At 34.2% G+C, this 144,179-nt stretch overlaps 4 protein-coding genes across 5 annotated transcripts; 2 read left to right on the plus strand and 2 right to left on the minus strand.

The window, feature by feature from the left end:
* Positions 1 to 814: 814 nt before the first annotated feature.
* LOC123542444 (uncharacterized) lies at positions 815 to 7,475 on the plus strand. The gene is made up of 2 exons (XM_053531076.1): positions 815 to 1,651; positions 1,964 to 7,475. Exons 1-2 carry the CDS (start codon positions 890 to 892, stop codon positions 2,054 to 2,056), a joined length of 855 nt encoding a protein of 284 aa, XP_053387051.1. The 5' UTR covers positions 815 to 889; the 3' UTR covers positions 2,057 to 7,475.
* A 33,065-nt stretch (positions 7,476 to 40,540) lies between these two features.
* Positions 40,541 to 52,245, plus strand: LOC123542723 (uncharacterized). Its single transcript, XM_053530803.1, has 8 exons — positions 40,541 to 40,656; positions 43,542 to 43,687; positions 44,444 to 44,524; positions 46,053 to 46,167; positions 48,722 to 48,872; positions 50,025 to 50,103; positions 51,431 to 51,550; positions 52,045 to 52,245. The coding sequence occupies exons 1-8, from the start codon at positions 40,548 to 40,550 to the stop codon at positions 52,234 to 52,236; spliced, it is 993 nt and encodes a 330-aa protein (XP_053386778.1). The 5' UTR covers positions 40,541 to 40,547; the 3' UTR covers positions 52,237 to 52,245.
* A 3,551-nt stretch (positions 52,246 to 55,796) lies between these two features.
* Positions 55,797 to 74,312, minus strand: LOC123543452 (uncharacterized). Its single transcript, XM_053531258.1, has 22 exons — positions 74,130 to 74,312; positions 73,265 to 73,365; positions 69,987 to 70,081; positions 65,970 to 68,747; positions 65,377 to 65,497; positions 64,899 to 65,023; positions 64,451 to 64,573; positions 63,831 to 64,138; positions 63,539 to 63,682; positions 63,148 to 63,235; positions 61,975 to 62,043; positions 61,733 to 61,768; positions 60,594 to 60,697; positions 59,955 to 60,080; positions 59,523 to 59,671; positions 58,914 to 59,049; positions 58,447 to 58,575; positions 58,054 to 58,156; positions 57,562 to 57,638; positions 57,055 to 57,189; positions 56,433 to 56,561; positions 55,797 to 55,975 (listed from the first exon to the last, which is right to left on the minus strand). Exons 3-22 carry the CDS (start codon positions 70,054 to 70,056, stop codon positions 55,811 to 55,813), a joined length of 5,115 nt encoding a protein of 1,704 aa, XP_053387233.1. The 5' UTR covers positions 70,057 to 70,081; positions 73,265 to 73,365; positions 74,130 to 74,312; the 3' UTR covers positions 55,797 to 55,810.
* A 22,066-nt stretch (positions 74,313 to 96,378) lies between these two features.
* On the minus strand, positions 96,379 to 141,851 carry LOC128551158 (receptor-type tyrosine-protein phosphatase epsilon-like). Of its 2 annotated transcripts, XM_053531644.1 has the most exons (24): positions 141,593 to 141,851; positions 117,527 to 117,627; positions 114,042 to 114,126; positions 109,287 to 112,049; positions 108,743 to 108,860; positions 108,223 to 108,347; positions 107,792 to 107,914; positions 107,194 to 107,501; positions 106,890 to 107,033; positions 106,496 to 106,583; positions 105,864 to 105,928; positions 105,631 to 105,667; positions 104,490 to 104,593; positions 103,850 to 103,975; positions 103,420 to 103,568; positions 102,773 to 102,908; positions 102,309 to 102,437; positions 101,922 to 102,024; positions 101,438 to 101,514; positions 100,911 to 101,045; positions 100,281 to 100,409; positions 99,664 to 99,824; positions 98,756 to 98,891; positions 96,379 to 98,430 (listed from the first exon to the last, which is right to left on the minus strand). In XM_053531644.1, exons 3-24 carry the CDS (start codon positions 114,100 to 114,102, stop codon positions 98,347 to 98,349), a joined length of 5,301 nt encoding a protein of 1,766 aa, XP_053387619.1. In that variant the 5' UTR covers positions 114,103 to 114,126; positions 117,527 to 117,627; positions 141,593 to 141,851; the 3' UTR covers positions 96,379 to 98,346. The 2 variants fall into 2 exon arrangements, with proteins under 2 accessions (XP_053387619.1, XP_053387620.1); XM_053531645.1 differs by lacking the exon at positions 109,287 to 112,049 and having other exon boundaries at positions 141,593 to 141,824.
* Between the last annotated feature and the right edge of the window lie 2,328 nt (positions 141,852 to 144,179).

Below are 144,179 nucleotides of genomic sequence, written 5' to 3' on the forward strand. Positions count from 1 at the left end.
GTCAAATTGGCTTACATAATCAATGGATTTTTGACATTGAATATTTTGGAGGTTAACATCTACAGTTATTTGAATTATTTGAGTTTTAGCGTAATGATACAGATGAGGAGCAAAGTACTTTAATTTCTGAATTTTCTAATCTTTTTAATAAATTTAGTTGTGAGATCATTCAGGGTACATCCAGACCAAGTTTCATCAACTTTCACCAGTGGTTTCAGAGGAGATGTCGTTCGAAGGAAATTGTGGACGGACGGACGGACGGACAACTTGCGACGCAGATTTATTTTTAGTGATCACAATGGCTTAGACGACCATTTCCCACCGGTCAATTAAAACGCCTATATGTTTTGAAAAAAAAATAGAAAAACTAAATATTCTGTAAAATGAAAGCGTTCACCTTCTGTAAAAGAGAAAAGAAGAAAAAACATTATCCTTATGTAATCGCAAATGAAAAAGCGAACGCCCTCTGTCAAATGAAATACATTAATGAGACGATTCAACATAATAAGACACTTCTATTGACCTAATTTGATTAAGGTTCAAAAGTAGTTAGACGTCAGAAATCAGAAAGGATGTATGACTGTTGTCTTTTCCGTTTTCGTGTAACTACGATAGCGTTTTGAAACAATTTGATTAGTGTTATTATTATTTTTTTTATCATTTGTATACAAAAGCCGCAATATTCAGATATACCTGAACTTATATCTCATGTAGCTTTTTAAAGACTCGGAATGAAAATATTGTTTGACTGAATTACATATATAATTACAGAAAACCTCCTTTGTTGCCTGTAATGGCCGAGTCACCTAAAATACTATACGAATACCCACCTACACATCCTTGTCAATTATCACACTTTAACAGACCAATACAACAGGAGTCAAAAGTAATGGCATCAATTCAAACACAGACGTGCCTGGCTTGCAGAACAAAGTACCAGATACAGACTCATGACGAAAATAGAATCGAGCATATGTGCCATAACCGAAACAACCAGTTAATGTTAGAAAACTCACCAAGCACATCTGGTCAGTTAGCACATAATATATCAAGCTCTTTTAAGGTAGATGATACAACGAAAGGCAAGAAACGTCGTTGGACGGATACAGCTTCGTCTGAATACGATAGTGATGACGCATTGCGTAAGAACAGTAGAACAAATGAATATTCCGATGTTTCATTTCAACGTTCCGGTAGAAAGGAGAAGACAAAAAGGTACAAACACTATAAACAAAGTGAAACACTTGCCCCTTGGGAAAAGGTTGATAAGGGCTTCATCATAAGTCTCATTAAGAGATTACTTCCACTCGGAGGCCATATGCTGACGGAGAATGAATATAATTTGTTTATGTACCACACTGTATCCATTATTACAGCAAAGACTGGTAAGCCTAAAAGAATCGTTACATCCATCAAAACCGATGACTTCGATGCGGTAAAGGTACTGAAAACTAAACAAGGGCATGTAAGCTATACCATTGATAGCGAAGCAGCTTTACTTACGCTCGGTCAAGATGAATGGGATTGCCTTAAACTATATGCCGAACATGCTCGAGAAAGTGTTCTGAAAAGACTGAAGACGGATGAAAGTAAATTGGCTGACATGGAATATCTGTTCATTAACTTTAATGGGCATGCGATTATTGAACAGGTAATTATTGTATGTAACCATCCCATTTTATTAATTGGTATTTGTACCATCTTTTGTTCATAACATGTGAGGTTTGTGCTAATATAGTGCAGGTATATAATAGCAAAAAACTCCTTAGAAGAAATTACTGAGCATAACGGATAACCGTATGAAACACTGCATAGGAATTGTTATACAGAATAAACTCAATATATAAACATTATTCTGGAAAAAGATTATCTTTTCGTTTATATATTCTAAATGGTTTATTGCACATATGTTTCCTCCCTTACTGCGCACTATGTGCTATAATAACATACCTATATTTTTCAGCCTTGTAAAGTACATGAAATGAGCAATGTAAATGAAGAGGCCTCTGCCTCCATCGCAGATACCACACAGGACAATTCTACTAAAACAGAGTAGTAGCTGACGAAATGACTGTAATTTGAAGATGTAGAGCAAAAAACAACAATCAGATTTACAAAATTACAATGAAATGTGCATAAAAATAAAAACAACTATACATTTATAGGAATCAATATAGATTAAGCAATATTTCTACCAATTTATTCATGTTGTATGGTCCGCATTGCATGGTAACATCTTCCTTTAGCCCTGATACCATTTCTTTTCTCGATGAGCTAAATACACATTAAAAGGTAAAACTGCCGTGTATACAATGACAGCAAAAGTATCTGTAATGCTGTAAGATGCAGTGTTCTCACGGGTAGTGTAAACTCGAGGTAAAATGTAAAATGTAGCGTTCATGAATGAAAATAGTTCAAATTATATCTGTTGCATGGTACAAAGTGTTATCCTTTGTACTCATTTACCAGTAAACAATGAATGTTTGATCTTTCACTGTGAGTTCACTAGATATATTTCATTCTAATACGAGTAATACACCGAAAATATGTATTACAAATATCCCTTTCATTTTGCTTATGTGCAAAAGTTTCATACTTGTTTAAGTTCCATTTTTTGATAATATTATTAAAAATGAGAAATATAGGTACATGCGTCATTCATTATAAATTATTTTAGACAACATTATGAGAAATAAAAGACATATTATAGGAGTATAAAAAATTTAAGTTTGTTTAATAAGGTCAGTGATGAAATAAAATTCAATCCGACTTCTTTTCCACTTTTTTTTTCGAAACGAGGTCATTTTGTTTTTAGAACGACTACTAAAGACATATCTATGCAATGGTTTTAATAAATAGGGTTTAACTAGGTAAGTGAGACCGCCATGAAATGTAGTTTCAATTACCACAGGAAGTCAAATCACCAAATTCACATTAGGCAGCTTATATTGGCTATATATACATAAGCTGCGCATTATTTTCTAAAGAATTCTTTAAGGCATATACACATGTACCTAGTTTGTGGGTAATTTTAACTTCGGAAAATACCGAATGTCTGGATATGCGATTAATTGTAGTTCATACATTCATACAACATTCGTACATTCATGTACTCACTCAACATTGGTACATGTATTCATGTAATCACTCGGTCAGTTACTAAATGTTCGAGCATTCATATACTCACTCAATATCCATACATGTTTTATGTAATTACTCGTTAATTTACTCAACATATTCACTCGGTCACTAACTCAACATCCGTACATTCATGTACTCAATTGGTCAGTTATTCAACATCCGTGCATTCATGTACTCATTCAACATCCGTACATGTATTAATGTACTCACTCGGTCAGTTACTCAACATCCGTGCAGTCATGTACTCATTCAACATCCGTACATGTATTAATGTACTCACTCGGTCAGTTACTCAACATCCGTGCATTCACGTACTCATTCAACATCCGTCCATGTATTAATGTACTCACTCGGTCGGTTACGCAACATCCGTGTATTCATATACTCACTCAACAGCAGTACATATATCATGTACTCACTCAGTCAGTTACTCAACATTCATGCATTCATATACTTTCTCAACTTACTCACTTGATTTGGAACTTACAGCTTTTACCTAGTTTCGTCTTGAACAGACATCTTATTTATGTGCGTTGTACAAAAAACAAATTTGAATATGTATAATGTCTCTTGTAGTTCTAGTTATAATGTTTTATGCTGTGTGTAAATTTATATGTTTGTAAATGAATGAGACGTAAATATACTATAAAACTACTTTGTTTTGCAGACACTCAATATGGAACAAATATGTTGTGTTGACATTTAAGAAAATAATTACAGATTTTACAGATTACAATTTAGATATGTCTTGTACATTTCCTTGAAAGATTTAAGATATCCGATCCACAAGGAGATAAAATGTCGATGTTTTTGGTATCATTTGAAAGAATTGTGTCTGCTGAACAAAATTATATTACCGTACAATATTCCGGACAATAGGCCGCGGCCTATACGTTGAAAAAGTGAAATTTTCAGGGGTGCGGCCTATGCGTCGAAGCGGCCTATACGTCATTTTACTTTTTTCTAAATGGGCCTTTCATGCAGCCTGTACAACAGTTTTAATATTTCACTTGCATTTTGAAAGTTGTTGAAATTCAACTGGATAATCAAGTATCGATTTCAGATAATTTTCTCTTTCTCGTCGGTGTAGCCATATTTTGCTTAATATCCGATCGAATCAAGTAAAATGTAAAGAGTACAGAATGGACAATTTTGCCGAAAGGGCCTTTGAAAACAGCTCACGAAAACTTACATTCGGACTCAACAGTTCACTGCATTAGATGGATTTACAAGTATGATTACCTGTAAATACAATCCATTACAATGACTATTTATCGAGAACATTCTTTATACGACATGGTCATGTTCGCCGCATTGTGGTGTATAGGCCGCGGCCTTTTATTTCTGAAATAGTTAAAATATACGACTGCGGCCAATACGGTGCAGCAGCCTATTGTCCGGAAAATACGGTAGTAAATATTAAGATGACCATAATAATTTGCACGAATCATTACAGTCATGTTTTTGCCTGGGAAATGATAAATCTTACACTGTTATTACTGAATTTCTGTTAAAGCATCATGATCGAAAAAGTAAAAAAAAAAAAAATATAGCATAGATTTGTCATGTGATTTATATTTTCTTTTCCAGCCAGTAGTCAGCTTTCCAGACATCAATATACTAGTATTTTAATATATTAATAGCACTTTTATATGGAACTTGTTAATTTGTAGACCAACCTTAAGACTATTTACATTGAATATAGTAAATTGTTCTAAGTGTTTTATTAATGTATCTTTGAGAAATGATGTGTTGGGTATTGTACATATAGTAATGCCTGTACGTTGATCTCACATTGTACATTTTCATGATTGGTTGAAAAAGTCTTCATTTCCATAAAGCAGATCATCAGTGCCTCAAAGTGTTGACTTTGTTATACGTTACTAAACATTTCGACTTTCAAGTATGTAACTGTCACAGTTTATGTATAGCTCCTGGTCAAGATTAGGTACTCTGTAACCTGTATAGCCCTCGGGTTAACCTACAGGTCGTGCAGCGTTCGCACGTAAAGATTAAAAGATTCTTTCACTGATTGTAGGTGCAGATGGGAATATCCGGCCTCGAAGGTAACAGTTTAGGCGGTAACGAGGCTCCCAGCCGAGTTACTGCCTAAACAGTTACCCGAGAGCCGGATATTTCCGTCTGCACCTATAACCAGAGACAGAATCTTTTTCTTGCATACCGATTTCGAGAAATAATAACAACAAAAAAATCAATCGAACGGCTTTCTTGTTAGAACTATTTCTTATGGCAGTGTATTTAAACAAAGCGCGGGAAACCAACGTCCGTAAACAGGAAGGACGTCATGACGCTTCGAAACAAACAACAATGTTTAGTTCCGGTTTTGTATTATCAGTTGCAGCGTAACATTATGAATTTTTGATAAAAAAACGTGATTTGAATCGAGAAATATACTATCAGGAACCAATAGGAACTGTCAAGGTATTGAATTTTTATTCCGTTTTTTAAAGTAAAATATAAATTACTACATAAATTTTCTACATATACTGTATGTAGTTCGTTATATGTCATTTACAGCACGAGAGTCATCTTACACCCCGGGGTGTAAGATAGATTTTTCCAGCACCGGTAAAGATACCAGAAATCCCCGTCTGGTATGCAAGAAGTTACTATTTTAATCTAGTTTTAGCTCATATCGCAAAAATATTAGACATGAATGTGTGGCTATGTGTCTTATGTACCCTACGTACGCAACTGGTAATTTCGAATTTCGAATTACTAACTTTAAATTTCTACTAAGTATCTCGAAATTAAGACATACGTAATTCGAAATTTCGAGTCTGGCACTAATGCTCTTTCTTTCTTGTTGCAGGTTTGCAAGAAACTGCGATATATTTTACTTATTTTCTGTTTGCTCACTTTTAAGCTACATGTATTCATATTTCTATGTATTTATGACATTTGTGACTTAGGTTTTCTTATGTAAAAGGGTTGTCGCTTACTGCAATATGGAATCAAGCAATAAGTAATCCAAAAACAATACCATAAGATGGTTTTGTGCAATGATGCGGGTTTCCATCGTAATATAAAGGAAATCAGTTAGCAAATCACAAAAAAAGAAACGGTTTCCTGCTGGCTAAATTTTCAAATTACCTCCCTTTTATATAAAAGATGGTGATTTGTAATAAGTTGGATAGTTTATTTTTCAAAAACTATTTAGATATGTGTTGACATTATTTTATCAAAAAGTACAAAACTTATAAGCGTTAGAGATTTTGATATTTCCAATGGCTTTTACAATTTAACGTCTGAAAATGATGCAGTCTGTTGAAAAGGCAATTAAAAGTATCCGTCGTTTTGTTAAGCACCTGAGTATTTTGGTGGCTAAATTTGAATCTCGTTCAATTCCTCAATGTTCGATAACATCCGCTTGTGCATAAGAATACTAGATATGTCTATGAATGAAATTTGTTTAATAGTGTACGAGTTATATTTTTGAGGGAGAATTATTTTAAAGTATACACCTCTGTTATGGGTTGCCGTTTTGCATCGAACTTTAAAAAGGCTGGGTCACCATCCGTATGTTGGAAATGACAGTGGAATGTCTTTAACATCTGGAACGTCTGATAAGATGTATTTAATCTTGTAAATGTGGGGTGACCAGAGAGAAAACTTTAGAGGTCCGAGCAAAAAGGTACCAAACTCCATTTTTGGTCAAAATGGAGTTAGGACAGAACATTCACCACCAGAGAGAAAACTTAAGGGGTCCGTGCAAAAAAAGGTACCGATTTTGGTCAAAATGGAGTTAGGACAGAACTTTTCCCGCCGGATTAACCTCCCTCAGCGGCGTATTCTTCTGTTTAAGAATAGAAAGTGGTATTTCAGGTATGTAACATTGGGTCGTACTCCACAATAAGTTGATATCAAAGAGTTCAGAGCTTTGATGGCTGTTACGGAAGTTAATTGACTGAACAGCAAACAGTGCAGACCATAATCAGCCTGCTCGGATGTGCAAGCTGATCTTGGTCTGCACTAGTCGCAAGGGCAAAACCACTTCCCGCCAGCAGGCTAAAGGTTAAGCAGATTGCAATTATTTTGACTGAATGCGTCTAACATGCTAAGGTTTCCAGACGATCTTCTTGTAAATTTTATTCTTTTTCTGCTTATGTAACAGAAATGTACACCTGTCTTTTTACGAACATTATAGAAATACTTGTTCTTTTAAAAGCAAGTTTGTTATAAATACAATGCAACGTGTTAAACGTTTGTTTTTTTTAAATGTCACTCATATATGTATCGTATAAATGAAATGTTTTATGTGCTTTTTAAGAAAGATATCTATGTTAATCAGAATTAAATAGCTTATCATTACACTTATTTTTGTTCATTTATCACTGCATACAAGTCGGGTTCTAACAAGCGGTGTTGTGAATATGATTTAACTATCCTAGTTGCCTAACCAATGTAGAGTTATCTAAGCTTTATAAGTATATAATAAACATAGTTTTGTCAACTTTATATTAGTAGAAATCAAATAGAAATGCAAGGTGAACAAAAAATATATACTTCTGTTTGCTTAAGTTATGCAACCAATATAGACAGGAAACAAGCAAAAGAAACATTTTCTTCCTCTTGAAAACACTTAAATGCAATTTACTGTCAGTCTCTGTTAAACGCTACTTATTGTTTACTTCATTATTAATCATGATGCGTATATCGAGGGCTTAGAGCGAAGCTAATCTATCTGCTTCTATTTCTATATACACTTAGACCAGTTTCGCTCTGAGCCCCCGATACTTTGTTAGTTGTAAACTTTGTTATGACGCCTTTTGGAAACTTATGTACGGTATGTATTCTGTTCTCTGTGGAAGCTTGCATGAAGGCCATGATTTATGTGTATTTTGTTTGCTTAGTTTGTGTGTGTGTGCTCGGGTTTATACGTGTTTTGCAACAATTGTTTCAGTCATATAAAGCAGAAAAGAGACTACCTTGTGTAATTTTGCTGTTTCATCCTCACAGAGCAATTTGATTTCCTACTGAATCCCATGCTTGCTGTCCCTTTCTAGATCATATTCCAAATGTTCTTTTATTGCATCAATCTCTTTCAAATCTTGTACAACACTACAATTAAAGTTTTAATCAGATTATTCAACATCAAATTCACTATCACTTTCTTTCCTGTTTTTTTTTTTTTTTTTTGTTTTGTTTTTTCGTTTTTTTTCTTCTTGGCTTCTTGCCAAATGACGATTTATAACGGTTTCATTTTTTTACGCTGGCGCACTTGGCCGCGTTTCAAAGTCAAAGATATCGTTTGTGACACCACGTGAAATAGATTTTCATATTTTTCATAACGCCAATAATATATTTTTATGTGTGTGACAGACACGGATACCCCCGCAACATGAGAAAGGTCACAGGCATAAGTTAGTCATAGTAACAATTAAGGGAAATTAATCATAAAAAAGTCCACACAAAAAATCCTTACCAGGTAGAGACAGGTGTCAAAATACTTCTCAAAATTGGATGTAACATGCATGTTGTACTACAGAAAAGTGGTCTTGATTTTTCCCTATGACATATAAAAAATAAAAATTGACAATATAAGCTATTTATAGTAACAACAAAGGGAAGTAATTATAAACTAGGGACCTGGTTCTTGCACATGACATTCTGTCTCACGATGGTGTACTATTGAGCCAACTTGCATCAAAATCCCTCCATGCATGAAGAAGAAAAGCTCAGGACGAAGTCATTCTTGTATGTGATGTTTGGCCTCTAAGTGTGACCTTGACCTTAGACCCAGGGACCTGGTTGTTGCGCATGACACATCGTCTATCCATGCTTATTATTTATGTCAAATTATCGGACCATGCATGTTAAAGTTATGGACCGGACACGAAGACAACATTACCAGTATATATGTAGTGAATATTGGCTAAGTTCAACCAAGGACTTTGGCCTTGACCTTTGAGCTAGTGAATGGTTGTTGCGCATGTCACATTGTCTATCCATGTTTATCATTTGTGTGAAAATGTTCTGAAATCAGAAAATGCAAGTCAAAGTTATGGCCCGGACACGAACACCACTCTTTCCCGAACACACACACAAGCACACACACGCACATGAGTAACACTATACCCACCCCAGCCCCCATTTCATGGCGGGTGAATTATAATTGATTTGTCTCAAAGTGAAGAAAATAGAAAATTCTAGTGAGTCCTTATATGTGCAAGATAAGTAATGGAAAAAGTTGGAAACAACAGGATTTTAAGTAAGAATAAGTATCTTTACAATAAATTGATGTACACCGCTAGTCTGTGTTTGTTCACAGGAGATAACTCCCGATGCTATTTTTCAATTCAAATTTTGCATAACTGAGTCCTTTTGCAGACGATATCAAAATTACCTATAGTTAGTAGCCAGATTAGTTTAATGGTATAATTGCTAAAAGATCAAAAAAATAAAAGAAACTTTTGGAGATAATCACTGAAAAATGTTTCATTTAAATAAATTTATAATATTTAACACATCAGTCGGAACCACAAGCGTATACTTTTCAGTACACCCGAGTTTGTGAGTTTTCTTTAAATGTTGAAATTAGGAAAACTTTGGAACGTATTCGTGACAAGGCCGGAAGTCCGGCAATATATAAAGGTCGGATAAGGCCTAACAACCTGCGTTTCTGATCTCGAGCTCCTGTGGCCGGGATATGTCAGACAGGGTTTTCCCGTATTTTGTCAGTGAAAACACGTCTTATACCCCATGGTGTAAGATGACTCATATACTCTAATTAATGGATGGACACGTTAATTCAGTCTACTGTGATAAAACAGTACCTAGAAGAAAGCATTAGTTTCACTTTATAATATAAATATACTTTTCTAATTAAAGAATACAGTCCGCCCGCTTAACTCAATAGGGGAGCGCAGATCTACGGATTTTGGGGTCGTGAGTTCGAGCCTGGCCGAGGTGTATGTTCTCCGTGACAATTTGATAAAATACATTGTGTCTGAAATCATACGTCCTCCATCTCTTATTCATATGGGGAAGTTGGCAGTTACTTGCGAAGAACAGGTTTGTACTGGTACAGAATCCAGGAACACTGAACACCTAAACAGTTACTGCCGGGCCTTAAGGGACAGTCAATTTGAAAATCGGAATTCATACCAGTACGAAAAAGTATCATAATAAACTGAATTATGGAAGTGTAGAGCGGATGTTTTTAAATACTTAGCACTTCATCATGTGACATTTTCAGACTAATAATATCTGTCATGTGTTTACGAATCGGATAGAAATATCCGTCCCTCGGCCGCCTGCGCATTGGCGGTAATTAGGCTTGATATTTTTTCTTGCATAGCGTATACATGTCAGCATTTTATTCTGGCAGATTATTTTTCTTGAATACCATATTTTACAAATGACAGATAGATGTAGAAGTACTTAGTAGCACTCTTTCTAACATATGCATATTTTTTAAGCATGTGATCAGACGAAAAAATGATGGGAAGAAAAAGGTCTCTTAACCGCAAATTAAAGTTGACTTTGGGTGGATGGATGACCGTTTCCATTTCGTCCGACTTCCGTTACCCCAGTTAAGATTTTAGATCCGGCCGTCTTACTACAGATAGTTAGGAAAATGGATTCAAGAATTTATATGTTTGTGTACACAATAGTTACTCGTCCGCAGGAATCCTTAATTGTATAAATATCATACAAAAGGGTTATTATAACAGTAGCCCGATCTGTGATACTGTATTCGGCTCGAGAGGATTTTGCCAGATCGGATCTCACGAGGCGCGCAAGTGCCGAGTGTGATCCGACCATATAAAATCCACGAGAGCCGAATCTAGCTACTGTTATAATGATCCTTTTATTATAATATACCTCTACTTTTTTGTTTGTTAATATTGAACGACATCTTAAATGTAAATCGATATTAAAATAGAACTAAGTGTTTTATGTGCGCTATTTATAGAACTGTGTAAGGTCACGCATATTAATGAAAGTAGCCCGGCAGCATGCAATACAGAAGGTACAATACGGAATTTAAAAGGTACAATACGGAATTTTTTCTGCCTGTTTTTATTTAAACGTGAAATAGAAGCCGATTTTGTTTACAGAATTTAAATAGGCATATAATGAATATCATAAGCAGTCTTTAAACTGCATCTGCCTATTCTTTTAATGAAATAATAAGCCACAATACGAAACAGGCTCGTGCAACTATATATTTCTATTCCGCATTGGTTATCTTGTAATGCAGACAAACTAAATAGATACTCAAGAAATATCAAATATCAAAATAATTATAATCGAGTTTAGAATTCTTATATCTATTAATTATGGAGGGAAAGTATAAAACTTATTTCTATTGTTTTGTTTTCCCTGTTTGACAAAAGGCGTTGCAGAACTTTCGCATTTTTTCTCTTTCTTTAAAGGGAGGTAATTTTAAACAACAAAAATCTGTCAGTACAGTAAAATACTTGTAACAAAATTTAAAATTATTGAAATTTTTGTAAAAGTAATAAAATAAATACGTTTGAAGAAAACTTTTGAAATATATTTTAGTCCTAGTCCGCTTTTCATTTTAAGGAATAGCTTAATTATATAAATGTGTGTAAAACTTTCCAATTATTTGCGCGTTTACTGCTTGTTAGTAACAGGTTATAATCCTGGTTTCCGATAGGACTAAGAAAAACCGCGGGGGGTCATTAAAGCCCTGCTCCCGTCCTATTTTTTTAACCTTAAATTGTAACTGAAAAAGCATGAAAATCCTGACTATGAACAGTAACGCCTGTCAAAATAGAGTCTATTTTATATATAATTCTATATGAAACACCTGTGGTTTTGCGTACTACAGTGTGACACGTGGCCGTTAACTGTTACCTATTGTAGTCATGGGTTGCATACACACCAAAGAATTTAAATAGCAGCGGAGCAGGGCTTTAAGCTGGAAATAGAAAAGCTTTCCATCCATGATCTTGTTCTATTTTCACACATACCTGAGCTTCTTGATATTTCATCATGTACTTTCTTCCGTACAGCGGTCATTTAATCATTATTAGATCTATATGTTATTATATGTAACCCAAGTATTGGGCCAATTATTTCATTTCGCACACGGTAATCCATATTGTCACCCAGTTATTCATCTATATTATAAGTTCATAGGACTTGGTATAAAATTGTTCCTCTCTGTACGCTATGGTGTGTTTTATACCGTGTTCAGACTACGTTTTTAATCCTACATTAACTTGGGTTTATTTTTTAAACTCGTTTGCGTCCACACTATATGTGGTGTAAAACGTGAATTTTGTAAAGGTCAAGTGGTTTCTGTAATGTAGCATTAAAACTACCTCAGGAGGTGGTTTTAATACTACATTAAAAAGTAATGCTACATTATTTTACAAATGTGAACGCAAATGTGGGTTATAACTGGTTTTACAATCCCAAATCCACAGGTCTTACCTTTTGGAGCAAGAATACCATGTGTTTCTCTTTTGTTTCAAACAATTGATGCTGTGGCTGGCAAAAGTAATTGGACTGTTGATGAAACAAAAACATTAAATTGTGATATGGAGTCATGCTGATGCTCAAAATGGACAATAGATGGAATGAACAGAAATTCTTAGATGAACACAAGTTTAAATATTGATGACCCCTTCTTGTTTCTGTTAGCCTCAATTCTTTGTAACCTTTTTTTTTTCCTTATTGCAAGATATTTGTTAACTTCCAACATAGCCTGTATATATTTAAACCACATTTCTTTGCCTAGTGTGGACGCAAACTAGATTATATTTTGATGGGTTTTGAATGTCAAATACCAATTATAGCCAATTAGTGCCTGATAAAAATAAAACCGTTCTGCTAGTGTGAACACGGTATTATTGACATGTAAAATATGTTAATATTTCTAGTTATTGGATTAATTTACTGAAATAATTTTTAAAAATCTACAGTGAAGTTGTTCTTTTCTATTTGAAGTACTAGTTTACAGTAGAGTCAAACTATTGCGTTAAAGGGAGGTAATTTTCAAACACGTAATCTGTCTTTACATTGTAGGATACTTGTAAGAAAATTGATATTTACTAAAATTTGGGTAATTATAATAAAAGAAATAACTTTAAAGGAAATATTTGACATTTTTTAAGTCTTAATCCACTTTTCTTTTCAAGAAGAGCCTAATTATATAAAGCTGTTGAAAACTTTATCGTTAAGAATTCGTTGTTTGAGATATATGAAAAAATTTTGATGCCATACAGGCAAAGTGTAAACGTATACTGCATATACCGCAAAGCAGTGTCTGCGTTAGAGCCCGCTCCGGATCCGTGGCTAATCAACTAATTCAAATTCTGTATTGTGTATTGTGTACATGCAACCCATTATTAGTTACAATAGGTAACAGTTAACGGCCACGCGCCACACTTCCGCACGCTAAACCACAGGTATTTTATTAGAATTTCATACAAAATGGACTCTAGTTTGACAGGCGTCTCACTGTTCATAGTCGGGACTTTCAGTATAGGATATCGACCGAGTACGAGGTCTTTCTCTGTAGGAAAGGCCTATAAGCACGGGCTTCTTGTGAGAGCGCGAATGTACTAGTTAAAGGACACGACAGAAGAGGAATCTGTTTGGGTGGATATATCTTACTCTCATGTAACAATTTTGGTCACAAACAGGTTCATATTTTTCCCTATATATTCTATATAAAACTGACATCTTGTAAACAGCTACGAAACATAGCTAGACCAATTTCAGAAAAAAAATCCTTACCTCATTTTAAAGAGTTATGATAAAACTGATTTATAAATTAAAAGAAAAAAGTACGGGTCATGTATCTTCTAAGAGAGATTTCTCTGGTCTCATTTGCATACTGTATAATCACACCAAAATCACACTGCTGTGACCTGGAAGTACTACTCATACTAAAATTGAGCTTCATTTCACCAGATACAACCTGCCCTCCCATTTTTCCTACCAAAATGCAAAAAAAAAAAAAAAAAAAATACATTCACAATGAAATTAAAACAGAAACTAGCTTTAATTTAGATCTCTGTTGCCATGCCAAAGGAAAAATTAGTGTTCAAATACCCGGTTGCCATTACGCTCCCACGCTGGTTCTTTTACTTGCGGTAGCTGCGTACACTTAGATTAAAAAATCTGAGCACAGCCAAGCTTACATGAAGCGAGTCGCAATATTGCACTTCCCTAATGAGCAGAATCAGGGTGGCCATTTTATAAATTGCGTGAATTTTTTGTGCTTTTAATTAATGAAAAGATCAGGACTCTCATACAAGAATACAGAAAGTCATCTAAACGAAAGTTTTACACCATCCATTATAAATCATCAATTTTGCACTTTTTGAATAGCCTGTGTTTATGCTAAAACCTTATAATTGTAGCAAAACTTTATAATTTAAGAGAAAATCTTAAATATCTTCTCGACTCATAAGCCTCTTTCATTAAAAAATAGGTTACTTATTTATTTCTGATGGTGTAACTTAAAAGACGTTATGCAAGACGTTATACCTACCACTAGGTAGTTAAATAGTTTTTGATGGCGGTTACGCCATATAATTCGTAGTTTAGAGAAAAATGAAAAGAAAACGTATAATAGAATGCAAGTTATTATACAATTCCTAAACTTTTTCGTAATAGCTAGAACTAGTGTTGATGAAAAGAGTACATGTTATCACCACTTTTTTTTTTTTAATTATTGGGCGCAACATGGGTTTCGTACCGTGCATAAGAATGGCATCATTTTTAATGAAATGTTGTAGGCATTTTTTACATTAGTCATGAGAAAACCAACATAGTACGTTTCCGACCATCAATGATCCAGACCAGCCTGTGCATCTGCAGTCTGGTCAGATCCATGCTGTTCGCTAACAGTTTCTCTAATTCCAATAGTTCGTTGTTTGAGATATTTGAAAGGAAACGGCCAATTATTTCTCTATGAGACCCGAACTATTGTTAGGTGTCAAAAGATCACATATAGTCAAAGATAAAAGATAGCTGAGTTTGCGAAAATTCCGAATTTGTAATTATCGTAAATAAATTTTATGAAAAAAAGTAAATGAAAAAATAAACAGGCAAAGGGTAAACGCATGCTGCATGTAACGCAAAACAGTGTCTGCATTAGATTCAGCTCCGTGGCTTTACAAATTCTATTGTGTGTATACATGCAGCCCGTTATTAAAATAGGTAATATTTAATGGCCACGCGGTACACTGTCGCACGCTAACGGAAACGCTTGCGTACACATTCTCCACGCCCTAGCTACGCCCCTGGGTTTGCTTTTTTTCTTCTACTAATTTAAGGATACGACAGAAGATGAATCTGTTAAAAGGGCCGTAGGAACAGGGGGTAGGGGAAAGGGGGCAATAATTCGGCCCTTTAAAGTCTTAGAAATGTTTTGACAGCGAGTCGATTTTAGGCTGATTTTCAAAATGTGTGCCTCCGTCCCTTCCCGCCCCCCCCCCCCCCCCCCCCCCCACTTTCCCTTCCATCTGAAAAAGTGTTTCTGGTTTGGATGAATAGAGGCTATATCTAACTCTCATGTAGCCTTGTTATATAACCGCTCGGGCAATATATCTTCGTTTGCACCTGATTTCTTGATTACCGGGCTGTAGGAGAGATCGCCGTGACGTCACGCATTAACAGCTGTTTAACTGGTCTGGTGGTGGGCTTAACAACTGTTTTTACATCGTTTGTGTATGGGATCGGGATTTTTAATTTTTGATAACTTTTTCGCTAATTTATGGATTTTGAAATTTCAAAAAAAAAAAATTGAAATGCTTACGATTTTCATATTTTCTTATTTAGATATTTTCTTAAAATGAAAACTCATTTTAAATGACATATGATTCGAATAGCGGCGTAACGATGCTCAAAAGTTTTAGAAAAACACTGTAAGTTAAGCGTTCATAATCAATCCATTTTATTTCGAAATAATAATTTAAACTAATCAACAAATTGCTTGTTTTATATCCTTTCCATTGATCAAAATATATTAATATCATTTGAATGTGTTTTAAGAAAGTTTAAGCCGTTAGAAAAACATCCTGTTTAAAACATGTACGTTCGGCGTCCTTGGTCTTACCAATTCTAAAAAAATAGAAAATACAACGAATATTTATACAAACACGATTATTCCTGTTTTTTTTTTTTAACATTACTTACCAAGTGATATTTATATAAATCGCAACATGCGATAACGGAACTGGCTGCGATGATTTCACTTTTGTAAAAGGGAGGTAATTTTAAACAATATGATTTGTCGCTATAATTAAATACAAAAATTAAAATTTATATTTTTACAAAAACCTTATAATTGTAGCAAATCTTTATAGCTTAAGGGAAAATCTTAGATATCTTCTCGACTCATAATCCTTTTTCAGTAAAAAAATAGGTAACTTATATATTTCTGATAGAGTAACACAACAGCGTTATGCCTACCACGAGGTAGTTTATTATTATTTTTGATGGCGGCTACGCCTAATAATTAGTAATCTAGTAAAATATGAAATGAGAACATAGGATAATATTTAAGTTATTAAACAATCCCTAAACCTTCTACGTAGTACAAATAGTATTGATGAAAAAGAGTTTTTTAATTATTGGGCGCAACATTGTACCGTGCATGAAAATGGCATCACTTTTTCTGAAAGTTCAATTTGCAAGGAATTAACACCAGTGGACTTCTGTGTTTGTTTTGTAAACTGCCTGAAGAAATGTGCACAGTTGAAATCGCTTGCAGTGAAGAATTGAAATAATTGAACTTTTATATATTTTATACCTGCACAAGGATAAATATATATAAACAACAAGAACGAAACGTTTGCAGGTGGAAATGGATGCTACTTGCCCACGCCCTCTAGCATTGGCTTGAGCAGAACCCAACATTTACACATTATACAAATACAAAAATAATTTAGAATAGAACAGAACAGAACATAACAGTACATTACTTTATCGAAGAAGCACAGATTACAAAATAACGTTTGCATTAACATGTGCACAATATGTATATATATATATATATATATATATATATATATATATATATATATATATATATATATATATATATATATATATATATATATATATATATATATATAATTATATAAACGGGTATTGAAAACAAGCATATTAGAATTAAAGATAGAGTCGATTTTCTACAAAAATAAGAACAAAACAATGAGTTGGAAACTTGAAAAAAACAACAATACACAATTCGACGCCCCAGAATAAAAAGGGCGTAAGTGTTAGTGACGCCCTTTTATGAATAATACATTTTTAAAACTACATACCAAGGGGCATAATCCTATGATTTTTTTTTTTTTGTTACAAACTGCTGTATTGATTAAATTCACCAATAAAAAAAGGGGCGTAAGTAAAAAGATTTTTATCAGATAATCATAGAAATAGAAGGGCGTATCTGCACTTAAATGTGGTACCAGAAGGGTTCACTTGCGTCCTTCTTATTTCTATAGAATAAGAAGGGCGTATCAATCGTAGGCAGTTTTTCTTTTTCGTTTTGCCGAAAACTATGATTTTCCACTTACGCCTTTCTAATTCTAAGCCGTCTACATGCAAAATAATGATGAAATGGACGGACGCAAGATTCGAACCTTCAAAAGTATCGCTGTAAAATCAGTTGGCTGAGAAGTGACTTATTCTCATCAATGTCAACTATTTCCGCGTCTCAAAATTTAGAACAAAATATGCACAAAAATCCATTATCTCATACCTATACGAAATATAAAAAAAAATCAGAGTGAGATCCCCCTCCCCCACTCCCGTTACATGAGCGCCTTACCCACACCTCAGCCCCAGAAGTTACACGTACTCGATTCCATATTTTTGGATCCTAGCATGCTTGCTTTATAGACTTCTAGTGCAAGTCAGTGTTTTGTATGAACTCGGCAAAGCCTTATTACCACCTTTAAGGTGCAAAATAAAGAAAAATGAAAAGACATACATCTTTGAAGAAGACTACACATTTTGATATATACTACTAAACATTACGATTGCCGTGCAATATTCGCTTGAAATCAACATATATGCAGAGAAACGAATGTTCTTAGACTGCCATGGGTGGTCATTTTGTCCTACTTTCGTGTTTATCGCTTATCAGTAATCGGTCGGAATTTTTTTGGGATCACGTGATTTTAAAATCAATTCAAACGAATATCCGATTAAAGACCCACCACGACCTAGTGGCCTACGTTTTTCGCTCATAAAAATTTCATGAAAATCATTCTTGAAATACAGGCAATATACAGTTATATTACAAGTTTTCAGGTGGACAATTTAGGCCATCCCTTAAATAAATGTGTTTTGACAACTTCATCTGCAAACTTATTCAATCTCTTTTCAGCATAGTTTCAAAAACATAGATGAATAACTATCTTACACTGTAGAAGCAAAATGTGATTGAAATTTCACTATATACTCTGATTTCTGTACATATTGCTACAATTATTCAATAGAAAGTTAAGACATTACACACACTGTCTTGGCCTAATATATTATATGTCACTGTCAGTTTGTAACTAGATACTTGTTATTTCTCATTTTCTTCATGCAAAACATGTATAATTACCATCACGGAAACACAAAAGAATACAGTTATTTTGTGGTGCCTCTTTAAAGACGCGCGACAAAATAACTGTATTTCCATGATCATGGTATTTATACACGATTTGCATGAAAAATATGAGATGTACAAAATTTTAGTTTCAAATTGACAGTGACATATATTAGGCTAAGACAATATGTTTGACGTCTAAAATCATATTGATTTAATGTATGCATTTGTACATAAATCCGTGTATTTAGGTAAATTCAACCACATTTTGTTTCTACAGTGTAAGATAGTTTTTCAATTATATTTTTAAACTATGCTGAAAAGAACTGAAAAAAAAAAATGCAGACGAAGTTAAGAAAACACTTTTATTCGGTAAGGGCCTGAATTGTCATCCCGAAAACTTGTAGAATTCCCTATGCTAAGTTTGTAAAAAACACATTTAATCTACTTTTCATCTATTTATAAATTATAGCCTTGTTTCTGAGGATTCTTCCGAAAAAAATCCGAAGATGCGCGACGGGTTCATAAGCAGTCGGAAATCTTACTTTCAGTATCTTAAACAGGCAAATGTTTTGTTTATTTGATGGTTATTCTTGAATATATTCATGACTACTTAGTCAGATCCGATGCAGTGGATCATATTTTCAGTAAATACGAAGTCTCAGCTACAAACTGGTTTTCATATTAATACTCGTTCGGGTGTTAGTAGTGGACCTTTAACAATTATCCTCAGGCCATATTATATCCATCAGCACTTGATTCGTATATTGATTATTGGGCTATTCCCCCAAACCGAAATGTCAAAAAAATAAGAAGTAGATAATTAAACAAACACTAAAGGAGTATTAAATATAAAGAATTAAATACCAGATTAGAATCTGATATATTTTAATAGCCAGTCAACTTTTCAGTTTCATTAAAGGGAGGTAATTCTAAATAAGATAATCTGTCAATACAGTAAAAATAAAACTGCTAATAAATGTTAATATTTTCTGTTATTGATAACTGTATCTAGACGATTTATTTTTTTAACAAAAGTGTTAGCTATTTCTCTAAAAGTTAACCAATAATATTTTAAAAATAGCTTTTGTATATAAATGTTATTACAACAAGATTGAACTTTGATTTTCATTTTTGTAAGGTATGCCGTATACCTACAACTAAATTTTGACAGCCGATAAGGCACAGAAATAAAAAATACAGAAATAAACGTATCACCTCGACTCGTTCCTAGTACCATAAATATACACTATAAATATTTAATGTTTGCTAAACAATAATGCCATCTCGGGAATATCGTCAATCGATTTCCTGAAAAAAAAAAAGAAAAAAAAAAAAACATCTTGAAAAAATGAACATGTTATACTAGACAACATTTAAACGACGGAAGTCGTAATTTGGATCAAAATATTTCAGGATTTCAGGAAATATCAAAATTTCAGATATTTGAAACACTGTTTTAATACTGGAGTTGTTCCTATCACCGGTGTTTAATTAATTTACTTCGTGATTTTAACAGTAAGTTAAGCGCTCTACAGACGGTAGGTTTTTGTTGTACAACACTAATTATCTCAAAGATGTACAATTTTGAAATTGTACATTTTTCACATACAGACAGTATTCCATTCCAATATAAATCACAGAGATTTACCTAGTAAACATAGTGCATCAGGTACTGAAAAAAATGTAACTACTAATAATAAAAATAATATTCACCTTTTTATGTTCCATAAATTTGATTACGTATGACACAAATGAGTCACGCCATGAGAAAACCAACATAGTGGCTTTGCGACCAGCATGGATGAAGACCAGCCTGTGCATCCGTGCAGTCTGGTCATGATCAATGATGTTTGCTTTCAAACTCTATTACAATTAGAGAAACCGTTAGGGAACAGCATGGACCAGACTCGGAAACGCACTATGTTGGTTTTCTCATGGCGCGGCTCAAATCATTTAACTTTTCAGTGTCATCCTTTTTCTATTATGCATTAGAAGCCATTTTATATTAAGATTTGTGTTTATTTTTTTGGCAAATGTTTCTGGAATTTCATTCACTTGCCTCTTATCAACTAATTATTTACCAATTTGTTGCTTGTCAACGTGGGTGGTACGTAAGGCAAAACTTACGAAATAGAATCTGTAAGTCAAGACTTAAGATTTACGAAATCAAGGAATAGCATCGTACACACGGTAATATTTGGCTGTACATCTTGAATTTAATTGGTGTTGTACAACAAAAACTTACCGTCTGTAGAGGGCTTTAGGGCTACTTCCCTCGTCTAAAAATCTCAAATTCTGATCTAGTTTCTGTTAAAATCCGATAAACGAAAATTATTAGATGCTCTTTTAGTTGGAACATTCTGTATGTATTAAAAGCTTTTTTAGGCGTTACACAGCTTGATGTTAGAGTACAAGTCAACGGTGTAACTACATTATTTTGATATTAAAGGTATCACTTTCTCTCCTAATTTCTGGATGTTATCAGTTCTACAACTCCCTCAATCGAGAGCGATGCGAAAACGCTAAAATTCCGGGAAATGCCAAATGACACGATTACCTAGTACTGTTAATAAACATAAATGTGTTAATTTTATGTTTTGTAAATTACATAAACTACACAAAGTAATTCTTTGTGTTTTAGTTATGAAATTTGGAACTTAGATCTATAGATCTATACCTTTAACCTAATCATAATAATAAGATAATACATAGAGGATCTTCCTATGTCTTAGTGTAGATCGAAATATATTTCACCGAGTGAATACAATAATGCAATATTTTCATTGAAATGTAAATTATGATGTTCAAAAGTAAAATATATTTCGATCTTACACTGAAATAAAATATATTTTCTATTTATTTTATGGCCTCTCCAGTTTGTCCGCGCAACGTCGTGTGCATTGCATCATGGCGTCATAATGTCGTGACGTCAAGATGTCTTCATAGGTAAACTACGGTGTTCCGTTAGGGCCAGCGTCTGCTCCCTGTGAACGCAAAGCGCGGAGGTACGACAGTACGATGGTGACACTACGATGGTGAAGCGCGACAGTGCGATGGCGAAGCGTGACAGTACGATGGATAAGCGCGACAGTACGATTGCGAAGCGCGACAGTACGATGGTGACACTACGATGGTGAAGCGTGACAGTGCGATGGCGAAGCGCGACAGTACGATGGTGAAGCGCAACAGTACGACTGCGAAGCGCGACAGTACGATGGTGACACTACGATGGTGAAGCGTGACAGTGCGATATTAAAGTATTAACTATTAAAGTTCTCTCACGTTTTCTGATTTCTTTGACATTTTATTATGATAAAATGTAAATACTTATGATCCTTTTATTATTTTTATACATTTTTACCTTTACTGAAGAATATGTTTGCAAAAAATGTCCTATCCTTTATAATTCGTATCATTTCGCATTCAATCGTAGTTCCGTACCAGTGAAAAAATAAAAATGATATTTTCACTGTTTGAAACAGTAAAAATATCAATTTTATCATATGTCACTGGTATATTTCAGTATTTCACAGAAGAGTATAAAATAAATCAGTTTCGTGTTTAATCCTATTTACACATAATCGTTTTTCTCTTATATTTGTCAGATGCGCAGAGTAGAAAGTTTCATGAATATATGACATACTTTTTAAAAAGTTTATGTGCAGTATTCTAAAGTTATGATTATGTATAACTTCTGTATGGATAGCTGTTTCATACGTGTTAACATAAAATTTAAAGCCTTATAGATCTTTAACTTTATTTCAACTAGTGTTATCGGGAATTAAATGCGAGCGCACTTCCATTATATATATAATGTCTACTTACTTTACGTCTTAGTAGAAAGACGGCATAAATTATTACATTACATATTCTTCAATATCTCAATGTTCGAAGAAAATGTTTTTATATATATCAGCTTTCTTAGCATCAAAATAGTTATCTACGATTACTACAAAAATCCAAATGTCATACACTTTCAATACAAATTTACCTTAAATTCCAAAATTTGATATGTATTAAATATTTTTTGGTATTTTTTTAAATAATGGGCAACTATAAAATTATTTATTACCTCCCTTTAATTTTTTGGTTAAATTTTTAACTCGATCTCCGAACTATAATAGATTATAAATATTCAAGCGAGCTTTTATGCAAATAAAGCTAATGGAAAATAATATGTCCTAGGAGAAAGCCGGTCCGGCAAGGTGGAGCCATTAGGTGAGCCGAATGTGAACCCGATAAATCGAAAACAAATTTCCCACACATACCACAAACCTATCAATTCTTTTGTTATATGAATATAGCAAATATAACTTCCCTTTCATTTATTGTTATATTTTAAGACACACTGATGAGCCACTCACAGCTATGTGACTTTTCTATTTGAATTTTTAAGAAAATCTAGGCGTATGTTTGAAGCCTTTCTATAATTTTACGATATTTTGTTAATACACGTATGATACAAACAGCAGTTTACAAAAACATTGGTTTACGGGTAAAAACGCGTTTTAAGGTAATATATGCATCTATTATTATTTTTTTATCATAGACAAAGAGTTATTATGTATCAAGGAACTAAAGTACAGTGATAACTTTAAAAGTTTATGACTGTGAAGTATTAAAAGTAACGCTACAGTATTCTAAAGTTAGGATTATGCATAACTTCTTTGTAGATAATCATTTCATATAACTTAACAGAAAATTAAAAACCTATAATAGATCTTTAACTTGAATTTTTGTGTAATGAAACGGGAAGATTTCCAAATTGTTTATAACTTCGACATACTTACAAAACTCATGTCTTTGTAGAAAGAAAGACGACAGAAATATTACAAATTACATTCTTGCAAAATTACACGTGTTCCAAAAATGTGCTTTATATATCACCTTTCTTAACATTTATACAGGTTCTTTGATAATAGATCTAGTAAGATAGCCAAATATCTTAAATTCTTAAGCAAATTTACCTCAATCTTTAAAATTTGTTACAAATTAAATGTTTATTTGGTTTTCTTTAAGCGCTCGGTAGCTTTGTAATTATTTATTACTTCCCTTTAATAATAGTATTAAAAACACAATTGCAAGTTGTAATTTAGTTCTAAATACTTAAACTGCTTTGTTTTCTTGTTAAGATTCGCGGACGTTTTGTGCCAAGGAAAGCACTGGTTTTTCTGCTTTGACGCATTTTTTTTCTACCAAAATCCATGAACGACAAGAAAATGACACACAAAAAGATTATTTGAGTAGAGCGCTCTTCCCCGTTTACACAATATCAAAGTCACGTCGGTTAAGCAACCCTCAGTGTTGCTATGAACCTGAAAGTCTGTGTTGAGTGTAAATTCTGTCTGTATCTTTTTGTTTCTCATAGTCTGCCTGTATTTGGCGTCAAAATTGGTTTCTTTTTGCCACGCGCTGTATAAAGCGCATATTAAAGTTAAAATAGTCGCGGAATATATAACAATTATTTTTTTAATAAATAGTGTTTCCTTTAGCTCAATATTTCTATATTTTTTCAGTTTTTGTTTAAGTTTGATTATATTAAGAGACCATAATTACTATTATTTTATTTTTCATATAACGTCTGTGATAATAATACAATAATAAAAACATTTGTTACTTCCCTTCGTTGTATTCTGCGTTTAATAACATAGACATGATATTGAAAATCTGTTACACGTATTGATCTCCTTTGACAATTCAAAGCACACATGAGACGATTTTACAACGTCAGGGTTTAATTTAGAAACACTAAAAACAAATGGATGTCATTACTAATATCCAATGATAACGTTATTCCCGCCGAAACGCGAGGCATGATAACTGATGAAATAACAATTTTTAATGCTTGCCAGTAAATAAAATTTTAGTATATATTTGTTTATTCTACAAATTCACTAAGTATATGGCAAAATAGCTCGGTTTGGTAAAATGCAGACAACAATTATAAGGAAATCGTTTTGTCAGTTCGATCCTTTGAGGTTTTGTTTTCAGATTTTTACCCCTAATCGTTTTCATATTTGTTTCCGTATTTTTGTTTCTTTCTTTGAGACAAACTAGGGGTTAGGTGGTGCGGAGCGGGGGTGGGTCTGGATAGGGGGCGGGGGATGCTCCCTTAGAACAATTTCTAATTGTGAAGCTGTTCTGGTGCATTTTGTATATTTGGAAATATATAAGCTCCCCTCCTTTTGCAATTATTTATATATTATACCTGTGAAAATCAAACGCATACCTGTGTCTTTGGATCTTGTAGGTAGTTATGATAATAGCTACTCTACACACACCTGTGTGGTTTAACAGATGTACATTCAAGCAAAACTCTATATAATTATTTCAATTATAATTAGGTAAAAGAATGGTCATAACTATCTGAACCTAATGAAAAGTACACGCAGTCTGATGGATAGAGAGAGGGAGAGGAAACAACATATAAGCCGCGCCACGAGAAAACCAACATAGTACATTTGCGACCAGCATGGATCCAGACCAGCCAGCGCACCCGCGCAGTCTGGTCAGGATCCATACTGTTCGCTTCCAAAGCCTATTATAATTAGAGAAACCGTAAAGCGAAAGCATGATGCGCAGGCTGGTCTGGATCCATGCTGGTCGCAAATGCACTATGTTGGTTTTCTCATGGCGCGGCTCATATGTTGTATAACTAAGAGACTGTTGTCTGTTGTCTGGTCGCTCCTGGGCTTAAGATAATACTCCTAATACGAGGTTTGCGAGCGTAGCGAGCAGAACAATTCTTTTAAAATGTTCTGAGGTCTGAATACTAGGCTTTCAAAATGCATGGTTGCCGTTTCATCTGGATCGGAGTATGTATACACAGTATTATATATATGTATGCATGTATACCAGGCTGTAGGAGTTTTTTTCTCTCAGATTTTGCCCCATCATGCAAAATTTTGGTATTTCAAACGCTAAATCCAGCATTCTGTTGAGGTTAAAGACAGAGAAATTTCTCTAATAAACTGAAATGTCACAAGTAATAGTTATGTACACTATTAAATGTCAGCTACTCTACATGTTTATGTTATATAATTTTACATCAGCTTTGAAAAAAGATTTTTTTTATTAGTGTGTGGGATCCTTGTAGGAAGTTGTACTATAGATAAATTTGATTATTTCAAAATCTAGCGAGTGTTAATCAAGGATAGAATTATCAGTTTGATACGAAACCCTGGAGGGAAATGATTTATCGCTTGACTAAAAACAATAAACTGGATACATTTTTTAAATATCTTAAATTAAAATTTAAAAATAGTTTCCCTCTATTGAGCTTCCTTTAGAAACATTTCATATAAATTTGCGAGACGGGAAAGATTCTCCAAAATAGATGTTAAAGTTTCATCTGAACTATCAAGTTCAAGACAGTTCTTAAAGCAGTTGGGACAGCTCAAGGTCAAGACAGTTCTTAAAGCAGTTGGGACAGCTCAAGGTCAAGGCAGTTCTTAAAGCAGTTAGGACAGCCCAAGGTCAAGGCAGTTCTTAAAGCAGTTAGGACAGCTCAAGGTCAATACAGTTCTTAAAGCAGTTGGGACAGCTCAAGGTCAAGGCAGTTCTTAAAGCAGTTAGGACAGCCCAAGGTCAAGGCAGTTCTTAAAGCAGTTAGGACAGCTCAAGGTCAATACAGTTCTTAAAGCAGTTTGGGCAGCTCAAGGTCAAGGCAGTTCTTAAAGCAGTTAGGACAGCCCAAGGTCAAGGCAGTTCGTAAAGCAGTTAGGACAGCTCAAGGTCAAAGCAGTTCTTAAAGCAGTTTGGACAGCCCAAGGTCAAGGCAGTTCGTAAAGCAGTTGGGACAGCTCAAGGTCAAGGCAGTTCTTAAAGCAGTTAGGACAGCCCAAGGTCAAGACAGTTCTTAAAGCAGTTAGGACAGCTCAAGGTCAAGGCAGTTCTTAAAGCAGTTTGGACAGCTCAAGGTCAAGGCAGTTCTTAAAACAGTTAGGACAGCCCAAGGTCAAGGCAGTTCTTAAAGCAGTTAGGACAGCTCAAGGTCAAGACAGTTCTTAAAGCAGCTGGGACAGCTCAAGGTCAAGACAGTTCTTAAAGCAGTTTGGACAGCTCAAGGTCATGGCAGTTCTTAAAGCAGTTTGGACAGCTCAAGGTCAAGACAGTTCTTAAAGCAGTTTGGACAGCTCAAGGTCATGGCAGTTCTTAAAGCATTTTTGACAGCTCAAGGTCAAGGCAGTTCTTAAAGCAGTTTGGACAGCTCAAGGTCAAGGCAGTTCTTAAAGCAGTTAGGACAGCTCAAGGTCAAGGCAGTTCTTAAAGCAGTTAGGACAGCTCAAGGTCAAGACAGTTCTTAAAGCAGTTGGGACAGCTTAAGGTCAAGACAGTTCTTAAAGCAGTTGGGACAGCTCAAGGTCAAGGCAGGTCTTAAAGCAGTTGGGACAGCTCAAGTTCAAGGCAGTTCTTAAAGCAGTCGGGACAGCTCAAGGTCAAGGCAGGTCTTAAAGCAGTTGGGACAGCTCAAGTTAAAGGCAGGTCTTAAAGCAGTTGGGACAGCTCAAGGTCAAGGCAGTTCATAAAGCAGTTGGGACAGCTCAAGTTAAAGGCAGTTCTTAAAGCAGTTGGGACAGCTCAAGTTAAAGGCAGTTCTTAAAGCAGTTGGGACAGCTCAAGTTCAAGGCAGTTCTTAAAGCAGTTGGGACAGCTCAAGTTAAAGGCAGGTCTTAAAGCAGTTGGGACAGCTCAAGGTCAAGGCAGTTCATAAAGCAGTTGGGACAGCTCAAGTTAAAGGCAGGTCTTAAAGCAGTTGGGACAGCTCAAGTTAAAGGCAGTTCATAAAGAAGTTGGGACAGCTCAAGTTCAAGGCAGTTCTTAAAGCAGTTGGGACAGCTCAAGTTAAAGGCAGTTCATAAAGCAGTTGGGACAGCTCAAGTTCAAGGCAGTTCTTAAAGCAGTTGGGACAGCTCAAGTTAAAGGCAGGTCTTAAAGCAGTTGGGACAGCTCAAGGTCAAGGCAGTTCATAAAGCAGTTGGGACAGCTCAAGTTAAAGGCAGGTCTTAAAGCAGTTGGGACAGCTCAAGTTAAAGGCAGTTCATAAAGCAGTTGGGACAGCTCAAGTTCAAGGCAGTTCTTAAAGCAGTTGGGACAGCTCAAGGTCAAGGCAGTTCTTAAAGCAGTTGGGACAGCTCAAGGTCAAGGCAGTTCTTAAAGCAGTTGGGACAGCTCAAGGTCAAGGCAGTTCTTAAAGCAGTTGGGACAGCTCAAGGTCAAGACAGTTCTTAAAGCAGTTGGGACAGGAAAAACTATTTTTACAACGGTTTTCAAGTGGGAAGCATGTGAACTTTAACGCCTAACCTTCTGGCGGAAAGTGATTCTGCCTTTGCGACAAGTGCAGACCAAGATAAGCCTGCACATCCGTGCAGTCTGATCATGGTCTTCACTGTACGCCATTCAGTCGATAGCTTTTTGGCATGCACCCCGTTTAACAGTTAATGGTACTGTCCAAATTGAAAGATGTTCAAGTTCATTATAAAAATTTAAGTAAGGGTTAAAATCAAACCGAGTATGCAATTTTCACTGTTTGCCTTGTTCTCGGTGCTTCCGAAGGATCTACTTTCCAGATTTTTTTAAGAACGTTTAAAAGATATGTCTGTTTGTTTTACAGTCAATTTTGGTTTTACTTTATGTAAAGACTGGTAGCCATTTCTAATTGTTGTGGAAAAGATATTTTTGAATTCTAGTTCTTTTTTGTGTGTTTATTTTGGTTTTTGATAGGTAGATCTACTTATTTGAATTGTTTGGAGTAGATTTAAATAAATGTTCTTGAAATAATATTTGTTTGTTTTGATTATGCATACATAGTTCTTTTGGAACATACATGTATACATATAAGGAAATCCTATAAATTCTAATGTGTTTTAGAAAATACACATGTGCCTTTAAAAGTTTGAGCGATACCTGTGTGCAACGGAATTTAGAGCACGACTAACCGTGGCGATACCAGAATTTAGTAAGCACAAAACTTCAAAGGAAAATGCCGATGATATAAGGATCTTACATGGCTGCCTGTGTAAGACAGGTTTTTCTTGCCTACCTGGCGAGGAAAGTATACATTTGTCCGAGCACGTGTCAGGGATAGATATTCCTGTCTTTCCCTAGAGAAAGACCTTGTCTAAAATAGCGTGCACTTATAGGTGACCTCACATAGTACTGACACTAGTGTGACGTCATAAACTATACAAATAATGTCAGGAAATACCCAAATATTTTTGTTTTGTTTCCACGATCTATTTTGAACTTGATAGGCAAGAAAAATGATCTAACATGTCTGCCTGTAAGACAGCTGTTTTCCCAACCCTCGGGACAGCTTGGATAAAAAACCTCGCTAACGCTCAGTTTTCTATTCCACAGTGTCCCTCGGGTAGGGAAAACCCCGTCTTAAACAGGCAGGCATGTAAGATCCTTATATTCCCTACCCGAGGGACAGTGTGGAATGAAAAACTGGGCGTTAGCGAGGTTTTTTATCCAAACTGCCCCTAGGGTTGGAAAAAAAGCTGTCTTACACAGGCAGATATGTTGGATCATTTTTCTTGCCTATCACGTTCGAAATAGATCGTGATGACGGGTAGATTTGGGTATTTCCTGGCATTATTTTTTATAGTTTTTGACGTTACTATGTGACGTCACCGGAGTGCACACTAGTTTAGACAATGTTTTACCCCGGGAAAGACAGAAATATCTATCTCTGGCGCGTGCTCGGACAAATATATACTTTCCCCGCTGGGTAGGAAAGAATATAAGGATCTTACATGCCTGCCTGTGTAAGACCATTTTCCCTATCCGAGGTGTAGAATAAAAAACACTAACACTGATATATTTCTCGCTGTTCAAGATTTCACAAGTCAAATGGTTTATCGCGGCCAGAAATTTGTACAAACCGGACAGAAGTTGCAAAATTGTCATTTGTGCAGGAAAGAAGCGTTTACCGTAATGTCCAGTACTGGACAGGTATAGTGACCATGCACGGACACAGCCAATTTTCCCAGAGGGGGGCCGATCCCCTGCCCCCCCCCCCCACCCTGGACATTTTGAAATTTAGCACTTCATTTTTTGCATTCTGTGACAGTTTTATGGACTAACTTGTTAAATTTGGGAAAATGATAAAATCAAGCTTTCTTGAAGGTAAAATTCTTAGTTTCTTTTAGATAAATAATATGAATTATGTCGGGGTCGTATGTAGCAGCAGCCGCAATGTACTTTACATGCAGTCCAAATGTTGCCTTTTTCAAAAAACATTTTCTTTCCTTCTTGTCTTCTTTCCTTTTTTAAAGATTTTCCAGCGGGGGTCCGGACCCCCGGTACCCCCCCCCCCCCCCCCCCCCCCCCCCCCCCGTCTCTCTCTCTCTTGATCCGCGCATGGCGACATATCATGCTTTCTGTTTATGCAGGTAAACTTGTGTTTGGTTAAATTTCAACAGAGCACAGTTGTCTGAACAGTGTACAAACTCATTACTGTTTTTTCGGGCAAGGGTGGAAAAAAAAGTGGTAAACAATGAAAGCAGTAACAGTTTTATTAAAAAGAATAAACAATGAGACAAACATTTCCAACATGTTTGGACGGCTCAAAAATCCCATGTTAAACATACGATAAAGCCCGAAACGCGTGAAAATGTTCCGAATGTAAATCGGGTGAAATAGACGCTCGTATAGTTCGATTATGCGTCTAGATTGATTAAACTGGGCGAGTCTACTTACTTATTACTTGAGGATGAAAAAAACGTGTTTTTTAAATGTTGCTCTTAAACAAGGGTGGCGGTTGAACTACTAAAAGTACAACAACAGTTAATTCACAACAAATCGTACGGTATGTTTTTATAATCAGTAGAAGCTAGTCGTATTTACGCTTATGAGACCTGTTTCACCCATAAGTAAAGAATTGACAGGTCCATCATGAAATATTTTCCCCAGCGTACAAATACTTGACCTATTCAATATGATCGCGGCCATGACACAACATATAGGATCTGCTTCCAGCATTCGTTAATCCAAGTCAATTTTCATCGTCATTCCTTTCATACTTATGAAAATGTCTTTGTTATTGTTAAAATCATATTTCAAACATTATAAAGATCTACTTGACCGTCAGATGTATAAGTAATTACACTTCAGTCGGGAGAAGACCTCTATAAGCTAGGCTTTCGGTCGTATCCCTTTTCAAATTGATTGTATCATTGTTAATGTTAATATCTCTGTTGTAATCATACCAGTTTGTTTGAAATAAAATATGTTTAAACTAAAAACCGAGCGTTAGAGAGGTTTTTTTATCCAAACTGTCCCGATGGTTGGGAAAACAGCTGTTTTACACAGGCAGACATATAAGATCATTTTTCTTGCTTATCACGTTAAAAAAAGGACGTGGTGACAAATAGATTTGGGTATATCCTTGCATTATTATTTTAGTTTATGACGTCATATTAGTGCCAGTACTATGTGACGTCACCAATGTGCACGCTATTATAGACAAGGTTTTTCCCTAAGGAAAGACAGGAATATCTTTCCCTGGTGCGTGCTCAGACAAGTATATACTTACTCTGCTAGGTAGGCAAGAACTCATTTTCCGTTACTTGTAATGATAGGAAAACCATGTTATATAGCCAGTTAGTATACCATGTCATCTTACCAAAACAAAAAAATATTGAAATGCTATTTATATATAAGAAACATAGCTAACCATTTCTGGGAAAAAACACCCTCTGAAAATGTTCGTATGGTATTTGCCGTTCAGCAATTATGCCTATGCAGACAGGAGATAAAATTAAAACCTACAAATTCACAAAGTAGAGGGTCTAAGTGGTCTAGAACGTTTCTCAATACAATAAGCAAAAAAAAAAAAAACTAAGCAAAAAAAAAAAAAAAAAAAATTGAAACTGCCGCATCCTTGTATTCCAAACATCTTAACACGTTCATCACCCAAAAGCATTTTGTAGTAGATCTATTCAAATCTCAATTTCCTATCATCTTAAAATCTACGATTCCAAGTTAAACTGTTAAAGTGTTCTTCACTTTCACCTTTCTCCTCCTCTTCGTATTCTTCACATATCTTTATCTTTGGACGGCATAATAACATATCTGAAAACACATAAGATATAGCCCAGTCATTTCGCTAGTATATTACTTTCTTTGGGCGACAGCTGCCTCTATAACAGACTTATAACAAGAAAATATTGGTGAAACCGATGTATTTTGCCCCAAATATGATTACTGCATATTACAAGAACAAAAGCGGAATTTACTGACTGGGCACATATAGTTTACTTTATACGTAGAACAATCAAAGCGCGATATCTCTTTGAAAAATTAATCCACCAAAATATGAAGAAAATATGTGCACTTCCCCTTGAAAGAGTAGCATCCTATGAATTTTCGCTGAATTCTTACTGCTGCTCCTGACTATGACGGAGCTATAGTTTACTAATGTTGAATAATTAAAGAGCAATAACTTAGTGAAATTCATCCAACCGAAATTTTCAATGAAGTTCCAATGAATTCGAACTAGTAGCTGCTGAGAAATCCCCCGGACAAGGATTATGCTATAGTATAACTACAGTTGAATTGTCAAAGGGCAACAACTCTGTGAAAAATGAATCGACCGCAACACGTAGATAATGTGCGCATTTTCTTTCGATAGTGAAGCTTTCTATGAAGTTTTGTTAAATTCCAATCAGGGGTTGTATAGAAATACTCCAGATAAAAGCTGTAAAATAATATACTAATGTTGGATAATCAATAGGCAAGAACTCAGTGAAGTCATCCGACCGAAACAAAAAGAAACATACGCATATCCGTTTGATGGTGAAGCTTCCTAATATGAAGTTTTACTAAATTCCAACCAGTGGTTGCTGAGAAATACTCCGGACAAGAATTGTACTATAGTATACTACTGTTGAATAATCAAAGGGCAATAACTCTGTGAAAAGTAATACGACCGGAACATGGAAAAATATGCGCATCTCCTCTTGATAGTATAGTGTAGCTTCCTAAGAAGTGTCGTTAGATTCAAACTAGTGGTTGCTGAGAAATGCTCCTGACAGGAATTGCGAGACAGACGAAGCTCCGACATTATACTTCCTATTCGGGGAGCATAAAATACATAAAATATTGCTCGCCCGTACTAAACACCTCTATGTCTTTGAACGACATTTTCCTTAATAAATGATAGCATACCATTACTTTGCTTGGATATAACAGACCTGAAAATACATAAAAAAGTCATAGTCCTTGATTTGCATATCATTATCTATAGACAGTCCTTTTCTCTGTAAAATACATAAAAAAACATTAAGTACAAAGCGTCCGCTTTGGGTGCGAGAGGTCGTGGATTCAATACCCGGCAGCGTCATACCAAATTCGGTACCAGTAGCTCCCTTGCTTGGCCTTCAGAATTAAAAGGGAAACTGGCCTCTACTCCCATACCCTCGTGGCGATGGATTCTATCAGAGATAAGGTGTTGAGAGTGATTAATATAAGATATTGAACTTGTTTCACAATCAACCTAAAATAAACTAGTATGAACTAAACCCAATTTAAGGCAAATAGACTCACGGACTGTCCCGATATGGACTTATCTCTGCGAATTTCAAAACATAACGACAGGAAAATATTGCAGACAAGTCTTCTGTATGAGAAACTAATTTGTTTGAATGTGTCTGTTGTTGGACTTTTGACCTTGTTGTTCAGTATGATTGTGTAAAATTTGATTTAATTTCAAAAGCGCACAATAATTAATGTTTGTTTTTACCTTAAATCTTTACTAAAGCTACGTTTTACAAAATGTTTTTTTTGTTGTTGTTGTTGTTTTTTTTTTTCAAACAGAATTTTATATAGTGCACTGTGAGTGAACAACTTTGGATTTTCATGATTCCGAATGCTGTAATAAAATGTGACATTATGCTTGGATTTGGGTTGAAAACAGGATCTGAATCTGGAAGCCGGCTGTAAAAAGGATCGATTTATGGACGGGACCCACGACGTTGAATGCATCTCTACACGGATATAGACGCCAATACGGAGAATTTCTTCAGGATACAGAAACATTTGAGGAACTTTAAAGTTTTGAGAAATTGTGTTTAAGACGTTTAAATAACGCAGAGTGTTTAATTTTGCGTAATTAAGAGGAACGTTGTTGTTGTGTAGGAGAACTGTAAGTTGCATTTTATATCGATATTCTTTTGCTAAGGGAGTAATAATTGTTTTTGTACCATTTAATGGTATTAGTATGAGTGTATAGTAACATATTTTAAGGTTAGTTTAGTTCGAGAGACAATTTCTTCAGTACATAATAGCCTAGGTTTTTTTTTTTTTTATAGTAATCGGAAGTGACCCTCAAAAACTAAAAATAATAATATAATTTAGCATGTTTTCCCACTGTCTTATACAATCATATTTCATATTAGTGACATATCTGGTGTCCTATAGTATTTATATAAATAAATTATATGAAACAAATCAGTCCCCCACTAAAAATTAAATCATTCACTACAAATAAATATATGTCTAGATAGACAGATCCTATCACATACTTTGTCATCACTAATGCAATACGTTTGATAAATTTACATATAATAGCAATTTAGGCACTTAATACGTGTTCGTGTTTTAGGCCTCAATAAGGCTTTGTTTATAAATATCAAATACCGTTTTGTAACTGGTATTTTAGTTATACATATGATATATACCGGCAGATTAATTTGGATTACAACGCTTTACGAAGCTGTATTTGGTAATACCTTGTAATTTCTTGTCTTAAGTACCTTATATTTCTTGAGCAGACACTGATTTCTATGGGAGGTTACGGAGAAGCTATATGCGTTATCGGCCTTGCTTAATTTTTATTGTGTTTAGAATCACACAGACAGTAGAGTCATTTGCGAGTTTGTGTCTTTGAACAGCCAAGTATCAATTTTAGCATATGCATTACCTGGGATTCGGAAAATATCTTAATTGGAGTGGGGGATAGGGAGAGAATTTATACGAACTATTCACCACCACAGTATACCAGACAAATTACGGCAAAGCGCCTATACATATAACAGTACAAACAAGCATGCAAATGTCACAAGAAGTCCGTTAACCAAGTAAGATTAGTTTCGATGCTGTTTTATATACACATCCTTATTTTACTACACATTCTCAGTTGTTCAGCTTTTGCATGTGTTGTGTTTGTACCTAGGTGGGTTCTCATATTTAAATAAATAAGGCAAAATAAACTAATAAACATTTATTCATTCTTCATTCATACATATAGACGTGTGTGCATTTCTAACGCTATCAGAGAACTCCCCTCACAGAGAGCCTGCGGTTTAACCAAGCATGCTACATGTAATATGATACACTAGCGTATACAACATCACTTTCCTTCTTTTTTTTTTTTAAATTATGCATTCATTAAATATTTACTGATTCTAAATTAAAATAGGAAATTGAAAATAATGCAGTTTAATATAAAAGTACAAACTGAATTCAAAATTCCATCACGAAATCTATTTATTTCTAAAACAATAAACTCCTAAAGCTATTAATATAATTTCCAAAAATGTTTTTCCACTGTCACAATTCATTCACGCAGTTCAATCAAAACATTAAACTAAGTTCAAGATAGTTCATGGCATGTCGACACATGGTTGTAAAATTAATCCATTTGTAAACAATATAGCAATTTAGGGTGGTAATGAATTAATGTTCTTGTCATATCAGATTGCATATTTGTCATGTTATCAGAAATTTAAACTTTGTGGCGGTTACCACAACATTTTAGGTGCAAACAATGTTTAATTCCATGTTTCACAAATGTCAACTGTACTCATTTTCACAGACGTAATCTTTGTATTTTTCTGTTTTTTTCGACATGCGCTTTTTCTTTTCATGGGACGTATTTTCCGAAAACGGCGTTTCGTACTTTTTTTAAATGAGTGACATCCCTATTATACTGCACCCCATCTCTCTCTATGGTAACCGAATTCCCGTGTTTCTGCGTAACAGTATAAGGTTTAGACGAAAAACGCGTGTCTGTTTTATCTTTCTTTTTGTTTCTTAACAAGACTAAATCACCTACAGAAATGGAATTTTCTACCGCATTCCTTCTTTGATCCGTATACTGTTTTGATTTTTCTTTTTTCTCGCAGTCTCTATCTCTTACAGATTGATCGGAAAGATCGAATTTTCCGTATACCTGTAAGCATGGGACTTTGGTCCTAATTTTACGACCGTACAGTAATTCTGCTGGACTTACACCTGTGGTAGCATGCGGGCTACTGCGATACATCAATAAATATGTCTGAAGCTCATGTTTCCAATTACGTTTTTCAGCAATTGCTATGCGAATACGCTTCATTATGCTTGACATCTGTCTTTCTACTTGCCCATTTTGATTTGGCGCTAAGGGCGTAGAATGTGTGAGTTTAATGCCATGTTCTTTTAGAAATGACTTGAAATAGTCACTTGTAAATAAACTTGCATTATCAGTCCTTAAAAGGAAGCATGTTCCGTGTCTCGCAAACATTTTCATAAGAACTGTAGCAATATTTTCCGATGTGGTGGATTTTACGATTTCTATTTCCATAAATCGGCTGTAAAAATCTATTACCACGACTAAATGTTCACCTGTCGGAAGTGGTCCTAATAAGTCACATGCTAAATATTCCCACGGTCCACTAGGTAGTTCCGTCGGTTTTTAGCGGCTCCGGAGGCGCCGGAGGGCCTTCTAATTGACACCCATGACAAGATTTACAATATTTCTCTATATCTTGATCTATCTGTGGCCACCATACGCGTGTACGAAGTGACTGTTTCATTGACACTATACCAGGATGACCACTATGTGCCGCTTCGAGTATTTTCGTTCTTAATTCTTTTGGTACCACTATTCGCGTACCTCGAAGCACTAAGAATCCGATAGCCGACAATTCGTTTTAACAATCAAATATTCCTTAAATGGAATTTTGTACCATAAACCGTACATCAAACAATCACGAATTGAAGACATTTCAGGGTCGTATCTAGACGCTTTTTCTATTTCTCGCGTTGTTACCGCTTCAGGCGTTGCGGCACGTGCTATATTCAGAATATAGTTATCATCATCTATAAAATATGACATCCGTTTTTCTTTATCATCAGCCAATAATCTACTCAGACAATCTGAAATGTTCTCGCGGCTTGGGACATGGCGCACTGTATATCTATATCCCTGCAATCGCAAGACCCATCTTTCGATTCGCGCACTTGGTTTTGATTTTGGCGCGAAAATGTACTGAATAGCTTTACAATCAGTAACAAGTTCAAAGTCAATGCCGTGTAAATATGTGTGAAATCTCTCGACTCCAAAAATAACGCCAGCACATTCTTTCTCGGTCACGGAATACCGCCTTTCAACATCAGTTAAACTGCGGCTAGCATAACAAATAACACGGTAATCATTGCCTTGACGTTGAGTGAGAACAGCTGAAAGCCCATAGGGACTTGCGTCGGTCACGACTTGTGTTTTGGCATTTATGTCGAAATAACCTAATATTTCCGCGCTTGCCAATTTCTGTTTCAATGTATCAAAGCTATTTTGCTCTTCGCGGCCCCATTTAAACCTGACATTTTTTCGTGTAAGTTTTCTCATCGGTTCTGAAATTGAAGCCAGATTTTGAATATACCTAGCATTGAAATTAACTAATCCTAAGAATGACCTAACTTCCGCGGCATTTCGTGGTGCTCTTGCGTTGAGCACATCGCGCACTTTACTTTCGGATGGACCAACCCCGTGTTCGGACAATACGTTTCCCATGAATGTCACTTTTGACATTTCAAATTGACACTTTGATGGGTTTAATGTGAACCCTTTTTCATGTAACATTCTGAGCACATTTTCTAAACACTTCTGGTGTTCATCTTTTGTAGGCGCGTGCACTATTATATCATCCATAATGTTACGTGTACCAGGGCAATTTTGTAGAACTTGTTCAAGCACTTTCTGAAACATTTCACTAGCACAGCTGACTCCCTGGAGTAATCTTTTGTAACGGAACATTCCAACATGAGTTATGAACGTAGTTATTTCCCTTGAATCAGGATGAAGCTCGAGTTGATGATAGGCATTTGAAATGTCTAGCTTACTATACACTGTTGATCCGTTCAAATCGTACAGCACCTCGTCCACGGTAGAAATCGGGTGTCGTACCCGCTTCACAGCCGTGTTGCTTCGCCTCATATCGATAACAAGCCTAATATCGTCGTCTCCTTTAGGCACTACAACAACTGGGCTTACCCAGCGGCTAGGACTGTTTACTCTTTCGATTATATCATTGTTTTCTAGTTCTAATAGCTTTTTTTCTAGCTTTTCTCTGAGACTGAAAGGTATACGCCTTACCGATTGAACAACTGGCTCGATTTTTTCATCAATGGGAATTTGCAATTGAAAATCTTTCATTTTCCCTATTCCTTTGAACAATTCTGGGTTTTCGCTCATGGTGTCCTCTTTGACCAAATTCACTTTTGGTCCGATCCTTAGCACATTGAGACTAATTGACGTGTCTTTACTAAGCAATGCTTGTCCCTTACCGTCCAAAACTGAGAATTCTACATCATCAATAGTCATTGAATTGAATTCAATTTTCGCACAAAATATACCAAGCAATTTGAGTGGTTGTTTGCTTCCATAAGCGAACACTTTCTTGTCTGTGGATTTTTTATGTGTTAAGCATTGAAATTGTTTCTGTGATTTTAGAAAATTCCATGTACTTTTGTCAACAATGTTACAACTTGCTCCTGAATCTATAACCATATTCAGCGGAATATTACCGACGTTGACTGTTATTTTATTTGACACATTCCCAATTGATTTGATATTAAACAGATATTCGTTTTCACTGTCTGAGGATGTTTCATTTTCAAGTGATCGAACTTTCTGTTTTGGTTGTATCGTTTTCCTTTTAGATTTACACTTTACTGCAAAATGTCCAATAAAGCCACATTTGGTACATGCTGCACGTGCTGCTGGGCAATGTGTGTCCTTAGCCATGTGACCCCTGCGGCCACAGCTGTAACATTCTACATGTGTTGGCGGTGCCTGTTGACGAAATCTGCCTCTACCTCTGTTCGCACGTTGTTGTCTTTGACGCATAGTCGATTGTTTCAGTTGAAACGTGGTGTCATCTTTTTGTTGCTGTTGTGTACTTTGATTTTCCATTTTGGTGGCACTGTCATGTGCACGTTCGAACGTTGATGACAGTTCCAAAACTTTTTCTAATGTTAAATCTTTATTACTGAGAAACTTTCTGCGTAACGTTGTAGATGTGCACTTTTCAATAATCTGGTCTCGTATTCTGTCATTTGTGTCATTAAAGTCACATGAAATACTTAGTTGTTTAAGTCGCGTAGCAAAGTCCTGGATAGTTTCATTCTGTTTCTGTTTTCCTGAATTGAATTTGTGTCGTTCATATGATACATTGAGTTTCGGCTTGAAATAATTATTCAATGCATCAACTGCGGCGTCAAAATTATTGTCATTTCCAGTATTGTCCAGTGTTTCGAAAATCCCTTGCACTTCCGGTCCTACCAGATGCAGCAGTAGTGCTCGTTTTTGTGATTTGTCCGTGACGCCCGAACCGACAACGAAGTATTGAAACGATTTCAGCCATCGCTCCCATTTGCTTGGCAAGCTACTAGGGTCTCCTGTCATATTAAAGTGTTCCACACTAGGTACAGATAATGCTTTTGCCATTTTCTTTATTGTTAACTTTTTTAACCCTTTCACGAATTTAATCCAAATTGTTTTACAATTGTTGCCTTTTTACTGAAACGGAATTTAATCCTGCACACATTTTTGTTTTTGGGAATTTAATCCACAATGTTTTGTTAACTTGTTTGATTCACGGAATTTAATCCAATATTTTTTTTTTCTGTTCGGAATTTAATCCAACTTTTTCAGTTTAATGAATTTGTCAAACAAAATCAAATCCATCATTTTCTTTCCGGAATTTAATCCAAAAATTTAAAACTCATTGATATCCCATCCTCGTCGCCATTTGTTGTGTTTGTACCTAGGTGGGTTCTCATATTTAAATAAATAAGGCAAAATAAACTAATAAACATTTATTCATTCTTCATTCATACATATAGACGTGTGTGCATTTCTAACGCTATCAGAGAACTCCCCTCACAGAGAGCCTGCGGTTTAACCAAGCATGCTACATGTAATATGATACACTAGCGTATACAACAGCATGTATACTCAAATCATTGTTATCATGTCTCACAAATCAGCAGTGACATTTTAGACTAATGATTCGGACCAGAAAAGCTACATTTTCCCTCTCTGCAAGTTAACTGCATCTCAATGATGCACTGAATTCATATAAACGATAAGCTATATATATATATATACTGCATAAAATGTTTCCAAGAAATATGTTTACTTCTCCCGATCATTGTAATATTTTGGTAGGGATCAAATATTACGTTGTTTTTCTTTTTTGTTTTTTTGTGTGTGTAAAAACACGTTGCCTCTTGTAAGCTGTTTTCGGCAAAAACAACAGCAACATTAAAAGAAAAACAAACAAAAAAAACAACAACATCAGAGGTAATTGTTTAAGGCTTTCCGAGGTGATGAAGGGTTAACATTGAGATTTTCGCTATTATATTTCTGCTTCTATTTATGTTCTATTTTAGTAATCATTTGGTATAATTTAATATAGTTCTATTTTAGTAAATCATTTGCTATAATTATGGCAGAGGACATTTTACAAAGTTATAAGTACCCATTTATTTTATCTCATTGGCCTATTTTTATCGCCCTCCTGGTAACGATAATTAAAAATACACATTTCAGTGATATCAACTTAAAACACCAGAAATGTTGAAATTGGACTTGCGTTATTTTAAAATTTTACTCTGTTTACTTTTCATGTTATGCTCTGTTATGGCAAAGGAAAACATCGAGAAGGACAAGAAATGCTGTAAAAGTAAGTTCTTCTTTATGTTTGTAATTCTTTAAAAGTTTTAAAGCTTTTGTGTTCCTGGATATAAGTGTGTGGATGTTTCTGTTGCGCCCACCTGTTGTCTGCGTTTTTCATCGGATGTTGCTATAATGATATCTCAATTGATCTTCAAGTTCGCATATGTTTATCTTTATGCCCCCGAATGTGGGCATATTAAAATCGCACTATCCGTCCGTGCGTGCGTGTGTGCGTCCGTCCGCGCGTACGTCCGTGTAAATTCTTGTCTGGGGTGTAACTCTGCCATTCATCAACGAATTTTGAAATAACTTGGCATAAATGTTTACCACAATGAGGCGATGTGTCATACGCAGGAAACAGACCCCTACCCCCAAGGTCAAGGTCACACTTAGATGTCAAATGTTAAACAGGGTCTTTTTCGCGTCCGATACATAACTCTGCCATCCATGAAGGGATTTTGAAACAACTTGTCATAAATGTTGACTATAATGAGAAAATGTGTTATGCGCAAAACCCTTACCCCTAGCTCTAAGGTCAAGATCAGCCTCAGAAGTCAAAGGTTTACAGGGTCTGTTTTGTGTCCCGTTCTTAACTCTGCCGTTCGTCAAGAGATTTTGAAATTACTTGGCATAATTATTCCTCATAATGAGACGACGTGTCATGCGCAAAATCCAGACTCTTAGCTTAAAGGTTGACATGTTCTGTTTCTTGTCCGGTCCATAAGTCTGCTATCGATGAAGGATTTTAAAATTACTTGGCATAAATGCTCGGGGGCATTTGTCACTAGTGTCAGCTCTTGTTTCTCTAAATAATGCATTAAAGGGTCTAAGGAAACGTTGATAATGCTTCTATTCTTTTCTGTTACATTCTTTTATTCTGTCTTCTAATACAAAAAAAAAAAAACCCTGCGCTAAAGATAACCTCCACATTAAGACCTGCTTACACTAAAATATCATTTCACGGATACCGCCGAATTAGAAAAATCCTAAACCTATTTTACAATATTTTGAATTACTTAAATAAGTTCAGAAAATGCATTAAAATGGATAACAAAAGTCGTATGTAGTAGTATATTTAATGTCACGGTATGTTCACAAAATGTATTCAAGTCATCAAGAACACAACAACTGTATATCTCTGAATAAATCCCTTCAAGGCAAAATTTAAAAGTTTGTACTAACTGATAAAATAGTTTAGTTAACGTTGCGCATAATACATGAATACAATATGTATTGACAAACATGTGCCCGGGAGAAAATGAAGGCTCAGATAAATAAAATTTAGTACAGCAAAAAATGTTGATCATCCGTACTGTAAACTGGCAACTTATGTATTCTCCGTACGCGATATTGGTATTCTTCGTTTGTTTGGGGCGCCATTTTACCATTTTCTAGGCATTTTTTGATATCAAGAAATGATTTCTTGATATCAAAAATTCGATTTTTTTTATATCAAGAATTATTTTTTTGATATCAAGAAATCTATCTTCTGATATCAAAAATATGACTGATTTTTCGATATCAAGAAATGATTTTCTGATATTAAGAAATGGAATTCTTGATATCAAGAATTTTACTTTTTACTTTTTCAGAAATGTGTTAAACGTTATAAAAGATCAAACTGAGTATAAATGTAGAAACAAGGATAAGACTATCGCAGACTTTCTTAAACATCAATTATTCTGTGATGTGAACGATATAATATATCACTTATACGTTTTGCTATTGAAGGGACGCAACTCCAAAACTTTCAGTATTGATACAGTTATATTTCGTTTAACATCCTTGTCAGCTTTCGATCTTTCGGACAAGTCAATGATACAACAGCGATTATTTGTTTCGTATTGATCACATAGATTTATTTTCCTATAGTTATGAGCGATATAAGATAAATATTTTTTATTGAAAAATAATTGTTTATTACTGCCCAGTGCTCAAATGCTCAGTTGTAAATAATTCTACTCTAAACGATACGTTATTGTAAATTTACCTTGTTTCTGTTTATTCTTATATTTACATGTTTATTTGTAAGGTTGGTAGGAGGATGCTCCTCGACCCCTATCACGCCAATTACGAGGAAAATAAGTTGGATTACCCCTTCACTGGGGGCCTGAAAAAAAAAAGAATTTTTGATATCAAGAAATAATATTTTGATATAAAAAAAGCCTATAAAATTATAAATCGGCGCGCACTTCAAATGTTTCGATTAAAATACAGCATATTATGTAAGCAGTAGTTTAATTTTACATAGTCATCACCTTTACGGTAAACTTGTAATCTTAGTATTTAAACGCTTTGTTTAATAATAAAATATTCTTCAAAGATTATTTATTAATATTTTGTTTAGTTATACCATCAACTTAAACGATTATGATGTGTATTTGAGCAGATTTGGTACAGATACTTGGAAATAAGTGAAAATGATTGAACATTTACTCCTCCGTACCTTTCCTTTTTAAAGGAAAAATATATATGCCTAGCAACAGTGACTTTATTGATGGAGTAAACAATTGTTTATCATTCAGAGGTGAATGACTTATGTCGCGAGGGCACAACTGTAGTTATATAGTAATGGGCATCAGAACGACAAACAATGGTTTTATTCAAACAGAAACTTACTGTACAAGATCATTTCGATTCTAACATATCAAAAAGTGACCGTCTACATCCTTGACAACATTCACAATACTTCGCCTGTTTCGTCGGGTATTCATTTTCAGCGTTCCGCTAAGATTGACACTGAACGCTTAGACGTAAGATATTTTTATAAAACCATTGATTTTTTATCACAGCGGTGGTACATCAGAAAGACGACTGGAAATGAAATTTCGAAAACAAGTTTGCTGAAACAAAAATTATTTTCAGTAACTGTATTTATTTTACAACATTTAGCGAAACCTGGATACGTAAACATTAAGACGGGAGAGTCAAAAGACATCCAAACGATGGAGATAAGCGTTGACGGCAGAGCAGAAAATATGGAAATGAAGAAGAAGAAGCTTCCGTTGCTAAGCAAACCACCCTCTGAAAAGAATAAGGTAAGGTCATAAGTTTTGTATCAAGAAATTTGCAAGAGTTCTGCAGCTGAAATGTTGCTAGACTTTAACGCAAAAACTCAAGTGCATTATTCTCGATGCAAAAAATAAATAAATGATAATTTACTACAAACCTATCGGCTTTTTCTTATTAGTACTATTTCAAATTATATATATGTGGGTTTTAAACTGAGAAAATTGAAAATATCGGCATTACTGAACTGTGTAACGTGATGACACAGGGGTATTGACAATACAAATGACGTAGAGTACCCAGTATGAAATTTCAACGTCAGTATGTGAAAAAGTAAAAGTTTACGGTTCCATTAAAACTCACCGGAGTTTACAAACGAGTAGGTAAAAAAAAATATATTACTACATGTAAAGAACGTGCTCTTTAGAAGAGGCGTGCTTCCTGATGGATGGCAAATTTTCTTTAAAAATTTGTTGTGTATACACTCTTAACGTTCTGGCCAGTTTTATAATGGTATATATATGATACGGTTTCAAAGATGAATCTCGTGTATTTTATCTTATACAAGGCAAAATATGTTTGAGGATTATTCAACAGCGTTATAATATATAATCAATGTCCTGCTATCATTCATTGAATAGATTTGACAGCGCCAACTCCAGACAATGATTTTATTCAACGACAAATCACTGTACATTTTGGAATATATCATTTCTAAATCCTATCAATTAATAAAGGTCCGTTTCTGCGTTTTAATGACCATCCAGGGACATATTTTTTTTCAGGACGTGTCAATGTATGTATCATCAGACGGATCAATGGCTTGTATGAAAGAATGCAAACGTAAATCGACGGAATGCAAAGCAGTAAGTGGTTGCTCTTGTAAAACTTAACTCCTAAAGATAAGCCTGAAACTGTACCGCTGCTGATCAAATTTTACTCTTCCGTCCTGTCCTAATTAGTTTATTTGTATATTTTTCACATTAGATATAACTGTCACAATAGTTAAATAATAATTATCAAGTATTGCACCAAATTTAGATTACATAGAGGATAATTATTTGTTTCTGAATATCTACAAGCGTTTATATGCTTAAACAGAAAAAGAAACAACATTTTTAAATATACAATAAGTATCGATATCATCATTTTTATTGATTAATTTTATTACTTTGTACTTTAAAGATTACACATACATTTCCGAATAATTGTAGGAAATAGAGAGTCTATTGCTGTAGTTGGTTTTCTTCGAGTGTTTGCTTGTATACCGTGAATAGTCTTCTATTGCTGTAGTTGGTTTTCTCCGAGTGTTTGCTTGTATACCGTGAATAGATCTCTATTGCTGTAGTTGGTTTTCTCCAAGTGTTTGCTTGTATACCGTGAATAGTCTTCTATTGCTGTAGTTGGTTTTCTCCGAGTGTTTGCTTGTATACCGTGAATAGATCTCTATTGCTGTAGTTGGTTTTCTCCGAGTGTTTGATTGTTTACCGTGAATAGTCTTCTATTGCTGTACATGTAGTTGGTTTTCTCCGAGTGTTTGCTTGTATACCGTGAATAGATCTCTATTTCTGTTGTTGTTTTTCTCCGAGTGTTTGCTTGGTTACCGTGGTAAGAGTCTATTGCTGTAGTTGTTTTCTCCGAGTGTTTGCTTGTATACTGTGAAGAGAGTCTATTGATGTGGTTGTTTTTCTCCGAGTGTTTGCTTGTATACCGTGAAGAGAGTCTATTTCTGCTGTTGTTTTTCTCCCAGTGTTTGCTTGTATACCGTGAAGAGAGTCTATTTCTGTTGTTGTTTTCTCCCAGTGTTTGCTTGTATACCGTGAAGAGAGTCTATTTCTGTTGTTGTTTTCTCCCAGTGTTTGCTTGTATACCATAAAGAGAGTCTATTTCTGTTGTTTGTTTCTCCCAGTGTTTGCTTGTATACCATGAAATATACTGCATGCATGTGCTCATAGATAATTTAGGCAATTTTGATCAATACTCCACTTTTTTAATTCAGAATTTAAATTGCGACTTTAAATAAAGTCTTATTCAATAACATCTTCAAATTAATAGTACGCACCCATGTCAGATCTAGTAGTTTGAAATAATTTTAAAGTATGTTTCATATATTTATTTTATTTCTTACACCAGGAAGTCGACATTTGTTACGGGTATCACGATTCAACATTTGATGGGCCTGCGATTTAGTAGTAATGGCTGCCATTGGCTTGAAACAATAATTCCTACACAATTCTGTTTAAGTAAATAGAATTGAAATAAAATTTATCACTTTAAAACTTTGCTTCAGCACGAAAGTTGATAAAATGATCTATAGTTTATATGCGCCGATCATCTTTCCTAAACACATTTTTGTTGGATTGTTTGTGTGTGATATTAATTTTATCTTTTTAGCAATGCCTACAGAAAAACAACAAAGGGTACACGTATGTGAGTGAAGACAACGCGATGGATATAGAACCCAATGATAAGCTTATTATGGACTTTGCAGACATAAACAGGAGTTATCGTAAGCTTATTCATTTCTTCAATTAACTTAAAGTAAGCAAACGCAGTTAATTAGTTCACATTCTGGTGTTAAGTCTATTGTTAAGTATTTAAAAGTGTTTGACTCCGAGGGACTTTACGCGTACCTAAGACTCAGTTAAGTTCATACCGAAACAACAATTGTAGACATCTGAAACAAAATGTCGCCGTTTAACGAAGGCTATCTGAAAACGAGACGGGGTGAGCTTAAAGTTTAAGATTTTGAAACTAACATGTCTCTAATGAAAGATAAGGGAAAATTTCACGAAAGAACAGAGCAACCACGAACACAGCAAGAGAGCCATGCATCGCAAAGTAAGCTCGCAATAAAAAGAAACTGTAGTGGAAAGATATAACAGACGTGTTGCTTCAAAAATCCAACAACAAATACATTTTAATTATATGCAAATAAAAAAAATGGATAAGGGGTAGATGAAGGGTGGGGGTGTGGTGTTGGGGAAGTGGAAAAAAGAAAGGATGCATATTAAACAGTGAAAGCCACACTTCAACATTGCAGCATCCCTACAACGCAAACCATAGCAGCGCAAACCCGGACGTGCACGGGACAAAAGTAAATGGCGTGCATGGGAATTTCAAATGTGGTACAAATCACTGATTTCTTCATTGCAATATGGTGTCGATATATACTTTGTTTCGAAAGAAACAATATTACACACCACAGACACCAGGATAATTTTGCAAATTAAACCAATTTTTTCGCAAAATTTCATTACCATATCAAATTGAATTAAAAGCTTCTACTTTAGTCTGAATTGTATTTAAGGGGTCAAGGACGAATAAATGGTAAATTATTGTAATATCTTGAAAATATTATGTGCAAAAAGTTATTTAAAAACTTGTCTCTAAACTAGACAAAAACATGAAATCAGAACTAAAAATAAAAATTGGAATTCTATTTATTATCAAAGTTCAACGTTTTTCGCCCGGAACAAATAGAGACAAAAGTCTGGTTGGGGTTTTATAAAGTCCGATCGGACGCCTTATATATACAATTGGATTTTTTTTTCAAATCCATGTTTTTTTTTTTTGTATCATACAAAAATTCAAAAAAATTAATAAGAAACAAAAACAGAAGTTTCTAAGTCATCTAGAAATAATAATGTTCAAAATTCTGGTTTTGCAAAGATATCCTGAAGGTTACTACACGCAAAAATGGGATAAATTAGGAAATGGTGTTCGGGCCAGTCGTTATATATGCTATAATAAGCTCCTATATAAAATTTACTTGGGCTCAGTATGAAACATTCGTCACATTTGTATAAAGCAATAAAGCAGAGTCTTTTGTATTGCAGCAGAATTTGTTACCTGTACTGATTTCACACACAGAGACAAAACTGACATTCGAATTACTGAACAGGAACGAACGTGTTCTCCTAAGTTTACAGAGAAATGTTTTTAAATTGTTTTTGGATAATCTTTTACTGGAGTATTCCAAGAACATTTTAAACCTCTGAAAAGCATGAAAGACATTTTAAAAATGTTGCATTGCCATGTTGTCTTCATTATAATATACATCTACATTGAATCGAAAAACTGGAAGAGGTACCCGCGAAAATATATGACAAATTAGCGAGTATAGTAATTGAGCTATTGGAGACGAGCTCTTCATACACGTATTAAATGAAGTCAAATATAAAACGTTTTGAAGCTAATTACAAAGATATTCTTCATAAAACTGGGTTAAATGCAATAATAATAGTATAAAGCACGTTCCAAAATATGTCAGGTAGGGATATTCTTTGGAATTTTTAGTTTTAGTTTCTCAATGCAAGGTTTATTAGCCCAATTCTTTTACAAATTGCAAATACTGTATCAACAGGCAATTCCAACAGTCGGTAAAAGAACTTGAGCAGTCGCATTTCGAAAAAGTTTTTTTTTTCCGACTAGTCTTTGTTTTAATTAGGTGCAACTGATGAGCAAAAATAAATTTCGCGGTGTACGGAGATATGAACATCGTAAAACGAGATTCGTAGGCAATTCTTTGACAAGTTCAGGATGAAATTGTACATAGCGTCAGTTTCCAACAAAAACAGTTATAGTAATTTTTGTTTGCTGGAGAGAGAGCGTCCAGTCCCACATCTAAGGGACTAGACTATCTTCAGTTTTAAAATTTCTTTACTCTACAGAAATGGATTCACGCAGCACAAATACTAGTAACCTATGATGTATGGATGATCTTGAAAAGACAACAGAAGCCCTAAAAAAACTTCAAAATGATCATGATCATTCCTGGAAAGCACTGAACAAACAGGCCACTGACATATCATTGATGTCTTAATCTAAATGTTGCAGATTGAACTTTTTCTGAAACAGACAATGCATGAAGACCAAAACTATATTTATGTTTGTAATTTGTTCAGTTATGTCATACTGTTACAATGTAGTGGACTATCGATTATCGTCAAAATATAAGTTCTGTATATATTAAAAATACAATCAAGTTCATTGAATAGAACATTTACACTGTAATGTAGTTTATTGGTATAAAGCTGTAAAATATTCTTCTTTTAAACAAGGAGATAGGATAGATGCACTCAAAAGGCAAGCAAACAGAAACCAACGAGAAAGAAGAGAAACCGAAATGCCGAACCTGGTTGTACCCAACCTCAATAATGATACAGCCACACTCAAAATAAAACTTGTCATAGATGATTCCGTTATGGACATGTAAGTAGACATAGGTGTGACACGAATGTGCTTCTTTCTACCGTATCTCCTCTATGGAACTCACTGCATGTACATCTCAGAATAAAATGATTTCTTTGCTATAAGGATGTAGTATAATTATTTGACCATTTAATTTATGTGTTCAGTGTGATTCCGTTTTAAACCTGCTAAAATCTTTTTTGTTTGTCTGTTCCCTTTCAGTAAATTCTTTTTATACAGGTTTGAAGGTATTTTATACTGAAAGAAGAAAATTATAGATATTAAACACTTTTCAGATATTACAAATCAAACTGCCTGAAATATTTGAAAATAATCGCGATTTTTAAACTTGCACCAACCTATCTTCTCATTAAAATAAGTCATCAATAACCATTTTCTTACAGTTCACATGACATTTTGATAACAGTATATAATATAGTATATATATAATATACTTACATTCCCTCTATTCGTTCTATTGGAAATCATGACATTCATTTTGCATGAACCTCGAAACGAACAGGTGCCACATTTACTCAGCGCCTAATGATAACGTTCCGCTGCTTTGACGTTAAGGATAACGTTCCTTAAGTGTCGTTGCAGTTGTTCTGTCCGAGGAATTAAATGACTTGATATCTGTTTCTTGGAGACATGTTAATATATCTGTCTGAAAGAATGAATATACAAACAGATTTATTTTATCACAAGGGCAGTCGTAAATTTTCAACATCTGTTCTCTGTTGGGCATTCGCATATTAAAATTTTGTTGTTACAGTAAAGTATATACTTAATACATTTGTTTTTTAAAATTTCAGGAAGGAAAGTTGTAATGAAAATAGTCAGTCCATATCCTTTGACTTGTACTATGATTATCTGTCAAATGATCTTTTAGAATAGATTGTCTGTTTTCGGCACGATGGTATGTCGTAAACAGACAGTAAAAGCTGCAAAGGAGCATGCGTTTTGGAAAGAGTCTTATTTGTTTATCCATGCGATTCGTAAGCTTGTATTCTATTTCGCGATGTTTCAGTCGTGAATAAAGCTTTCCGTTCTAACTGGAAGATGCCAAAGTGGAATATGAAGTATTCATAGATCAAAGGAAATTGCAGATTGTTATACATCACCTTAAAGAAGCCTCTATTTTTAGTATGATCATTTTCATTTACTTTCCAGTTTTCAGGATTTTGTTGGAGGGAACGCCACAAAGGCCCAATATGAAGCTGAGAACTTTTTTACATTGGCAATGAACACTGTAAGAATAATTTATTTTCAAGCGACAAAGTTCATTTCATATTTTCAAATCGATAGAAACTGAAAAATATGTTAACTATTTACTACCAGCCAGATTTATGAATATGTCCTATGCTGATTTTGTTTTGATTTTGTTTTCAAAACAAGTTGCCGAATATTATTGAAATCACTGATTTAAAATGACACTGTATGGAATATTTAGTACATGTACACATACATTTTTTTCGAGCAGCGAGCATAGTACAATATAAGTACGTGTACAATTGTAAATATCACCTTCTTGAGATATGTCTAAAATGTCAGTTTAGGCCTCAAACAATTGATTGTTTCCGGTATCCCGACCTACCCAAAATGTTTAGCCCGATCCTAAATGTTTTATGGCCCTTGATATTTTTTCTCAACTTTTTAACAAAAAAAGTTGCAAAACTGCACATTTTATGCTTTAAACATGGTCAGATATGTTAGTAATAAACTTACTGATGTTGTAAAGGCATAACCCCCTCATCTGTATTCATTTTTGACACAAAAATAATTTCCGAAACGTCCCATTTAATAATAAAAAAAATAACGACCTACCTTCCCTATTTTTTTCGAGCATGTTATCGGAAACAAACATTTTTTTACGCCTTAAAAGAGAAAGTATCCTAAATCTTTAATGTTACTTGTGTTTCATTTACATATATTTTCTGCAGTAATATATTAAACTGGATGCAGTTTGATAACGAAAAGTCCTTGATAACAAAATTCACATATTATATTAAATCTTCGAATTCTCTTTATTAGTTACTCACTTTCAACCTTCAAAGAACAACGCAATTGCCATTTTTCAGTAAATTCAAATTTCGAAGATAATATATCTATTTAAAAAAAATACAAGTATTCAATTTAACGTTTGATTTTAGATATCAATATGCAACGCTTTGAATGTGTTCATCTGTCTCCGGAACGACCAGGACAGGACTTTAGGCAGTTGATTATTCAGCTGAATTAGAAACTGGCTGCCTTGAGCTCTGTACATTTCAAGACTTGGCCAATAATATCAAGACGCACAATAAGCATTAAATGGTATAATTTAGGAACGGGTGTTTTCAAAATTTGAAGTACCAGCCACCTTCAAGTAAACGTTGGATATTCGTGCGAAATGAAAATGATATACCTTTACCCACAAACCGATGACGTTTGCTGGAATGCGCTTTATTTTGAGTTTAAAAAGTTATTAAACTTGAAAATAAATTTTGAAAAACCAAGTGGCAACTTTTTTAATTCAAATATTCAAGTATCAACATCCAACTTAATATGTGTGTAATTTTGCTTGAATATGTACCTAGGTGGCGATGTATTTCCCTAGTGTGAGCGAATGGGGATTTTCATTTAAAACATTTGATGATGTCACAAAACCAGTTGACCTTGCTGTCTGGCTCCATAGCATTGACTTTCCGTCTATGGAAGTAAGTATACATTATTTTTTTATACCATACCATAAGTAGTAATACATTTTCACAGGACAGAATCCTATAACATATGCCAGTAAACGGAAACGTGTACAATCACTGGATATATACTAGCCAGGGAAAAGTGTACGATCACTGTCTATCGACACGTAACAGATGTATGACAACACTTGCGACGTCAGTTTTTCCCCATGTCGTTGATTGATACATTTTTCTTCACAGAAACCGCTGGTCCAATTTCCAAATGATTTCTCGACAATGGTTCTTAGGTGAACATCTACCAGAAAAACATGGTCATCAGCGTTAGGGTACTAGTTATTCCCCTACTGGTGGTCTTACCAGTTTCAGGGTCTATAGAATTGCGCTTTTCAGTCAGTCCAACAGTCCGTAGCAGTTAGTAATTAAAATAGACCGTTACTTATTGCACGTCGTATTATTTCCTTGCACAAGAAAGGATATTTACATTATGATTTATCGCTTTCCATTTTCAGAACAACGAATTTGATTCAATTGATCCAATCAAGAACAGTAACGAGAATGAAACTCTGATTTCAAGATTGTATTTTGATGAAAATGGAAATTATTTAGGTGACACTGGCCTGTGGGTTGAATTTGCACTTTACATGCGACAGGAGTGCAATGGATCGACCAGTTTTAACCATTTGCAAGTAATTACAGGGTAAGAATTTGGTAACGAGTGGCCTTTTTGTTCCTTTAATTATTTATCTTGTTCATAAACATGTTATAAAATGCTTAACAATATCACTTCAGAATTGCGAGATCATAAATCTGAGGTCACAATGGTCAATTTGCTATTTTGGTGAAAGAACCTTTCGAAAAATCGAGTGAAAAGCATAGAAAAAAGTTTCCTTTTCACACAAAACTACATATATGGTTGGGCACACATTTGAATTTAGATAGTCTTACATAACATATAGGAAATTCGCATACACATAACGTTAAATTTCAAAATATATTGGGGCTTAATATTGATTTCTTCCTGTCTTAAAGCAGCCAGTCTAGGAAAAGAGCAAAAGTGGCTTTTAAATAGAGGTTAATGCTGAATATATGTTTGTTTGTTCTATAATTCCAGCGATCGTGCCTGCTTTAGAAAAGTGGATGCATAATGGAGGTGCTAAAAAGGATTTGCTGTATTGTACAAAGTTTGCTTCAAAATGTCTCCGTTAAAATGATTTCAAATTTTCTTTCGCCTGAAATGAAGAAATATTTTTCATAATTTGTACATAGACCCAGATTCTGACCATGGATGAATTAACTGGAAGCTTAACTATCCAATCTGATCTGAATATGGCTATAAAGCTGAAGGAAAAGACAGCCAGAGCCGCCTTAAACTAATTTTTTTTTGGAAATTTTTCAAAATCTTAAATAGCTTTTTTTCAAAGTATGTGTAATACTTCCCAGGACTTACCGCTTACAAAGCTTCGAATCTTGTTTCATATATTACAAGTCTTTAATTGTGAGACCAACACAGAAAAGATATATACATTAACGACTAAGAACGTTTTTAAAACAGTCATTTTGGTATTCTGATTGGAGAATTAGAACAATATTTTATTCTTAAATAACACGTCCTGGATGACTTTAATTGTTGATAGTACATTTGAGGAAATAATTATAAAAATTAAGAATAAACAATTTATTATACTAGAAATTATTTTTAAATAGTTAATGTTGTGTCTGTCTTTTTCATGGATGAGATTATCTTACATGCCTGCCTATGTAAGATGGCGTTTCCCTACCCGAGGGACAGTGTGGAATGAAAAGCCGAGCTTTAGCGGTTTTTTTTATCCAAGCTGTCCCGAGTGTTGGGAAAACAGCTGTCTTACACAGGCAGACAAGCAAGATCATCATTTCTTGCCTATCACGTTCAAAATAGATCGTGGTGACAAATAGATTTTGGTACTTCCTGGCATTATTTGTTTATAGTTTATGACGTCAAACTTGTCAGTACTATGTGACTAAGTTTGCTCATTTCATATGTTTGTTTTCTTTCATGACTTCCGTAAGCCTTATTGAAAATGAGATTAGAATCTGCATTTAAATCTGTAATGTTTTGTCGTAAAGTATTTTTTTATGATATTATCATTATTATGTCTCCCACACGTAGTAGGGGAGACATATTGATTAAGTGCTATCCGTCTGTCTGTATGTCACGAAGTTGTCCAGGCAACTCCTTCGACACCATAATTGGATGGATTTACACATACAATCACAAGAGTGATCATTGCAAAGCCTAATTAGGCATATCGTTGGCGTTTCGGGTTTGATTATTTTAGCGGAGTTATTGCCCTTTATTCACCAAATTTTATGATGTTTCGGCCACTTCTCTTATATTATTGGGCGAAATTTCCACCTAGCCTTACAGAAGTTATAAGCGCCAAGCCTATTTATACATATCGTCGTCATGTTTGGGTTCAGCGGTTCGGTGTTTTTTAACAGAATTACGGCCCTTGATTCGTCAAATTTTATGATGTTTCATCAACTTCTTTTACAGAATTGGGCAGATTTCTACCAAACCTAACTAGTGATCAATGCTAAGTCTTATTATGCGTATCATCGGTATGTTTTGCTTCAGTGATTTTCAGGGAAATGGTAGCCCTTTATTTGTCATATTTAATGGTATTTTGGCAAACTACTTGCTGTGCACAATTACGCTGAATTTCACCAAACATAAGGAGTGATTAATGTGAAACATAGCTGTGCATAACATCGTCATGCTGGGATTAAATGATAAGCTATGACCTTTGATTTGTCATGTTCTTTGCTGCCTCTGCCTACTACTGGTTGGAATTCCAAAAACTTCACAAGATTGACTATTGCCAAGCTTAGGGGTGTATATTGTTGGAATATTATATTTATGGATCAGTGGTTTTGCCTGGAGTTAGGCAGATAATTTGTGGCATTTTGCAATTTCTGTGTGGCAAGTAGTAGCAGGCATACGTTATTATTATTATTATTATTATTATTATTTTGTAGTAGAATGTAATGTTTACAATGTTTACATGAACTATTTTGAGTATTTGAAAAAACATTATTTAAACCTGTCCGCAAAACTGTCATTATTGGTTACACCGGGAGACAGGCGTACCATTTAGCTAGAAACTTTACATGTGTACAAGTGTCAATGTCTGTAAATGATGGTTACACATGTCTACCTTCACGTAAAGTTGACAAGGCGTTAAGCAACACATGACAATGTTGGACCAGTACTGTATACTTGCAAAGAAAAAAATACCGATAGAGAGTATAACAAATTTGTACATATTCCGTAGTGGTAGAACTATTCTGTACATTTACTAACAGTGGTAGAGCTACCATGTACCTTTACCGATAGTGGTAGAACTATCATGTACATTTAGCGATAGTGGCAGAACTGTCCTGCATATTTACCAATATTGGTAGAACTATCACATTTACAAAAAGTAGTAGAACTAGCCTTTACATTTAGCGATAGCGGTAGAACTGTCCTGTACATTTCTCGATAGTGGCAGAAATCCTGTACATTAACCAATAATGGTAGAACTTTTCTGTACATAACCGACAGTCGCAGAACTATTCTCTACATTTACCGATAGTGGTAGAACTATCCTGATCATTCACCTGTAGTGGCAGAAGTAACCTGTAATTATGTTACAAAGAGGTACACTTAGAAATAATGGAAACAGATTCTTATGTGTTATATTGTAGCTTTATCTAATGAATAACTTAAGGTATTTCTGTACGTTCGGATCAATTGTTTTCTACAAGGTAGAATTTGATTCAAAATATGCTTAAACAATTCAGCGAATAAAAATAGGGTCTTGTGCTTGATTTTTTGCTAGACTGATTTGAAAAACTTGGACCTCATGCAAGTTTTTATAATGTGAATCGATTTAGCGAAAAAATCATAACTCTGCTGCTCATTTTTGTCTCATTTTATTGATCCTTATGAGGCCGCTTCAATGAAAATGTCAAATTTACTACATAATATATTTGATAATTTATTCAGTGGTAAGAAAATTTGCATAGTATTCAAAATTAATTGTGCTACAGGGACTTAAGAATGACAGACAAATTCAACATACACAAGACAGGAGTTGATGCCCCGTACATCTTCAAATAAATACAATTTTTAATTGATGAATGCAACTGAGATGATGTTTAATTGAATCTCTTAACCATAAAACATTCTTCTAGAAAAACTTGTTCTGACGAGACAGTTACTGAAAAAGAAACATAAAAGAAACTGACATCTACTTACAGACAATGCACCAATATCGGTCCTTTTGATTTATTCCCTCCATACTTTACTTCCACATCTTTTACAAACTGTACAAACTTTGCTGGTTCTTCTGGAATGTTCTTGTTCTCATTCCACTGTGTTAATTGGATATGTGGAATTGTGACGTCTTCTGTACCAGACTGTTAATACATGTATAAAAAGGGATCAATTATTCATTCTGTTACGAATAATAATTATAACAACTCCGTATCAGTCTTAACATACAAATCAGAATGTATCTGTGTATTTCTATTCAAAATGATGAAAAAGAATGAAAACATAAAGCAAAAATTTTTGTAAGTATAAATTAGACATCTGAGGATATGGCCAAGTGGCTAAAGAGGAGGTTTAACAACAGAAAACATTTGAATAATTAATTTAATAAAAAAATATTGCACTAAAATGTCGGCCTTGGCAACATCATAATAACATTTACAGATAAAAACAACGAACGTAGTACTACTGTGCCTTTAACCTTGTTGCATATATGTTACAGTTTACTGTTAATTTACCTTTAACATATGTGGCTAAATATTGCAGTCATCTTATTCTTATAGCGACATATTTAAATTTGAAAATTAGATAAAAATAGCTTACCTTTCCTTTGTGTACAATTTCCAATTTTCTTATTACATATTGCTCTGTGTCCTTTTCCCGCTTAGACTTGACTGTGAACGTGCCTTTCTTAAGTGTCTGGTTATCCACCGGGTAATATTCTCCAACTGTCTGAAAGACATTCAGATGTCAGTCTCATTATACGAAATATTGCAACAACATGAGCTCAAATTATTCGTTTTGATCAGTTAGGGTTATGTGAACGTAGTTGACATTTCATCCTTTATAAACGTTACTCAGGTTAAGAACGTAAACTGACAGATACGCTTTCAAATCCAGTTTAAATAAGGAAAGTTACTTCTTTTGCGAAAACAAATGTTAAAAGATATGTTACTATTTTATCTATTTTAAAACATACGTGTGACATATCCTAATGTCTTAACATTTCAACGTAATATATGCTTTTGGTTTACTGTTATAATAATTGTGTATAAGGCCAAATCAAAAGATGTATAAACAATACTCTAATACCTTATACAAAATAGAACATAATAGCATAATGTAACCAACGAGGTAGGCAAATAACGCTTCAAGAAAATTGAATGTCTTACTTTGTTATGGCTTCGACGAACTGTTGTATGAACCAACACGAATATATTATTACCTTGTCACCGACAGAAACGGTTTCCATGCTGACAATGCATGATACTTTCTCTTGAACAAGCAATGTTAAAAAGTCAACAACAGTGTCTGGCAGAGGTGTCTGGGCTACTAGATAACGGTTTATCGTTGTATAACTCTGTAATTTAATAAGTCATATCTTCTTATGTAAATCTATTTTTAATTTTAATCACATAGCTAGCTGGTTGTTTTAAAAGTGCATTTAGATTTTGATAGGAACAGCAGGTTATTTATCATCATATTATATATCATTCTTTTTTATGAACATGTACACGTTGCAGTATTTTACAGAATTCATTGTAAATAAAACAAACAAATTACGAATTCCACACAAGCAAAAACTGCCTTAAAATGAATGTAAAGAAATATAGATTAAAACAAAAACCATACTCACATATTTAAAGTAAGCTGACAAAACGAACGTATTTCATGCAGTGTATAATAAGTCCCTTAATAAAAAGATGTCTAAATACAACGAAAAGAAACTTACGTTAATATACACTGCATTTATATAATCGGAGGAACCCAGTTTTCTCTCTAGATACAGTTTAGGTCGGTTTCGGTCCCCTGCAATTTCAGAATATTTATGACAGGAGAATAACATTAAAACAATTGACTTCTCAGAATGATAAAGAATCACAAATCATAAGTCTAGGATTAGTACACAGATACAATTATTCTTTATTTGAACAGGTATCTTTATTGCTTGCAATAATGTTCCCCATATTCTACTCCTCGTCTATTGCATTCTTTACAATCTCGTAGATTTTCTCAAAGTACAAGTATTGGTAGTATTATAACTGTGCACACATTAAGTCCATAAGCTATACACATCTTTAACAAATATGACATACAATCAGGTCTACATGTAGCATGTCAAACCTTATCTCACATCTGAGGGAAAAAATCTATTATTATACACAAATGTTTGTATATTTATCAAAACATTACTTTTTATATACATAGTGTCCATCTGTCTTACCGGGAATATCAGCTCCGACTCTGTTTTTATTTCTCAAAGCTTGGTTTCTCTTAACGGCATCTACTTCATCGTCTGATCTTTGTTCAACAGACGCTTGGAGCTTCTATTATTAGACATATCACACTATTTTATACAATTATTATTTTTCTTCATTTTTGTGTTCGTGACAGGGAAAAAAAGAAAACTAACATACACTTAAACAACATAATGTAAACCTACTCTAAGTTTTAACACTTCCTTCTTCATGCTCTTAGCTTTTGACCTTACATATATCAAGTTATTTTTTCATGTCTAAGCACCGCCAATTCAACTCATTATATTTACAAAAAAAACCCCAAAAAACCGAGATAGTTATAAAGTGATAATAGCAGTACAAAAACAGATATTTTTTACCTCAAACATTTCCCCAAGATGATCATCTGTGTGTGATGTCATGTATTTTTCAAACTTTGAAGCCTCCACAGCCTTGCTATCAAATGTCAGCGTGTGCACCAGTGCATTATGTAGGTATTGATATTGCCCCTATTCATTTAAGATTAAGAAAACAAATGATTTAATCTATAAAGAGCATAATTTCTCTTTCATCACTACCACATACATATTCGATGTAACACTTCGACTTGATGAATATAGTTTTGATAATGCTGGAACTTTTCTCTTACAGGCGAAAGGATATGGCCTTAATTACACTAATAACTCTATAAATCAGCTAGGTACCAAATTGTAGGCAACCTTGAGATTAAATATGAGGACTTTATTTAGTAATTGTTCAAATGTGTCAAATTTGAAAAGAATTTCAATTAAATTATTTTACTTTGGTTTAAAAGAAAGTGCATTTACATGACCATGCTAATACATACAGCAGTTTGCATCATGTTAACTCTCTGTTCCCTCATGTTCCTTACAAATGCGTATATATCAACTTCCCCTTCAGCCTCACCTTCCTCTGTCAGACTATCTAAGGCAATATACGTTCCTGTTCTTCCTATACCGGCACTGAAAAGAGTAAATTGTTAAAGAATAATACTATCTGATACTACCTAAATGTACTGTAAAGGCAACAAATCTATGTTTAAATTCGAACATTTTGAATACAACTACATACTCACGGTAATGATTAAGTAACAATAAACATTAAGGAGCTATGTGTAATTCAAACGTTATGAAAAGTTCGAAATTCTCTCTAATGGTATAATTCGTGTAGTGCAACTTAATGCCTCTGTTAACTTACCATTATATCATTGCATTTGTAATGGTGCAAATGTACTGCTATGTTCAAGAGTTGTCATATTAATCTAGACACCATTGAAAAATAAAACAGCACATTATAGGATTTGTTTTGCAATAAACTTCACCAGGAAGTTTAGAAAATGGTCAATAAAAATTGTGACCTGAATATATTATACATATATCTACATGTCAAGACCACATTGTGTCACAGTAAAAACATCTAAACAAAACTACGACACCTGCAGTGTACAAGTATAGGACCTTCTAGTTCAGTCTTAGTACTGACGACCTTCTGACGAAATTCTACCAAGCTTGTGACGTCATCAGGCACTCCTTTATCTGGCCATGCAGTAAAGTGAACTTGAACAATTTTTCGTTTTTCCGAACCCTGAAATTATTGTTCTTGTTTCCGTAATGTCTTTTTAAGATTTCATATTCCATTTCAAAACAGGAACTGCCTTTTTTAAAAATAATTATATATAAAACATAGCGCAGTATTAACATTTAGATAACACATAGGTTTTATCGTATCTCGTATCTATATTAACATATGTTCGAATGTAAGTAGGTATAACTTACCAAAGGCATGACTGTTTACAATTAAAATTACTTTATGAGAAAAACATTTAATTGTTTCGAATTTGATTACACTCCTTTAATCATATACATACTTTCTGGATAGTGAATGACCTAATGGTATAGTCAGCATAGCTTTCTTCACTTTGACACGTGACTTGTATTCTTGCATACTGCAAACTGAAATCTTTCTCCGGCCAGTACTGGTCACATTTTGGCGCCTGCAAATATGACTTGATAGCTATGATGTCTATTCAAGGTGTTTGATTTATAAGAAGTTTTGGAGTCAGCATACATGTAAACGAGCAAATTAATTGCAAAAGCAGCGTCTTTTGAAGAGAGTTAATGAAATGTTAACTACCACTTACGCCCCATAGCACGGGCGTTAGCGGAAGTCTAGCATAACTCTGAAAGGAAACCTTGATACCATAGATACAAAATGAGTCCAAAGACAGGGAGACATTCTACGACCATTACCCGGCACATGCTTTTGTTAAATTAATCTATGACAAATTATCGTCGAAAAGTAAAGATGTGGAAGTTACTGTATATTAATATACAAATATATGTTTATGTCTAAGAAATCTAAATGAGGTTTAAGTGGTTTTAAAGAGCAAATGAACGAATATAAAATTAAAGCAAATTAAATATAAAAATGAGACAAATGCGATATAACAATACAGAAGTTGCAAACTTCGCGGTACTCTTGAAATATATGATAAAAGAATATATACCCCTCCTTCGTCAAGTTTAGTCAACATGACAATCTTGCCTACTTTCTTCTGCCACACCATTATCCAGAAAGCAGACATATCTCCCATATACTTAAAGGTAGGACCTTAAATGGAATTAATTACTACGCTCACAACAATGAGGAAAAAAACAGCATGCGCAGACTGGCCATTTCCGTTAAATAGATATACATGTTAAGGAAATGTTATGAATGTCTTCAAATATATAAAATGCATTTTTTTTTGTTAAGTGTTAAAATTTCCTCAAACGAAATAAATATTTACTTTATTCTTATTTACTTTAACCCTTGTCATGCAGGACACGACTGGTTCTGCCTTTACCAGTGTAAATCACACATCCGTGCAGTCTGATCATATTGTGCAATGTTCACTATTCAGCCAGTATTTTTGGCAAGCACCACATTTTACAGTTAATGGTGCTATCCTATTTTGAAATTTGACAAGTTTTTATAGAAATTTAGCTTGGTAAGGGTCAGTGATGCATATAGTTCTCATAATAAAATATAGCGTGTCTATTCAGTTTATTTTCATGACATAATTTGATTGTTCTCCTATTCATTAGAATTAGTTTTAGTATCTGTATCGTTATTATATGAAGAGTACACACTTTATTTTGGATGTGGAATATAACAATTTAAAAGACCACAAGTAGTCCATCGGTATGATTTGAAAACTTAGATGTGCATTTGTAAATATTGTATTCCATTATCGTGTGTTGAAAACGGACGTATATAAACAGTTCAGATCATTGTCTTTAATTTTATAATTTCTGTAATTAAGATTTCAATAAAACTTAAAAATGTATTTCCAAACAGGTCGTATCAGCAATAATGGCACAAGGTTAACATTACATATTTATATTAAAATATGAGCATTGTTGAACAGGGAAAAACGTTAACGAAGTGTAAAGATTATAACTTTCCATTTCTAAATGTACAAAATTCATTACTGAGCTTAAAACGGTGCCTTTTAACAAATGTTATAGCACTATACATGTTTGCATTAAACAGTTATCATTATATAGACAATACCATTTTATTACAATGAATTTATTTTGTAAATTCGATACGTTTGGACAGCGGTAGCTCATATACAATTGTAATGGAAAGAATGCTACTTACCAATCGACGCAATATAAGCTTTTCTCTTGTTGTACCCTATAACATATATATTATTCAATCTAAAGCATAATTAACCATATCTTGTTTAATCTGTTTTGCAGGACATTATAGTAGTTTTACATTTTCTTGTATATGGCTTTAAGTAGTCAAATGAAAGAGCATTACACTTCAATCGGCATGCAATTATAATATGTTTAAGTGTGCATCCATTAAATATCTAAGTGGACAACACTTTCAGTAACTTACATCTATGTAACTTGCGTTGATGTAGTCAGAATCACTCTCTTTCAGCACAACACGTGTTTCATCATCTAATTCGAAAAATAGAATGAATTTTTTCCTTAAGCAGATGTAGAGAAATTTAATAATCATAAAAATAAAAAAGACACCCTTTACTTTAAATTTATCATGTGTATTTTCAATGCCAAATCAGCTTAACAATTTTAGACGGGATATGTTTAATTTAAGTCAAGGGAAGACGTTCTGCGCAATGTTATCGCTTAACTCCATTTATTCAGAGGATGAAGACCAAAACCCGGATATAGAAGAGTTAAACAAGACCGCGACTGAACGACAATTCTTAATACTGCAACGCTGAAACGAGGTTCATTCCCGCAAAATAATTGAATATACTAACAAATAAAACTGTACCAATGCCTTTAAATCAACTTCAGATTTGGGACTCTTTAACAATAGGTTATCTCAACATAAGTTCATGAACAAATAGGCTTTGCTTGATTATAATATTTTTGTGATATGAGCCGCTCCATGAGAAAACCAACATAGTGCGTTGCGACCAGCATGGATCCAGACCAGCCTGCGCATCCGCGCAGTCTGGTCAGGATCCATGCTTTTCGCTTTCAAAGTCCATTGCAATTAGAGAATATGTTAGCGAACAGCATGGATCCTGACCAGATGCGCAGTCTGGTCTTGATCCATGCTGGTCGCAAACGCGCTATGTTGGTTTTCGCATGACGCGGCTCATATACTATTTTCAAACTTATAATTGTGAACATTTCATATATGCCTATGAATAAAGAGCTGATTTGATGACAACGGGATTACTTTATATTTTGTTCATTATTGAACACTTAATTGAAGGAATATTTCTTAATGCAACTTTGACATCAAACGTTCCATTTAGTCTTAGACTTTGCTTCGATACCACTTTTCCATATAGTCCAGGAAAATAAAATATACGATCCTATTTCACCTCTTTTGTCTGAATTGTATATAATGATGCTCTTACAAATCCGTTAGTTAGTAACTGTTATGTAAACATTAAATCCAAACGTGCAATAGATCTGCTACATATTAATGTCAAAGTCGTATCAAGCTTGATGTGCAGTTGCAATGTTACAGATAATGTATATATCTCAAAGTAAATATTGCAATTTCGAATACAAATAACTCACATGGATATATTCCCTTGTACCGATTCTTTGATAAGTTTATTCTTTTCTGTGAGTCTACATAGGGTTTGATCAACCCTGGAGGCAATTGCTACAAGTACATATACAAATGTGAACATAATTAAAGACTGCAACTGACGCAGCAGAAATTAGTGTCCAAAATGAGGTATATTAGCAAATATATCTTTTGTCACGATATATTAACTTTATATATATATACTACTGAATCAATCACATAAAAAACAATTTACAATTATATGTAGACATTAACTAAACAAAGTAGAAAGTTGGAATTCCTTAAATTTTCTAATACAATGAATCAAGACATATTTTGTATTTTCATTGCAGATGTCAAATAATACTATGAAGTACTCATCAAATAAAACTAATGTACCTTGAATTCTTCAGCAAACTCTGCTTTTGTCTTCTTTGATACGAAATCAGGCAAATAATCGAGCGTAATTTTCCTCTTTTTCACCGCTGTTACATTGTAATATGTATCCGATTCTGTGACATTTAATCCATCTGCTAGTGTGACCTGGATTATAAAAGCATTCGCGATAAATGTATGAGACTGCGCTGTCTGTTATTTCTAATAATTAAACAGGGTTTTACATGACGGTGTTTTAGCATATTCGAAATATATGGTATAACAGGGTAATTAAATTTTAATTTATAGAACCTACCGACTTAGTTTTGCTAGATGCTATTATGATGTCAATGTCTTCCTCAATTTCCAAAGAGGATTCATCTGAATGTACCGCGGATTCATGTGTAGCGACTAAAGTTCTTATTGCACTGTTGTCATAAACAGGTGCAGGTTTGGCCACAATTGGTGGCTTCCGATAATTTTCTTTGTTGGCAATATCGGCGTTGTCGGTTGGGAGTTTCTCATAGTTCGGATTGTTGAGCATTTGTGAAGACGAACTTTCGTTCGAAGATTTCACCCTATCAACACTTTTCTTCGGTTTGTTTGGCATAGCGTACACTGCATCTAGAATATGCATACAATATCAGCCAAATTGAATATAATTATTTTACAAGTGATGTGAGTTTTATGGTGAGAAATAATTATGATATAAGAATGTATGCGTGTTGTGTTCTTATTGATTTTTTCTTTACCCAGACCACTGTTTTATTTATACCCTTATCAGTTCAATAAACAGTTTCATATTTTAGCAACTATTTAAACGAGCGAATTAAAACTTATTGATGTAATGTATAAGATATCCAATTGTTAATCCACCAGGGTAATTTTCTATTAATACTGGTTCATTCGTGCGTACTAAGCAAAATATACACGTACCTGCATCAGTTTGCTGAAGTGGCAGACCACTGTTGAATGGAGTTTGTTTAGCAGTACTTTCGTTCGAAGATTTCACCCTATTAGCACTTTTCTTTGGTTTGTTTGGCTTTGCGTACACTGCATCTAGATTATGCAAAGAACAGCGAATACAGTTATTTTACAACTGATGTTAAAATTTTATGTTATGATATAATTATGATATAAAATATATGCGTACTGTGTTTTCATTGATTTGTTCTTTACCCAGACAACTTTGTTATTAATATCGCTATCTGTTCAATAAACACATTCATATATTAGCAACTATTTAAACGGTTTAAACGAACGAATTCAAAAAAATTTGTGTCATTCGCAAGAAATATCTGAATATGTAACTGTTTATCCAGCAAAATAATTATTTCCTATTAATGCTGTTCAGTTATGCGTATTAAGCGAAATGTACACATACCTGCATCAGTTTGCTGATGTGGCAGACCAGTGGTTACGATTTCACTGTACGTCACTGCTGAATTATCTGTATTGTCATTAAATTCGACCATGTCTTTTCCCTCACTTTTGTCACTTCTTCTACGTCTTTAATATACAATTTTTGTGAGACAACATGTAAATTTAGGCTTGGAAATTTCAGCAATGTTATTTCAAACAGTTACTGTCAGGAAGATGGTTTAGGAGTTTTAATTAACGTCCAAATATCGTCAGAGGTCTCCAATTGCGGAATACAGATAAGCATTATACATAAAACAACCTGAAACCGATCTATTGCTCGTGTACGCGTTTCTATAAAGATGATTAAGATTTAGTTGAAAGAAAAAAGAAACATAAAAAAACCCTTTGTAATTGTGACAATTTATCATGATTATAGGCACTTAATAAATAGTAGAAGTGCTTCATAAATCATTATTATTGCTACCAACCTGTAAACTTACCTTCTTAATACCAAGACAACGACAATCACTACAGTTATAATCACGAGGAAAAGTCCACCGCCTGCTGCTGCACCAATCGTCACACCCATGCTCTCCCCATTTGATCCTGTCTGTGCAGCTGCTGTAATTGAAATTAACCATAATAATTTGACATCTGAAAAGAATATGCACAATTATATGATTTCACGACTTTTTCATAGATCTTTTATTATAATATAAATGTATTTTATGTCGCATAAGATTATTTATGTGCAAGACGTCCACAGGGCCTACTTAGGCTGTATCAGTATCAGTCAGTCACCTTTCATATGATCGTATGGTATAAACAAATTCCTGCCAACCCACTACCTTCTTGGTAATCTTTATTTACATGCATTTCCTACACATTTCTATCTAAAGCATTTCCTTTTTGAATGAAACATGTACACTCCTATGTATGGAGCAAACTTACAAGTAATCAGTTAAACTATAATAACTAGTCCCTTTCAGTTATTTAAATGCATGTGTATTTGAGTTTCATTGTAATTCTCCACTATTTTTACTGTTTTAGGACATATAAGATAATTAAGTGCTGAAATGATATTTGCACATACCTAGAACGCACCTTGTGCCTGAATATCCCGTCTTACAACCATGTACACATTCTCCAGACTGTTTATCGCAAGTGGTATTAAAACAGTTAGAGCTACATTTCTGATCGCACAGGTTACCATAGAAACCATCTAAACAACCTGACAAGCAATGCCCGAATTTGTCATTGCAACGTCTTTCATTATTTGTTGTTAAACAATTCATATTGCATATTTTATCACATTTGTCCCCATAGAAGTTGTCAACACATCCATTTATACAATTACCTGTCTTCCAGCTACAGGTTTGATTAAAGCAGTTACTACTGCAGGTCAGCTCACAATGCCAACCATGCTTAGTAAATAAACTACATCCGTTTAGACAAGAGCCATTGGTTATGGCACACAAATGCACACCATTGGTGGCATTGCAATTTGCACTGCACGGACGGCTACAGTTTGATAAATATTTGCCATTTTTGCATACTAAACATTTACCATCAGACTGAGTGCACGGACTACAGAGCTGGTTGCAACTCGTTTCGCATCTATATCCCCATCTTCCATTTGTGCAGCCCCCGAAGCATGTTCCATTTTGCGGAGAGCACAGATCGTTTGCACAATGTTCTGAACACTTCACGCATCTTTTGGAAGTGATATCTGGATAATATCCATCTATGCATAGTAAACATTGTCCAGTAGGACGAGTGAAATCTGTTGTGCATTCTGAACAACGAGGGTCGACATTTTTACAGAGATATCGACAGCCATCGCCAAAATATCCTTCTACACATCCGTCCGTACACTTTTGTTCTGATTCACATTGATTGTTTTTACAGGTGCTGCTGCACTGACAACAAGATGCGTTTTCTATGTAAAGTATAGAACTAGAGCAACTGCTACACTTATCATCAGAACAAAATGATCTAGAACATGTGCACTCCTTTTTCTCGTTTTCAAAACCACTTTTACATCTAATACAATTCTCATCGGCATCACACTCACAGTTTATTGGACATTCACATTTATATCCTGTGTAGCCTTCTTTACAACCGGATAGACATGTTCCATTATTCAAACATTCGTTAGTTTTACAGTTATTTGGACACTCGTTTTTGCATTTCTTCCCCCAGTATCCTCGTACACAGCCATACGTACAATCTCCTGTAATGCTATCACAACTTTTATTCAAACAGTCTGATGGACAGTCATTATTGCAATGAAAATACTGATAGCCCCTATATCGTCCAAATTTTCCATCTGGACAAGCAGTGCAGTAGGAGTCATGATATTTACATGTCCTACACTTTGCATTACATTTATTTTTACAATCTGAGTTACGATTAAAGTAACCATCAGCACATTCACTGCAAGACCCGCTTGACTTCTGACATTGTGTCCCTGGCTTGCAGTACAATGGACATTCTTTTTCACATGATACACCAAAATAACCAGCAGAACATATAACACATGATCCGGTATCTTGATGACATTCCTTACAAAGGTCTGGACATTTAGTAGAACAGGTGTCATCATAAAATCCATTTTCTGCACAAGCATTACATTTTCCAGTTTTGGTACAAGCATTATCTGCACAATTTTCGGGACAAGATGCATCACAAAAATCACCATAAAATCCATCAACACAAGACAGACAGACACCACTTGTTTTATCACATGTTCCGTCCTTACAATTCTTAGAGCATTTTGCATTACAAATTTGTCCATAAAAGTTGGAATCACATAATGAGCACTCGATATCGGAGCTGCAACGTACACAACTTGAAGGACATGGCTGACAGATGTTTGCTTCTATAAAGTGTCTGTCAATACATTTGGAGCAACTGGTTCCAGAGTGACATAGTTTACAGTTGTCAATACATTTATTATCACAGTTAGGCCCATAAACTCCTAACACACACTGATCACACTGCTTTCCAGTAAACCCAGGTTTACAGATATAACAGTCTCCATTATTTTCACAGGTGTCGTTAGAGCAGCCCCTTGGGCACGGTATGTCACAGTTTTCTCCATATTTACCCTTCAAACAATGGTCACATTTGTTTCCAGTAAACCCTGTCCTACAACTGTTGCAGTCCCCATCACGTGAACAAATATTCCCGAGACAACCAGCAGAGCATTTCTTGTTACAATTTGTACCGTACCAACTGTTAGAACACTGATCGCATTTATTACCTTTAAAGTTAGGAACACAAGCACATTTTCCTGTTCCGATGTCACATTTGCGGTCTTCACATCCGAATCCACAATCATTCTCACAAGAATACCCATATTTTCCAGATGGACAAGAGGTACAATAGTTATTTGATGTGCAGGTTTTACATGCTCGATTACAACTCTCTCTACAGCCTACAGCCGTATTGTATTTCCCATCTACACATTCAGTGCACGTGAAGTATGATGTACATGATTTACAGTTGGGTTGGCAATTATGACGGCAGTCATTGTAATAAACATGTATGTCGTTGTCATATTGTTTACCACTATAATAGCCTGTTTTACAGCTATAACAAGTGGCAGAACTAGTACAAGTTAAGCACCGAAAAGGACATCCATAGCAATATTGCCCGTAGTATCCATCGCTACAACTCGTACAGTGAGTTTGATCCGAACAGGTCAGACAGTTTCTTATACTACTTTTACAAGCATGTGTGCATCTTGTACCAAAATATCCATCAACACAACCGTCTAAACAGTAATGATTGACATTACTGTAGAATGTACAACGAGAAAGTCCACCTATACAGCAAGTACAGATATTACAGTCATTCAACGCTAACGCTGTAACAAAAAGAGAATATAGGTAACATTACATAATAGTTAGTCGAGCTCAGTTTATATGTATCAATAATGTAAACCTCTGACTCGTGTAGATTTAAAATGCTATTATTATAATTGTTTACATGATTTCGTAAATGTATTACTTGTGCAGACTTTATCAAAATAATTCAATACATTGCTTCTGAACCGTAAGTGTAAAATTTGCATATTGCAAACCGAAAGCTTTCTTTGTATTCCATTATTTCAATAACCGTTATATGTCAAGTGGACAGAAGACAGAAGTGTAAGATTGTTAAAAAGTTACAAAACTAATCCGTACATCTTTAAAAATATCACTCTCATGAAAGCTTCAAAATCATTAGGGGTGTGTTCGATTCGGCTAGAATCGAGCGGAATTTTCACACTTCCGCCAATCGAACGCTAGTAGTGCAACGCTAGTGTAGAGGTCACAGGTCAAGAACATGCTCCTCCCGCAATGGGGAGTAAAGTCGAGCGAATGTGCGTATGACTTAATCCAAAATGGCGGAATAGCAGAGGAAAGCAAAAGGTTAGCATTGAGCACAACTTTACCGATTGTTAATAAAGTTTAACGTTTGCAGCGAAGCTGATGTTTAGAAACAATGCATATTTATCGAATTAATGTAGGTGCGTCCTTCTGATTTAAAAATAAAAATATTTACGCTTAACTCGACCCGACTCAAGCCTGTTCGATTCCTCAGTTATCTCCAGCTTGACCGAATCGAACACACTCTAGATCATATTAAAGGTAGAGTGTTTTTAAACATAATTACGTGTCAATAGTGGCATATATAAGTTAATAAACAAGTTAGAACTACATTACCAAACTAGTTTTGTCTTAGTTGGATCGTATTGAAAGAAAAGAAATTAAATATAGTTTCACAAACAAAATTTGTTTGTGTTTTGTTTGTTTACATTTCAAAACGCCATAATACTGTGCGATACATATACGTGTGCCCTCTATTGATAATCATGTTTGGGGTTATTTTCTCTCACTGTCACGTGATGTTCGAAAGGTGCTCGCTGAACGGAGTTTATGAAAACAACGAGTTTCAACAGAATTCGATGAAAAATACATTGTTAGGACATCAAATATGCAACATAAAGGTGAAGATAGGAAAAGTTTGATTTTTAAAAGTCTCACTCACTCCACGATGTGTGGGTTATTAGTAGCGTTAAAACAAACCAGACTCAGTACAAAATCAAATCAATTACTCTTACCATATTTTAAAAGTAGAAGTACCATTACCAGAATATCCTGCTTCATTTTGAAGACAATCAAGTTGTACATATTCTATTCTTTAAATTGGTTAACACTGAAACAAAATGGTTTTTTATCAGAATTATATATCGCAAAAGAGATCTATTTGTGAACCGATTTCGTTACCCATTTCATCAACAGTGTTGTCGACAATATTCACACAAAAGCTTTGAATAGTACAAATTGCTTTTCTTTTCACTAAACTAACATCGAAAAAATACCCATGCTTTACTGTCATTACTTAATATTCTTTTAAAATCGTTCGAAAGAATTACATGAATGTAACATTTAAACTATCTATCTTTATTTTATTTAGAATAAAGAACAACAGTTGGCTAATTCCATTATCGTTCAGTTTTGATAGAAAGTACTATATCATATTTAATAGTATAACTAAGTCCATACGATATTTCTGTATAATAATAGACGTAATAATAGAATGATGCTTAAATCCATGCTTGGATCCGTAAAGATTACACAGTTTAGTACTTCTCATACACAGATTCGTTCAATTAAGGTAGTTCTGCACGTTTGAATAGAATATTTTTGTACAATGTAGACTTTGATTAAACTTCGATTTTTCAAAACTTCATAATACACGTAGAAAATTCAACAATAAAAATGCTTGATTTTTTGCTAGACTGATTTTAAAAATTTGGACCTCATGCAATTGTTCGTAGTGGGAGTCTATTGGAAAATCACAACTTTCATAACATTTTTGCGAATAGAAATTTATCTAAAATGTAGATTTTGGTGAAACTTCTCACAATTGTAAATTACACACGACTTATGATGTGGCGAAATAAGATGTATAGGTCCGTATGCTTATTTTTGAGATATTTGACCATGATTAAAGTGAACCGAATATTTCACGCTAGTTTTGAGACATTATTTTGAATTATTTAATGTGTTATATGTTTTAATATCATATTTTGACTTTAGAAATATAATAACAATGTCATTGTGTTAAAGTTACTCACAGGCTGTCATTTATTCATAAAATAATTTTCATTTCTTTAGGCCGAATCCAGGCTTTATTCTACGTTTTTCGGATAAATGACGTTAACCCATTACTTCCGGTGTATCAAACGTGCAGAACTACCTTAATATCTGCCCCTAGTTTGCTTAAAGTTTGCAATATTAAGAAATCAGAGACGTAACGTCAAAAGTTGCGACCCATGCTAAAATTCTTTGAAGTGATAAAAATAAATGTAAAGTTTTTGATGACTGTTCATCCTATTTTCTTGGAAAAAGTATCAAAACATACAGCAATAATTAGGCTATATTAAAGTATGAAAATAAAATATCGTTTAATCACAGTTATATATATAAAAAAAAACACCATTTGCGTAAACAAAAAATGACAGAAAAGTGTATGTAATTTGTAACATTTTTTTTTTAAACAAATAAATACTTTAGGGGATTTATTTTTTTTACGTGACTGAAACTGCGGTAAATTTTGCATGCTTTGTCATTGAACGTGATAACGTTTGTGAATTAATTCTGATGGTTGTGATTACCTTAAAAAACGAGATGGATGTGTTTTCCGCGGCCACTGAGTTATGTAATTTTCACTTAAAATAATACAAAATTAAGACATGTTGAGCTATAAAATGCTGAGAAAAATGCATTACATGATAAAATCGAACCATTTTCAGATTATTTTAATTTGCTTGTTTCACAGAATCTGTATAAGCAATGCTAAGCTAAAAATTAGCCTTTTCTTTGTTTGTAGTTACAGGAATACAAGTTCTTAAAATTGTCACGTTTTCAATTATCAAACGTATAAAAATGTAGCCATGTTTTGTAAACTGCGATAACAACAAAACTGTTTTTTTTTTTTTTTTTTTTTTTTTGTATTTTAAGAAGTTTGATCAATTTCACTTACTTTTCTCTGTAAAATGACAGTCTAATTTTGAAAATGCTTGCAAAGATGATATTTTTATTTACAGATAAATGAGTTCTTAAATTGTCACACTTTAAAAAATACTAACGTCAAAAGAAAATAACGTCAAGATGCGTTTTATTTGAAGTCTTCTTTTTTATTCAATAACGGCAAAATACAATGAATATCCCTAAAATGATAGAAAGGTCTGCCATTTGTTTAGTAAAGTGGATTTTCAAAAAGAACCATAAAAATTGATATACACACGTATATATTTCAGATTTTTACCGGGGTCTTTACTATCCGAAAACATGTACAGGATCTCTATCATACAAGATGATAATGAAACAAACGCTCACTAATTATGCAAGTTTAATAATATGTGTTGTTAAAGAAAATGATTGCAAAAACTATATTTCGTTACCCGTTTATTTACACGAAACCATTCTTGACATTGTGGGTGAAATCTTAGAGATATAAAGAAACACAAACTTACGAGACAGAAAAATGTTCTTTCATATTCAGATGTTATAAAAGGAAATACCTGTACTGTTAAAATGTTTTTATTACATTTAAATGTAAGCTTTAATATAAGTATACATTGTATTTATGATATAGCATGAAATAAAAATATGCCTGAAATGATATAATAGCATTTAGACGCCCCGTTTTTATCATGTGTAAACTACTGATTTTTCATGATTTTAACGTCGTTTTTATGTTACACTGATGGGTCGCAACCTTTGACGTTACGTCAATACACTTTCACATCAGCAAAGATGTCGAAGAATAGATAAAAAATAAATAAATAAATAAAGAAAAAATAAATACATGTATCTGCAAAGTATTTCAACAGGGTAAATTCACAGCAGACTCGGTGTTGCTGAATCTGTCCTTGTGAAGTAAACTCAGTTGCTTTTTTCAACCTTACAATCCAGCATGCATGAAAGAGGAACATAGTTTACCTTCGAAAAATGTACAAAGCCACATAAACATCCGCTTAGCTCAGTTACTTACAGAATTGTAAACGTCATAGTAATAAACTGATGGCTGGAAGACCCCTATTATACCAGTCACGCATAAATTAAATATGGTAACATATGGGACATAAACATATAATCAAGTCAACAACACGAAATAAATATTTGTCAAAACCTGGTTTAAGTTTAGATGCATTATTGAAAGAAATGAGGAATTCAGATAATTTAAAGAAAATTTAAAGAATAACGAGCTTTCACAGAAACTACTTCAAGTAGAAGCACGACTGTTTCATGGGCTGCTATGGAGTTCCAATGGCGATGTTCATGGGAAATTTCAACACAATTTTGTATTTATTATTGCTGAGTTACAAACCTTTTAATACACAACACTCGTAGACACTAGTCTTATTTTATGGTAAAGATAGATGCGTGCTCCAGATGCGTTGATCTCTGAATATACCAGCCAATCGGATTCTGCAAGAATTTAAAACAGTATACGGTGATTACACCACATTCAAAGACACTTTTGTAGATGGGTAAGAGAATTCATTCAGGAATAATATAAAGTTCTTAGATTTATCTCGTGTTGAGCGCCTTTAAAACGTCAGCATCCTCTCATAACATACTTGCTGTAGAAATGACTCGAGGAATACAATTTCCCTAAGAGCTGCATCAATGGGTATTTTATCGAGAAGTGTTCATGAAATTCCGACTGAACACTTATGAATATCTAAGGTGTGCGCAAGGTTGTATTCTTTCTTTTGACTAAAGAGAATAAAGGGTAAAATGATGCAAAAAAGCTTTTAAAAATCTACAAAACGGCAGATGAAAGGAGGGTTGATAAACTTCGCACAGGGAATACGACATGGGTAGATTATTTTGAACACATGAAATGCATATGTCTTTGAATAAAACCAAGTTTAGGAGATACAGTATTTATTTGTCGATGCTTTGTTTAAAAATCATCTTTGCAACCAGAATAATTGATTTGGTCAGAATCGTTTGTAGTTTTAAGTGTGCCAGAAGTACATCAACCACGATGTATGTGCTTTTATTATTCATCTAAGATATATAACATACAATAAACTGTGCATATCATATAACACAGAATGAGGAAATAACAAAGTCAGCCGGGTCGTTATGAGAAAACAAACCGGTGACAATATGAATAATGAAGGACTATATAAGACAAAAAGTCACATGCATGATTCTACTACTTAGATTTAGTTTAATCATACCTTGCTTTCAATGCGGTACCACACTGTGATCCTTTATTTGTTTGTCTTTTTCTTCTGTCTTCTTGCTTTTTTTCAGCTATGTTATTTTCTTTGAACGCAAACATCCATACTGTTGTAAGGATTCTTTTTCGGGAGGTTGCGTTATTAAAAGGTTTCCCACTTTACTTTTGTTGGTAAGAGAGATCGTCTACAAGGAATCAAATTATCTTGCAGTTTTAAAGGGTCATGCGATATGTAAAGCTACAGATTTAAAACAATTTAAGCGTTATTTTTATCGTTTTTAAATATTGATGATACGCTTTTAATAAAAATGATATAAACGGGATCGTGTGGTTTACATTTAATTTTTGAATCAATACACTTTCACATCAGCAAATATGTCGAAGAATAGATAAAAAATAAATAAATAGCTAAAAAAATTAATATCTGCAAAGTATAATTTACTAATATTTACCCGTTATAACTTTCCAGATATATAATTGTACACTTCGCAAAGCTAACACAAATTAAGAGGTTATCAGTTAAGTAAAATCTTTTAACAGTTTGTGAATATAACTTACAACCTTAAGAACGTCCATACAAAGAAAGGTTCACAATGGCGTAACAAATAAAACAAGAGGGTCATGATGACCCTGGATCGCTCACCTGAGTAATATGAGCTACATGTTTCAAATGTCAAACTGATGATAAAGTATTAAAAAAGTCAGTAGGTCACATTCATGGTCAATGAAATTCAGTTTTACGATTTGTGTGCAAAACTGTGTATGTCATAAAAATTTCAAGACTATATCTCAAAAAACAAGAAAGTAGGTCAGTAGGTCAAGGTTACAGTCAAGTGGGGTCATCAGGTAATTATAATTAAACAGTCCTGGAAATAGGATCAGATGGTTTTTAAAGTATTTTCCTATATAACTCATATATTAACTAAGTGACCCCAGGGCGGGGCCTCTTTTAACCTCAGGGGCATAATTTGAATAATTTTGGTAGAGGACTACTAGACAATGCATCAAACCAAATATCAAAAGCCTAGGTCGTATGGTTTCAGACAAGAAGATTTTTAAAGCTTTTTCCTATACAAGTCTATACAAAACTTGGGACCCCCAAGCAGGGCCTCTTTTCACCCAAGGGGCATAATTTGAACAATTTTGGTTGAGGACCATAAGACAATGCTACAAACCAAATATCAAAGGTCTAAGTGTTGTGGTTTCAGACAAGAATATTTTAAAACTTTTTTTCCTATCTAAGTCTTTGTAAAATTTGGGACCCCCGGGGCGGGGCCATATTTGATCCTAGGGGGATAATTTGAATAATCCTGGTAGAGGACTCCTAGATGATGCTACATACCAAATATCAAAGCCCTAGGCCATGTGGTTTTGTACAAGAAGATTTTCAAAGTTTTCCCTATATAAGTCTATAATTATGCCCCGGGGCGGGGCCATATTTGACTCTAGGGGATAATTTGAACAATTTTGGTAGAGGACTACTAGATGATACACACCAGATATCAAAGCCCTAGGACCTGTGGTTTTGGACAAGAAGATTAAGCAGGATGGCAAGTTAATCAATTTCCCACTTGTTAGGTATGTATAAGTAATAAATTATAGCTAATAAATTATAACAGATGAATAACAGATGAATAATAAGTTGAAAATTATTAACAATAATTAATAAATATCATTCCATTTAAAATGTGTTGTTTTTTTCTTTTTGAAAGAGCAATCAGCTTCAGTATTTCTAACATCAAATTTCTAACTTACACGTTCATTACTTCCTATTATTTGCAAATCAGAAGTAATTAAGCTGGAAGTTAAATGTAAGGAAATTGGAAGTTAAAAAGCAATGAAGTTGGAAGTTACAAGTAAAAATATCAGAACTGAAAAGTTAGAAATAATGAAGTTGGAAGTAAAAATTTAGGTAATGAAGCTGGAAAGTTAGAAGTAATAATGAAAGAAGATAGAAATTAGAAGAAAAGAAGTTGCAAGTTAGAATTTTGACATAATGAAGTTTTGAAGAAGCGGTTTGAGCTATGGCGGTTATAAGTTAGATGCAATTAAGTTGAAAGTTACCGGTTACAAGACTTTAGTCATGAAGTAAGGAGCCAGGAAGTTAGAAGTTAGAAGTCTGAAGTACTGGTGTTAGACGACTTTCCATGGCTTCCATATAACGTACCATAATGTATTATAGTATGTTAAGATAAACTTTATTTACTTCCTGTATAATTGTATTCTATGTACTTTAACAATTTTGAAGATTTTCTTCCTATTTAAAATAGCTCAAAGAGCTTTAACTACAGTCGCTAACAATGAACGGTACGGTTATTAACAGTCTCCGTTTCAACACTTTATTACACTATACATGTACAAACCTCCGCTAAAAAGGAATCTGCAAAGACTAATCTGTAATTCTTATAGAAGCTTCGCAGTTCTTGAAATCGGCATGACTGTAAATTTTTTTTAACTGTGAACATTATATTTTTGTGCACTACTTATCAGAGTTATTATTTTTGTTTGATAATGTTCTTTCAAATAAATTTACAGAATCAATTGAAGTACATTTGAAATCGGAAATACGGTTAAAATAATACATTGCTAACAATTACCTTTGGAAATTTTTTTCTAAAAGATACATGTTGTTAGTGTTGCTAAAAGACCAATAAACTTCAAACACATAAATAAATAAATAAATGAATAAAAAACAATGTAAAGGATATACTGTAGAAAGGATCATATGCGATTGTTTTATTTTCAAATGATGCCTCTCGCTTATTTAAAACATCAGAGATATTTTAAATAAAAAGTAACACATCTATAATCTATTATGATTTTCGATTTTGATCTGTTCCAAGTAAGTCGGCGATATTTTTTCTTGATGTATACGTTTACAGATAGGCATATATTTCCAAATGTTTATACGAATTTATATCGCGAAAATATATGATTTGCCACTTAACCTTTCTCGCAAGATTGAAGCGTCAACAGGCGGTGCCGAGAAGCCAAACGAATGCGTAACTGGTTGCACGCGGTAAAATAGCAGACGCCGCAAATGTAAATCGAATTTCTCCTATGTTTGTGCTCATTTTTAAGAACTATGAAACCATAAATCGACATTTTGGTAATGTATCAGCCGATAAATAAGTTGAATTGCCATAGCAATTTGAGAATTAAAGCTATTTGCAGCTGACCACATTCGACTTATTTCCGTCGGAACGAATAAATAAAAATATTACTGAAATACTTATTCTTGATTGCACAAATATATTGATACCTGACATTAAAACTGTAGCGAGTGGGATGAGAGAGGGGCAGCATAAAGTTACGACTCTCCAAGTGTGAATGCGTGTGTGTGTTCTTGCATGAGTACATTGTATGTTTGAGCATGTGTGCACAAAAACGTGTCCGAACGATAATTTTTTAATAATTCACTTTAGATTACAGTTAAACAGATTTCCGTTTGTAAGTGTCGTTATACGCGCATAATTATATAACTGATATGACGGTACATGACATTCTGCGGAATAACCTTTATATTGTTTAAAGAAAAAGTTTGATAGAAGCTTACAATAAAGTATTCTATACATCATGGTATATTATGGTATGTAATGGTATTTCCGGTATATCAATGTAATTAATGGTATATCCGGTATATCACGGTACGTCATAGTATATCACGGTAAGTAATGGTATATCCGGTATATTAAGGAATGTCATGGTATATCACGGTATGTCATGGTATATCCGGTATATCACGGAATGTCATGGTATATCATGGTATGTCTTGGTATATCCAGTATGCTATGGTATGTCATAGCATGTCCGGTATATCACGGTATTCAACATTTTCAACTGTTACATCTGTTATATATAAAAAGAGCGTCCATCAATAACTGCATTATATATGTAGAGATGACATGATGTGCAAGTTTTAATCAAATAACATTCTTCTTAATGATGCGCAAATTACAATATGTCACAGGTTGAGAAAAATGTGCAGCCAGACCGGGACTCGAACCCGTGGCCTCGGAATACCGTTCCGATGCTCTACCGACTGAGCTATCCGGCAGCCTACACATTTTCTCCCCGTTATAATATTCAAGTTCTATACCGTGACATATTTCCCCTCCATTTTGAAATTCGTCCTCGAATTTCAGCGGGTACTTTATATATGATTTTAAAAATAGCATGTAACAGATTGTATGCATTTTCCTGAACTACCTGTATGTCTCCTGAAAATAGCCCATAGGTTGAACACTAAATATACTCAAGATCAAGCACTATGTTAGATGGAAATTTTAGCACATGAACACTTAACAACATATTTATCATCCAAGACTCAGCTACGTCTTGTTATCAAACAATAGTTCAAATAGTATATTTTTACACTTCACGCTTGAAACGCTAGCATATACGTAGGAGTTTAAAGAAGACTTAAGGATGCTCGCTACAGTTTCGTAATTTTTTTCTCAATAATAGATTTTGATGAAATGTTATGATGTATTGAAAAATGAAATAAACATACTAGGTCACCAGCTTTGTTTCAATTTAATTTGTCCCTAGATATGGTGCTGTTTTAAACATTTTTCAAAATTTCCGTAATCCTATAATATATTTCAGTAAAGTACAATAATCAGCATAAATTTGATTATCTAAGCATTTTTATAACGGAAAACAATATATCTATTTGAAACATGCTCAGAGAAATCAATAGAACATGATTTTGTAAAGAAGGGAATACTTGTTCAGCAGACCCAAGGGCTATTTTTGTATATTTTTGTCAGTTTTAAGTCAGTACTTCTGCTATTTTATCGAGTTTCACATAATAGAATTTAATCAAACCCTGCACATACCTTTGCTTATGTCTACCTAATCTAAAACAAAAAGAAAATTGATAGGTCACCATATTAGATTTCGCTTAAATCAAATTACAACGAGGTGGGGTGTAGCGGGCATTTATACAACGCAGGTTGGTACGAAATACTCTTTCAGTGTTTGAGCAAATGACTTAGAAATATAAATATAAAATTATCAAACGGCAGATTTCTTAATAAGCGGATTTTAAGGTGTTTCTGAAGCATTTTGATGGCATAGAACGATAAAAGTTTCCGCCCTTTTTTTAACAAAACCTATAGTTTACGAATGTACGGTACGGGTACGGTACGGAATTGGAAACAGCTGTGACTCAATGCAGAGTTTGAGCGCTGGAATAATTAACAAACTCCAGTATATGTCGGATTGAAGCAATTTGAACTAAAAGTACTTTAAATGTATATATTTTGTAATCATGGTGATACTTACCCTAACCTTTAGTCAGTACATTATACTTTTTGTACATTAAATGCATGCGAACAATAATTTGTACAATAATTTGCGAATTTTTGCCGTACGCGACATTAGATAATCACTTCCGGGCATGCGCAGAAGACCGCACCAACTCTGCAGTGAGCTACATTGATTAGAAACACAACCAAATTGGCACGGTGTTGGGGTAAATATCGACCCGTCAGGAAAAACTGTAGCGAGTGCCTTTAAAAAGTGTATACTACAATACTTACGGTTAACGTTTCAACGAATTCTCATAATATACCTTCCGGGTTTAGGACAATCATTTTTAACATATCACCTTAAGAGATTCTATACGAAAACAGTTTGACATTGGCGTAAAAAGGAAAAAGAAACAGTTTAAAATATTAAAATATGATACACATTCAAAATATTCTGTTGTTTTTTTTCAGACTCGGCAACGTTTAAGTTAAATCTAAGATTTGTTATATTGGATGGCTTTTAAAATGAACGCCATTTTTTTTCAAAATAACTATTTTCATTAAATTTGTGAAAGGTATGTTCCTATTTCCAGCAGAAAAAATATCTTCCAAGCAATCTAAATTAGCATGCCTTTTCTCTGGCATAAAGCATAAAGTAAAAGACATAACAGTTAAAGCCTTATGGAATTGACATCAAACCTGCGTCATGTTCCAAAACACATAAAGAACTATAATAGAGAAGACTTTCAACAATGTTTATTAAATGCTGACTGGAGTCCAGTTATCATCAGTGACACTGTTGTTGATGCTTGGAATAATTTTAAATCAATTTTTATGTCAGTTGTGAATAATATTGCTCCAGTCAAACAAGTTCGTATTAAACAGCGTACTGAGCCTTGGATTAATACAGAAATCTTACAATCTATTATTGAAAGAGATAAAGCGTATAATATGTTTCAGAAAAACAGGTGTGATGAAACTTTTACTCATTTTAAATTGTTAAGACATAAAGCGCAGTTTCTTATTCATGTGGCTAAACAGAAATATTTCAGTGATCAGCTTAAAGAAAATAAGTCTGACTCAAAAACTCTATGGAAGACTTTAAAATCTCTTGGTCTCCCGTCCAAGAAAGATCAGTCTGTTTCTAGTAACATAGGTTTAAAATTGGATGGTGAAATATCTGTTTTGACAAATTGAAAGTAGCTGAAACAATTATTTTTTTATTTTTCACAACTGTTGCTTCTAAGCTTGTTGAGAAGCTTCCACAGTATAATAATAAGTTTGGAAAGAATTTTCTTTCAAGTTTTTATAGAGATAAAGGTGTTAAATCTAATAGTTATTCCTTTTCAGTCGTTTCTGAAAACAGTGTTTTGAAATATTTAAATAAGCTTAGTGCCAATAAAGCTACTAGCTTAGACCAAATACCAGCTCGGTTTGTTAGAGACAGTGCCTCTATTATATCAAGTCCTCTTACTCATGTTATTAACTTGTCAATTATACAAGGTGTAGTGCCGGATGATCTGAAGTCTGCCCGGGTTGTACCATTATATAAGAAAAATGACAAAACAGAAATTGGCAACTATCGCCCAGTGTCTATTTTGAGTATCATTTCAAAAAGTTTTGAAAAAGTAATATATGATCAACTTGAAGCTTACCTTAATGATAAAAAAAATTGCTTTATAGTTTTCAGTCTGGCTTCAGGCAGGGTTATTCCACTGATACATGTGTCATACATTTGTCCGACTTTATACGTTTTCAGATGGATAAGGGTCATATGGTAGGAATGGTACTTCTTGATCTGCAAAAGGCTTTTGACACTGTTGATCATGGTATTTTATTAATGAAATTAGAATCCCTAGGGATAAGTAATAATGCCATTAGATGGTTTAGGTCTTATCTGTGTGACAGACACCAACTGGTTGAAGTATCAGGTATTTTATCTTCTTTTTCTAGTATCACTTGTGGTGTTCCACAGGGGTACATACTTGGACCTCTTTTATTTTTAATCTATGTGAATGACATGTCGACTGTGGTCAAATATAAATTGCTTCTACATGCTGATGATTCTGGCACATTGGTAACAGGTAAAAACAAAAGTCAGATTGAGTCTGTGCTTACCAGAGAACTGGAAACAGTCAGTGAGTGGCTTATAGGTAACAAATTATCTTTGCATTTAGGCAAAACAGAGTCCATTTTATTTGGATCTAATCCCAAACTAAGGACTCAATCCAATATGAATATAACTTGCTATGGTAAGGTAACAGATGCTGTTCATTCTGTCAAGTATCTTGATGCCACTTTAGATCCAAGTTTAACTGGTGAGTCTATGGCTAGGTCAGTCATTAGTAAAGCCAATGCTAGGCTAAAGTTTTTATATAGGAAACGGAAATTTTTAACACAGCATACCAGAAAGTTATTGTTTAGTTCCCTTATTCAGTGTCACTTTGAATATGCCTGTTCCTTTTGGAATCAGGGGCTGACACAATATCTGAAAAATAGACTTCAGACAACCCAAAACAAACTGATAAGATTTGTTTTGAATATGGATCCAATGGCCCATATAGGACTAGAACAGTTTAAATATTTAAAATGGTTGCCGGTTGACAAAAGGGTTGACCAAATTATTTTGTGTCATGTTTTTAAGGTTAAATCAGGTATGGCACCTGAATATTTGGGAGAACATTTTAACCCAGTCTACTCCATTCATATTCATAACACACGATTTAGAGTAACTGCTTGTCCCGAGTCTGATTCATCTGAGCTAAATTTTAGTGACAGTGGCTGTTTCTGTATTCCTACAGTTAAAGGGTTTGGTAAGAAGTCTTTTGCTTAACAGGGTTGTACACTTTGGAATAAGTTGCCCCACAAAATACGCAGCATTAAAGTTTTTAAACAGTTTAAGACAGCTGTAAAAAATCAGTTGTTGGCTTAAATGTTTTTGTTTTTATATTTTTAGGATCTAACTGCTTTTTTTACAAGTTAAATGCTCAGATAGGTTACTTCAGTATATTACTTTTAATTTCTAGTCTTTTCTTATGATATGGTTACTATGTGCTGCACACTATGTCTATAATTTTATTGTTGTAAGCTAGGTCTGTGATACTATATAAGTGTGATACCATTGAGTCTTTCCATTTAAATAATCATGCCTTTCTATGTTGTGCCATCAATGTCAAGGACCACAATGGAAATAAGGGAGAATCACTTTTCCCTTTTTTGTGTCATCCTTGGTATTGATGTGCATAACATGGTTCAACACTTGTGTATGCATTTAACAATCTGTATTATGTATGCATTATGTTTGTTTTAACCATGTATGTACATCTGTGATATACCGAAATAAATTTATCTATCTATCCAAAACACAAACACGCACGTTTTCTCAACGTCGCTAATTTGACTGCTACCATGAAATAGCTAAATAAAGTCTAGGCAAGAAATTATCCACTCTACAGTTTAGCTTTGTCACTTGTTAATAGTTAAATTGCTACGCTAAATACTTTGAAAATGAAGTGAGATGTTGAGTTAGATAACAATCTATGATGCAAGCAAACAACATTTTCAGTATCTAAGATAATTGCTTCAATTAATGCTAGCACGTGTTTTAGTTTTTATCTTGCATGACATAACATACATATGACAATTTGAAACATAATACGTTTACCTATTAAATCCAACGTACATTGTAATTGTATAAAAGAAGATTTTGATTGTATTCCGTGTATATTAATCTTAACGCCAATTACTATACATGTAATTACAATAAATACTATCTCCGGTTAACGATTTAATAATTTTTCGAATGAATCTTAACCCGGAAGAGAATAAAAAGTAAAGTCAAATAGCTTTTTAACTGTTTACAAGCGCTATTTGAATTATATATATGAAGAGATAGATTGACAATTACGTATAGACTGACATTTTAAGATATTCAAAATTGACATTCACTAAAATATGTCGCATGTCTAAGTTTCAATATTGCACCTTGGTAAATGATATTTTAACAGTACACTACTACTACAAAGGACTGTCGCTTATAACTTACTCATCTAACTATAATTTGCTTCAGCTTGGCGTCTCCCTTTGTAAGAATTGCAGCCATTATATCTCTTACGGTGCCAATTGTTTCTAGTTGTATTTTGCCCGGAGATTTTTTTTCAGTGAGAAGACGAATCAATATCGCACTGACTTAACGTTAGAAGAATAGAGTAAACATGATCAGAAGGGAAATATATTTTCCTTTTTAACTCTGTTACTAAGAAGTTTATATTAATACACGTGCAACTGTCTTTTGAGTATATAATATAATGTACTTACATTTCTATTTAAGTCATATAATTTTGTTTTATTATAGGCTGATTTATTTAGTTTAATTTCGCGGTGTCTTCAAATATTTGTTTTACTGTTATAGTTCATATCCAAAATGATAAATTAGCAGTCGTATCTTCAATGCAAAGTTTATGATGCTGTCATTTATTATTTTTTGTTAGTAGATTATGCATAATATTTGTATACTTCCATCCGTTTTCAGTGAAGTTATCATACTGTTTTTTGTTGTTGTTTTATCAACGTAAATAGTTGCGGAAGTTACCATTCTAAAATGCAATTACACAGTTTCTTCATAATTCTTTGCAAAATAATGGACATTCCACAGTTTCTTATACCTGATACCTTCCATAAAACGGACTGAAGCGTTAGTATATCATAATAAAACGACAGACAAAAAATGGTCCGCAGTTTCATAGCTTAGATACAATGGTACGCTTATCTAATTAAAAAAACATATCCGGGTATTGTGTTACTATTTGCCAAATAGTTTTCCTTAACAATTTCCTTTTGTTATGATTTTCTATTTTGACCTGTTCCAAATAAGTCTGCGAACTTTTTCTTGAGGTATGTTTCTACGCTTACGGATATTAACCACATAATTTCCAAATGTATATCCGAATTTATATCGCGAAATATATGATTTGCTTCTTAACCTATCTCGCAAGAACGGAGCGAAGAGGCGTTCGCCAGATAGGCCAAGGCGGTGCCGAGAAGCCAAAACAATGCCTAACTGGTTGCCAGCTGCAAACAAATTGTAAGCCGCAAATGTTAATCGGATTTCCCCAATTTTTGTGCCCATTTTTAAATACTTCAAAAACTTTTCAACCGGTTATGACACCAGACATGTTTTCGGTAATGTATCAGCCGAGAAATAAGTCGGAGCGCTTTTTGTAGCTGACCACATTCGACATATTTCCGTCGAAACGAATAAATAAAACTACTACTGAAAATTTAATACCTTTGATTTAACAAACATATTGACACTTGACATTAAAATTGAAGCGTGTTGAGTTGGAGATGGGGCGGCGTCTGTCCAAGTGTGAGTGCGTGCATGTGTTCTTGCATGTGTACATTGTATATGATTTAGCGTATGCACAAAATCGTGTCCGAACGATAATTTTAAATAACTGTTTTTAGATAGCAGTTAAAGAGCTTTCCGTTTGTAAGTGTTGTTATATACGCATGATATGATGGTACTTGACATTCTCCGGAAGTACCTTAATATTGTCTAACGTTAAAGTTTTATATGAACTTACAAAAAAGTATATAATACATCATGGTACATAGTGGTGTGTCATGGCTTATCTGGTATATCACGGTATGTCATGGTATATCCGGTATTTAACGGTATGCCATGGTATATCAGGTATGTGGTATATCCGGTATAACGGAATGTCACAGAATATCCCGTATAACACGGTATGTCATGGTATATCCTGTGTATCACGGTATGTCATTGTTTATCCGGTATACCATGGTGTACAGGTATATCACGGTATGCCATGGTATATCTTGTATACCATTTTATGTATAAGTATACCCATGGTATATCCGGAATATGGTATATGTAGTATCACCGTACATGGAATATCCGGTATACCACAGTATGTTATGGTATATTCGGTATGTCATGATATACAGGTATATCATGGTATATCTTGTATATCAAGGTATGTGTTGGTATACCCATGGCATTTCCGGTATATAGTATATGCGGTTTCACAGTACGTCATGGAATATCCGGTATATCACAGTATGTTATGGTGTATCCGGCATATCAAGGAATGTCATGGTTTATCCAGTATACCATGGTTTCTCTGGTATATCACGGTATGACATGTTATATCCGCTATATCGCGGTATGTCATGGTATCTCCGGTATATAACTGTATGGTATATAAGTATATCACGGTATGTCGTGGCATATCCGGTATGTCATTGTATATCAGGTATATCACGGCATGCCATGGTTTATCCGGTTTGTCACGGTATATCAGGTATATCTCGGTATGTCATGGTATATCAGATCGCTAGCCTAAGTTCGTAAATAGTGCAAGTTCGTAGAATCCCCATCACATATGACGTCACAGTCCAGCTTTGGCGTAAGCGCGCACTTGTCAGCAGAAAATCCAGAAATAAATACAAACTTTTATCAACAACCAACAAAAAGTCAAAATATGAGGTTTAAACAAGTAAGAACATGAATAAAGGCCCAAACATGCAGAAATACCTTGTATGTATTAAATCCCAAATCACCCCTAGCTCATAATTCCCTTAAATACCATAGAATGACATTTTCATATCCCAAAGAGCAGCTCGTTTGCTTTGTTTACACTTTAACTTGACAGCTTCGGTTTTCGTTTTGACAATTCTCGAGAGCACATAAACTGATGACGTCATCCACGAACTTACATGAAAATGAAAGTAGGTCTACTAACAGACATGTATGTTCTGTTCAACATATTTGTGGAAGGTTTATGGTATTTACACGATATTTGCATGTCTTCTCAAAGGATAAGGATTAAGTATCTTATTGTACGTACACTGTTGTTGCCCGATATCTGTGCACATTTTTAATTTTTGTTTAACCAAATCATAATATGACACTTTGGTAATGTATCTGCCGAGAAATAGGTTTAAGCAACATAGAAACGTAAGAAATAAAGCTATTTGTAGCTGAACACATTCGACTTTTTCTGTCGGAAAGAATAGATAAAAATATTAAGGAAATATAATTCTAGATTGCACAAACATATGGACACTTGACATTAAAATTGTAGAGAGCGGGCTGGGAGACGGGGGCGCATAATGCTCTGACTGTCCAAGTGTGAGTGCGTGCATGTGTTCTTGCATGTGTACATTGTATGTTTGTGTGTGCTTTTAAGTAAAAGTTTTTAGATAAGTGTTATTGTATATCCGTTGAATATGGGTATGCTATGGTATATCCGGTATATCACGGTATATCATTTTATATCTGGTATAGCACCGTATATCATTTAATATCCGGTATATCACGGTATGTCATGGTATATCAGGTATATATCATGGTAATTGTTTGTTGGGTTTAACGTCACACCGGCACAATTATAGGTCATATGGCGACTTTCCAGCTTCGATGGTGGAGGAAGCCTCCAGGTGCCACTCCGTGCGTTATTTCATCACGAGCGGGTACCTATGTCATGGTATATCAGGTTTATAACGGTATGTCATGGTATATCCGGTATATCACAGTATATTATTTAATATCCGGTTTATCACGGTATGTTATGCTATATCAGGTATAAAACGCTATGTCATGGTATTTTTTTGTTGGGTTTAACATCAAACCGACACAATCATAGGTCATATAGTGACTTTCAAGCTTTGGTGGTGGAGGAAGACCCCAAGTGCATTATTTCATCAAAGCGGGTACCTATGTCATGGTATATCAGGTATATAACGGTATGTCATGGTATATCCGGTATATCACGTTATTGCATGGTATATCCGGATATCACGGTATGTCATGGTATATATGAGGTTTATCACGGTATGTCATGGTATATGCGGTATATCACGGTATTAAACAGTTTCAAACCAAATTGCAACGTCTGTAAGATAAAAAAAAGAGCTGATAGAAGTGCATGTACCTCCATTATTTACACAGAGATGACATAAAAGACGAACATCAATAACATTCTATATAATGCACATGTCAAGTTATGCAGTTATGTTATATGTGTTTCCCTATTTTTAGATAAATCATTTGAATCTATTTTTTATGAACGATAGGTGACTGCTTCGTACTCTTACTATTTCTATTTGAGAAGATAAAACATGTAGTATTTTGTGATGTATTAAGTATTTTTCTTAGCTATAAGGAGAAAAATATTATTCAGCATTTGTCGGGTAAGCATTAAACAAAATCAAATATACTTAATTCAGTCGCACACTTGTATAAAGTCCACCAAAACATCTTTCACCCATCCTTTCACACATACAACAATTCACCATTCTTAATTTCTAAAGCATCTGTAGAAAGGTTTATGTATTTTCATTATTACCTGAATTTCCCTGAAAATAGTCCATAGGCTGGTCGCTAAATATAATCAAGATCAAGCACTACGTTAGATGTAAGTTGAAGCACATCGACAGTAACAACATAATTTACTATCCAAGACTCAGCAACTGCGTCTTGTAATCTAAAACTTTTTTGATGTGTAAAATTATAACACAGATCTTTCAATTATAATCGCATAATATATGTATATACACCCAATAAAATGAAATAACTTTTCAGATAATACACTTCACGCTTGAAACGCTAACATAGACGACGCAGTTTAAAGAAAAAGTGTATACAACACTTAAGATTAACGTTTCAACAAATTCTCATAACACAACTTCCTGGTTTAGGACAATCAATTTTAGCTTAAGAATTTTTATATGAAGACAGTTTGACATTTGCGTAAACAAGAGAAGATTTAAGAGTTTAAAATATCACACTTTTATACACATTCAAGATATTCAATAAGCTGGGCAGGCATTATGGGCACCAAGTATGCGGATTTAAAGCGGCATGTCCTATGTGAAGCATAGATTACTGATAAATACTTTCTGTTACACAAAATGTTTAAATTAACAAAAAATCCAGTTATTACTATTCACCATTGAACAAGGAAGTGATGTTTTTCTTAATGCATGATTCAATTATTTAATCCCAAGGCATCATTTCTTAATATATCATATTGAAACCTTTACTGCTTTTCTAAAGTAAACTCATTTGCCTACCAAAAAATTTAAGCAGGTTTCCTGAAAACCACAACAAAGGACGGTGGTTCACCTATTGCATTTGAGTTACCGTACCAACATCAGATGTTACTACAATTGCTGAAACATGTTTTATCATCCAATGACTGTTTCCTGGAGTTCTGACCAGGACAGACCTAGGTCGGACATTATTGAGTTCGGGGTCAAAGTTTGCTCTCCTCGGGATTCGTACCCTCAACCTGCGGAAGTCCGACCGATGGCTCATTGTATATACTGTTGATATAACAATAGGAAAATTTGTGCAGATCTATAGTTGTAACCAACATATATAAATACCCTTCTGAACATACGAACGTACTTTTTTGGATTAAATGGTAATCTCATTTGGAATTTGTTTAGGATTTTTCAGCAACTGCATTAGATTATATGTACACCATAACATCAATGAAAACAATTTCATTTTTCGTAAGGAAAAAGTAACAAAAACACGATCCTGCAGATAAAGAAAATCAAAGTCACTATGGTAGAGAAATAACCAAACAACATTAGTCTCTATGACAAAATGAAAGGGTACAAGCGGACATTAAGCAGGCAAGAAACACTATTACATAAAACTTTTAAGGAACATTGTATCGTAGAAAGGATCTTGATGTTTCCACAAACGATACCGACATTGCTCGTTATTGAAACCTTTGAAGTTAATAACTTATCTATGTTTGGCTACTGTCAAGCTGACCGGCTAACTAAAAACATCATAAAACTATTATGAAATGTAAATGGTATATTTTAGAGAATGACATATTTTCGACAGTTTTATTTTCACTACTATTCTCAAAAAAATCCACTCGAAAATTCAAAATATTCAGAATATTATCTTCAATGATCGTAATGACTTTGTTTATGTTTGATGTTTTGAACATTTTTTTGTTTGCTAAATCATGTTTTCTGTATTTAATTTTTGTAATATTTTTCAAAGGTTTAAATAATAATCGAAATGTAAAATCATGGCGCAGATCTTTCATTTATAACAGACCATTAGCTTCACTGAGGCACAAGGAAGCCTCCCTGAAAAAGTAGAAATAAAAGGAGGAACTGGGTGTTGAAAAATACGAGCTGCACTCAATTCCATGTTCTTTTCTGTTTAAATATTTGCTCCCATTTTTTGCACTACAGCACATTTATCGTACAAGATACACACCCATGCGGTTTACCTTACAGATCTTCCGATAAATTTAAATCAATTGATAGAGGATGCAGAAACAGCTGTTTCCATCCTGTCTGACTGACTTGGATGCAGTCATAGAAGAAATTTTGCTTAAGGGCACGACCCAGTTTTCAAGAAGGCAGAGAAAGAAAATAAAACTTGAAAAATTTAAAACTTAAAAATGGCCTCGCAATAACTATTCCAATAATGTCATATTCTACAAGCTCCTAACCAAATTTACTTTTAAGGAGGTAGGTTACCTTTATATTTGTATGTGCGCATGTCCAACCGGAAGCTAACGTGACGATTTACAACGACGTTTACGACAAACTAAATGTGTTTGTATATTCATTCTTCTGAAAACAAATCATAGACCTGTCTTCGATCTGACGCTTTATGGTTTAATAATGCAGAAATAATGAATAAATTGCCGCAGAAACGCTTCAAAACAATGTTGCCTTAAAATGACGTCATTGACGTCATGACGTTACGTGTCAGTTACCGCGCAAAATAAATAGCTTTTATCTTGAAAGTACGTAGTTCTGTGCATTTTCTTTATTCAAACTATTTTCAAATAGCCATTATTTGCTGAAAATTTTTTATGAGTCTTTTGCTCTGAATAATAATCAATATTTTGCTTCTTTTAGGGCCTATGTAGTTATATTGAAATGTTATGCGGAATGTAAGAAAATGGATGATGGTAACCAATGTTATTTGGAATATAGTTGGGTGAGAGGTTACTTGTTACGGCCATGATTTGTAATACCTATTTTTCAGGTTCCGTTGATAATTTTTACTTATATACTAAAACTAAGATCTAAAATTGTTCAAATTTCAGTAGAAAATTGTGGTTTCTTGAATTGAATTGATGTTACCATGGAAACGAAGCCCGTGACCTATGTATCTAAATGTAAAATTCAAAAGCGTTGACACTAGTCTATTTAAGAAACACAGCTTCGGCTTTTTATTTTCATTTCAACAATATCCATGAGAATAATAGTAGCATGCTGAACGATTTTTCCATGAAAAATGCCAGACGAGGGGTACTGCTGTAAGTATTCTAAGCTTAGAAATTTGTTTGAATAAATGCAGATAACACGAAAATATAACTTACGTTAGAAATAAATATGTTTTAAAGCTACATCAACTAGAAAGATAATCTTATCAATTTATTTTAATAAGAAATTACGACAAAAAGCAAGATATAAGCCATTTTAAACATCTCTGTTGCCATGGTTACTTTAAACTTTAAGAAAAATAGGGTACCATGTATAGTGCTTGGTATGTTGCTAATAATATTACCCAAATATTCCATGTTGGTCATTAACAGAATGGCACTGTAGCCGTCGAAAACCCCTATTTTTATACATAGTTGTTTAAAAATGAGAGAAAATGCGTTACCATGGAAACACGAGCCCCACGACATATACATTTTAAGCTTATATTAGAAAGCTAACGTGCATACTAGTAAAATTATAGATTATGCTGACTTCTACGGATATCAATGAAACTAAAATACACTGAAAAGTGTTAAATATCCGTATTTTTCTTCTTCTTTCAATATGAAATACCTTTGGAGGGTCATGTTCTTCAAACCTGGATAAAAAATTGAACTTGAAGGGACAGAGACAAACGAAACTGAGATTTTAGCAGTTAAAACTTCATATTACACGAAATACAAAAAGATGCTGCGGTTCAACTAATTTGAATTTACCCTTGTAACAAGGTAACCTACCTCCTTAAAGAAAATTTTATAAACTGACTTCAACTCAATGATAAAATAGAATTTTCAATTGTATTTTGCTCGCTTCGCGTGTATTTTCTTTCTCATGCTCTTCCGTATCTTATAAATCCTATTATTTCTTCAGTTGGCAAAGTATCCTAGATAGCTTCTATTTGTCATCTTATCAATCTATAAATTAAGTTATCATCTTTGGGTGAAAATGTCTAGCAGTCTACGCCATAGTATGTCCTTGTCATATAATTTATGTGTATGATTTATGATTGGAAAGGGACCCAAAACTTGCTACAACTTAATCTTTTGAAAATGAATAATCTAACCCTAGTTCCAAAGAAAATTTAACTATCCGGTCCAAGTTACCGGCGGCTAAGAAAATAAATAATCGAACCTGATCCAGAACTGCAACGGTGCAATATAAGATATGATATATATGTAATGCTAAATCAACTAGCAAAGCAAATATGTCAATAATTATATGATGTTTAATGAGCAAACAAACAAAAAAAAAAAAAAAAAAAAAAAAAGAGAGAGAGAGAAACAAAACATAAATACCTATGTAGCTTGTATGTTGGACAGTAGCTATACAGTAAATAATAATTCCAAAATGATTCTGGATGATTACAGCTTTGGTAATCATAAACGTAAACGCACATGAATGATTGTTTCGAGTCCGAAATAATTGTTTCAATTATTATTAACCTTGAAATAAATAAACGATCACTGAAGAACATCAACACACTTTTAACAGTAAAACTGATAAACGATAACGAAATAAAATGAAACTTACATCTTACGTGACAAAATAAAGTCTAACTATTTTACAAGTTTACATGCTATTTTGCATAATCATTCAAAAGTATTGAAGTGGAGCTACATGTAGTTTGAAAAATAAATATCAACCCGGAAGAAATGTGTACTATAGACCCGATTGTTTGACTTAAGCGAACAGTGTTTATGACTTGCAGTTTATGGTAATCGAATTTGATATACGCCTAAATATTTCCTCTTTTTGCGTCTTACAGTTTTATACGAATATATAATGTTTTACGTGTGAACTATGTCTGTTTTTACTAATGTGCGGAGTAACAAATGATTTATTTACACGTTATATCCTAAAAGGCTTTAACACTTTCAAGAAATAGCAGCTATGGAAATAATGTGTTGAATTCTTGTCCGAGAATTTGTACCTCATCAAGACTCAGTAAAATCAAAATTTCTATTATTTTGCTTCTTTACATTCTCTTCTTCCAAATTATCTCCTTATAGATTGTATTGATACATTTTTCATTGATGTAGATTACTACATAGGGACCTTATTGTCTGAGGAATGATAGTAAAATTGATACGACCGGTGACTACATCAAACTAGAGACAAATAGATTCATAAATGTCGTCATGGTAAATATGAATTGTAAGTATGTTTTTGAAATAAAGCAGTATGGTATGATTTTTCTCTTACCCTGGGTAACCTATTAAAATAGTAACGAAACCTCTACAATGCATTTGCAAGAGAAAACTTTATTTCGAATATTAAGCTTTTTTTCAACCCTCACGCACCCCCACATCTCCTTTTCATTTATTATTTTGATGATAGGCGTTATGATATCCATCTCAGAGCACTCAGCCTCTTCCGTAAAGGTTAAGCATCATGTTCATGTTTTCAACTGTCTATCCGCGGTTTTCTTAACATGCAGATTTTATGACATTTGGTACTAATATTTCTAACACATGCGTTATATGATACCATCAGAATCTTTTAATAGACAAATTATACTTAAAATGTCACATACCACCAACTTAATGCCGTATTACTGGTACTTTATTACTGATACTTGATATTTTGAATGACATTTTCTGTAACCTACACAGAAAGATGTTATACGTTCGCCAAGGAGCAGTTACATCACTGGAAACATTTATGTTTGAAATATACATTCAATTGCGTCCGTTAAAGGCTCCGTTTTAAGCTTCATTTCAATGTAAGATTTGATCTGCTCACAGTAATAAATAAAACTTCGATCGTTATCTATAACATCATTGATATTCTTAATTGTAGAAACAAAATCAGTTACATTTTGTGATGAATCTTCAGTGATATTCAACACAACCCGCACGCTTAGCTCAGTAAGTCTACTGATCGCGGGGTCGTGAGTTCGATCCTCGGGTTGGGCGTATGTTCTCCGTGACTATTTGATAAACGACATTGTATCTGAAATCATTAGTCCTCCACCTCTGATTCATGTGGGGAAGTTGGCAGTTACTTGCGGAGAACAGGTTTGTACTGGTACAGAATCCAGGAACACTGGTTAGGTTAACTGCTCGCAGTTACATGACCGAAATACTGTTGAAAGACGGCACTAAACCCAAAACAAACAAACAAACAAACAAACAACACAACACTAGTAGAGCAACTGGAATCCAACAATTTACAGTTGCTCAATTACACTCATTTTCAGATGTCAAAGAAATTTTGAACAATATATAATGCTACTGCAATATTTCAATCGAGATTTACAACATCTAAGCTGAGGTGCGTTGGCCTAATGGATAAGACACCTGCCCTGCAATTGGGAGGTCGAAGGTTCGAGCCCTGTCAGAGGCGGGTCTTGTTGCTGAAGAGAGATCCGATGGTGAGCCGCCAGCTAGTTAAATAACGGTTATCGATTGCCTTCCTGCCTCGTGCCTAGCATTGAAAAAATAGGAATCGAGAAGTAAATTATAAATGCTGTTCAATGTATAAAGGTGTCCCATAAGCAAACTTGGCTGTACTTTCAGTTGGGGTGACACTATAATAAACAAACACTTTACTTTATTTATAAACTGCATTTGCAGTTAGGCCGTCTGTGGACATGCAAATACGAGATGGATATCCTTCATCCAAGCCATACTCGTGCATTCTCGCAGCTAGCATAAGCCTATGAAAATCAACCTCTCAGCTTTACTTAAAGTAAAAACAAACCTGGTAAGAAAATCTCGCGGAAGTCTAAAACGCAACCAAACAAGACACTTTCAATAAAATCTAACTTAAGGGAACTGACGAACAGTGTCTATCATATTCAGGTTAACGATATATAGTCTTAGTTTAAACATATTTATTTCGAAAATACATCAATTTAAATTTTTACAGGTATACATATTTAACACAAATACGAAAGGGATAAGAACGAAAGAGAACTTATATAGTTCCTCTCCCTAATTAACAACAAAAACATTTACATCAATGGCGGATTATCATTTCATTCAGTTTAAAAGTTGATAATTTTTAATGATATCTTATTTGAATAAACAGTAAAGTAGAAAAAAATAAGGTAAAGTATATTTCATTATGGAATTAGGATAATGAAAAGTAAGACGAGCTTTTCATTGATAAGTGTCATTGATATATAACAGAAGTAAAACAGGTGTGATAAAGAGTTTAAGAAATTTAAGCAGCAAAAAAGAATAAGAATAAAAAAAAATATTGAGATAGTTTAGGATTCCAGACTTATCGAAGAGAGTTCAATAGGAAACAATGCGCCTTTTTAGAAGCCAAAACAATGAAGTTTTGTACTAGTCCAGCTCCTCCTTCTTCACTCCCTCCCAGTCTGGATTTATGCCAGGGGATTCAACTGTGAATCAACTAACATACTTATATAACACATTCTGTAAAGCTCTGGATGACGGATTAGAAGTTAGGGTTGTTTTCTTTGATATTAGCAAAGCATTCGATAAAGTTTGGCATCAAGGTCTTATAGTTAAACTTTACGATTCTGGTATTCGTGGAAATTTACTCCAATGGTTTTCTGATTATTTAACAAATCGTAAACAGCGTGTTGTTCTTCCTGGTACAATGTCGGATTCTGTAACAATAGCCTCTGGAGTTCCACAAGGATCAATACCCGGTCCTCTTTTATTTCTCGTTTATATAAACGATATTGTTCAAGATATAGGTTCCAATATTAATCTTTTTGCTGATGGTACTAGTTTACATTTGATAGTTAATAATCCAGTTGAAACAAGTAGTATTATGCAGGCTGATATACAAAAAATATCACGTTGGGCAGATAAATGGCTTGTTAATTTTAATCCAGCTAAATCAGAATCAATAATCATCTCCAGAAAAGTAAATCAGCCCAACCATCTTCCCTTTTTCATGTCTGATCAACAGATTCCACAAGTCTTTGAACATATATAGTCTTAAAACATGTAACTTTGAAACATGTTGGGTTGGGGTGGGGGTGGGGACAAAGAGTAACAGATTTTGACACAGTAAGCCGTTCGCAGCAGCTTTTGCCTGTTTCCGCTGTGTTTGTTTTGTCGTTGTTTTCGTACTGCTTTATTTTATTATTTCTGTCACCGTGGCCCAGTGGTTAAGGCAATCGGGATGTGGAAGATTCGAGCCCCATGGGGAGCGTTTGTCCGGGGGATGTTTGTCATGGGACTCGTTCCGGAAAGGCCGATTCGTAAGCCGCGAGCTAGTTAAGTGAATGGTTACCGACTTCTATCCGCCTGGCACCTGGCATAGTGGTAGGAGTTGAGAGGTAATTGGTACGCACAATAAAGGTGTCTCATTTATAAGGCAAATTGGCTGGCCCTTTCAATAGGCGTGACACTTTAATAAACAAGACCTTTTATTTTGGCAAGGGTGCATTCTTGGAGCGTTGCTTTTCCTATTGAATCACTAGCATTATGTTGTTAATTAGGCATAATTTGAACTAACCAGATTTCGGTCGAAAACATATCTAACAACTATACATAAGAAAATAGTAAATTTTGCAAGGTTCGAAATCCTATGTTTTTGCGTAGCTATCATGTATTTGATTTGCTTAGGTTCTAAGTTTAACCAAATATTTAAATCGAATGTACTTAGAACAAACATTGATAACATTGAAACCTTACACATATTATTACAACAAGTTCAAGCTTTGTCCTTAGAAGTCTTCGTGAATTTGGAGGATAAGGAGAAAATGAACAAACAATACCCAAGAAATAGAAACTACAGCATTTTATTAATGATGTGAAATTTAACAATTGTATATAAAGTTGAAATAAAAATAGAAATAATTATATACATGTGTCATGGAAAAACATATATATACATTACAAGAATATTAGTTTCTGTTTTAGTTGTTTACTGGCAAATAACAGTAGAAAACATTCAATGAGTTACAAAAATTGTAGTCTCGTAATGGGACCATATTTATTAGTATTTTAGTAACAGCTGATTGCATTGATATCTGTGAGAAAGATCAATTATTTTACTTTTATCTAGGATCAGAATCTTGTGTTAACATGTCTAACACATACACGAAACATGCGCGCTCATATGAAAGTCTCCCCGATATATGTAACTTTGAAAGAGCAATTGTTTTGCAAAATATTGTTACATTACGGGATAACGGTCGGTAATTTGATCAAAAATGTGCTTTCATTATGTAGTCAAAGTACATCCAAATTAAACAGATCCGACTATTCCGGTGTTTTTGAGCAGTTTCTTGTAAATGTAGAACGAGTTTAATCATATTTTTTGTCACCCCTAGAATGTATTTAGCAAGAAATGTAATAAATTCTAACGATGGCAAGTTTGGCGTATCGAAAGCGAATATAGTAGAGATAGACCCTAAAATTTTCAAAGATAGCAAAACATTAAATAATGGCGAGAAATTGATTTCTAAGTCCTTCTAATAACCAACAATGATTTTAATAATGTGAAATTTATGATAGATTTTTTTATATCAATAACAGAAGTTTTAATATCTAATTTAAACCGCCTTGCCGCGTCATACCAAAGACGTAAAAGTGGTACTTGTAGCTTCCTCGCTTGGCGCTTTGCAATATGATGATAGCGCTAGGACAGGTCAGCCCGGTGTCAGTATAATGTGTCTGGGTGGGATATCATGTCACGTGTCTACGGCGTGATATTCCAGTGAGGCTGCACTATCAACTGCAACAAGTAGACACCGTCTTTGATATGTCTGACAAACTGTTGAAACCCGAACACACACAGTATGTAATTTAAAGTTGTAATCTGTAGGCCAGAGGTATCTATAAGTTTACTTCCCTTGTAATTCACACAAATGAGTGGAAAATGAAAACGGTTTTATACACAATATCGTACATATTTTGCACAACAAAAACATTTAGGATATATTCATGTGTTTGATTTATCCTTTAAAAACTACTTGGTATGATTTTGTAAACTTACTTATGGTACAAAATTAACTTTTAACAATGAAAAATATCAGAAAGTATTTTGTAGTGACGCTTGTATCAAAATGTCTCAATAGTACAGGTTCTGTAATAAAGGGCAGGTTGGATTGGTAAAGGTGCAATTTTATTGATCTCTATCACATATGTTTAAATGTAAGGGTTTAATTGCGGCCAAAAGAACAATTAATACGTAAGTTTTAGGGTAGCATACAACAATTGACTGTAATTTCACTAGGAGTTATTCAACGCTCTGTTTTCTTTCTATTGTTTTCATTAGTTTTTAAAGAAATGTCATGAAAAATGTATTGCGAAAATAGTGTTGTTTTACAAAAAACGTAGATAAGCTCTGAAGCGGCCATTTCTACAAGAAATAAAAAAAGGACTGGAATTAGTGAATTCTAACTTAGGCTTGTCAATGTGTTAACATGGAATATGACCATGCTGATATTATATTAATGTGAGCACAATGTACAGATTGTATGTACAAAAACTTAATAATTGTTTAAAAGAAATGAACAATAATATTACAACTATACACATATATGTAACAGATATGAACATGGTGTTTACCAATGTTTCTTCCGAACGATACCTAAGGTTTGTAAAACCCTGTTTAATGTCGCAATTATATTTACGTAGATCAGTCCTGTAGTGTTTGATATCCGATTTGTCCAATTAATTCTTATAGTCAGATTTCGATTATTTATCAACATCTTTTATCATTTTGTCGTTGTTGATAACTGCAACATTAAGTCTTGAGTTCAAAATTGGAGTAGATGTCAAAGGTGCGTAGATATTCATTCACGCATTGGTGACAGAAAATGTATTGGTCCTGAAATGAAATAATTTCAAAATTATACTCTCCCAACAAGACTATATCAAAGCATGCGTTCAGTCTCTCCAGTGATGACAATAAATTCATATACTTTATGTTTAAAACGCTTTCCAGAAAATTATAATTACATAAATGGCTCTGTAGGAAACTAAGGGAACGTAATGGTAATACTTCAACAGAAAAGTACCACTTGCCAAAATAACATAAGACATTGTGAGACGAAACAAAATCAATAAAGATAGTCACAATTTATCGTAATTTTCTAATATGAATATGAGTTAAATTGTAACGTTACCTCGTCAGTCGATAGCATTTTACTTACTTTATTTGGAACTGACATATGTCGTCTATACTTGATTTGCCGCACTGCGTTTACTACGCTTGTTTCCTGGTCAATTTGTGTTTTCTCTAACAAGTTGGAAACGACACAAAATAATCCACTTTTTTCAGCACCAGTTCTGAATTATAAATGTATTAAAAGTTGCTTCTTGAATACATTGTATTGATTAATATCTTAATATGATAGAGATCGAGAGTATCGAACATTTATTTGGTCATTTTAACAATAGGAATCGATTTAGAAAAAAAATCATACCAAATATCACACTGCTGATCCGTTTCTCTTATTTGATTAATCCTTACAGAAATGTCGGGAACTGCGTTGCCTAGTCGTTAAGGTCGCTGACTTCAAATCCCTAGCCCCTCTCCGATGTGGATTCGAGACTCACTCGATGCGTTGAATTCTTAAGGTGAGGAAACCAATCAGCTGGCTTACGGAAGGTCGGTGGTTCTAGCCAGGTGCCCGCTCCTGATTACATAATGCACAAAGGGGCAACTGGGGTCTTTCTCCACTATCAAAACCATATGACCTATAACGTTAACCTCACCTCCGCACCGCCGCCGCCGCCCCCACCCCTCACTCCCCCACACCAAAAATATATAACAAATCGACAGAAATGTCACTTTCACTAAATAACTTATGCTGTTAAGAAAATTTGCATCATATTTAAAAAAATGTACTTAAAGGACTTAAGAATGACAACTGTACATACACTAGACAGAAGCTGGTACGTGTACCAGCTGGTACTTCATATAAATACATTTTTAATTAATGAATGTTTTTTGACATGAAGTTAAACTGTGTCTCTATATCATTTCTAATTCATATAGAAAAAAACATAACTTGTTCTGACAAGACAGTTACTGAAAAAGAAACTGACATCTACTTACAGACAATGCACCAATATCGGTCCTCTTGATTTATTGCCTCCATACTTCATTTCTACATCTTTTACAAACTGTACAAACTTTGCTGGTTCTTCTGGAATGTTTTTGTGCTCATTCCAATGTGTGAATTGGATATGTGGAATTGTGACGACTTCTGTACCAGACTGTTGAAAAATATATACACAGGGATCGATGATTTATTCTGTTATGAATAACACTCCTGACATGTATTCATAAAAACTCCGTATTTGTCATAAGAAACAAAACAGAATGTATTTGGGTACTGCGATTCAATATGATGAAGTAGATTGAAAACATAAAGTAAAATCTTTTCCTTAGTATAAATTAGACCAGTGAAGATATATCCAAGTGGTTGGAGGGGTATTTCAACAAGAACATTTGAATAATTATTTGTTCTTAAAAGTTATCACATCAAAGTTTCGGACTAGGCTAGATCAGAAAACATTTACAAATAGAAACGACGGACATAATATTACTGTTTTCCAAGAACCTTAAACACGTTTACTGTTATTATATCTTTAACAAGAGTGTCTAAATGTTGGAGTCATTATAACAGCGATATATTTAGGTCTGAAAATCAAACAATCGAATTAGCTTACCTTTCCTTTGTGTGCAATTTCCAATTTTCTTAGCACATATTGCTCTGTGTCCTTTTCCCGCTTAGACTTGACTGTGAACGTGCCTTTCTTAAGTGTTTGGTTATCAGCCGGGTAAAATGCTCCAATTGTCTGAAAGGCATTCAAATGTCAGTCTCATTATGCGAAATACTGCAACACTATGAGCTCAAATTATTCGTTTTGTTCAGTAAAGGTTGTGTGAACGTAGTTGACATTTGATCCTTTATAAACGTTACTCAGGTTAAGAACGTAAACTGATAAGATACGCTTTCAAATCCAGTTTAAATACGGAAAGTTACTTCTTTTGCGAAAACAAATGTCAAATGTAAAAAAAATATGTTACTATTTTATCTATTTTAAAACATACGTGCGACATATCCTAATGTCTTAACATTTCAACGTAATATATGCTTTTGGTTTACTGTTATAGTAGTTGTGTATAAGGCCAAATTAAAAGATGTAGAAACAATACTCTAATACCTTATACAAAATAGAACATATAACATAATGTGACCAACGAGGTAGGCAAATAACGCTTCAAGAAATTTGAATGTCTTACTTTGATATGGCTTCGACGAACTTTTGTATGAACCAACACGAATATATTATTACCTTGTCATCGACAGAATCGGTTTCCATGCTGACAATGCATGATACTTTCTCTTGAACAAGCAATGTTAAAAAATCAACAACAGTGTCTGGCAGAGGTGTCTGGGCTACCAGATAACGGTTTATCGTTGTATAACTCTGTAATTTAATAAGTCATAATTATATTCTTATGTAAATCTATTATTCATTTTAATCACATAGCTAGCTGGTTGTTTTAAAAGTGCATTTAGATTTTGATAGGAACAGAAGGTTATTTATCATCATATTATACCGCCTGTATATAGCATTCTTTTTTATGAACATGTACACGTTCCAGTGTTTTACAGAATTCATTGTAAATAAAACAAACACATTACGAATTCCACACAAGCAAAAACTGCCTTAAATTGAATGTAAAAAAATATAGATTAAACAGAAAAGAAAAACATACTCACATATTCAAAATAAGCTGACAAAACAAACGTATTTCATGCAGTGTAGAATAAGTCCCTTAATAAAAAAATGTCTAAATACAAAGAAAAGAAACTTACGTTAACATAAACTGCATTTATATAATCGGAGGAACCCAGTTTTCTCTCTAGATACAGTTTAGGTCTGTTTCGGTCCCCTGCAATTTCAGGATATTTATGACAGGAGAATAAATTTAAACAAATGACTTCTCAGAATAAAAAAAAATCGCAAATCATAAGTCTAAGATTAGTGCAAAGATAAAATTATTCTTTATTTGAATAAGTATCTTTATTGCTTTCCAAAAATGTTCCCTACAATCTACTCCTCCTTTGGTGCATTCTTTACAATCTCTCAAAGTACAGGTATTGGGAGTATTATTACTGTGCACACATTAAATCCATAAGCTATACAAATCTTTAAAAAATATGACATACAAACAGGTCTACATGTAGCATGTCAAACCTTATCTCACATCTGAGGTAAAAAATCTATTATTATACAAAAATGTTTGTATATTTATCAAAACATTACTTGATTTATATACATAGTGTCCATCTGTCTTACCGGGAATATCAGCTCCGACTCTGTTTTTATTTCTCAAAGCTTGGTTTCTCTTAACGGCATCTACTTCATCGTCTGATCTTTGTTCAACAGACGCTTGGAGCTTCTATTATTAGACATATCACAATATTTTATACAATTATTACTTTTTTGTATTCGTAACAGGGAAAAAAAGAAAACTAACAACATACACTTAAACCACATAATGTAAACCTACTCTAAGTTTTAACACCCCCTTCTTCATGCTCTTAGCTTTTGACCTTACATATATCAAGGTGTTTTTTCATGTCTAAGCACTGCCAATTCAACTCATCATATTTACAAAAAAAAAACAAAAAAACGAGATAGTTATAAAGTGATAATAGCAGTACAAATGCAGATAATTGTTACCTCAAACTTTTCCCCAAGATGATCATCTGTGTGTGATGTCATGTATTTATCAAACTTTGAAGCCTCCACAGCCTTGCTATCAAATGTCAGCGTGTGCACCAGTGCATTATGAAGGTATTGGTATTGCTCCTATTCATTTATTAATAAGTAAAATTAATTTAATCTATACGCATTGCTCTTTCATCATTACAATATATATATTCGATGTAACACTTCGACTTGATGAATATAGTTTTGATAATACTGGAACCTTCTTTTCCCAAGCGAAACGATATGACCCTAATTACACTAATAACTCTATAAATCAACATGGTATCAACTTGTCCGCACCCTTGAGTGTAAATAAGAGGACACAACTTCATTTAGTAATTGTTCAAATATGTTAAATTTGAAAACAAGTTCAACTAAATTATTTCACTTTGGTTTAAAAGAAAGTACATTTACATGACCATGCTAATACATACAGCAGTTTGCACCATGTTAACTCTCTGCTCCCTCATGTTCCTTACAAATGCGTATATATCAACTTCACCTTCAGCCTCACCTTCCTCTGTCAGGCTATCTAAGGCAATATACGTTCCTGTTCTGCCTATACCGGCACTGAAAAGAGTAAATTGCTATATAATAACAATCTATAACTATCTGATACTACCTAAATGTACTGTAAAGGCAACAAATCTATGTTTAAAGTCGAACATTTTGAATACAGTTACATACTCACGGTAATTATTAAGTAACGTTAAACATTAAGAAGCTATGTGTAATTCAAACGTTATGAAAAGTTCGTGATTCTCACTAACGGTCAATAGGATTCGTGTAGTGTAACTTAATGCCTCTGGTAACTTACCATTATATAATTGCATAAAAGCAATTTGTAATGGTGCAAATGTACTACTATGTTCAAGAGTTGTCATATTAATCTGAACACCATTGAAAAAAAACAACACATTATAGGACTTTTTTTCGCATTAAAAATCACCAGGAAGTTTAATAAATGTTAACTTAAAAATTGTGAACTGAATATCTTCTACATGTATATCTTATGCCAAGACCACTCTGTGGCTCAGCAACCACCCTCACACCCAACACGCCCCAAAAGAAACCACAATACCTGCAGTGCACAAGTATAGGACCTTCTAGTTCAGTCTTAGTACTGATGACCTTCTGACGAAATTCTATCAAGCTTGTAACGTCGTCAGGCGTACCTTTATCTGGCCATGCCGTAAAGTGAACTTGAACGATTTTTCGTTTTTCCGAACCCTGAAATTATTGTTCTTGTTTCCGTAATGTCTTTTAAAGATTTCATATTCCATTTCAAAACAGTAACTGCTTTTTTAAAAATAAATATATATAAAACATAACGCAGTGTTAACATTCAGAGAACACATAGGTTTTATCGTATGTCGTATCTATATTAACTTATGTTCGAATGTAAGTAGGTATAACTTACCAAAGGCATGATTGTTTACAATTAAAATTACTTTATGAGAAAAACATTTTTTTTTTCGAATTTGATTACACTCCCTTAATCATATACATACTTTCTGGATAGTGAATGACCTGATGGTATAGTCAGCATAGCTTTCTTCACTTTGACACGTGACTTGTATACTTGCATACGGCAAACTGAAATCTTTCTCCGGCCAGTACTGGTCACATTTTGGCGCCTGCAAATATGACTTGACAGCTATGATGTCTATTCAAGGTGTTTGATTTATAAGATGTTTTGGAGCCAACATGCATTTAAACGAGCAAATTAATTGCAAAAGCAGAGTCTTTTGAAGGGAGTTAATGAAATGTGAACTCCACTTAAGCCCCATAGCACGGGCGTTAGCGGAAGTCTAGCATAACTCTGAATGGACACCTTGATACCATGGACACAAAATAAGTCCAAAGACAGGGAGACATTCTACGACCATTACCCGGCACATGCTTTTGTTAAATTAATCTATGACATATTATGGTCGAAAAATAAAGATGTGGAAGTTACTGTATATAATAATATACAAATATATGTTTATGCCTAAGAAATCTAAATGAGGTTTAAGTGGTGTTAAAGAGCAAATGAACGAATTTAAAATTAAAGCAAATTAAATATAAAAATGAGACAAATGCGATATAACAATACAGAAGTTGCAAACTTCGCGGTACTCTTGTAATATATGATAAAAGAATATATACCCCTCCTTCGTCAAGTTTAGTCAACATGACAATCTTGCCTACTTTCTCCTGCCACACCATTATCCAGAAAGCAGACATATCTCCCATATACTTAAAGGTAGGACCTTAAATGGAATTAATTACTACGCTTACAACAATGAGGAAAAAAACAGTATGCGCAGACTGGCCATTTCCGTTAAATAGATATAAAGGAAATGTTATGAATGTCTTCAAATATATAAAATGCATTTTTGTTAAGTGTTCAAATTTCCTCAAATGAAATAAATATTTACTTTATTCTTATTTACTTTAACCCTTGTCATGCAGGACACGATTGGTTCTGCCTTTACCAGTGTAAATCACACATCCGTGCAGTCTGATCATATTGTGCAATGTTCACTATTCAGACAGTATTTTTGGCAAGCACCACTTTTTACAGTTAATGGTGCTGTCCTATTTTGAAATTTGACAAGTTTTTAATAGAAATGTAGCATGGTAAGGGTCAGTGATGCATATAGTACTCTTTATAAAATATAGCTGTCTGTTCAGATTATTTTCATGACATAACTTGATTGTTCTCCTATTCTTTAGAATTAGTTTTAGTATCTGTATCGTTATTATATGAAGAGTACACACTGTACTTTGGATGTGGAATATAACAATTCTATTATCTATTTAAAAGACCACAAGTAGTCCCTCGGTATGATGTGAAAACTTAAAGGTGCATTTGTAAATATTGTATTCCATTATCACGTGCTGAAAACGGACGTATATAAACAGTTCAGATCATTGTCTGTAATTTTATAATGTCTGTAACTAAGATTTCAATAAAACTTAAAAATGTATTTTCAAAAAGGTCTTATAAGCAATAGTGGCACAATGTTAACATTACATATTTATATTAAAACATGAGCATTGTCGAACAGAGAAAAACGTTAACGAAGTGTAAAGGTTATAACCTTCCATTTCTAAATGTACAAAATTCATTACTGAGCTTAAAACGGTGCATTTTAACAAATGTTATAGCACTATACATGATTGCATTAAACGGTTATCACTATATAGACAATACCATTTTATTACATTGAACTGATTTTGTAAATTCGATACGTTTGGACAGCGGTAGCTCATATACAATTGTAATGGAAAGACTGCTACTTACCAATCGACGCAATATAAGCTTTTCTCTTGTTGTACCCCTATAACATATATATTATTCAATCTAAAGCATAATTAACCATATCTTGTTTAATCTGTTTTGCAGGACATTATAGTAGTTTTACATTTTCTTGTATATGCTTTAAGTAGTCAAATGAAATAGCATTACACTTCAATCGACATGAAATTATAATATGTTTAAGTGTACATCCATTAAATATCTAAACAGTAACTTACATCTATGTAACTTGCGTTGATGTAGTCAGAATCGCCCTCTTTCAGCACAACACGTGTTTCATCATCTAATACGAAAATTAGAATGTATATTTTCCTTTAGAAGATGTAGAGATATTTAATAATCATAAAAAAGACATCCTTTACTTTAAATTTATCATGTGTATTATCAATGCCAAATCAGCATAACTATTTTAGACGGGATATGTTTGATTTAAGTCAAGGGAAGACGTTCTGTGCAATTTCATATATGCCCATGAATAAAGAGCTGATTTGATGACAATGGGGTTACTTTGTATTTTGTTCATTATTGAACAGTTAATTGAAGAAATATTTCTTAATGCAACTTTGACATCAAACGTTCCATTTAAGTGTTAGACTTTGCTTCGATACCACTTTTCCATATAGTACAGAAAATAAAATATACGATCCTTTTTAACCTCTTTTTGTCTGAATTGTATATAATGATGTTCTTACAAACCAGTCCGAGTCAATATCAACAAAAATCCCAAACGTGCAATGATCTGCTGCATATCATTGTCAAAGTCGTATCAAGCTTTATGCGTAATTGCAATGGAATAGATAATGTATATTTCTCAAAATAAATATTGCAATTTCGAATACAAATAACTCACATGGATATATTCCCTTGTACCGATTCTTCGATAAGTTTACTCTTTTCTGTGAGTCTACATAAGGTTTGATCAACCCCGGAGGCAATTGCTACAAGTACATATACAAATGTGAACATAATTAAAGACTGCAACTAACGCAGCAGAAATTTAGAAATAGTGTCCAAAATGAGGTATATTAGCAAATACATCTTTTGTCACGATATATTAACTTTATATAATATACTGAATCAATAACATAAAAAACAATTTACAATTATATGTAGACATTAACTAAACAAAGTAGAAAGTTGGAATTCCTTAAATTTTCTAATACAATGAATCAAGACATATTTTGTATTTTCATTGCAGATGTCAAATAATACTATGAAGTACTCATCAAATAAAACTAATGTACCTTGAATTCTTCAGCAAACTCTGCTTTTGTCTTCTTTGATACGAAATCAGGCAAGGAATCGAGCGTAATGTTCCTCTTTTTCACCGCTGTTACATTGTAATATGTATCCGATTCTGTGACATTTAATCCATCTGCTAGTGTGACCTGGATTATAAAAGCATTCGCGATAAATGTATGAGACTGCGCTGTCTGTTATTTCTAATAATTAAACAGGGTTTTACATGACGGTGTTTTAGCATATTCGAAATATATGGTATAACAGGGTAATAGGACTTATATTTAAATTTTAATTTATAGAACCTACCGACTTAGTTTTGCTAGATGCCATTATGCTGTCAATGTCTTCCTCAATTTCCAAAGCGGCATCATCTAAATGTACCGAGGATTTATGTGTAGTGACTGAAGTTCTTATTGCAGTATTGTCATAAACATGTGCAGGTTTGGCCACAATTGGAGGCTTCCGACAATTTTCTTTGTTGACAATATCGAGGTTGCCGGTTGGAGGTTTCTCATAGTTCGGATTGCTAGGCATTTGTGCAGACGAACTTTCGCTCGAAGATTTCACCCTATCAACACTTTTCTTCGGTTTGTTTGGCATAGCGTACACTGCATCTAGAATATGCATTCACTATCAGCCAATATCATTATTTTACAAGTGATATGACAGTCTTATGTTGAGGAATAACCATGGTATATACAATATATGCGTCTTTTGTTCTTATTGATTTGTTATTTACCCAGACAACTTTGTTATTTATACCACTATCAGCTCAATAGCAACTATTCAAACGAGCGAATTTAAACTAAATTGATGTAGTCCATAAACTAGCTGACTTTTTATCCAGTAAGATATTCTATTAATGCTTGTTCATTTATGCGTACTATGCAAACTATACACGTACCTGCATCAGTTTGCTGAAGTGGCAGACTGCTGTTGGTTGGAGTTTGTTTAGAAGAACTTTCGTTCGAAGATATCACTCTATCAACACTTTTCTTCAGTTTGTTTGGCTTAGCGTACACTGCATCTAGATTATGCAAAAAAGAAAAGCCAATATATTTATTTTACAAGTGATGTTTAAATTTTATGTTGAGATATAAATTTTGATATGACATGTAAGCGTATTGTGTTCTCATGGATATGTTCTTTACCCAGACAACATTGCTATTTATATTGCTATCTGTTCAAGGAACACTTTGAAATCTTAGCAACTATGACAACGAACGAATTCAAATAAAACTAGTGTAATCCACAAGATATTGAACTGTTTATCCAGCAAGATAATTTTCTATTAATGCTGGTCAGTTATGCGTATTAAGCAATATGTACACATACCTGCATCCGTTTGCTGAAGTGGCACACCAGTGGCTACGATTTCACTGTACGTCACTGCTGAATTATCTGTATTGTCATTAATTTCGACCAATTCTTTTTTCTTACTTTTGTCACTTCTTCCACGTCTGTAATATACAATTTTAGTAAGACAATCCCGTAAATTTTGACTTGGAAACTTCTGCAATGTAATTTCCAACGGATTCTGTCAGGAAGATGGTTTAGGAGTTTTAATTTACGTCCAAATATCATCAGAGGTCTCCAATGTTGGAATACAGATAGGCATGTTACATGTTTAAATTCATTTAAGTAGAATTAATAAAACAACCTGAAACCGATCTACTGCTCATGTAGGCTTTACTATAAAGTTGATTACGTTTTAGTTGAAAGAAAAAACAACAACAACAACAAAAGCCCTTAGTAGCTTATATGGCTGGGGCAATTTATTGACACTTAATGATTTCATTATAGTAGGTGTTTCATGAATTATTATTGTCGCTACTAAACTGTTGTGAAAACTTACCTTCTTAATAGTAAGACAACAACAATCACTACAATTATAATCACGAGGAAAAGGCCTCCACCTGCTGCTGCACCAATCGTCACACTCATGCTCTCCCCATTCAATCCTGTCTGTGCAGCTGCCGTAATTGAATTAAATCATAATTATTTGGCATCTGAACATGCACAATTTTATGACATCACGACTTTTTCAACTTTAAACTATAAATGTATTTTATGTCCCATAACATTATTTATATACAAGACTATCTAGAGCCTACTTAGGCTATATTAGTATCAACCAGTCACCTTTCAAATGATCTTACGGTACAAACAAATTCTTGCCAACCCACTACCTTAAAGGTAATCTTAAGTTTCCTGCAATTCCTTTTGAATAAAACATGTATACTATGTGTGGAGAAAAAAGACAAGCAATCAGTTGAACTATTAAAACCAGTCCCTTTCTAGTTTGAGTTTCATTGTATTTTTTATTTGTACTGGGAATACCATGATAAAGATGATACCGGTATCAGACAATTAAATGCTGACATGATATTTGCACATACCTAGAACGCACCTTGTTCCTGTATACCCCGTCTTACATCCATGCACACATTCCCCAGACTGTTTTTTGCAAGTGGTATTAACACAGTTAGCACTACATTTCTGATCGCACAGGTTACCATAGAAACCATCTAAACAATTTGAGACGCAATGCCCAGATTTGTCATTGCACCGTCTTTCGTCATTTGTTGTTAAACAATTACTATTACAAATTTTATCACATTTGTCCCCATAGAAGTTGTCAACACATCCATATAAACACTTGCCTGTCTTCCAGCTGCAGGTTTGATTCAAGCAACTGCTACTGCAGGTCAGCTCACAATGCCTACCATATTTACTTAATGAATCACATCCATTTAGACAAGAGCCATCGGTTATGGCACACAAATGTACACCGTTGGAGGCTTCGCAATTTGCACTGCACGTTCGGCTACAGTTTGAAAAATATTTGCCATCTTTGCAAACTAAACATTCACCATCCGACTGTGTGCACTGACTACAGAGTTTATCACATTGTTCTTCGCATCTCTGCCCCCATTTTCCATCTGTGCAGCCTGCCGTGCATGTTCCAGTTTGTGAAGAACAGACATTATCTACACAATACTCTGAACACGGTACACATTTACCGGCATTCACATCGGTATGATATCCATGTACGCACTCTAAACAATTTCCAATAGTACGTGTGAAATTAGACGTGCACTTCCAACAGTAAGGGTCAATATCCTTACACAGGTATTGGCAACTATCGCTGCGAAATCCATCCGAACATCCGTTCGAACATTTGGATGCTGATACGCATTGGTTGTTTTTACATGTGCTGCTACATTTACAACAAGATGCATCTTCTAAGTAATACCTAGAAGTAGAACAACTGCTACACGTATTATCGGAACAAAACATTTTAGAACAAGTGCAATTACGTCCTGTGTGTTCAAAATCACTTTTACATCTGATACATGTTTTATCTTCATTACATTCACAGTTCTGTGGGCATTCGCACCTGTTTCCTGTGTAGCCTTCTACGCATCCGGACATACATGCTCCGTTATTAGAAAAGCAAGTCGAATGTTTACAGTTTGCCGGACATATATTTTTGCACTTTTCTCCCCAGTATCCAGGTTTGCAGCCATATAAACAATGCCCGGAAATACCTTCGCAACTTTTATTCAAACAATTTGATGAACAGTTAAATTCGCAGTGGAAATATTGATATTGTGTATGTTTTCCAAACTTTCCATCTGCACAAGTAATGCAGCGCCATGCATTATATTTACACGTCTTGCAATTTTCGTTACACTGTTTATTACAATTTTGATATAGATAGTAATATCCGTCTGCACACTCATTACAGTTTCCGTCGCGCCTATTACAGTAAGCACCTGGTTTGCAATATAAAGGACATACTTTCTTACATGAATCACCAAAATAACCATCAGAACACTTTTGACACGATCCGACATCTTGTAGACACTCATTGCAATTGTCTCCACACTTAGTAGAACACCTGTCGTCATGATACCCGCTTTTACAAGAGTGACATTTTCCATTTTTATAACAAACATTATTTGCACAATTTTCAGGACACGACGTGTCACATTCGTCGCCATAAAACCCATCCACACAAGAGGAACATAGCCCACTTGTTTTATGACAATATTCATTTTTACAATTAATAGGACATTTTACATTGCAAACTTGCCCATAGTAGCCAGAATCACATAATGAGCACTCAGTGTCTGAGCTGCAGTATACACAATTCTCAGGACATGGTTGACAAGTATTTCCCCAGTGCCTATCTTTACAAACGGAACAGTCTGTTGACGAAGTGCATGCCGTGCAAGATAACGGACAATACTGATCACAGTTTGATCCAAATCTGCCGTTGACACATTGACCACAATTAGTTCCAGCAAACCCTGTCTTACAGTAATGGCAATTGCCATGGCTTGTACAACCGGCAGCACTGCAACCTGATGGACATGAAATGTCACAATCAATTCCGTATTTACCGGGAACACATTGACTACACTTGTCTCCCAAAAAGTTTGTCTTACACCTATAACAATCACCATTGCTTTTGCATGTATTATCTGCACAGCCTCTCGGACACGGAAAGTTACAATTAGTATCGTATATACCGTTAACACATTGGTCACATTTATCACCTTGAAAGTTTGACATACAGGTACAGTTGCCATTTTGAAAGTCACACTGATTATTTTCGCAACCAAGCCCACAGTCATACTGACACTGAAGTCCATATTTTCCAGCTGGACATGCAGTACAGTTTTTTCCCGATACACATGATTTACATGCTACATTACAGCTCTCACTGCAGTCTCTGCGATTGTCGTTATATTTACCATTTACACATTCAGTGCATTCATCATACGATATACAAGATTTACAATTCGCCGGGCATTCATGACGGCAATCATCATAACTGTAAAAACTGTAATAAGATTTTTTACCATTATAAAATCCATCTTTGCATCTTTTGCAAGTGTTAAAATCTGAGCAAATTAAACAATTACTCGGACACTTACTACAATAACTCCCATAATATCCACTATTGCATTGTGTACATGACTGTAAATTTGAACAAGTCCTACAATTATCTATACATGCGTGTATGCAACGATAATCAAAGAATCCGTCAATACAACCATCCAAACAATAGTAACTGTAGTTGTGGTACCGTTTACACCGAGATGCTCCTCCTTTACAGCATGTACAAAGCTGACATTCGTTCAAAGCAAGCGCTGTAACGGCAAAGAAAACAAAATGTGACCCAAGATAAACCAAATTCAGCCTTATATATAAAACAAAAGGGTCTTGATGACCATGGATCGCTCACCTGAGTAATATGAGCTACATGTTTCAAATGTCAAACTGATGATAAAATATTAAGAAAGTCAGTAGGTCACATTCATGGTCAATGAAATTCAGTTTTACGATTTGTGTGCAAAACTGTGTGTCATCAAAATTTCAAGGCTGTATCTTAAAAAAGAACAAGAAAGTAGGTCAGTAGGTCAAGGTCACAGTCAAGTGACATCATATTACTTTGGGCCATCAGGTAATTATAATTAAACAGTCTTGGACATAGATCAGATGATTTTTTAAGTATTTTTCCTATATAACTCACATAATAACTAAGTGACCCCAGGGCGGGGCCTCTTTTAACCCCAGGGGCATAATTTGAATAATTTTGGTAGAGGACTACTAGACAATGTACCATACTAAGTATGAAAAGCCTAGGTCGTATGGTTTCAGACAAGAAGATTTTAAAGCGTTTTCCTATATAAGTCTATATAAAACTTTGGACCCCCAGGGCAGGGCCTCTTTTCACCCATGGTACAATTTGAACAATTTTGGTTGAAGACGAATGCTACAAACCAAATATCAAAAGTCTAAGTGTTGTGGTTTCAGACAAGAAGGTTTTTAAACTTTTTTCCTATGTAAGTCTATGTAAAATTTGGGACCCCCGGGTCGGGGCCACATTTGACCCTAGGGAGATAATTTGGATAATCTTGGTAGAGGAGCACTAGGTGATGCTACATACCAAATATCAAAGCCCCAGGCCATGTGGTTTTGTACAAGAACATTTTCAAAGTTTTCCCTATATAAGTCTATATAAATCATGTGACCCCCGGGGCGGGCCATATTTGATCCTAGGGGGGTAATTTGAACAATTTTGGTAGAGGACTAGATGATGCTACACACCAAATATCAAAGCCCTATGCCCTGTGATTTTGGACAAGAAGATTTTTAAAGTTTTTCCTTTCGGTTGCCATGGCAACCAGAGTTCTGCATGGAATTCAATTCTTTGAACAATTTTGAAAGGAGGCCACCCAAAGATCATTCCTGTGAAGTTTGGTGTAATTCTGCCCAGTGGTGTTCAAGAAGAAGATTTTTTAGAAATTGTTGACGGACGACGCACGACGCACGGCGCACTACGCACGACGGACATCAAGCGGTCACAATAGCTCACTTTGTCACTTCGTGATTTCATTGTTTTCTTAAAGACGCGTAAAGTACTTAAAGTTCGATGCTCCGTCACGTAACAACGACGCTTAATATGAAAAACCGCTATATAGTTGTCATACACAGAAGCTTATATTAAGCCTGAATTATGGTCCTCTAAAAATGCAATTTTCTAGAACTGTTTATTACTGTACCTATGAAAATAACGTACTCAATAATGTATCAATAGTATCTATGTATATATATGTGCGCTGTCAGGTTCACATAAAGTGAGGCAGAGATGCTCTGCATGTTAACGTACTAAAAGTATGTCCATGAATGCATACCCTTTATAGTGTATTTTAGCACTTACGATGCAAATAAGGAAAGTATATTTTAAGGTAACCGATTCCCAAATAGACAATATTTCGATGCTGTGTCTGCTGTACAGGACTTAGTAAATAAGATGACCATAATACTATACAGGAATCACTACAGTCACGAAATGATAAATGTTACACTATAATAACTGGATGATTTATGTTGAAGTATCATTAATACAAATGAAACTATAAAGTCAAGTAAAACAAAACTGTAACACATTTTGTCATGTAATTTATAAATTCTTTTTCAGTAGACACTACACTCCAGTGATACTAAAATTATATTGGCTTACCAGGCATCAATATTTTGATATATTTCGATAGCACTATTACATAATTTAACATGCCTTATTATGGACATGCTATCTTAAATATTTAGCTAAAATTCGAACTTTTCTCCAGACATACCACTCCCGAGCATCAAAAGTAGTACTAGTCCAAGAAATTGCTTGTCTGGGTTCCTCAACATAGTTCGGTTGTACCTGATTCGTCTCTGGAAATATATAACAAGTGAATGAAGTATTGCCATGCAATACAAAGTCCCCTACTGGAAGGCACCTAATTTTCTCTACTGCAGTATAACATAATGAACTGATATCTGTCAATGATATATAAACAATATTGTACTACATATACGATATGTTATAACAACACACTTGGATTAAAATGTGCATATATAAAAACCCACAGTTGTTTTCATATTAAATTTGTTTGGCTGATTTTAAAAAAGTTATCATGTAAGTTATTTATAGTAACAACAAAGGGAAATTAATCTTTAAAAAAAAAAAAAAAAAAAAAAAAAAAAAAAAAATATATATATATATATATATATATATATATATATAAATTATAATATAAGTCCACAAAAAAACCCTTTACCAGGTAGAGATAGGTCAAAGTACACCTAAAAATTGGATGTAACATGCATGCTGTACCACAGAAAAGTGGTCTCGATTTTTCTCTACCGCCAGTAATAAAAAAGTTACAATAAAATCTATTTATAGTAAAACAAAGGGACGTAATTCTAAAAACAAGGGTGCCTCATGGTGGTGAACATTTGGTCCAAGTTACATCAAAATCCCTCCATGCATGAAGAAGAAATGTTCCGTACAAAGTCATTCTTGAATTTGACCTTTGACCTCTAAATATGACCTTGACCTTAGACCTACGGACCTCGTTCTTGCGCATGACATGTTGTCTCATCCAGGGAAATATGTGTGCCAACTGATATCTAAATCCTGCTTTGCATGACATAGTTATAGACCGGACAGGAAAAAAATTCTCTTGACCTTTGATCTCAAAGTGTGACCTTGTCCTTTAAGCTAGGGTACTGGGTGTTGCGCATGACACGTCGTCTCATCATGGGGAACATTTATGCCAAGTAATATTGGAATCCCTTGATGGATGACAGAGTTCTGGATCGGACAGGGAAAAAACCTTATTGACCTTTGACCTCCAATTGTGACCTTGACCTTTGAGCTAGGGGTCCGGGATTTGCGCATGACACGTCGTCTCATCATGGGGAACACTTGTGCTAAGTGATATTAAAATCCATTAATGAATGTCAGAGTTATGGACCGGACACGAAACAGACCCTGTTCATGCTATGTTAACATTTGACTGCTAAGTGTGACCTTGACCTTTGAGCTAGGGGTCTGACATTGTGCATGACACATCGTCTTATTATGAGGTATATTTGTGCCAAGTAATATTAAAATCCCTTCATGGATGGGAGAGTTATGGACCGGACAGGAAAAAGCCTTGTTGACCTTTGACCTCCAATTGTGACCTTGACCTTTAAGCTAGGGGTCCAGGTTTTGCGCATGACACGTCGTCTCCTCATGGGGAACATTTGTGCCAAGTAATATTAAAATCTCTTCATGGATGGGAGAGTTATGGACCGAACAGGAAAAAAGCCCTGCTGACCTTTGACCTCCAATTGTGACCTTGACCTTTGAGCTAGGGGTCCGGGATTTGCGCATGACAAGTCGTCTCATCATGGGGAACATTTGTGCCAAGTAATATTAAAATCCCTTCATGGATGACAGAGTTATGGACCGGACACGAAATTGCGGACGGACGGACGGACAGACGGACGGAATGACAGAAAAGTGCGTTCCTATAGTCCCCGAAACTGGTTTTCAACCAGTAGGGGACTAATAAGTAAATAAGTACAACTATAGCAAAATGTTTCTACAGTACGCGAGTAGCTGTTTTCTTTGATATCTGCGCATTTAATATAATTATCATGTGTTAAGTATTTCTCGACACTTTTCAAAATAGAGAAATACTGGTTTGCTAATTTTGTTTCCGTGGAAACATTTTCAACAGAGGTTAATTGAAGAAGAGTTTAATGTATGATCAGGAAAGCGTTGTAATGCAATAACGAAACAAGTGGAAAAAAACAATGCTAAACATGATGTTTGGTTTGAATAATTCAGACTTGGTTACTGGTATAAAAATGTCCCGTTTCTACGAAGAAACGGAGAAGCCATTCAATTTGGCATGCCGGTTTGATAGATCATGTGCTGGATTTGTACTCAAAGGAAAACAAAACTCCAATTTAACTGTGATTTTGATTTCAACAACTATTCAGAAATAATTTGTAATGTATTAATGCGCATTACATTGAATTAATTGGCCTTTAATGTAACTGTTTAATATAAATCTTACAAAATTACTTTGTCCTTTGCTTAATTTTCTTTTCCGTTTTCATCCTGTCTGTAAAAGATAACTTTGTTAGGAAAAAACAGGTATACTTTATTCCATGCATTTAAATATTATATATGAACACTGCATTCACATAAATTGCTACGCCAACTCATTAATAAAATCTTGTAATATTTTGATATAAATTGCACAATACAGAATATTGTTTGCGCGTTCATTTACAATAAGTGCAAACATTTTCAATGAGACGTTCCATTATACATACCTGGTACATTTGGTTTCAGAAGATAAGTAGCAGGTATTACATGTATTTGAGGAATTACCTGCATGGTATTTATAGACCTTTGAGGATTTCTCAATTAATTTCAGACACAATGTCTTTTATCAAATCGTCACAGAGACCATGTGCCTTACCCGAGGATCAAATCACGCAAGCAGTAGATATGTGCTCCCCCTATTGTTCAAAACGGGCGGGCTTAATTTTTAAAAATGTGAAACTGATGGAAAAATTATTTTCTAAAACAGACGTTTTTCTAATAGGCGATTTATTTACATACGCACCGACGTATGCACACTATGTTTTGCTTTATAGGTATATGCACGAAGTTCTCATGCTTCTATTGTTTTGTAATCAACAGATGTAGGATAGGCCTGGTAATTGTAATAGACCGTACCAGGTCTGATAGATACCTTACAAAGTTGTTGAGGTAGTAAACGTATTTAGCACTTTCTTTATAAAAAAAATATCAAAACTTATGTACATTTTCTACTATCTTTATGGTTCACGTGTAAGTTGATATGTGTATATAATATACATTGATCGAGATAATATACCCCTGGGGGATGGAATTATTTTACCAAGACAAAACAAGAGAATTCACCTTAACGTCATATGCAGAATTTACTGTCTTACATGGCACAGGTATGATGTATTTCTTATAACTATAAATGATTAATCTAAAAACATGTATAAAGCAATGTATATTAACCCTTACTCTGCTAAAATTCTACAATGAACTTGTTCATCTTTTCATTTGGACAGTACCACTAATCCTTAAAGTGTAGTGCATACCAAAAAATATTGACTGAATAGCGAACAGTGCATGCCATGATCAGACTACACGAATGTGCAGGCTGATCATAATCTGAACTGATCGCAACGGCAGAATCAGTCGTGTCCAGCATGATAAGGGTTAAGGTAACAAAGTAAAAGATAAACTTACATTTTCTTCAAAGATGTTCTAAAACTGATAAAATGCCATTCACTGGTGAATCCATTTATGAGATGATGCATTTGACAACTTTCTATACACACCTTGCTGACCTAAGAAAGAGACTAAATTAAAATATCTCTCAATGTGAACCCAAGGTGAATGGGCTTTTCATGCAATACAAATGTAAAGTCCTAATTGCTAACAAACATATTCACAGATTTATAGCATGTCGGACATTTTTTGTGCACGAGACAATTTTTAACACAAGATATTTCCCCATTCTGATCCATTTTTTTTCCAACTATGCCTAGAAAGAACAAATCAGAAATTAACCTTAGCTGGTTAAAATAAAGGAGCATGTAGGTAAGCCAGTTATCATTCTCAGAACGGGTTTTCATGGTGATTGTAGAAGATGTGGAAACCTGGCTTGCTACGCTCGCTCGGTTCACAAATCTCTCACAGTTCTATAAAAACCATGCAAACCTTTTCCTCGAACAATAATTATTTCATTTAATGGAATTCAGCTTAAGTCGGTGCTAGCTAGTGGGCGGGAGGGTTTAAGCACCAGATGCATTTTAAATTGTATTAGACGACAGATTGACAAGTACGCATAAATTGGCATTTTAAGATATCAAAAATTGACATACACTTAACTATGTCGCATATTTAAGTTTAAATATTGCGCTTTGTTACATGATATTCTGTGAGTAAATTTCTACTATAAAGTGCTCGTTTGAGACCTAATTTTAAACTATAAGGTGTTTCAGCAAAGAAGCTGATCCACGCTTGTGTCTTTTTCTAAGATTTACAGTCATCTTATCTTTTACGTTCTCTATTACTAGCTATGCTTTTTCGGATATTTTTTTTTGTAAGACCTGGCCTAGATTACTCCATATTGTATTGACTTAACGTTGGAAGAGATGAACGATTTCAGAAAAAAACATGATTTCACAATCTGTTTGAATTTGAATACATGAAAACTGGTATAACTTGGCACAAACAGTCATGGGTAAGAAATTTGAGATACCTCCCAGCTTAACTACTCGGTGCGCATGTTAACAGATAGGGATATATTTATCTAAAATTTAATTCTGGACATTACTGTTTCTTGTTTGATATAACTTAACTTTAATGGCAATCGCACTGTTCTTTTATTATGTCTTTTATAATTTGAATACTGTTTGCATTTAGAAAAAATGAATCTGACATATGTCTTGATTATTTAACTTGATCAACTCTAATATCAGGAATAAAGTACTCTTTTCATTGTGTCCGACAATTAACAGCTAAAGAGATTTAAGATTGTAAAAGATATTCAACACACAAATACAGCTAATATGACGGTAACTAACATTTTCCGGGAGTGCCTTTAAATTCTTTAGAATTAAGGTAGGTATGTATGAACTTACAATAAGGTATATTATAATTATATATCATGGTATATAATGACAACTTGCTCATCCATCCAACCACACACTCACGCAAACATGCATGCACTTATTCACCCACTCATCCTCCCATCATCTGCTGTTTTACTTGTTCACTCGTCAACTAGTCACTCACTCACTCACTCACTTACTTACTCACTCACTAACTCAACTCACCCAGTCACTCATATCTGGACACGCTCCTTCAGTCCACCCTCACATTTGCCCACTCGTACATATATACCTGGTTACAGTAAGCTGGCAGGAAGCGCCTCTTATGACCTTATGACCTTATGCAATATTCTTACTTGTATCTATACTTTTATATATATGTAATAATTTCAGATGAGTAATTCTCATTTATAGTCTCCTGTAACTCTTGGAGAGTGGTCTTTACATTTTCAAATAAAAATGCAACGTCTGTAAGATATATAAAAAGAGCGTCTAGCAGAAATTACATTATTTATGCATGATCACATTATAACTTTAACTTCTACGTTATCAGTAACAAGTTATTCAGCATTTGTCGGGTAAGCATCAAATATGGAACGCCTACTCTTTCTTGGCATGATAATTATTAGTTCGTCATGTGCATTTTCCAATATATTCTGTACAAATCAAAATTTGTTATGTAGATAAAGCAGTTTGTTATGTACATTTACTAGTTTGTCCAGTACATTCGCTAGTTTGTGCTGTCCAATTGATAGTTCGTTATGTGGTTTTTCCAATATATTCGGTACAAATCATAATTTGTTATGTAGATAAAACAGTTTAGTTTGTCGTGTACATATACTAGTTTGTGCTGTCCAATAAATAGTTCGTCCTGTGCATTTTCCTATATTTGGTACAAATCATAATTTGTTATGTAGATAAAGCAGTTTGTTATGTACATTTACCAGTTTGTCCTGTACATTTCTTAGTTTGTGTTGTGCATTCGGTAGATTATTCTGTACAATTAATAGTTCGCCATGTACCATTTCCAATATATTCGGCACAAATCATAATTTGTTATGTATATAAATCAGTTTGTTATGTACATTTACTAGTTTATCCGGTACATATATTAGTTTGTGCTGTGCATTTAGTAGTTTGTTCTGTACAATTAATAGTTCGTCATGTGCATTTAGCAATATATTTGGTGCAAATCATAATTTGTTATGTAGATAAAGTACTTTATTATGTACATTTACTAGTTCGTCTGGTACACTTTTATCTACATAACAAATTATGATTTGTACCGAATATATTTGAAAATGCACATGACGATCTATTAATTGTACATCAAAAACTAGTGAATGCACAGTACAATCTAAGATATGTACAGCGCAAATTAGTCTATGCTCCTAACGTCGCGCAATATTTCCGCTGATTTCCCGATACAAAGCTAATAACCTTTAATTACAATTATACTATCTCCGGTTAACGGTTCAATATTTTTTTTCGTATTAATCTCAACCCGGAAGATAATAATAAGTAAAGTCAAATAGTTTGTTTACAGTTTACAATCGCGTTATAAATCATATATATATTAGAAGATAGACTGACAATTACGTATATATTGGCTTTTTGAAATATCCAAAACATAACATACACTATATTATGTTGCATATTTAAGTTTCACTATTGCATCTTGATAAATGATATTCTAAGAGTAAATCACTACTAAAAAGGTCTCTCGCATATAACTTGTTCATCTGACAATTAATTTCAAACTGTAATTTGCTAAAACAGAGAAGCTTGGCCAACGCTTGTTTCTTTGTGTACCATTTGCAGCCATTTTATCTCCAACGGTGTTAATCGTTACTAGTTGTATTCTGCTCGGAGAATCCATCATCATTAAAAGGTCTAGGCTTAGATTACTCCATATTGAACTGACTTAACGTTGGAAGAAATAGACGTTTTTTAAACATAATCAGAAAAAAGAAACATTTTCCTCTTTAGCTCTGTTACTAAACCAGGGATGTGCCTAATTAATTTCAAAAATAATTAGTTAATTCCAATTACACTGAGAAAATTGCTAATTAAATTAAATTAAATTACAAGCCATTTTCAAAAAGTAATTAATTAATTACAGTTATTTTGCCAAAAGTAATTAAAATTAATTATAATTAATTATTTTATCTCTAACAATTCAGTCATTTGCAAAACAATTTTTATTATTCAACATAATTATTTACAATTCAAAGCTTTTTTGACAAAATGTGCATAAAAGCAGCAAATCAAATCATTTACTTAATACATGCATGCTAATATCAGCAAATGTCAGCAAGAAAACATATTGAAATTCAGTCATTCAGTTCGTATCAGCAAATGTTTGAGAGCTGATGAATTCATGATATGCACTGTGTTATACCATGACAGAATGACAAGTTTCAATATCAGTTTGTCTGTACATTCCTAATTATTAGATTTAGTGACTAAAATGTTCACCCAGTGATCACAACAGAATGGATTAACACCTCTAACACTTGACTATTGATACAACAATACCTGTCAGCTATTTACTGTCACTGTGAAAATTTCACACGCCCATTGATCAGTAAAAAAGCCAAAGTAATTGAAAGTAATTAGATTTAATTGACAATTACAACCCAAATCTAAGTCAGTAATTAACTAATTTCAATTACTTTAATTTAGTTTGTGCTTAATAATTCATTATTTTCAATTAGATCAAAATTTGTAATTAATTATAATTAATTAAATTACAATTATAATTAGGCACATCCCTGTACTAAACGTTTATATAAATACACATGCAACTGTCTTGAAAGTATATATTGAAACGTGATACATTTTCTGTTAAAGTCACACAATTTTGTCTTATTACAGGCTGATTTATTTAGGTTGATTTCGCGACGTATATAATGTACTTACATTTCTACCTAAGTCATACAATTCTGTTTTATTACTGTAACAGGCTAATTTATTTAGTTTGATTTCGCGGCGTCTTCAAATATTTGTTTTACTGTTTTAGTTTATATCCAAAGTGATATAAATTAGCAGTGGTATCTTCAATGCAAAGTTTATGGTGCTGTAATTTATTATTTTTTTTTCTATTTTGCTAGATAATTAAGCATAATATTTGTATTTGTATTCTTCCAACCGTTTTAATTGAAGTTCTCGTACTGGATTTTGTTGTTGTTGTTGTTGTTTTATCAACAAAAATAGTTGCGGAAGTTACCATTCTAAAATGCAATTACAGTTATTTCATAATTCTTTGCAAAATAATGGACATTGCACCGTTTCTTATACCTGATACCTTCCATAAAACCAAAAATAAAGCAACGATCTGATATGGTTAAAGCCTTAAATTAAGGAGATGTAATAAAAGCAACGCACTGAAGCGTTAATATATCATAATAAAACGACAGACAAAAAGTGGTCCGCAGTTTCATAGCTTAGATACAATGGTACGCTTATCTAATTAAAAAAAAATATATCCAGGTATTGTGTTACTATTTGCCAAATAGTTTCCCCAAACTTGAGATACGCCGGTCACGTGAGCAGCAAGAAAAAATTTCTCACCCGGTCAAATTAAAATGTAACAGATCCATAATTTGTTAAGATTTTCTATTTTGACCTGTTCCAAATAAGTCTGCGAATTTTTTCTTGAGGTATGTTTATATCGCGGAAATATAGATTTGCTTCTTCAAAATTGCACCTTGGTAAATGATATTCTAGGAGTACTCTACTGCTACAAAAGACGGTCGCATATCCTTTGGACAGCGGGCACATTTTTATGCAATCTCGCCAGTCATATGTATGTTTTTGACAACACAGCAAATGACGACACTTGATCTTCAGCTATTTCCGGAAGTAACGAAAATGAAAGTAGACATGCTAAACTTGAAATCAAAAGTCGCCTTTAGATTGGTCAATAGTCAGGGACCACGGGCAGGGTTCAACCCGTCAAAATGTAAAATTAAAATAAAATATCCGGGTATTGTGTTACTATTGGCCAAATAGTTTCCCCAAACCCGGGATACGCCGGTCACGTAAGCGGCAAGAAAAAAGTTCTCACCAGTTTGCTCTGGTGTACGCGGGCCAAATGGGCTCAAAGTAAAATGTAACAGATTCATAATTTGTTATGATTTTCTATTTTGACCTGTTCCAAATAAGTCTGCGAATTTTTTCTTCAGGTATGTTTCTACGTTTACGAATATTAACCACATAATGTCCAAACGCATATCCGAATCTATATCGCAAAAATATATGATTTACTTCTTAACCTATCCCGCAAGAACGGATCGAAGATGCCTACGCCAGATAGGCCAAGGCGGTGCCGAGAAGCCAAAACAATGTCGAACTGGTTGCCAGCGGCAAACATTTTGTGCCCATTTTTAAATACAAATGTACTTTAAAAACTTTTCAACCGGTTATGACACTAGACATATTTTTCTGAGAATGTATCAGCCGAGAAATAAGTTGGAGCGCTTTTTGTAGCTGTTCACATTCGACTTATTTCCGTCGAAACGAATAAATAAAACTATTACTAAAAATTTAATACTCCTGATTCCACAAACATATTGACACTTGACATTAAAATTGAAGCTAGCTGGGATGGAGATGGGGCGGCGTCTGCGTGCATGTGTTCTTACATGTGTACATTGTATGTTAGTGCACAAAGTCGTGTCCAAACGATAATTTTAAATAACAGTTTTTAGATAAAGAGCTTTCCGTTTGTAAGTGTTGTTATATACACATATACAAATAATACTTATAGTATAATACTTGACATTCTCCGGAAATACCTTGATATTGCCTAAAGTTAAAGTTTTATAGGAGCTTACAAAAAAAGTATATAATACACCATGGTACATAGTGGTGTGTCATGGTTTATCTGGTACATCATGGTATGTCATGGTATACCCGGTATTTAACGGTATACCATGGTATATCAGGTATGTGGTATATCCGGTATAACGGAATGTCACAGAATATCCCGTATACCACGGTATGTCATGGTATATCCGGTGTATCACGGTATGTCATTGTTTATCCGGTAAATCATGGTATACAGGTATATCACGGTATGCCATGGTATATCTTATACCCATGGTATATCCGGTATATGGTAAATGCAGTATCACAGTACATGGAATATCCGGTATATCACAGTATGTTATGGTATATTCGGTATATCATGGTATACAGGTATATCATGGAATATCTTGTATACCACGGTATGTATTGGTATACCCGTGGTATTTCCGGTATATGGTATATGCTGCTTCACTGTACGACATGGAATATCCGGTATATCACAGTATATTATGGTGTATCCGGCATATCACGGAATGTCATGGTTTATCCAGTATGCCATGGTTTATCTGGTATATCACGGTATGTCATGTTATATCCGCTCTATCGTGGTATGTCATGGTATATCCGGTATATAACTGTATGTCATGGTATATAAGGATATCATGGTATGTTTAGGCATATCCGGTATGTCGTGGTATATCAGGTATATCACGGCATGCCATGGTTTATCAAGTTTGTTACGGTATATCAGGTATATCTCGGTATGTCATGGTATATCAAATGCAAGTTGGTAGAATCCCCATCACATGACGTCAAATTCCAGCTTTGGCGTAAGCGCGCACTTGTCAACAGAAAATCCAGAAATAAATACAAACGTCTATCATCAACCAACAAAAAGTCAAAATATGAGGTTTAAACAGGTAAGAACATGAATAAAATCCCAGACATACAGAAATACCTTGTATGTATCAAATCCCAAATCGCCCCTTGCTCATAATTCCCTTAAATACCATAGAATGACATTTTCATACATTTTCTATGTCATGGTATTTTTTTTTGTTGGGTTTAACGTCGCACCGACACAATTATAGGTCATATTGCAACTTTCCAGCTTTGATGGTGGAGGAAGACCCCAGGTGCCCCTCCGTGCATTATTTCATCACAAGCGGTACCTATGTCATGGTATATATCAGGTATATCACGGTATGTCGTGGTATATGCAGTATATCACGGTATTAAATAGTTTCAAATCAAATTGCAACGTCTGTAAGATAAAAAAGAGCTTATAGAAGTACATGTGCCTGCATTATTTACACAGAGATGACATAAAAGACGAACGTCATCTAAATTCAATAACATATAATGCACATGTCAAGTTATGCAGTTATGTTATATGTGTTCCCTATTTTTAGGTAAATCATTTGAATCTAATTTTATGAACGATTGGTGACTGCTCCGTAGTCTTACTATTTGAGAAGATGATACATGTAGTATCTTGTGTTGTATAAAGTATTCTTCTTAGTTATAAGGAACAAAATACTATTCAGCATTTGTCGGGTAATCATTAAAGCAAAATCAGCTATACTTAAGTCAGTCACACACTTGTATGATATCCACAAAGAAATCTTTCACCCATCAACTTACACATACAACAATTCGTCATTTACTAACAAATTTCGTGTTTTTTTCCTATGAAATGAAAATTTAATTCAGTTTTAATGTTGCTTTTGAAATTATATTTCTTAATTCTAAAACATCTGTAAAAAGGTTTATGTATTTTCCTTATTACCTGTACCATCTCCTGAAAATAGTCCATAGGCTGATCGCTAAATATTGTCAAAGCACATCGACACTAAAGTTAAACAACATATTTACTATCCAAGACTCGGCAACTGCGTCTTGTTATCTAACACCTTTTTTTGATATGTAAAGTTTCAAATAATACACTTCACGCTTGAAACTCTAACAAAGACGACCCAGTTTAAAGAAAAAGTTTATACAACACATACGATAAACGTTTCAACGAATTCTCATAACACAACTTCCTGGTTTAGGACAAAGAACTTTTATACGAAGGTTGTTTGACATTGCCGTAAAAAGAGAAGATGTAAGAGTTTAAAATTTCACAATATTATTTATATATATTCAAAATATTCATTAAAGAAGGACAGGCATTATAGGCACCAAAAATGCAGTTTCAAAGCGGCATGTCCTATGTGAAGCCTACATTACTGTTAAATCATTTTAGTCAAACAAATCTTTCAAATGAACATTAAACTAACAAAGAAATCTAGTTATTACTATTCACCATTGAACAGGGAAGTGATGTTTTTTATACATGCATGATTCAATTATTTAATGCTAAGGCATCATTAATTAATATATCATAGTAAAAGCTTTACTGCTTTTCTAAAGCAAACTCATTTGCTTATTTTTCTGAAAACTATTAGAAATCTGAATAAGAAAGGACGGTGGTTCACCCATGCATTTGAGTTACCGTATCTAATAAAATTGCTGAAACACGTTTTATCATTCAGGACACATCGAGGTCGGATATTATTGAGTTCGCGGTCAAAGTTCACTCTCATCGGGATTCGTACCCGCAACCTGCGTTGTCCGACCGGAACTTCATCCGCTGATTGTATGTTGTTGATATAACAATAGGAAAAAAAAATGAGCTGATCTACATTTGTAACCTACATATATAAATACCGTTTTGAATAAACGAACGTATTTCTTTGGTTTAAATGGTAATCGCATCTGGATTTAAATTGGATTTTTCAGCAATTGCATTAGATTATTTTTACACCATTACATAAAAACAAATTCAATTTTCGTAAGGAAAAAGTAACAAAAACATGGTCCTGTAAATGAATGAAATCAAAATCACTATCTTAGAGTAATAACCAAACAACATTTTTCTCTATGACAAAATTAAAGTTTACAAGCAGAAAATAAGCAGACAAGAAAAAACTTCTAAATAAAACTTTTAAGGAACATTGTGTCGTAGAAAGGATCTTGATGTTTCCACAAACGATAGCGACATTGCTCGTTATGAAACCTTTGAAGTTAATAACTTATCTCTGTTTGGCTACTGTTAAGCTGACCGGCTAACTGAAAACATCATAAAATTATTATGCAATGTAAATATTTTGTTTATTCCGCAAAAAAAAACCAAAAAAAAAAAGCAAAAAAAAAAAAACAAAAACAACATATTGTAGAGAAGGATCATATATTTTAGAAAGTTTTATTTTCGCTAATATTCTCAAATAAATCCACTCGAAATGTCAAAATATTCAGAATATTATCTTAAATGATCGTAATGACTTTGTTTATAATGTTTGATGTTTTGAACATTTTTTTGTTTGCTAAATCGTGTTTTCTGTATTTGATTTTTCTATTTGTCAAAGGTTTAAAAAATAATTAACGTTATTAGTAGGAAGTTTTACTGAATCTGATATCTTTATTAGACCCCTTTATGGCTTTAACTGTACAAGTTCGTGTCAAGTATTTTTTTTTTTTGTGGGGTGGGGGGGGGGGGGGGGGGGGTGGATGAGGGGAGGAAGTTAACGCCGTTTTTCAACAGTATTTTAGTCATGTAATAGCGGGCAGTTAACTTAACCAGTGTTCCTGGATTCTGTACCAGTACAAACCTGTTCTCCTCAAGTAACTGCCAACTTCCCCACATGAATTATCAGAGTTGGATGCCTTTATTCAAATCGTCACGGAGAACATACGCCAAGCGCGGGGAATGAACTCGCGACTCCGTGATCTGTAGACCAACGCTCTCCGTACTGAGCTAAGCAGGCGGGCGTCAAGTAATGAAGGCGGTGATTTCCCGACCATGTTATTACGTATAGCATCTATTTTGACAGCTGTTTCAACTGTTTTAACACAAAAGTTAAACCCTTATGGACCATCAAACTTGCGTCATGTTCCTAAACACAAACACGCACTTTTTCTCAACGTCGCTTATAAGGCTGCTACCATGAAATCACTAAATAAAGTCTAGGCGAAAATTATCCACTCTACATTTTAGCTTTGTCACTTGTAAATAGTTAAGTTGCTACGCTAAATACATAGAAAATGAAGCAGGGCATGTAGTACATGTAACCAATGTAGCGTTGAATTTTAGTCGTTGGTTACCGAAGATTACGGAATTAAACACTTATATTGCTCAACCTATTTCGCTCGTTTTTTTGAAATTTCCATTATTTGCATAAGTCAGAGTTTAACTCCGCCCCGCCAGGTCGAATAAAACGGACTATAACTGTATAAAAAAGAAGTTTTTGATTGTATTCTGTATATATACCAATCGTAACGCCAATTACTATATCTACAATAAATACTATCTTCGGTTAACAGTTTAATAATTTTTCGTATTAATCTTAACCCGGAAGAGAATGAAATTAAAGTAAAGTCAAATAGCTCTTTAACTGTTTACAAGCGCGTTATGAATTCTATATATTAGGAGATATATTGACAATTACGTATAAATTGACATTTTGAGATATCCAAAATTGACATACACTAAACTATGTTGCATGTTTAAGTTTAAATATTGCACCTTGGTAAATGATATTCTAGAGTACACTACTATTACAAAGGACTGTCGCATATCCTTATACTATATTAGGACAGCGGGCACATTTTTATGCAATCTCGCCAGTCATATGTATGTTTTTGACAACACAGAAAATGACGTCACTCGACCTACAACTATTTCTGGAAGAAAAGAAAATGAAAGTAGACATGCTGGACTTGAAAACGAAAATCGCCTTTGGTCAGGGACCACGGGCAGGGGTCACCCCGTCAAAATGTATGCGCGTGGACTTTTATTTGATTTCTGTTAATGGGGAGTCAATTTTTAGCAGTTTCTAACGGGTTGAAATTACATGGGCTTTAGCGCGACATGTCAGCTTTTCATCTATGAAAACATATTTGAACTCGGGATAAACACAAATCCCACAGGGGTCCGTAACGGAGCAAGGTTACATAGAGATTTTTGGAACTTCGTAAAATCACTCAAAAGGTCCTTTTTGATGCTGTCTGAAAGTGTCAATATATGCCTCGGCTGTAAGATATTTCCGAACTTGAGAGCTGATGCAGACCTAGATATTTCAGAAATATTTTCAAAATGAATTTCCTGTAATAAATGTTGATTCCACGGAAGCGTGAAAGGGCCATCAGACGCTAATAAGTTTTATCACGTTACAGGTGCGGAAAGGTTATAACTTACTCATCTAACTATAATTTGCTTCAGCAAAGAAGCTTGGCCAACGCTTATCTCTCTTTGTAAGATTTGCAGCCATTATATCTCAAACGGTGTCAATCATTATTGTTTCTGGTTGTATTTTGCTTGGAGAATTTTTCTTCAGTGAGAAGATGAATCCATATCGAACTGACTTAACGTTAGAAGAATAGAATAAACATGATCAGAAGAGAAATATATTTTCTTCTTTTTAGCTCTGTTACTAAAAGGTTTTAATTTTAAATTATATAAATACACATGCAACTGTCTTGGGAGTATATAATAAACGTACTTACATTTTTTTATTTAAGTCATACAATTTTGTTTTATTACAGGCTGATTTATTTAGTTTGATTTCGCGGCATCTTCAAATATTTGTTTTACTGTTTTAGTTCATATCCAAAGTGATAAATAGCAGTTGTATATTCAATGAACAGTTTATGGTGCTGTAATTTATTATTCTTTGTTAAATGAAATTGCATAATATTTGTAGTCTTCCACACGTTTTCAGTGAAGTTCTCATACTGTTTTTAGTTCTTGTTTTATCAAAAAAATGGTTAGGAAGTTACCATTCTAAAATGCAATTACACGTTGTTTTTTTTTTTTTCGCATTTCCTTGCAAAATAATGGACTTCACCGACATTGCACCGTTTCTTATACCTGATACTTTCCATAAAACCGAAAATAAAGCAATGAACGTTAATATAGTTAAAGCCATAAAATAAAGGGATGTAATAAAAGCAACGCACTAAAGCGTTAGTATATCAAAATAAAACGACAGACAAAAACTTTTCCGCAGTTTCATAGCTTAGATAGAATGGTACGATTATCTAATTAAAAAAAAATGTCCGGGTAGTGTGTTACTATTGGCCAAATAGTTTCCCTAAACCCGGAATACGCCGGTCACGTGAGCGGCAAGAAAAAAAGTTCTCACCAGTTTGCCCCGGTGTACGCAAAAGTAAAAAGTAACAGATTCATAATTTTGTATGACTTTTTATTCTGACCTGTTCAAAATAAATCTGCGATTTTTTTTTTCTTGAGGTATGTTTCTACGTTTACGGATATGAACCACATAATTTCCAAATGTATATCCGAATTTATGTCGCAAAATATATGATTTGCTTCTTAACTTCGCGTTCGCCAGATAGGCCAAGGCGGTGCCGAGAAGCCAAAACAATGCCTAACTGGTTGCCAGCGGCAAAAACAGCGTACGCAGCAAATGTAAATCGAATTTCCCCAATTTTTGTGCCCATTTTTAGATACTTTAAAAACTTTTTTAGCCGAGAAATAAGTTGGTGCGCTTTTTGAAGCTGACCACATTCGACTTATTTCCGTCGGAATGAATAAATAAAACTATTACTGAAAAGTTAATACCTTTGATTTCACATACATATTGACACTTGACTTTAAAATTGAAGCGAGCTGAGTTGGAGATGGGGCGGCTTCTGTCCAAGTGTGAGTGCGTGCATGTGTTCTTGCATGTGTACATTGTATATAATTTAGCGTATGCAAAAAATCGTGTCCGAACAATAATGACAGTTTTTAGATAACAGTTAAAGAGCTTTCCGTTTGTAAGTGTTGTTATATACGCATATTCAAATAATATGATGGTACTTGACATTCACCGGAAGTACCTGATATTGTCTAAAGTTAAAGTTTTATAGGAGCTTACAAAAAAGTATATAATACATCATAGTACATAGTGATTTGTCATGGTTTTGCTGGTATATCACGGTATGTCATGGTATATCCGGTATTTAACGGTATGCCATGGTATATCAGGTATGTAGTATATCCGGTATCACGGAATGTCACAGAATATCCCGTATAACACGGTATGTCATGGTATATCCGGTGTATCACGGTATGTCATTGTTTATCCGGTATATCATGGCGTACAGGTATATCACGGTATGCCATGGTATATCTTATATACCAGTATATGTATTGGTATACCCATGGTATATGCGGTATATGGTGTATGCAGTATCACAGTACATGGAATATCCGGTATACCACAGTATGTTATGGTATATTCGGTATGTCATGGTATACAGGTATATCTTGTATACCAAGGTATGTATTGGTATACCCATGGCATTTCCGGTATATGGTATTTGCGGTTTCACAGTAGGTCATGGAATACCCGGTATATCACAGTATGTTATGTTGTATCCGGCATATCAAGGAATGTCATGGTTTATCCAGTATGCCATGGTTTCTCTGTTATATCACGGTATGACATGTTATATCCGCTATATCGCGGTATGTCATTGTATATCCGTAATATGACTGTATGTCATGGTATATAAGTATATCATGGTATGTCGTGGCATTGTATATCAGGTATATCACGGCATGCCATGGTTTATCCGGTTTTTCACGGTATATAAGGTATATCTCGGTATGTCATGGTATATCAAATCGTTGTCTAGCCTAAGTTCGTAAATAGTGCAAGTTCGCAGAATCCCCATCACATATGACGTCACACTCCAGCTTTGGCGTAAGCGCGCACTTGTCTACAGAAAATCCTGAAGTAAATACAAACTTTCGGTTTTGGTTTTGACAATTCTCGTGAGCACATAAACTGATGACGTCATCCACGAACTTACATGAAAATGAAAGTAGGTTAACTAACAGACATGCATGTTCTGTTCTACATATTTGTGGAAGGTTAATGGTATTTACACGATATTTGCATGTCTTCTTAAAGGATAAGGATTAAGTATCTTATCGTACGTACACAGTTGTTGCCCTATGTTTGTGCACATTTTTAATTTTTGTTTAACCAGGTTATGATATCATAATATTACACTTTTGTATTGTATCAGCCGAGAAATAAGTTTAAGCAACATAGAACAGAGCTCCAGATAAGCTGCGTATTTGCGTATTTACGCAATTAAAATTGCAGAAAACCCAATTGAATTCATACAGTGTGCGTACTGAAACGCAAGTAAAATTCCTAATACCCAATTCGTAAAAAATCGCTTGCGTATCGCATTTTCCTTATAACTAGAACGGGTACGAGACTTTAGCACTAGATTTGACTGACTGGTTATACGTTACCGCAGAACAGGTTGCAATTTATCGGAAAAATTACAGGACCATTCAGTCGGCTGATCTGTGTTATTTGTAAACAATTTCTTTACGCCGATAAAATGTAAAAGAGGTTGCAGAAAAGAACATTGTTGCAGCACAAACAAACAAATTAGTGGGATATTTTGCTGTTCAACAATGACAGTTATTTGTTTGTGACGAGGTAGTGTCACCAATACTGGATGACATCTTTTAGGAGAATGCATATTGTGGTAATCGTTCGGGATATTGTGGATGAACTGATCTCTGACTGCATTAAAAGTGAAAAAGAAAACAACAGTATGAAACACTCATTACATTTTTAAATACATTTTTAAATACATTTTTGTATTAAACATTGAAGAGCGCCATTAAAATACTTAGTCAGTCATGTTTAATGAAATATACCACGTATACTGGCTGTAAGCAAAAACTACTCATTTGTTAGTGCGAGATTGGTAAAATACCCAATTGGTTTTAGCAAATACCCAATTACTTTTGAAAAGACTGGGTAATGATAATTTTTTTACCCAATTCAAATTTCCACTACCCAATTCAGACAAAAAGTGATGGGTAAATACCCAATTGCACCAAAAGCTTACCTGGAGCTCTGATAGAAACTTGAGAAATAAAGCTATTTGTAGCTGAACACATTCGACTTTTTCTGTTGGAGAGAATAGATAAAAATATTAAGGAAATATTATTCTTGATTGCACAAACATATGGACACTTGATATTAATATTGTAGAGAGCGGATTGAGAGAGGGCGCGCATTATGCTCTTACTTTCGAAGTGTGAGTGCGTGCATGTGTTCTTGCATGTGTATGTTTGTGTGTGCTTTTAAGTAAAAGTTTTCAGATAAGTGTTATTGTATATCCGTTGTATATACACCCAATAAAATGAAATTACTTTTTTTCAGATAATACACTTCACGCTTGAAACGCTAACATAGACGACGCAGTTTAAAGTTTATACAACACTTACGATTAACGTTTCAACGAATTCTCCTAAGTTAAACACAACTTCCTGGTTTAGAACAATCAATTTTAGCAAAAATTTTTTATACGAATGAAAACAATTTCAATTTCTTAAGGAAAAGGTAACTAAAACATGATCCTGCAAATGAAGAAAATCACTACGGTAGAGTAATAATCAAACAACATTTTTCTATGACAAAATTAAAGTTTACAAGCAGACAATTAGCAGACAAAAAGACAGCAACAACAACAAAAAAAAAATATATAAAAGGAACATTGCATCGTAATTCCCCAAACGATAGCGACATTGCTTGTTATTGAAAGCTTTGAAGTTAATAACTTATCTATGTTTGGCTATTGCCAAGCTGACCGGCAAACTAAAAACATCATAAAGCTATTATGCAATGTAATTTTTTTGGTTTATTCTGCAAAAAAAAAAGAAAAGAAAATGATATATTATAGAAAAGGATATATATTCGACTGTTCTATTTTCGCGAATATTCTCAAATAAAGCCACTCGAAAATTCAAAATATTAAGAGTTTTATCTTAAATGGTCGCAATGAGTTTGTTTATAATGTGGCTGCCAAATTTTGTGTTTTTGAACTTTTGTTTGCTAAATCGTGTTTCCTGAATTTGAATTTTCTAATATTTGTCAAAGGTTTAAATAATAATTAACTTTATCAGTTGAAAGTTTTATTGAATCTAATATTTTATTACACCCCTTTATAGCTTTAACTGTTTAAGTTATTGTCCAGTACTGAATATGGTGATTTTTTCCTACGTATACTATTAGCATCTATTTTGACAGCTGTTTCAACTGTTTTAACATAAAAGAAAAAGCCTCATGGACCATCAAACCTGCGTCATGTTCGAAAACACAAACACGCACGTTTTCTCAACGTCGCTTATAAGGCTACTACCATGAAAGTGCTAAATAAAGTCTAGGCGAAAATTATCCACTCTACAGTTTAGCTTTGTCACTTGTAAATAGTTAAGTTGCTACGCTAAATACATGGAAAATGAAGGGAGATGTTGAATTAGATAACAATCAATGATGCAAACAAACAACATATTCAGTATCTAAGATAACTGCTTTAATTAATACTAGCTCGGTTTAACATTTGTTGTTTATTTATCTCGCATGACATAACATAAATATATGCCGATTTGAAACATAATACGTTTACCTATTAAATCCAACGTCCATTGTAACTGTATAAAAAGAAGTTTTTGGTTGTATTCTATATATATATATAAATCTTAACGCCTAGTACTAGAACTACAATAAATACTATCTCCGGTTAACAAATCAATAATTTTTCGTATTAATCTTAACCCGGAAGAGAATGAAAAGTAAAGTCAAATAGCTTTTTAACTGTTTACAAGCTCGTTATGAATTATATATACTAGGAGATAGATTGACAATTACGTATAGATTGACATTTTAAGATATCCAAAAATTGACATACACTAATTTAAACTATGTCGCATGTTTAAGTTTCAACACTGCACCTTGGTAAATGATATTCTAAGAGTACACTACTACTACAAAGGACTGTCGCATATCCTTAGGACAGCGGGCACATTTTTATGTAATCTCGCCAGTCAAAGACATATACATGTATGTTTTTGACAAGACAGAAAATGACGTCACTCGACCTTAAGCTATTTCCGGAATTAAAGAAAATGAAAGTAGACATGCAGAACTTGAAAACGAAAGTCTCCTTTGGATTAGTAGATAGTCAGGGACCACGGGCAGGGTCACCCCGTCAAAATGTATGCGCGTTGACTTTTGTTTATTTTTTACTAATGTGGAGTCAATATTCAGCAGTTTCTAACGATCTGAAATTACCTGGGCTTGAGCACAACATGTCAGCTTTTCATCTACAAAAACATATTTGAGCTCGGGATAAACACAAATCCCACAGGGGTCCGTAACGGATCAAGGTTACATAGAGATTTTTGGAACATCGTAAAACCGCTCAAAAGGTCCTTTTTGATGCTGTCTGAAAGTGTCAATATATGCCTCGGATGTAAGATATTTCCGAACTTGAGAGCCGATGCAGACCTAGACATTTTAGAAATATTTTCAAAATGAATTTCGTGTAATAAATGTTTATTCTACGGAAACGTGAAAGGGCCATCAGACGCTAATACGTTTAGTTACGTTACAGGTGCGGAAAGGTTACAACTTACTCATCTAACTATAATTTGCTTAAGCAAAGGAGCTTGGCCAACGCTTGTCTCTCTTTGTAAGATTTGCAGCCATTATATCTCTTACGGTGTCAATTGTTTCTAGTTGTATTTTGCTCGGAGATTTTTTTCAGTGGGAAGACGAATCAATATCGAACTGACTTAACGTTAACTTAGAAGAATAGAATAAACATGATCAAAAGGGAAATATGTTTTCCTCTTTAACTCTGTTACTACGAGGTTTATATTAATACACATGATATATGCAACTGTCTTTTGAGTATATAATATAATGTATTTACATTTCTATTTAAGTCATACAATTTTGTTTTATTACAGGCTGATTTATTTAGTTTGATTTTGCGGCGTCTTCAAATATTTGTTTTACTGTTTTAGTTCATATCGAAGGTGACTTAGCAGTTTTATCTTCAATGCAAAGTTTATGGTGCTGTAATGTATCATTTTTTGTTAGATGCTTATGCATAATATTTGTTTTCTTCCATCCGTTTTCAGTGAAGTTATCCTACTGTTTTTGTTGTTGGTTTATCAACAAAAATAATTGCGGAAGTGACAATTCTAAAATGCAATTACACAGTTTTTTCATTATTCTTTGCAAAGGTATTGAATTTTTACCGACATCGCATCGTTTCTTATACCTGATACCTTCCATAAAACCGAAAATAAAGCAACGAACTGATATGGTTAAAGTCATAAATTAAAGGGATGTAATAAAAGCAACGCACTGAAGCGTTAGTACATTTTGTATATCATAATAAAACGACAGACAAAAATGGTCCGCAGTTTCATAGCTTATACACAATGGTACGCTTATCTAATTAAAAAAAATATATCCAGGTATTGTGTTACTATTGGCCAAATAGTTTCCCCAAACCCGGGATACGCCGGTCACGTGAGCGGCAAGAAAAGAATGCTCACCAGTTCTCTCCGGTGTACGCGGGCCAAGTGAGCTCAAAGTAAAAAGTAACAGATCCACAATTTGTTATGATTTGCTATTTTGACCTGTTCCAAATAAGTCTGCGATTTTTTTCTTGAGGTATGTTTCTACGCTTACGGATATTAACCACATAATTTCCAAATGTATATCCGAATTTATATCGCGGAAATATAGATTTGCTTCTTAACCTATCTCGCAAGAACGGAGCGAAGAGGCATACGCCAAATAGGCCAAGGCGGTGCCGAGAGTAGAAGACAAAACAATGCCTAACTGGTTGCCAGTGGCCAAAACAGCGTACGCCGCAAATGTAAATCGAATTTCCCAAATGTTTGTGCCCATTTTTGATAATTGTAAAAACTTTTCAACCGGTTATGGCACCATACATGTTTTGGTAATGTATCAGCCGAGAAATAAATTGGAGCGCTTTTTGAAGCTGACCACATTCGACTTATTTCCGTCGAAACGAATAAATAAAACTACTACTGAAAATTTAATACCTTTGATTTCACAAACATATTGACACTTGACATTAAAATTGAAGCGAGTTGGGTTGGAGATGGGGCGGCGTCTGTTCAAGTGCGAGTGCGCGCATGTGTTCTTGCATGTGTACATTGTATGTTAGTGTGTGCACAAAATCGTGTCCGAACGATAATTTTAAATAACAGTTTCTAGATAACAGTTAAAGAGCTTCCCGTTTATAAGTGTTGTTATATACGCATATACAAATAATCTGACGGTACTTGACATTCTCCGGAAGTACCTTGATATTGTCTAAAGTAAAAGTTTTATAGGAGCTTACAAAAAAGTATATTATACATCATGGATAGCATGGTATATCCGTTATATGGTATATCCTTATTAACGGTATATCAGAGAACATCCCGTCATGGTTTATCCGGTATGTCATGGTATACAGGTATATCATGGTATGTTATTGTATATCTTGTTTACCACGGTATGTATTTGTATACCCGGTATATCACGGTATACCATGGTATATCCGGTATATGTTATATGTGGTATCAAAGTACGTCATCGAATATACGGTATATCACAGTAAGTCTTGGTATATCCGGTATATAACGGTATGTTATGGTATAACCGTATGTCACAGAACATCCCGTATGCCACGGTATGCCATGGTATATCACGGAATGTCTAGTTTATCCGTTATCTCATGGTATATAGGTATATCATGTTATGTCATGGTATATCTTGTATACCACGTTATGGAATATCCGGTATATCACAGTATGTCTTGGTATATCCGGTATATAACGGTATGTTATGGTATATACTGTATACTAAGGTATGTAATGGCATATCCGGTATGTTATGGTATATCCGGTATATCACGGAATGTCATGATTTATCCAGTATGCCATGGTTTATCTGGTATATCACGATATGTCTTGGTATATCCCCTCTATCGCGATATGTCATGGTATATCCGGTATATAACTGTATGTCATGGTTTATCTGATATGTCATGGTATGTCCGGTATACCACGGTATGTCATGGTATACACGGTATATCACAGTATGTCTTGGCATATCCAGTATGTCATGGTCTATTTGGTATATCACGGTATGTCATGGTTTATCCGGTTTGTCACGGTATATCTCGGTATGTCATGGTCAGATCGTTGTCTAGCCTAAGTTCGTAAGTAGTGCAAGTTCGTGTAATCCCCACCACATATGACGTCACAATCCAACTTTGGCATACGCGCGCACTTGTCAACAGAAAATCCAGAACTTTTGTCAACAACCAAAAAAAGTCAAAATATGGGGTTTAAACAGGTAAGAACACCAATAAAAGTCATAAAAGCCCAAACACACAGAAATACCTTGTATAATTTACTAAATCCCAAATTGCCCCTTACTCATAATTCCCTTAAATACCATAGAATGACATTTTTATATCCCAAATATCAGCTGGTCTGCTTTGTTTGCATTTTAACTTGACAGCCTCGGTTTCGGTTTTGACAATCCTCGTGAGCACATAAACGTTATCCGCGAACTTACATGAAAATGAAAATAGGTTAACTAACAGACATGCATTTTTTGTACGGCATATTTCTGGAGAGTTTATAGTATTTTCACGATTTTTGCATGTCTTCTAAAAGGATATGGATTAAATATTTTATTGTAGGTACACAGTTGTTGCCATTTGTATTTTTCTAATATGAGAAAAAGGAGATTTATCATGGTATGTCATGGTATGTCATGGTATATCCGGTACATCACAGCATTAAACATGATTAAAAATCAAACTGCTGTAAGATATCAAAAGAGCATCTAGAAATACATGCATTATTTATGCAGAGATGCCAGCTATATTCCTCATATAGTAAATTATATTTTTACACAGTATTATTATTTCTTGACAATTACAGTTTAACAATAGAGTTTTATAGTTCCACGGCTTTGAACGAACGATACAATTACCCATTCTAGTGTTTATTGCCAACAACTATTCAATGAAATGAGCCGCACTATGAGAAAACCAACATAGTGGCTTTGCGACCAGCATGGATCCATGCTGTTCGCTTTCAAATCCTATTGGAATTAGAGAAACTGTTAGCAGGCTGGTATGGATCCATGCTGGTCGCAAACGCATTACGTTGGTTTTCTCATGGCGCGGCACAAATTATTTTGTATATTTTAAATAAAGACCTCATGTTACTTATTATTTATGACGTTATAATAAAATTAATATATGCTTGCTCACCGAGTCTCAACGTAAGCGTTGACCGGTGGTATAATTACGTGCGAGCAGGTCGCTTTTTGCGGTTGTTTTCACCAGTCAAGGTAATATTTTCCTTCGTAGTTTTTTCATTTTTAAAGCTTTGTTATTAAGAATTGGCCGAGGATGACCTACAATGGACGCGCTTTGATGGTGATGTATTGAATTTTTCATGTCATTTGTATTTTTTTCTAACATTCAGGAAATGTTCACTAAAAAACACGTATTTGGATACCATACCGTAGTTTTCTCGCTTTAAATGGATAAATTACTGTTAAAATGTCCTGTGATTTAGTTATACATGTACGATATACCCACTTTAACAGATCGGTCACCGTTATATGCAGTTTCAAAAATCACATAGCCCGGCAAAACCCGGTCGTCGGCGAAGGTGCTGTCTTACGTCCGAGTCGGCGGTACACCAAAATAAAAATGCATACGTACGAGCTGGTGGAATTTATGAAAAACGATATTTTCAAGACTTTTCAGGATCCGACAGTGGACAAAATGCATTTTTATCGATATATAGACTACCATTTCATGTTTCTTCGTTGTGCACAGTCATTTAGCGCATTTAGCAGGATTTTGTAACCGAATAGTAATGTGTCCTTCGCGATCGCCAGACTAGTATTTGCCCATGTGTCTACGCTTACAGTACAGTTAAACCACAGTTGGCCCTATTAAAAGAAGCTAAGTACATCTTGATACGCAACGTTTTTTCTCTCGTTTTTCTTTCACACTTTCTTTTTACATGTATATATATTTTGAAAAATGTTGCGTTTCTAGATGTGCTCAGTATATTAATAGATATATTAATGTAAATATTGCTAGTAACGTTTGGGAGAAAAGTAATGGAAGTATAGTGGAAGCAACTTGACCCCGGTGGTTGACCTTTGTATTATAATACATAATAAGTCACAACTTATTATTGAAAAGGAGTGTACGTAAAACACGAGCTGCACGAGAAATGGAAATATAAATTAATGTACTGGAAAGTTTTAACGATCAAATATATAAGTATATACTTTGATACAGCACTGTATACAAACTAATTCCATATAAATATACACGGCTACCCAAAGCACCCCTTATTTCTACAATGAAATAATCGATATGAATAATCAGCCTAAGTTCAAAGGTCAAGTTGCGAGTACTATACTATATACAACCCAAAATTAAATAAATACACTGAATTCCTAAATGGATAAATGTGTGCAGTTTAATTATGCACATAAGCATTCTAATTTACAGACTCTGTGAACCGTCCTGACTAATATTTGATTGTGCATTTAAATTTCAGTTACTATTTCATGCGGTGCTCATAGAATTATGGTACTTTATCGATTTAAAGAAATCACTTAATTTGAATGACTTTGTTTCGACCAAAACCTTTATAGTTAACTATCAAGCACTGACATTAGTCGAGTGGCAGCTTTGTTCCCAGTTATACTCTCTTGTTTTATATAATATATATAAAAGTATACTTTTAGATGTTTTGCGATTCAATGGCACGAAAAAATCTCAAATTTCTTATTAACCAAATGCTTGATTTTGGTGATATTGGATACAGGTTCATAATTAGATCATACCAACACTGAAAGTAAATCAATTTTCTTTTTCTATAATTAAGAAAATTTATTTCTTTGTTCTGATGTTATAAGGTCCAATAATTGAGTGAAGTTGAATTTTGGTATCAGTATCTAATAGTATACTGAGTAATGTCAGTGCTTGATAGTTAACTACTAACTATCTTCATTGAAAGGTTTTGGTCGAAACAAAGTCATTTAAATTAAGTGATTTCAACATGTATATATATATACATGTAAAAGGAAAGTGTGAAAGAAAAACGAGGGAAAAAACGTTGCGTATCAAGATGTACTTAGCTTCTTTTAATAGGGCCAACTGTGGTTTAACTGTACTGTAAGCGTAGACACATGGGCAAATACTAGTCTGGCGATCGCGAAGGACACATTACTATTCGGTTACAAAATCCTGCTAAATGCGCTAAATGACTGTGCACAACGAAGAAACATGAAATGGTAGTCTATATATCGATAAAAATGCATTTTGTCCACAGTCGGATCCTGAAAAGTCTTGAAAATATCGTTTTTCATAAATTCCACCAGCTCGTACGTATGCATTTTTATTTTGGTGTACCGCCGACTCGGACGTAAGACAGCACCTTCGCCGACGACCGGGTTTTGCCGGGCTATGTGATTTTTGAAACTGCATATAACGGTGACCGATCTGTTAAAGTGGGTATATCGTACATGTATAACTAAATCACAGGACATTTTAACAGTAATATATCCATTTAAAGCGAGAAAACTACGGTATGGTATCCAAATACGTGTTTTTAGTGAACATTTCCTGAATGTTAGAAAAAAATACAAATGACATGAAAATTTCAATACATCACCATCAAAGCGCGTCCATTGTAGGTCATCCTCGGCCAATTCTTAATAACAAAGCTTTAAAAATGAAAAAACTACGAAGGAAAATATTACCTTGACTGGTGAAAACAACCGCAAAAAGCGACCTGCTCGCACGTAATTATACCACCGGTCAACGCTTACGTTGAGACTCGGTGTTGCTTCAGCAACGCAAAATAAAACGAATATCTTTTAGATAACGTAAAATGTCATTAAGTTAAAAAGAAAAACAAAACTGAAAATAACATAAATACCTGAGTCACTTGTTCATAGTCCAGTAGCTATACACTGAGATAAACCAAAACGCTGAATAAATAGATGAACTGAATATATCCTTTCAAGTATCTAATGTTTTAATTAACATCAACTTTGGTAAACAATGTTTAAGTATGCAACAAAATACAGTCATAACGTAGACCGATACATAATCTGCGTTGCGTGCATGTTTACCAATTAAAATGAAATAACATTTAAGATTGTACTACTTCACACTTAACAAAGCCGACGTAGAAGTAGAAGTAGTTTTGATATAATCTTTAAACTTAAGTATTTTTGGGAGACTACCTCCGGTTTACGGTTCTACAAATTTTGTTAAACAAATCTCAACCCGGAAGATATGTATACTGTTAAAACCGGACGTTCATTATAAGCTTGCGATTGTTTATTTACAAATACGATGTAAATACACAATGTAAAAGGTGACTTTCACTGAAAAAAAACGTTCTATTCCCCTGTTTCTGTAAGGTTTTTATATTTAACCTAATTTCCACATGACACATTCTCCAAATTTTTCCCGCATCATATTTGAGAAAAGTGTCAGCATTTGCACCAAAAAAGTCCCCTGCCTTTTTTGTCACATATAGGCTTATTTAAAAAAAAACCCTATTGTAATGTTTTTGTGGGTTCTTATTTGATATTATTTTATATAGTCAGTGGACTAGAAAGACACAAGCCACCTTGATGGTCACTAAATCTATTATAATTCTAAAATTCAACAACATACAATTATATTGGTATCAGAGAGGCAGTTACAGTAGGCGGGGCTTATCATAGCAATCAGGGCTGCTTGTTGAACAATAGTCTCAATACATTACACAGACTTAACGAAACATATGCATTGTGCTTACAAACACAATGGTTTAAAACTGGAGTTATGGTTTTCCTGATAAAAGACGCATGCTCAGGCTGATCATGGTCTGCACTGTTCGCTATTCAGTCAGTAAATTTTCAGTAAACACCCCTTCGAATAATAAATGGTATTGCCCAAATTAAATGATGGACCAGTCCATTTTAGAAATTTAGCAGGGTAAGGGTTAAACAGATATTACAGTATGAACAGTACTTGGTTTCAGGGTTGTTATATTTTCTTGTTCTTTGAAATCATGGAGTCCATTCAAAATATCTGTACTATTAGGCATGAGGGGTGTTGAACCTACTCATTACCTCACATTTAAGACATAATAGCCGGAACTATTTAGAAGGTTTTGTACTATAACATGTGTATGGTCGTGTGTTTCTGCAGTGTCAGAATATTGTGGCGGGTTTTAACCTTTAGCCTGCCAGCGGAATGTGATTCTGCCTTTGCGACCAGTGCAGACCAAGATCAGCCTGCACATCCCACATCCGTGCAGGCTGATCATGGTCTGCACGGTACACTATTCAGTCAGTAAATTTTCAGTAAACTCCCCTTCGAATAATAAGTGGCACTGCCCAAATTGAATGATGGGCCAGTCTATTTTAGAAATTTAGCAGGCTTAAAGTTAAAAATGTAAATAGTAAGCCAGTAAATTATTTTTGAAGTTTATTCGACGGGAAATTCATATCAATTTTGTCAAAATGGTGTCAGATATGTATTTATCTTTTTTAAGGAGATTCAATATTACTCAAGCATAACATTGAAATAATTCGTAATTATACAAGCTGTGAACATTTTATTACATCGGTTAATGTGATAGCATTTTTAACTTGTTTAAAATTATGCATATTTATTGAATAGGTAATTCAATATTTTGTTGGTCATAGCAATGATCAGCTCACGTGACATGCGGAATGTATAACTATTGCTACCAAAGGCGCTAAATTATGCCTGCACTTATCTTTTTTGTTTAACGAAACTTAAAATCTAACCATTTTAATTTTAGTGAGATCTGATAATTCATTATTTATTTTGTCGCACCGACACCATTATAGGTCATACGGCAACTTCCCAGCTTTGATGGTGTAGCAGCTTCATAATGGAGAAACTCGTTCTGATGAGTCATATGACTGTCTAAAATCAAAATGAGATCCCATGAGAAAACCAACATGGGGTGGGTTTGCGCCCAGCAGGATTCCAGACCAGCCTGCGAACCGCACAGTTCCTGGTCTGGAACCATCTAGTTCGCTAACAGTTTCTCCAATTCCAATAGCTTTAAAAGCGAACAGCATGGATCCTGACCAGACTGCGCGGAAGCGCAGGCTGGTCTGGATCCATGCTGGTCGCAAACCCACTATCTTGGTTTTCCCATGGCACGGCTCAAATATAGTTAATCATAATACCATTAAGTTAAACACAATCACTTACAACTTTAATAAGATATACGATAAAGCGAAAACGGATATATATCATTGTAACTTTATTAGTATTTCACTTCAAAATTATCGGTCCGCATCTTATATTTACCCTATATATTTAGTCGGATACAAACGCTTTAAATGTCACGCATATTTAATTGATACTTCCTTTGATTCTACATTTTGTATTGTTGTTATAATTACTATCATTACTATTATTATCAGTTGTTAATTTGGTATTAGACTGAACGTCCCTTTAACGTCAAAAGAATTAAAGAAGAAATATAT

The sequence above is a fragment of the Mercenaria mercenaria genome, chromosome 19 (assembly GCF_021730395.1).
Source record: "Mercenaria mercenaria strain notata chromosome 19, MADL_Memer_1, whole genome shotgun sequence".
NCBI classification, from domain to species: domain Eukaryota; kingdom Metazoa; phylum Mollusca; class Bivalvia; order Venerida; family Veneridae; genus Mercenaria; species Mercenaria mercenaria.

Bases quoted from the DNA above. Each gene is read 5' to 3' on its own strand.
- LOC123542444 (XM_053531076.1), top strand. From the start codon at position 890: ATGGCATCAATTCAAACACAGACGTGCCTGGCTTGCAGAACAAAGTAC. The intron at 1,652-1,963 runs GTAATTATTGTA...TATATTTTTCAG, and splicing joins GGCATGCGATTATTGAACAG to CCTTGTAAAGTACATGAAAT.
- LOC123542723 (XM_053530803.1), top strand. From the start codon at position 40,548: ATGTTGAAATTGGACTTGCGTTATTTTAAAATTTTACTCTGTTTACTT. The intron at 40,657-43,541 runs GTAAGTTCTTCT...TACAACATTTAG, and splicing joins GGACAAGAAATGCTGTAAAA to CGAAACCTGGATACGTAAAC. The intron at 43,688-44,443 runs GTAAGGTCATAA...ATTTTTTTTCAG, and splicing joins CACCCTCTGAAAAGAATAAG to GACGTGTCAATGTATGTATC.
- LOC123543452 (XM_053531258.1), bottom strand. From the start codon at position 70,056: ATGTACAACTTGATTGTCTTCAAAATGAAGCAGGATATTCTGGTAATG. The intron at 63,236-63,538 runs GTACATTAGTTT...ATGTACTTGTAG, and splicing joins AGTTTGCTGAAGAATTCAAG to CAATTGCCTCCAGGGTTGAT. The intron at 61,769-61,974 runs GTTACTGAAAGT...TATATGTTATAG, and splicing joins CGCAAGTTACATAGATGTAA to GGTACAACAAGAGAAAAGCT.
- LOC128551158 (XM_053531644.1), bottom strand. From the start codon at position 114,102: ATGTTGAGGAACCCAGACAAGCAATTTCTTGGACTAGTACTACTTTTG. The intron at 112,050-114,041 runs GTATGTCTGGAG...TTGCCGTTACAG, and splicing joins ACTTTTGATGCTCGGGAGTG to CGCTTGCTTTGAACGAATGT. The intron at 102,025-102,308 runs GTAACAATTATC...GTCTAATAATAG, and splicing joins ATCTTGGGGAAAAGTTTGAG to AAGCTCCAAGCGTCTGTTGA.